Source organism: Mixophyes fleayi, chromosome 12, assembly GCF_038048845.1.
Source record: "Mixophyes fleayi isolate aMixFle1 chromosome 12, aMixFle1.hap1, whole genome shotgun sequence".
Lineage (NCBI taxonomy): Eukaryota > Metazoa > Chordata > Amphibia > Anura > Limnodynastidae > Mixophyes > Mixophyes fleayi.
Genome location: NC_134413.1, coordinates 44,219,762 through 44,363,940, shown reverse-complemented (window position 1 = coordinate 44,363,940; position 144,179 = coordinate 44,219,762). Strand labels below are relative to the sequence as shown.

The 144,179-nt window shown below is 42.3% G+C and overlaps 1 protein-coding gene and 1 long non-coding RNA gene across 7 annotated transcripts; both read left to right on the top strand.

Annotated features, from left to right (window-relative positions):
* Nucleotides 1-35,884: 35,884 nt before the first annotated feature.
* Nucleotides 35,885-131,784, top strand: BMF (Bcl2 modifying factor). Of its 6 annotated transcripts, none has more exons than XR_012680153.1 (5): nucleotides 35,885-36,120; nucleotides 72,532-72,830; nucleotides 87,500-87,654; nucleotides 122,213-122,543; nucleotides 128,528-131,784. XR_012680153.1 is itself a non-coding variant. In XM_075192110.1 (5 exons), exons 3-5 carry the CDS (start codon nucleotides 72,536-72,538, stop codon nucleotides 122,309-122,311), a joined length of 549 nt encoding a protein of 182 aa, XP_075048211.1. In that variant the 5' UTR covers nucleotides 36,034-36,120; nucleotides 53,341-53,411; nucleotide 72,535; the 3' UTR covers nucleotides 122,312-131,784. The 6 variants fall into 6 exon arrangements, 5 of the variants coding, with proteins under 5 accessions (XP_075048210.1, XP_075048209.1, XP_075048211.1 ...); XM_075192110.1 differs by adding an exon at nucleotides 53,341-53,411 and having other exon boundaries at nucleotides 36,034-36,120; nucleotides 72,535-72,830; nucleotides 122,213-131,784; XM_075192109.1 differs by having other exon boundaries at nucleotides 72,535-72,830; nucleotides 122,213-131,784.
* A 4,136-nt stretch (nucleotides 131,785-135,920) lies between these two features.
* LOC142108456 (uncharacterized) lies at nucleotides 135,921-142,053 on the top strand. The gene is made up of 2 exons (XR_012680152.1): nucleotides 135,921-136,095; nucleotides 140,454-142,053. It is a non-coding gene; the product is annotated as an uncharacterized LOC142108456 (long non-coding RNA).
* Nucleotides 142,054-144,179: the final 2,126 nt, after the last annotated feature.

Below are 144,179 nucleotides of genomic sequence, written 5' to 3'. Positions count from 1 at the left end.
AGCATACACATAGTCAGGGGAGAACACACGTAGTTTTCCTGTCCCTTAGGTCCCCGGGGTCACACTGGTACCCAGAGGGGGTGGCTGAGTGAGTTGGTGGCAGTGCAGCACACCTTGAGGCAGTTCCAGGGGCGGCCATGGTTCTGATCAAGGGTCCTCAAGGCCGGTTCCGTGCAGGTGGACCTGAGGTTCCGGACGTAGGGACACGTGTAAGATACCCGAGTACAGGCAGTCGGTCGGTTCAGTTCGATCGGCTGTTCCGTGCGGCAGTGGGCCCGCGGGTTAGTGTGCTGTTCTACTGAGCCTCAGCCGGGCTTAAAGAACATAGGGTTAGGGTCCGTGGGTGACCCCATAGCAAGAAGGCAGCTTCTTAGTACGACCTGGGTGAGGGGGTTAGGAACCGCCCTCCGGTTTAGTCCGTGAACACCGGCTGGTGTTCCCCGTAGTGTGTAAGTGAGCAGTTCCGTTAGTGCACCACACCTAGTTAGTCATAGTGGTTTGACTTAGTTGCGTTGCCGACCATTAGAACGTTGTTAGGGTCGGGTCGCTGTTGTAGTCAGTCCAGTTTTGTGGGTGCCATCTTAGTCTCACTGAGAGCGTAGAGGGAGGCTGTGTGTTCTTGTCATCCGCAGGAGTCGGGAAGGCGCAGAGGAACCGGATCGGAAGTGGGAGTGCCCCGGTGAGTATCACGCTCGATTCCCCCTTTCGGTTAGGCCCTCACCGGCAGGTGTGTGAGGTACTTGAGGCGGGATTAGTCCTCGGACTAGTCTTGGTCTTAAGTGCCTGTAGTCCCCCACGTCTTGGCAAGAACAAAGTGAGGAGGCGGCAAGTGAGCTTGGACTGACCGTGTCCTCGTTCTTTGCCGTAGTCTCGGACGGCCCTTACCTGGTAGGCACGGCCGTAATCTCTGTCTCTATCTTAGAGGGACATGATTGGAGGTGACTACGGCTGCGGATCTGCTGGGATTGGATCGCGGCTGGGAAATCGGAAGCGGACTGGAGGTGACCATCGTTTTCAAGGTAAGTTCTTTTGTGTTGCGTCTGTCCCTGTTTTCCCCGCAGGGGGCATTACACTAATAGGATGGTCCTAACTCTAAACAGTGAGAGTCCCTTTATATCCAGAAGTTCAGATGGAAAATGATAAATAACATGGTCAAATAGTTCTCTTTTTATACAGATTTACACACATACCCTGGTAGGAGGTAATCCAGTCTCCTGCCCCTTTAACCAATCCAGGCTGCTTCATGCAAGATGCACATAAATCAGCTTGGAAGGGTTTAACACCTTTTTACATTGCTGCTAGTGGCACCACTTTGTCTGAAGCTTTACATCAGATATTTACAATCCGGATGCGATATATCCTCCAAATTTGGAGTTGATGCGATTTTAAAATTCGCATCAATCTGTGATATTCTCAGTCACTTGCTGTTTGTATTATGCTGACAGGTTCTGAGATTCAGAATGAAAGCCACACAGGAAAGAAAGGCAGTGGTCCCCTGCTGTGTATACATTCTAAAGCGAGTGTTTGTTACTTCACATGTAAAAGGTCTAGTTATCCTTAATGAGGATTTCCTCCCCAATTTACACAATAGATTTCCTCAAACAAATGCCTATTGCATCAGAAATCAATACTTCAGAAATCAGTACATTTCTAATACACAGTATCAAAAATCAGTACATTTGCAATTATATAAATTGGAGCACTGCGCTAATAATTTAAATATAGTTATAAAATAAGTTATTTAGAAGTGACCCAGCCACAGGTCTAGTGTCTATTGTAATAAAAATAATTGCAAGAGCTTACTAATCGGCTTATCTCTTAGTGTCTAAACTTTCTACGTCAGTCCTGCTACTAAATGAACTTTGCCTCTTAACGGCTGTTATAATTTTGACATTTATGTATACTTACATAAAGGGCTTGTGTCTTTTGAAACTGGGGGCTTTTATTTTGACATAGAATAATGACTTTCAAATAAATTCCCAGAAATATAATAGCCTAGGAGTGAGTAAAAAGTACTGGATCTAGTGTACAAAAAAAACAAACCAGGAATGAGGGTTTAAAAACACCCCAGTGAAGGAGTCCATATCTAACATTTGGTCATAGGTATTATTGTCTGATTCTCTCAATACTTTAGAGGTCATGGCGAATTTAGGCATCAAATTATGCTGTACCATCTTTTCCTAAACAGTTTAGGAAAACAACTGCATCAATATTTTTGTTTAAATGGTCAGATAGAATTTATAGTAGGATAAGTGTCAAATCTATTTCCAAATGTTCTATACACAAACCTCCACCAAGTGTGGATAAAGGTATCTATCTCACAGTAACTAAAGCACAATGAGGTAACTGAAATGTAGATTAATTCAAAACATGAAGGAATTTGTACAATGGCACTCAGTATTCTGTTGGACAAGGCACGAACTAAAACATCAGAAAATATATGTATACAAATATGTATAAAAAATTCCTGATAAAACACATAAATCATATATAATGGAATAAATTCAAAATAATTCCATAAAGTCTTCAGAACAATCCCCTATCATATATTCTAGATGGGTATGTATCCTGTAATCCCCCTTTGTGATGTGCTTACATTACCAGGCAGACAAAATTCAACTTCAATACAGGATGTTTTTATTCTTTCTTCTCTTTTATATCCTCTGTCATGTGCAAGCTAATTTTTGAGGCATATAAATCTGCAAATATGTGTTTGTGAATTAATTCCTAGAAATAGTGTGACATGGTTCAGAGGAGCTGTTTACATCAATGTGTTTGTTTATATTAAACTACCCAGAAGGTGCTGGTAGATAAGAGCCTAGATCTATGGTAGCCCCTTGTATCATTTATGGCAGATCGCAAAGGTGAAAGCCTTTGAAAATATCTCTTTCAGCCTTTGAAAATATCTCTTTCAGGACAGTGAAATCTAACACCTCTGTGGCAAGCCTCAGACATGCCAACTGCAGAGACAGGGTTATACGTAAATGACAAATTCAAGCTGAATAGGGTCGCAGGAAAATATCATATCATTTTCTCCAATATCATACTTACCTGAGGCATGTGTGGTATGCAGATGAAGGGGAACTTATGACCTGTTGTGTGGAGGTAAAATCATGTTTGTACGCCATACTGGTGAAAAGTTAGGACAGGATAAATAAATCCTGACTAGAAAAGGTATTTGTCAACTGGAGTCATAAAACCCTAATTTTCATTCACAAAGGCCATTTAGTTTTGACATCACAGGAAAGGGGGCTGTGGGCCTTGCAGCTTGGTTTTAAAACTGCACTGTGACTCTAAAAAAATGTTCACTTTTGGGAGTCAATCTGATATTGAAGAGTGTCCCATTTTCCTGCTTCTCCCAGCACCAGAAACTTGATTATATGTGAGCTATCAATTCTGTGTTTTATCCTTTTTATTTTATAAGAAACAATTGCATTATATTTGTATGTCATTTTACTAACTGATGATGATGATGATCTTATGCATTGTGGATGTATTTTCCATATTAGATTACAATTAATAAGTTCAAGTCTTGTGTTCTTACGAATTCACGCGACAGTTTGGTCAAAATGCTACATCATTGAAAAGAGAAGAGCATTGTGGTTTACGTTAACTTTGCTTAAAGTGAATTGTGCTAGATTAGTTCTAAGGGAGAACTAAAAGCTTCCTAAATAAGAGTGTCAGCTCTTCATAAAAGACCTTGGTGGTGGCATAGTTGGTACGGCAAAGTTAGTGTGTGGCATAGATTGGGAAGAATTTAATAATTTTAGACAGACCAGGTGGTTGCTTTTGGATAACCGAGTGTTACACTCATGTCACACAGGCTCAGGTGAGTGTTGTTCGTGACATCATCATCATCATAATTTATTTATATAGCGCCAACATATTCCGTAGTGCTTTACAATACATCCTCTTTCTTCAGATTTTTCTCTTCTTAGCCGTGTTGAGAAATGTGATTCTACTGAGCTGACACCCTCTTGTTACCTGTCAGCTATTTTTTCCTTTTACAGGTTAAAGACAACTAGTTTGTAGAGGTTATTCATTATTAGCTTGTTGTTTGCAAGAAGCTGCGCTCACGGCCTTCAATATAGCAGACAGGAGATAAACCACTAATTCCCCCCTGGGAAAATTCCTGGGAGAATGTAGCAAGGTTTGTGTAAAGAATACATGGACAATGAGTAGTTAAGACAAAGATAAGACAGTTCGGGGCGTAGTTTGCTGAAGTGTGCGATTCTGTATTACCAGAGTGATGTAAGCATGGGAGTTTGTAAACAGAAAAGCAGAGAATATTTTGGACACTCAAAACTTGCAGTGTGTTCTAATTCTCTCCGGCTGATGAGCTCATAAAATGTTAAACTGACACTTACAAGGGAACTGACTGATTAGATCCAACACGCGTATAACAAATTTATGAAGTTCAATTTTTTTTGGATCCAGCTTTGCTTGGATAGTGGGTCCAGGGAAATGGCAATCAAGAGGCAGTTCAATATGTACCATGTAATAACCAACATATTTCGATCTAAATGTAGATCTTTTTCAAAGTTTGAGATGTGTCTATTATGGACTACTATTTATTGTGTAAATGTTCTAATCAAAGTTGTTCTTTCATTTCTCATAAATCAATAAAAATCATGAATATCCATTTAAGACACATAGATCTTTCTATAGAAATTCCATAATTAGCAAAATGAAAACAATCCTAGAATCTTACCTACATAAGGGTTATAGGCCGACCAACCGACGTCCCATGTAGTGAGCTAACAAAGAAAGACTCTGAGACAAGTATTTGGCAAAATTATTTTGGTCACAGCTTTATTAAACACTTCCAAGCTTGTATTTGGCAGACAAGCGGTGTGCAAGGCTAATAAAATTTACCACTTTTTCCAGTTCCATCTGGAAAAATAGGGTGTGTTCTGCCTACCCTGTAGGCATTCCAACAACGTCCTCCTTAAACCACCCCTCTTGGCATACATCACCCTCCAATTACTGAAACCAGGCACGCCACCCGTATTGTTCCACCTGTTGAAACTGGAACCAGGCGTGTGTTCACCCCTTCCCGGGGTGATACTGCCCGGCCCTGCTGGCTCCCCCCTTTCTATGCCTTGCTCGCCGCTTTCCCACCCTTCCAACTGACAAAGCAATTTGAGCAATAAATTATATTCACAAAGCATACAATGACAACAACATTACTTGTCAACCATTTACAAAAATTACACTTATAAAGTGCTTAATATATAATATTTATTTTATATTTTACCATTTTTTTTATTTGTTTCTTTTTAAAGAAATACCTGCATGTACTTTAGGGGATGGGTAGGTGGGATACTGAAAAACTATTTATAATAAATTTCCTTGCCCCCCTCCTTTAACTACCTTCACCTTGTCCTGCCTCCTGTCTCGCCGTCTCCTTTCCCTGAGTGTCTACCTGCACTGCTCCGGTTTAACAAAATAGAACAGACTTTGTTGTTTGCCCCCCTTTCTTCCTGCCACTTGCATCGGGCCGCCTAGTGACCATCCTCCCTTATCCCTCTTTGGCGCCATTGCTGCGCCTGCGATTCCTTAACTCCTTGAGTGGTTGTCAACTGTTTAAGCTAACTGTTACATTCCTTCAGTCATAACAAATTATGTCTTTAAACAATTTAATATACTCAGAAACCCATTCTAAATCACCACAAGGTCCTTATAACTTGTAATGAAAAATAGTTTGTTGTAAATCTCTATTACCAGAACCACTAGAAATTATAATTATCGAAAGTGGTAGAGACAACACAAATTCTTCTCTAAAAAATGAGAAATAGCCTTCATTTTCCTTTTACCTATTATAAAATAACTCTATTTACACTTCCCCCTCCTATATGTTCAAAAATATGTGCATCACGTCTTATTCCTAGATCGCGTAGCCATAGCAACCATTCTACCTACTATTCATATTTCTTTAGACTAAAACCAGGGGTCGCTAAACTATCTCATTCTCACTTGCTAAATAAACGGGAGGTCCACTAAATATTCCTATTAGTGAATATGTCCTGCATTACAATAACACCTGGAGTGACATGTTTCCATGGTAACCGTTATAGTCTTTTAAAATTGCCATATAATCTTTTTTTCTTATAGCAATAACCATAATGAGGATGTTACCAAGAGATCTTGGTAACAAATTTTCTCTCAGTCTAAGATATTTAGATACCATCAATTCTTCCGTGTATCACTCTTTTGATTATAATATTGACTGTCAAGATTATGGAGCTCATAACCAGTTGAATCCTCAAATGTTATTCCAAAAATATATATATATCATGATGTAATAATAAATAAATTACAAATCAACCTCATCTCTATATTATATTTCCTGAAGGTTTCCCATCCCCATGTTGACCAGACCAATTGCTGCTTAGCTTTACAAATTCAGACAAGGTTAAGTTTATTCAGGATAGTGTGGCTCACTGGGTGTAAGGGAGTTAATTTAATATATCAATCCAGAATTTTATATTAACCTTATATTCCTTTTTTGCCTCCAATAGACTGATATTTTTATTTTTATTTTATTTTTATTCAAAAATCAATTCAATCCTGTAAAAACCATTTGAATTCAAAATCGCTGTTAAGCCCTTATGGGATAAGAGTTGTCATATCAAAGATATATTTCATTTTCATTTTTGCTAAAATTACAGTATTGTCCCTTGTTCTCCAATTTTCTTTAACAAGTTTTACACCAGAAAAATAGGCCATACCTTCTATTGAACAATTGTGGCGTTCCTTAAAGTGTGCAGATACTGCATGATTGGGATAACCTCTTTTATATTAGGTTCATTCAACCGTATCTTTAAGATACGAGTGGTCTTACCCAGATATTGTTATTAGAGATGGGCGGGCTCGGTTCCCCGAGATCCGAACCCGCCCGAACTTCACCTATCCGAGTACGGAGCCGAGCAGGCTCGGTACTCTCCCGTCCATTCGGATTCGAAATCGAGGCAAAACGTCATTGTGACATCGTCGGATCTTAGAGCTCGGTACCTCCACAGCAATCCATCGCCATTTGACAGAGGGAGAGAGCAGGGTTAGGTCACAGGCTGTAGAAGAGCAGGGACAGAGCAATTATTGTATACCTTATTCTTTCAATTATTATTGAAATTCTGCTAGCAATTCTTCTAGCAATTGTAAGAGCAGGAAGAGAGGAGGATAGAGGAGGCATTTTTTTGAATATTTTGCACTGCAAGTGCTTTAGTGTGTCTCATATTCCCCAGTGTGAAAGAACAATTTTTCTGGCTGCAAAAAGTCATATCTAGCAGCACAATCTATTGAATATTTTGCACTACAAGTGCTTTGGGGTGTCCCATATTCCCCAGTGTGAAACAATAATTTTTCTGGCTGCAAAAAGTCATATCTAGCAGCACTATCTATTTAATATTTGACACTACAAGTGCTTTGGGGTGTCCCATATTCGCCAGTGTGAAACAATATTTTTTCTGGCTGCAAAAAGTCATATCTAGCAGCACTATCTATTGAATATTTTGCACTACAAGTGCTTTGGGCTCATTTAAATGGATTCAAAGCAGTCCACATATAAACAGGATCAGCAAGCAGGTGCTGGCACCAGTCCTGATGGTAGTGTTCCCAGTACATCATCTGGTAAAGCCTATGTAAAAGTACATAGTCTTTTTGAATCAGGCAAAAAAACACAGCAAACATTTTTTTTTTACTTTGTAACTGAGGAAAAGTTAACTGCCGATAAAAAAAAAATTGCCAACATGCCCTTCTACACACGCAATGGCAAAGAAGGAATGAGACCTTTGCCTTTCTCTATCAGTGCCAGATCAAAAAATGTTACTGAGCCTTCTTCTTGTACGGTCAACTCGTGACCAAGCAAGACCAAGTAATTTGCAGTCCAAAAGTGGTGCACAACTACTATTACGCGTGAAAGCCGAGCTGCAAGAAACTAGTAAGGCAGTAGAGCAAAATATATGCTCAGAATCAGAAATGACACCAGTCCCTGTGGAGAGTCCATCCAACAGTGGTATGTGTAATCGTGAGCATTCTGATAGTGTACCCATAAGAAAGGGCCCTTTCAGCAGTTCTGCTGATGTGGGCCTGAACAGCCTGAGTGTAGCCGGTGATACACCAATTGAAGATGCCACTTTGGAATTAGAAGAGGATGAGGGGAGATTTGTGTAGGCGACAAGGGCGCTAATGAGGATGTTGATGAGGATGATGCAGACAGTTACCAAACTGCCTTTGTCCATTTCTATTTCTATTCTACAGTCTTTAACGGCTGAATAGTTTTCTATTTTACTAGTAGTGGAGAGGGGGTCTGGTGCAGACATATACCAAACTGACTTTGTCCATTTCTATTTAACGTACAGTCAATGCAGGCTGATTTTTTTCTATTTAACTACAAGTGGAGGGTGTAATATACACCCAAAGATGATGGCTACATTGCCAATAGTCAAAGATGGAGGGGGAAGACAACCAGGTTTTTCTGTATAATTTGCAGGCAAGTGTTAGAATTAAGGATGGCCTACCAGGGATTAAACAGTTTTTTTTCATAATTTATTAGCTTTAGAATTACCTCACTTATCCAAGAAATTGGTGGAGCACTAAATTAGGTTATTTTAGACCAAAAAAATTGTATTTTTTTCAAAAATAGCGAAACCAAACCAAACAAAACCAAAACCAAAACACGCAAGGGCAGTTTTGCCAAAACCAAAACCAAAACCCCCAAAAAAACAAGGGGGTCAGTGACCATCTCTAATTGTTATCCACATTTACAACCTAAGACATATATTAAATTATTTGAGTTACATGTAATAAACTCTCTTATTTGAAATTTTTGTTAAGGTTACTCATACGATCTGCTCTGTCTGCAGTACATTACCTCCTCTTTGCATGCTGCCTTGACTGTTTCATATCCTGCCTGCAAGGGGTTAAGCTCTCATCATTTGATCTGGACCCTTATCAACTGTGTTTTACCTTTTAAAGACTGTGCCAGTTCAATTGTCTCTGCTGCTGATCTCTCAGATAAAATCCTATGATCTGGTCCTGATTCTTCTCCTCATATCTGACTCCTGTTTGTCTCATCATATTGCATCTTTTCCAGTGACCCTCACTTTGGCTTCGTTTGACTTCGCTCCTGTTTATCCCCTGTTACAGTTGTGGTCCTCCCAGCTTCTGACCCTGACTTGTCTGACTTTCCTCCAGTCTGATACTTCCCTTCATCATCGAGTGTCTCCTAGTACCACAGCTAAACCTGAACATCCTAGTATCCTATACCTGCAGCTATCGTGTTGTGCCTGCTCTCCAGTAACTTCGGCTTCTCAGCTAAATCTGGAGATTCCGGTATCCTGTACTTGCAGCTACCCTGTTGTGCTTATCATCCAGTGACTCCTGCTTCTCAGCTAAACCTGGTATTCCCGGTATCCTGTATCTGAATCAGAGCCGTAACGAGGGGTGTGCGGCCGGTGCGACCGCCCAGGGCGCAAAGCCAAGGGGGCGCCACGGCCACACTTACTGTGATGCTAGTTATGTCCCCTAGCAAAATCGCCCCCCCCTCTCCCCGTATCTCTATACATTTGGCCGCATGCTGCCTGTTCCAGTATAGAGGCAGCATGCGACCACTCTGATTATACAGGGGGCGTGGCCTCTTCATGTGCACACTGCACAGGCTCATCCACTGACCTCTCTGCTCCTGGTCACATGATACCAGCAACGATTCCCCTGCTGTCTGCTGTCGGTAAGCATCCACCCCTCCCCCCTCACTTCCCACAGTGTTTCTGTCTGCCTGTCTCTATCTTTCATCCCCTGTCTCTTCCTGCTATTTTGTATGTGTGGCTCTGCTTTCCCCCTTTCTGTGTCTGTGTATCTTTGTATCTGTCTCTTTCTTACCCCACTTCTGTGACTGTCTTTAACTTTGTTGAACTCTGTGTGTCCCCCAGCCCTGTCTCTTCTCCCCTGTTGTGTTTTCCTCTATCTGCTATTTTAGATGTGTTGCTCTGCTCCCCCTTGTATGTCTGTGCATCTCTGTCTTCTGTGACTGTCTTTCTCTTTCTTACCCCACTTTGTAACTGTCTTTAATTTTGTTGAACTCTGTGAACCCCCCCCCCTCGTCTCTTCTCCCCTCTTGTGTTTTCCTCTATGTATGTGTGGTTCTGCCCCCCCCTTTCTGTGTCTGTGCATCTCTGTGTCTGTCTCTTTCTTACCCCCACTTTGTGTCTGTCTTTAATTTTGTTGAACTCTGTGTCCCCTGTTGTGTTTTCCTCTCTGTCTGCAGTTTTGTATGTGTATCTGTGCATCTCTCTTATCTGTCTGTGCATCTCTTACCCCCACTTTTTGTCTGTGTTTAATTTTGTGCAACTCTGTCTCCCCTTGTGTTTCTTTGCCCACCCTTTGTTTTATCCATCTCCTCACCTTCTACCATTTGCCCCAACACCCACTTTTTCTCTGTGCCCCTCACAGCTACCCCTTCTTTTCCCCTCTTACCTTCTTCCTCCTCTTCTGCTGATGTTGATGGAGTCCTGGTGGCTGCCGATTGGAAGAGCTGCGGACAAACTTGAGTATGGCAGGTAGGCACAATCTTCTTATTATAATCATTTTTTTGTACATTATGTGGCAGATTCAATTACTTGCTATGTTCTGAGGAACTTCGCGGCTGTGCATTTTTACCGCTACTACGGTAATTTCTTAGCTGTCTTTTCCTTACACCTCAATGGGGGCGTGAGAAAAATCAGCAGATATTTCTTGTAAAAATTCTGCAGCCGCAATGTTCTGAACAACATGGTGGCTAAATGAATTTACATAGCATATTTACTTTGTATAGCGATAAAAGCTTCCCACATGAATGGACTACACTCCCCTGCACTTCTCCGGAGAAGCTACAGAGGAGAAGCAGACAGGACAGAATACCAGATTCAAGGTAAGTAGGCTTTCAGTCAATTACTTTTATCGGTGCCTCTGGCTCTTCAGTGTTGTGGAACTACAAAGCACAGCATGCCCTACCAGAGGGCAAGCTGGAATCTGTCGTTCGACAAAAGCTGGAGAACCATAGTTAACACTGTATCCAGCCAGCCACATAATACACTTGTGGAACTGTCATCACAGAGATGAGCCGCTGGTTGTGCAGGCTTGTTTTGTGATTGCTGACAATATTTGTTGTTAGAAAGTTGTTTGTGTTTTTCTTGTTTTGTTTTTATTTATTATAGAAATTGGGTTTGTAACTAGAGCACTGTGACCTCCCAGGGCGCAATGCCGAGCTTTCGTCACGGCTGGGAGAGACCACCTACAACTACCAAGGTAAGTGTGTGTGTGGGGGGGGGGGGGGGCGCCAGTGCTCTTCCTCGCCCAGGGCACTAAAATTCCTAGTTACGGCTCTGATCTGAATCTATCCATTTGTGCCTATTATCCAGGTCTACATTTTTTCCTGTTATTTCTAAGCTCTTTTGCTAGCTGTGTTTCTATTGACTGCATCTAGTTTATTCCTGTGTGACCTGTGTTCAAAATAAAGATACTGTTTCATTTATCCTATTCTCCGTGGTCTTTATACTAGGAACCCTAACAGTTACACTTTAAAATTATCATACAATGTAAGCATATTGGGGTGAAAATTACTTGGGAGAGTCCCAAATAATAAGAAATGTATGTGAAATGGAACAGTTCTGATACTAGACTCCTAAATGTTTCTTACAGCTGGGGAAAGAAAAGCTTATAGTCATTGGAATATAGATGGAACAGTCTAGTAATCTTATTAGTCTTCCACCAATAAAAGGAGAATCTAGTGTTTGTTGGATGAAAAGTTGGGATCTTAAACATGGGGTCAAGTGGAGAAATTTCACTAACTTAGCCACATGTTTATAATATTTACACCAAACTTCCAGGGAATGTTTTAACATCCAAATAAATAAAACCTTACCTTCCAAATTATGATTACATAGAGTAACCACATGTATACCAGGGAGGCCAGGAGTTTATCCGAGGAGTAACTCTTTAATGAACTTAGATACTGGATATTGAAATTTAGAGGAAGGTCAATATTAGAGATGGGCGGGCTCGGTTCCCTGAGATCCGAACCCACCCGAACTTCACCTATCCGAGTACCGAGCCGAGCAGGCTCGGTACTCTCGCGCCAATTCGGGTTCGAAATCGAGGCAAAACGTCATTGTGACATCGTCGGATCTCGGAGCTCGGTTCTCACGATATTTGAAATCCATAAATACCCGCCTCCACAGCAATCCATCGCCATTTGACAGAGGGAGAGAGCAGGGTTAGGTCGCAGGCAACATTAGAGCAATGAACATTAGAGCAGGGACAGAGCAATTATTCTTGCAATTCTTATTGCAATTCATCTAGCAATTCTTCTAGCAATTGTTATAGCAGTAAGAGAGGAGGATAGAGGCATTTTTGCAAACATTACCAACTGTTTGGGGTGTCATATTCCCTCCTACAGAAACTATTTTCCGGCTGCAGAAAGTGTTATTGTCACGGTTCAAATACAAGTGCAGCTCAGGAGCCAAGAACGAGGTGAAAACACACGAAGTTTATTGCTGGAATAAATACCGGGTAGATGGCTGATGTAGGTAAGTGGTAATATGGAGAAATGCAGGCAGCATGAAACCACAAGCACAGCAGAGGGATGGAACAACAGGATGGGACAACAATAACCAGCAATGACTGCTGGGAGAGACAGGTCTAAGAAGGGACACACCCAGGTGCAAGGAATAATTACAGGGCAGGTTAACCCCTGATACAACCAAGTAAAGCACAATATCAGCACCTCTGGTAAATAGAGGTACTGCTGCAACACATAAAAGAAATACAAATAATAAAGTCCAAAAGTCCAGGAGGCAGGTCATTACAGTTATCTAGCAGCACTATCTATTTAATATTTTGCACTACAAGTGCTTTGGGGTGTCCCATATTCCCCAGTGTGAAACCACAATTTTTCTGGTGTTGAAAGTCTTATCTAGCAGCACTATCTATTGAATATTTTGCACTACAAGTGCTTTGGGCTCCTTAAAATGAATTCAAATCAGTCCACATGTGAGCAGTATCAGCAAGCAGGTGCTGGCACCAGTCCTAATGGTAGTCTTCCCTATACGTCATCTGGTAAAGCCTATGTAAAAGTACATAGTCTTTTTAAATCAGGGAATAAAACACACTCCAAAAAAATAAGTATAATTATAAATATAAGTGTAGGGTGCAATCTACCCCCAAATAGGGAAGGGACTTGGTGCATTTCTATATCACGTACAGTCTTGAAAGGCTGCTGTTTTGTCAATTTCACCATAAGGGTAGGGTGTCATACACAGACTGACACCAAACTGCCTTTGTTCATTTCTATTTTATTGTTCAGTCTATGCAGGCTGCTTTTTTCTATTTAAGTACAAGTGTAGGGAGGCCTATAGAGATAGAAACCAAACTTCCTTTGTCCATTTCTATTTATATTGTACAGTCTATGCAGGCCAACTTTTATTTCTATTTAACTACAAGTGGAGGGGGGAGGGGGGGGGCTGATACAGACAGTCACCAAACTACCTTTGTGCATTTCTATTTTTATTGTACAGTCTATGTGTCATGGTCTCCGACGGTAGCAGGTCTTTACAATGTGAATCCTAGGGTTCGTACAGTTTGGCACTACTCCAGCAGGGCGCGGAGTCTAACGAACACACGGTGTTCACCAGGAACTGCCGCAAAGCAGTATGGTCTTAGCTGCGTCTGCTCGCAGGTCGCGGCCTCTGCTAGAGTGCTGAGCGAGACCCTTTGGCAACGCAGGAGACAAGGAACAGTTAAAAACAATGAAAGCAAATGAAATACCGGAGCAGCTGAAGGAACGTCAGCCCCGTAGACACGAGGATAGGTCTGCAGGAGTTTAGTGGGAGTGTAGGCTCAGTAGACAAGCAGGCAGGATAGCAAGTGCTTGGTTGGAGCGTAAGCTCTGAAGACCAGAAGAATAGTAGATACTTGGTTGGAGCGTCAGCTCACTAGATAAGAAGAATAGCAGGTTCTTGATTGGAGCGTGAGCTCACTAGACAAGGAGAATAGTAGGTTCTTGATTGGAGCATCAGCTCACTAGACCAATAGAATAGCAGTTCCTTGATTGAAGCGTCAGCTCACTAGACAAGATAATAGCAGGTTCTTGATTGGAGCATCAGCTCACCAGACAAGCAGAATAGCAGGTCCTCGATTGAAGCATCAGCTCACTACAGAAGATAATAGCAGGTTCTTGATTGGAGCGTCAGCTCACCAGACAAGCAGAATAGCAGGTCCTCGATTGAAGCGTCAGCTCACTAGACAAGATAATAGAGGGTTCTTGATTGGAGCGTCAGCTCACCAGACAAGCAGAATAGCAGGTCCTTGATTAAAGCATCAGCTCACTACACAAGAAAATAGCAGGTTCTTGATTGGAGCGTCAGCTCACCAGACAAGCAGATTAGCAGGTCCTCGATTGAAGCGTCAGCTCACTAGACAAGATAATAGCAGGTCCTTGATTGGAGCGTCAGCTCACCAGACAAGCAGAATAGCAGGTCCTCGATTGAAGCGTCATCTCGCTAGACAAGATAAATGTCACGGTTCTTACGAGAGCGAGCACGCCACTTCCGCCAGCATATCCGATGGCACGCCATATAGGCGGACGGCTACTCCTAGTCGCCCCTCCCAGTCGGCTAACGTTAAATTTTCACCGTCGAACTTGGGTACATGGGAAAGGGCTGCTCCTATCGCTACCACTCTGGATCGACCTACCGGCTCCATGTCGCGTGGGGCGTCCCCCGGAAGAACCGGTGGGCTCACCTCGGGCACCATGCCTGCGGGTGGGGGCCCCTCCTGTGCGATGTTGTCACCTGCGTTCTCCATAGCTACCTGTCGGGATCCTGCCGACTACGCCAAAATGTGAGGGCGACACTCCGGAGGAACACCTCGGAGAGTCCCCTTAAAGGAGAGGAAAGATTCTCACCTGATCCCGAGGACCGCTATGGACGGGGTCCGTCAGATGGTAGAGACTTCCAGGCCAGTCACGGTTCCCCTGTGGGCGAGAGGAACAGAGGCACGTATACAACGGGAGAAAGGAAGGGGCTGTCCGGAGTTCCGCCTAGGAGCAGAGGGTTACTCAGCTCCGCTTGGCGTCTCCCTGTTTTATTCTGGCCAAGCGACACGGGGCTACAAGAGCTCGGGGTAGAGAACATTCTCGCCGGAACTCCCTACTCACCACTGGGGAGGGCCACCCGAACGTAGGTACAAGACTCACTCTGCCGGCAGGGCGCAGTGGGGTATCACAGTCCCCACCCGGAACCGTCAGTACACTGCCGGAGCGTGGGCGGACTCTGTCCTACCCCCTGAGACACCGTCTTCCCTGGGACCGCCAGGCAACCTTGCCGGAATCCAGTTCAGACACCCCAATGGAACCGCGGACGACAGTGGCAAACCCTGGCGCTCACAGGGGCAGGGCTGCACTGCCCCAGTGGAACCGCGGTATGTCCCGAACGCCCCCGATGCTCAAAGGGGCTGTGTTACACTACTCCCAAGGCACCGAGGGAAACCCCGGCCTCCCTCAGTACGCGAAGGAGTCACACTGCCGCCCAAGGGCTCTGTCCCACCTTGAGTCTACACGGAGGGGAGGGGAAAGGGGGATAGACAGAACTTACCGGATAGGGAAACCCTACGCAGTCCGTCTCCCTGGGGTGGTACGTAGCTCGTTCGAATTGCCCCTTCCAGGCCCTACGCACGGCCGGCGAACGGGTCAAGCACCACCCAGTGGGTTCTCCCGACACACCACCTTCCGACCCCTATGGAGAGAACACAATACACCTCTACAAACCCCCGGGACTGTGCGCAGGACCCGGATCACAGTACACTACCAACTAGCACCAGTACACTACCAAATGCACGCACCGCACAATAGACAGAATACGAGGTACACCAAGTATGTATGTTCCTGCCCTGCTCTGCCGTCTACGGGGGATTACTGAGAGAGGGGTCTGCACCCGTTCCTAACTGGGTGCTAGCCCTACCGACTGACAAAGGGCCTAGTGCCCTGCGGGGGAAGGTAGCACCTACCTACTGAGGCCTAACACCGGGGACTACCTAAGGGCCTGGTGCCCTGAAGACTAACTAAGGGCCTTGCGCCCTGCAGACGAACCAGGGGCCTTGTGCCCTGAGGGTAGCGGAGAGTCTAGTACCCTGGGTGGGGGCCGCAACCTACCTAGCCGGGCCTACCTGAGGGCCTTGTGCCCTACTCACTAACTAGGGGCCTTGTGCCCTGGGTTACCTACTGTGCGCTACTTAACCGCAGCACAGGCCTAATGCCTGAAGGGAATAGGGCCTGGTGCCCATGTGAAGAGAGGCGGATAGAGCGCGGGCGTGGGCCCGGGAGAGGTGGTCCCCACTGGGGTCTAACCTGATCCAAGTCCCCCGCTTGTGACGTCCTCGTAGCTCTGCTTCGGTCCTCACAGCGACGGCCACTCACCGCTTTCTTCCTGCTCCACTGTGTCTTCACCAGACAGGTTAGCTCGTAGCCCTGACAAGGGCTCTCTGTCTGGGCTTACCTCAGCGATCACCGCTGCTGCAGGTCTTCTCACCTTGAGCTCCGCTGACCACTGCACAGGTGGGCGCTGCCGTGGGCGTCTTAAATAGACACCGGCGTGTTGCCCGCTGGTGACATCATTGCGGCCGAGAGCCGCGATTGGCTCGCAGCCGCACTGCTTGTCTGCCTAGCGGGGGATCATCGGGTGTTGCCGCTTCCACAGTTGCTAAAGGCAACATCTCCACTTTTTTAAACCCGCTGGAAACTCGCAGCTTGATACATTCACCCCATGGTGTTAGTATTACGGTACCAAATAATTGATTCAGTACCCCCATTGTAGAGAGATGGTAATAGAGATCTACACTGAATGGTTTAGAGAAGAAGGAATAAACATTGTAAATTTCAGGAATTTCTTTGAATTATTACTGTTACTTTTATATCATGTGTGATTTGAGATGGAATTTCTCAACTTAATAAAAACCAAAGTCAATATGAGGATATTTCAACTTCTATCATGTACATTTTTGTAAATTTTTATGACCTAGTCGTGTTATGGCAGTATAGTGACAAAATTACATTGTTTTAAGAAACATGCCTTTACCAACATTCAGTTAACAGGTCCAATTTACCAGTAAGCCTACAGTACGCTCTACCGTCCTAAGCAGAACAAATACAACTATAGAAAGCACTGTCCTTTTGTGACTTTGTCCGTAACCTCATAAAATACTTGTGTTCCAGCCAGCCACTCAATCCAACAAGATAAAAGTTTAATTTTGGGTTTCTGATTGGCAGTTAAGAAGAAGATTGTCAAGCAGAGAAACACTAACTATAAGCCTTGTCTGTGTTTTCTCTTGTACACAATTTCCATCTTTCTGGTCAGCAGTGGCTTGAGAGGAACAAAAGAACTCAAGAGGGATGAAAATTTAATGTCATGATAGAAAGCCCTGATGTAATGGATCATCAACGTAGACACTCAGCCATGACCAATTGGAAGAGTATACTTTTCTCATTTACACATTAGCTGAAAACTACAACAGTGCTAGATATACCAATGAGACACAGAATTTGTTGCATTCACTCTTGCTCAAACCTTAGAAATGATGATAAATGATTATTGATGCAAATCTGTCAATTAGGGGTTGGTGTTAAATATTATTATTATTATTATTATTATTATTATTATTATTATTATATAGTACTTTTTGATAATTCATCTAAAGGGTATACATTTGTGACAAACCATATTGCAGTGCAAATGAGATTTTTTTGCATGCATTCAAAATATAACCTGCTTTAGTATGTAGCACCGAAAAATACTTGACAGCTATATTTTTACATAGTGATTTAGAGTTGAGCTAGGATGTGCCACCCTCCTAATTGTAAATCTGCCCATATCTTTTAAATTACATGATTTTGTCAAGGTTCAGAATTGCACATTCTTGCTGGATTCACTCCTAAAGCTAAATCAGGTTCTATGACTTTAGGAAATAATAATAAAAAAAACAGTGTTCTCTGAACGACCCATCAGCAATATTTATAGTGGTAGTGATATGAGCCTGTAGCTTAGATTTAACTGCACAAACTGTAGACTAATTGCTTGACTGATCACCTTTCTGCAGGTTTACTAAAAGTAGAGATGAGCGCACTCGGATTTATGAAATCCGAGCCCACCCGAACGTTGCCGATCCGAGTCGGATCCGAGACAGATCCGGGTATTGGCGCCAAATTCAAATCTGAAACTGAGGCTCTGACTCATTATCCCGTTGTCGGATCTCGCGATACTCGGATCCTATAAATTCCCCGCTAGTCGCCGCCATCTTCACTCGGGCATTGATCAGGGTAGAGGGAGGGTGTGTTAGGTGGTCCTCTGTCCTGCTATATCTCGTGCTGTTCAGTTCAGTGCTGTGCTGTGCTGTGCTGTGCTCAGTCCAGTGGTGCTGTGTCCTGTGCTCTGTCCTTCTGAGGTCAGTGGTGCTGCTGGGTCCTGTGCTGTGTCCTGTTCAGTCCAGTGGTGCTGTGTCCTGTGCTCTGTGCTTCTAAGGGCATAGTTATTTCCCCAATATTCCCCTGTGTTTAAAAAAATAAAAAAAAGTTGTTTAAAAAAATACCAAAAACTAATTTAATTTTTTTTTAATTACCACAAAATTTGCACAACCAATCCTGCAGTATAAGCACATTGATACTGCAATATTACCAAGTTCACACATTCAGCAGTAAAAGTCCAGTGGTACTGCAATATTACAAAGTTCACACATTCTGCAGTATCAGTCCAGTGGTGCTGTGTCCTGTGCTCTGTCCTGCTGAGTTCCGTAGTGCTGCTGGGTCCTGTGGTGTGTCCTGTTCAGTCCAGTGGTGCTGTGTCCTGTGCTCTGTGCTTCTAAGGGCATAGTTATTTCCCCATTATTCCCAAGTTTTTAAAAAATAAAAAAAAAGTTATAAAAAATATTAAAATAATTTTTTTTTAAAAAAAAGTAATTATAACCAAATTTGCAAAACCAATCCAGCAGTATAAGTCCATTGGTACTGCAATATTACCAAGTTCACACATTCTGCAGTATCTTGTGCTACATATAATGGAGACCAAAAATTTGGAGGATAAAGTAGGGAAAGATCCAGACCCACTTCCTCCTAATGCTGAAGCTGCTGCCACTAGTCATGACATAGACGATGAAATGCCATCAACGTCGTCTTCCAAGCCCGATGCCCAATCTCCTAGTACAGGGCATGTAAAATCCAAAAAGCCCAAGTTCTCAAAAAAAAGCAAAAAGAGAAACTTAAAATCATCTGAGGAGAAACGTAAAGTTGGCAATATGCCATTTACGACATGTAGTGGCAAGGAACGGCTTAGGTCCTGGCCCGTGTTCATGACTAGTGGTCCATCTTCACCCAAGGATCTTAGCCCTCCTCCTCCTCCCCCCCCCCTACAAAAAATTGAAGAGAGTTATGCTGTCAGCAACAAAACAGCAAACAACTCTGCCTTCTAAAGCGAAATTATCACAAATCCCCAAGGCGAGTCCAAGGGTGTTGGTGGTTGTCAAGCCTGACCTTCCCATCACTGTACGGGAAGAGGTGGCGCGGGGAGGAGGTTGTTGATGATGTAGCTGGCGCTGTGGAGGAACTTGATGATGAGGATGGTGATGTGGTTATTGTAAATGAGGCACCAGGGGGGGAAACAGCTGATGTCCATGGGATGAAAAAGCCCATCGTCATGCCTGGTCAGAAGACCAAAAAATGCACCTCTTCGGTCTGGAGTTATTTTTATCCAAATCCGGACAACCAATGTATGGCCATATGTAGCTTATGTAAAGCTCAAATAAGCAGGGGTAAGGATCTTGCCCACCTAGGGACATCCTCCCTTATACGTCACCTGAATAACCTTCATAGTTCAGTGGTTAGTTCAGGAACTGGGATCCCGTGGTCCAGTTGGATACACACCAGCAACACCCTCCTCGTCAACTTCCTCCACGATCTCCATCAGATTGAGTCCTGCAGCCCAAGTCAGCAGCCAGACTGAGTCCTCTCCAATACGGGATTCATCCGAGAAATCCTGCAGCGGTACGCCTACTACTGCCACTGCTGCTGTTGCTGCTGTTAGTCGGTCATCTTCCCAGAGGGGAAGTCGTAAGACCGCTAAGTCTTTCACAAAACAATTGACCGTCCAACAGTCGTTTGCCATGACCACAAAATACGATAGTAGTCACCCTATTGCAAAGCGTATAACTGCGGCTGTAACTGCAATGTTGGTGTTAGACGTGCGCCCGGTGTCCGCCATCAGTGGAGTGGGATTTAGAGGGTTGATGGAGGTATTGTGTCCCCGGTACAGGTGATACCAAAAATGTACAGAGAAGTACAATCAAGTGTCCTCAGTGCTCTGAAAAATGCGGTTGTACCCACTGTCCACTTAACCACGGACATGTGGACAAGTGGTTCTGGGCAAACGAAGGACTATATGACTGTGACAGCCCACAGGGTAGATGCATCGCCTTCCGCAGCAACAGCAACAGCTGCATCAGTAGCAGCATCTACAAAATGGCTGCTCGTGCAAAGGCAGGCAACATTGTGTATTACAGGCTTTAATAAGAGGCACAACGCTGACAACATATTAGAGAAACTGAGGGAAATTATCTCCCAGTGGCTTACCCCACTTAGACTCTCATGGGGATTTGTGGTGTCAGACAATCCCTGTAACATTGTGCGGGCATTAAATATGGGCAATTTCCAGCACGTCCCATGTTTTGCACACACCATTAATTTGGTGGTGCAGCATTATCTCAAGAGTGACAGGGGTGTGCAGGAGATGCTTGCGGTGGCGCGCAAAATTGCTGGACACTTTCGGCATTCAGCCAGTGCCTACCGCAGACTAGAGGCACATCAAAAAAGCATGAACCTGCCCTGCCATCACCTCAAACAAGAGGTTGTGACGCGCTGGAACTCCACCCTCTATATGCTGCAGAGGATGGAGGAGCAGCAAAAGGCCATTCAGGCCTACACAGCCACCTACGACATAGGCAAAGGAGTGGGGATGCGCCTGAGTCAAGCGCAGTGGAGACTGATTTCCGTGTTGTGCAAGGGTTTCCAGCCGTTTGAACTCTCCACACGAGAAGTCAGTTCCGACACTGCCAGCTTGAGTCAGGTCATTCCCCTGATCAGGCTGTTGCAGAAGCAGCTGGAGAAAGTGAGGGAGGAGCTGGTAAAGCATTGCGATCCAACAAAGCATGTAGCTCTTGTGGATGAAGCCTTTCTTACGCTTTGCCAGGATCCGAAGGTGGTCACTCTTTTAAAGTCAGAGGAATACATTCTGGCCCCCGTGCTCGATCCTCGGTTTAAAGCGTATGTTGTGTCTCTGTTTCCGGCGGACACAAGTCTACAGCGGTGCAAAGACCTTCTGGTCAGGAGATTGTCCTCTGAAGAGGACCGTGACATGCCAACAGCTCCACCCTCATTTTCTTCCACATCTATGGCTGCGAGGAAAAAGCTCAGTTTTCCTAAAAGAGCCGCTGGCGGGGATGCTGATAACATCTGGTCCGGACTGAAGGACCTGCCAACCATTGCAGACATGTCTACTGTCGCTGCATTGGATGCTGTCACAATTGAAAAAATGGTAGAGGATTATTTTGCTGACACCATCCAAATAGACATGTCAGACAGTCCATATTGTTACTGGCAGGAAAAAAAGGCAGTTTGGAAGCCCCTGTACAAACTGGCTCTATTTTACCTGAGTTGTCCCCCCTCCAGTGTGTACTCGGAAAGAGTTTTTAGTGCAGCGGGGAACCTGGTCAGTGAGCGGCGAAGGAGGTTGCTTCCTCACAACGTTGAAAAAATGATGTTTATAAAAATGAATAATCAATTCCTCAATGAAGTACAGCACTGCCCTCCAGATAGTACAGAGGGACCTGTGGTTGTGGAGTCCAGCGGGGACGAATTGATAATGTGTGAGGAGGAGGAAGTACACACTGTAGGGGGAGAGGAATCAGAGGTTGAGGATGAGGACGACATCTTTCCTCAGTAGAGCCTGTTTAGTTTGTACAGGGAGAGATGAATTGTTATTTTGGTGTGGGGGCCCAAACAAACCAATCATTTCAGCCACAGTTGTTTGGTAGGCCCTGTCGCCGAAATGATTGGTTTGTTAAAGTGTGCATGTCCTATTTCAACAACATAAGGGTGGGTGGGAGGGTCCAAGGACAATTCCTTCTTGCAACTATTTTTTTGGCATTATGTGACCATTCAACAGTCGTTTGCCATGTTCAAAAAGTAAAAGAAAATGTCAACAAATTACAAAAATTTAATCAAAAGTTAAATGCCCTGTCATTATTTAAAACAAGAGGGTTTGACGTGCTAGAATTAGTGTAGTGTTAATATGTTATAAACACTACACTTGGAACTTGAAGGAGGTATTGTGGGCCAGGTATCAAATTTAGTACCGGGGCCACCCCACTACACAGTCCAGAATGTTTTTTGGAGAAATTCACACCCGTGGAGGTTTTTTTTATTAATTATATTGTGGTGACCACTCCTCTACGCAGTCCAGATACATTTATTGGTGCTAATTATACAAGTTCAGGGTTTTTAAATTATATTGTGGTGACCCACTCCTCTACGCAGTCCAGATACATTTATTGGTGCGAATGCGAATCATACAAGTTCAGGGTTTTTAAATTATATTGTGGTGACCCACTCCTCTACGCAGTCCAGGTACATTTTTTGGTGCGATTAGGACCAGTTGATGGTTTTCTTATTATATTGTGGTGACCCACTCCTCTACGCAGTCCAGATACATTTATTGGTGCGACTGCGAATCATACAAGTTCAGGGTTTTTAAATTATATTGTGGTGACCCACTCCTCTACGCAGTCCAGGTACATTTTTTGGTGCGATTAAGACCAGTTGATGGTTTTCTTATTATATTGTGGTGACCCACTCCTCTACGCAGTCCAGATACATTTATTGGTGCGAATCATACAAGTTCAGGGTTTTTAAATTATATTGTGGTGACCCACTCCTCTACGCAGTCCAGATACATTTATTGGTGCGAATGTGAATCATACAAGTTCAGGGTTTTTAAATTATATTGTGGTGACCCACTCCTCTACGCAGTCCAGGTACATTTTTTGCTGCGATTAAGACCAGTTGATGGTTTTCTTATTATATTGTGGTGACCCACTCCTCTACGCAGTCCAGGAACATTTTTTGATGCGATTAAGACCAGTTGATGGTTTTCTTATTTTATTGTGGTGACCCACTCCTCTACGCAGTCCAGATACATTTATTGGTGCGACTGCGAATCATACAAGTTCAGGGTTTTTAAATTATATTGTGGTGACCCACTCCTCTACGCAGTCCAGATACATTTTGTCACTCACCGGACTGTGAGTGCCATTTCCCGTGTACTCAGGAACCGTGGCCGTCCGCCATCCTGAGGGTCTGCGCATGTGCAGCCCTTTCAAACCTTCAGTACCTGTTGCTTTTAATTGATTGGATGATCAGGCAACCCTCCCTATTTAAACCACCTGTGATCATTACCTGGTTGCCTGATCTTGGAGTCTCATTCCCCATGAGCCTCTGAAGGTGTTCCTGTGTTCCTCGTGTATTCAGCTCCTGCTGATTCCTGTTACTGCTATTGTGGTTTCCAGACCACTTCAACTCTCCTGTGTTCATCGTGTCTGCACGCAGCTGATTCCTATCCGCTGCCTCCGTTACTTCTACAGAGTTCCTGCTCACTTCAACTCTCCTGTGTTCATCGTGCCTGCACTCAGCTGATTCCTATCCGCTGCCTCCGTTACTTCTACAGAGTTCCTGCTCACTTCAACTCTCCTGTGTTCATCGTGCCTGCACGCAGCTGATTCCTATCCACTGCCTCTATTACTGCTACAGAGTTCCTGATTGTCTCAACTCTCCTGGGTTTGATCGTGTCAGCTCTCCGCTGCCTCCACCTCTACTACTGGATACCAGACAGCCTCTACTCTCCCGTGTTCTTCATGTTTCCAGTTCCACTTACTACTGCTTCCTGAGTATTGCTTCGTGGATTCTGGATTACCTGCCGTGCGCTGCACCAACCTGATTACCGCTGCCACCCTCCAGTGGTCTCTCCTCCTGCCGGCCTTCAGCCGTTCAGGTATCCCTGCACGTCTCTCTGACAGCCTGCTCTCCTGAACCGCGGTATGCATACTTTCCATTGACTTTGCTTGTGTATTGCATATCCATCTGGACTGAGTTGTGTTCTCCTCCGGAGCCTCCTATCCACTGAAGCTATTGTTACTATTGACTTTGTTTCCTATTGCCCGGATAGTTATTGTGACTTTGTTTTCCTCTAGCAGTGCTTGTCAGTTATCGTTGTATTGTGGATATCATCGTGGGATCAAGTTCTGTGTGCCCTGTGTATACTCTGCTTTACATTCATCTCCTCGTGCCCCTCCTCACATATATATAGCAGTGGTACAACTTGCTAACGCAGACCACTGACTCCTGTTCCTGTGACACCACTTTCAAGTATCCTCTCACTTAAGCAGTGGTACAACTTGCTATACGCAGACCACTGACTTCCCCGTTACCTACCTTCACCTGGATTCCATTCCTTCACTATAGACAGCGGTACAACTTGCTATACGCAGACCGCTGACTCTCACTACCTCCTCGCTACTCCTGGACATTCCTCCTCACTATAGCAGTGGTACAACTTGCTATACGCAGACCACTGACTTTCCTCACGTTCCCTTGTCCATCTGGTTCCTCGTGTACATTCATCTACTCATTACCAGCTGCTGCTAGTCATAGACTTTCCTCGAGCATTCTCTCACCATCTGCTGTTTCTCCTGTTCCGTTGTCACCCTGCTACCAGAGAACCATAGCACCAACTCTATTTCTCTGGTGTCCATCATCTGGTGATATCCTGGGCAAAGACTCCTAGTGCCCGTGACACATTTATTGGTGCGAATCATACAAGTTCAGGGTTTTTAAATTATATTGTGGTGACCCACTCCTCTACGCAGTCCAGATACATTTATTGGTGCGAATGCAAATCATACAAGTTCAGGGTTTTTAAATTATATTGTGGTGACCCACTCCTCTACGCAGTCCAGGTACATTTTTTGGTGCGATTAAGACCAGTTGATGGTTTTCTTATTATATTGTGGTGACCCACTCCTTTACGCAGTCCAGATACATTTATTGGTGCGACTGCGAATCATGCAAGTTCAGGGTTTTTAAATTATATTGTGGTGACCCACTCCTCTACGCAGTCCAGGTACATTTTTTGGTGCGATTAAGACCAGTTGATGGTTTTCTTATTATATTGTGGTGACCCACTCCTCTACGCAGTCCAGGTACATTATTGGTGCGAATCATACAAGTTCAGGGTTTTTAATTTATATTGTGGTGACCCACTCCTCTACGCAGTCCAGGTACATTATTCGGTGCAATTCATACCAGTTGATGATTTTCTTATTATATATATTGTGGTGACCCACTCATCTACGCAGTCCAGGTACATTATTGGTGCGAATCATACAAGTTCAGGGTTTTTAATTTATATTGTGGTGACCCACTCCTCTACGAAGTCCAGGTACATTATTCAGTTCGATTCATACCAGTTGATGGTTTTCTTATTATATATATTGTGGTGACCTACTCCTCTACGCAGTCCAGGTACATTATTGGTGCGAATCATACAAGTTCAGGGTTTTTAATTTATATTGTGGTGACCCACTCCTCTACGCAGTCCAGGTACATTATTCGGTGCGATTCATACCAGTTGATGGTTTTCTTATTATATATATTGTGGTGACCCACTCCTCTACGCAGTCCAGGTACATTATTGGTGCGAATCATACAAGTTCAGGGTTTTTAATTTATATTGTGGTGACCCACTCCTCTACGCAGTCCAGGTACATTTTTTGGTGCGATTAAGACCAGTTGATGGTTTTCTTATTATATTGTGGGGACCACTCCACTACGCAGTCCAGAAAGATACCTCGTTGCAACGTTTTTGACTAATAACTATATTGTGAGGTGTTCAGAATACACGGTAAATTAGTGGAAATGCTTGTTATTGAATGTTATTGAGGTTAATAATAGCGTAGGAGTGAAAATAAGCCCAAAAACTTGACTTTTGAACTTTTTATGCTTTTTTCAAAAAAAATCCGAATCCAAAACCTTAAATCCGAACCAAAACCTTTCGGCAGGTGTTTTGCAAAACAAATCCGAACCCAAAACATCGCGGAAATCCGAATCCAAAACACGAGACACCAAAAGTCACCGGTGCACATCTCTAATATATATATATGTATACATATATATATATATATATATATATATATATATATATATATATATATATAATTATATATTTTGTAAATGTATATTTTGTAAAATTATAGCCGCGCCTCCACACATGCTAGTCACGCCCAATTAAGGTGGGGCGTGGAAACCCCCCTCCTCAAATCCTGCATTTGCCCCTGCAGGATGTAGTCACCTCTAGCTGTGCTGTTGTCGGCGTGAAGAGTTTTCCTTTATGGGCGGCTGTGTCTTGTGGTTTGTATTCTGCCGGACTCGCTGTATGTGTAGAGCCTCATACTTATCCACGTAGTGACAGAAGTATCGGATGCTCTCCTGAAGCGTTTTACCCCATATGTCAAGTCCATTAGCGCTCGGAAATACAATGAAATCCTGCTGTAGCCACGGCATATATTGCTAATCCAATTGCAATAACAAGCACAGATTTTTCCTGTGCGCTCACTGGCTAAATGAAAATAATGATTTTGTTGTGTGGTGTATCATATATAGGTATAGGTAACCTCTATCATAAATCAATGCTTATGGCTTAAATAATTGTTTATTTATCCCTAGATATAATAAACTAAAAGAGGTAAAAACAACAGAATAAAACAAGGATATATGTACAGGTGCTACCCTGGATAAGCCAAGGTGGAATAAAACACACACTAAAAAACAATAACAGTGGATAGGTTCCAAGAATAAAATTGCATATATCTGAGTATGCTGAAAAAGAGTCCAAAATCCACAATAATATATGTGGTGCAGCCGATTGTATGTAAGGTTAGTGTTCCAGCATAGTCTAAAATTCCAATAAGTAGGTGTTCAGATGTTGCATAGTGTGTTAATTCAACATAGGGTTGCCCAAGGTATAATCACAAATGTATGGTGTCTCATTTGGATCCTGGAGATGGACGTGAATGATCACGTCCTAATGATAGAGAGATGGCAATAACGGAGGGGGTACTGGAAATAATTTACCTAATAAGAGATGGTATTGGGATAATATGTAACCCACAATTAGTGGGACTAATACTTGCGATTGCGTGACTGTGAGTAATAGGGTCAGTCTCTCGTAGCGGTTCTGCTGATGGATTGCAGCGTGCAGAGTGATGTTCCAGATAATCCAGACAGCAGTGGATGATCAATTCCACTACTGCGAGGGTAAGTGAGCGGTCCACATGAAGCGTGCGACTCGCTTCCGGTCCTGACTTGCGCGTCTGAGGTCACTTCCGGTTGGTTGCTATTGGCCAATAGATGAAATGGGGGCAGAGTCCCAACGCGTTTCGTCTTAGAAGACTTTTTCAAGGGAGATAATTACGATGTTGGTGGGTGTTGATTTATAGAGCTCCCAGTTGTGTGTTGATCTCTGATTGGGTGATCGCGCTATTGGTTTATCTTTTAGTCCATGGTGTACCTTAATTCTCCAGATGTTCAAATACTCAAACTCCATAAATCCTGGGAACCATAGTGCAGAATGAAGCTATGATATAGATGTATCAAACCCAGGTTCATGTCACAACCTTCTGGTTACATGTGTGTAACATATATCTCGATGTGATTCTTATAATAATCCAATCACGTGTTACTGTGATTATATGTTTGTTTGCAAATAAATATAAGGTGCAAAATTAGGGGTTATTATATGCACATGTATGCACAATAGACAATATAATATAAATACATTTATCTTGATTACCACCTTAACATGTCTAAGCAATATTGTTTATAAGGATGTTGACAAAGGTGGTCTTGGTTTTATACACATATAAATTAATACGTATACTGGCCAGTTGATATACTGATTTGAATGCACAAGGATGTCTGCAACTAATTATGAATTTGTGTATATGGGAACAAGATGGTAATAATCATCTATTGCGATCCTTTCGTGCAACCACACCTAATGAGCAAAATGTTAGTGATGTATCCTCTTTCGATTGTATATATAATTCCACAAATGTTCAGTGTGTGGTGTTGTGATACCAGATTACACAGTTGTGATATTGGTCCCAGTATGCTTCTTTGCACAGCCGCCTGCCCATATACACCAGTATTGACACTATCCATCACCTGCTGCTTAACTGAAGCTGTTTCATTAACGAAGTATGCCACAGTGAAGCTGCTTCAGTCAGCAAAGCAGCCAGTGATGGTCGAAACGGAGCTTCTGCGCGTTTCGGCCATCATCGGCTGCTTTACTGAAGCAGCTTCCACCCAGGTTTCTGGAGAAAGATGAGTCTACAAAGGTAAGTAAGAGCAGCAAATTGAGGGGCACATATACTTGACATACTTTGTATTTGTGGGGGCAACTGTGGCATACTATATATTTCTGGGGTGCTATAGCCTGTACCTATGCTCTGATTATATCTTCCATGTTACCTCCAGGAGAAGGGCCGATATATTTCTGGGGGCAACTGTGGCATGCTATATATTTCTGGGGGCAACTGTGGCATACTTTGTATTTCTGGGGCAACTGTGGCATACTTTGTATTTCTGGGGCAACTGTGGCATACTATGTGTTTCTGGGGGCAACTGTGGCATATTATATATTTCTGGGGGCAACTGTGGCATACTTTGTATTTCTGGGGGCAACTGTGGCATACTATGTATTTCTGGGGGCAACTGTGGCATACTATATGTTTCTGGGGGCAACTGTGGCATGCTATATATTTCTGGGGTGCTATAGCCTGTACCTATGCTCTGATTATATCTTCCATGTTACCTCCAGGAGAAGGGCCGAATGTAGCCTTCTTAATCAACTGGCGAAGTCCAGGAATTTATGATAAACAGTCTTTCCCTAAATTTGGGTGCCTGACTATTTAGTTTCTCTCTCTATCTTGAGACTTTCATCATCATTTATTTATTTATATAGCACCGTCGCGACACTCGTTACCTTCTTCCGACGTCCCGGCCGTCGCCATGACGACCGGGGCGTCACTTCCGGATCCTGGCCGACCTTTGCCAAGGCAACGGTCGGAAGCTCTGTGCCCTGTGCTGCGTCCCGGCAATGGAGGAAGCCGGGCGCGCATGCGCAGAAGGTAAAATTTCCTGTGGCTTGATTTAACAAGCCTGTGGGCTGATTAATGCCTGATACATTAATCAGGCAGGGGGCTGTGTGTGATTCAGAGCTAGGCTCTGATTGGTGGCCACTAGTATTTAAGGCAGTGAGGTCTGCAGCCTCACTGCCGGTTATAGTTTCTGTTCCAGTCTGCTGACCTGCTCTGTGTCTTGTTCCTGTCTCTTGGAAATCTTATTGACTACCCGTGTATGACCCCTTACCTGGATTTGGACCCTGCCTGTGTTTCTCGTGACCTTGACCTCTGGCTTGTATACTGACCATCCTGTCTGCTCGTGACCCCTGACCCCGGCTTGCTTATCAGATCTGCTATCTGCTGCCGGCCCTTGACCTCTGCTTGGACTCCACTCCGCTTGCCTGGGTTCTCCCCAGCCGGTACACACTTCACGACCCTCTGTCAGTCTGCGGCCCAGTCTGTCCCCACCATCAGGGGCTCCAGTGAACACCTGATTGGCAGAGTAGATTCCGGGTTGTGTTGTGCCGGCTGGAGGGGTTCCTAACATTATAACCGGCCTAACGTTTCGGAGACGAAGTTGGTATGGAAGAAAGCAGAACCAAATCGTCTCCTCTTCAAGCCCTGGCGGGTCATATTGAGACTCTCTACCAGATGATCCGGGAACTGTCCCAGCGTTTGTCCTCCCCAGACGGGGTCCCCCGGACTACACTGCTCAGTTCTGGTTCAGTTGATGAACCCAAGTTAAATTTGCCGGACCGGTTCTCCGGAAATAGAGCCCTGTTCCGGAATTTTAAAGAAAGCTGCAAACTCTACTTTCGGCTGAAATCTCGGTCTTCTGGTTCAGAACAGCAGAGAGTGGGAATTGTCATCTCCCTCCTGCAGGGTGACCCCCAGTCCTGGGCCTTCACCCTACCACAGTCGAGCCCTATCATGCAATCGTTGGAAGCCTTCTTTAATGCACTAGGCCTCCTTTATGATGATCCAGATCGAGTTGCCTCTGCTGAGGCTCATCTACGGGTTTTAAAGCAAGCTCAACGTTCTGCAGAAGAATACTGCGCTGAATTCCGCAGATGGTCGCCTGACTGTGAGTGGAACGACCCAGCATTACGCAGTCAGTTTCGCCTAGGACTATCAGAGGAGGTTAAGGATTCACTTGTGCAGTATCCTTCCCCTGCCTCGTTGGAGAGCCTTATGCAACTTGCTATTAAAAGAGAAGGAGGCATCTTCTTGCTCATCTGCAATTGTTCCCGCTCTCACGGATGTTGAGAAGCCTATGCCCTCAGGGCCGCTTCACCTATCTCCTGACGAAAGAAACAAGAGACGATCACAAGGACTATGCCTTTATTGTGGGAAGAAAGGCCACTTCTCCTGCTCTTGCCCTTACAAACCTGAGAAAGGAGCATCTCTGGGAAAGATACACTTAGGCCTGCAAGTTGTTTCCCAAAAGAATGCTGTCCTGATTCCCGCACAAGTCCCTTTTGGTGCCAGTTCCGTGGCCTTATCGGCCTTCATTGATAGTGGAGTTGCAGGCAATTTCCTTGATATCGGGTTCGCCCGCACCGCTGGAATTCCGCCTGTAAGACTCAAATCCGCTATTACAGTCTGTGGCTTAGATGGGAATCCATTGCCTGGAGGTAAGGTTGAATGGGAGACTCCGCCTTTATACTTGAACATTGGAGCACTTCATTCGGAGTCTATAACGTTTCTCCTTATTGATTGCTCATCGGTTCCGTTGGTCCTGGGCCATCCCTGGCTTTCTCGTCACAACCCTGTTGTGGATTGGGAGAAAGGAGAAATCGTTCAGTGGAGCTCGTATTGTTCACAGTCTTGCTTGACCATGCCTCTGCGAATCATCCAGTCTATTCCGGAGCAACTTCCCTCACAATACCACGACTTCTGGGACGTGTTTTCCAAGAGAGCTGCGGATACTTTGCCACCTCACCGTGACTTCGACTGTGCCATCGAGCTCATACCTGGCTCCAAGTTACCCAAGGGACGCTTGTATTCTCTTTCGGGCCCCGAGACCAAGTCCATGCAGGATTATATTGAGGAGAATTTGGAGAAAGGCTTCATCAGGCCATCCAAATCTCCGGTAGGAGCTGGATGTTTTTTTGTGTCTAAAAAAGACGGAGGACTAAGACCCTGTATTGACTACAGAGGATTGAACCTCATCACAGTCAAAAACACCTACCCACTTCCTCTCATCTCCGTATTATTCGACCAATTAAGAGGTGCAACTGTTTTCACCAAAATCGATCTTCGAGGTGCATATAACCTCATCCGGATCAGAGAAGGAGATGAGTGGAAGACGGCATTCAATACACTTTCGGGCCACTATGAATATCTGGTCATGCCATTTGGTCTTAGTAACGCGCCTGCGGTGTTCCAAGATCTGATTAATGAGGTGCTACGGGAGTTCCTGGATCATTTCGTGGTCGTCTATTTGGACGACATCCTCATATACTCCAAATCCTTAACTGTACATCAGGGCCATGTCAGACAAGTTCTACAGAAATTGCGAGAACATCACCTCTACGCTAAAATAGAAAAATGTGAATTTGAGGTGCAGAAAGTATCCTTCTTAGGTTATGTAATCTCCTCTGAGGGATTCTCCATGGACCCAACCAAGGTCCAAGCTATCCTGGATTGGGTACAACCGAATAATCTCAAGGCGGTGCAGAGGTTCCTGGGCTTCGCCAATTACTATAGAAGATTCATTTGCGATTTTGCTGAGATTGTGGCTCCTATTGTCACCTTGACTCGCAAAGGAATGGATCCAACGAACTGGCCACCCCAGGCAATAACCGCGTTTGAGACTTTAAAGAAAGCGTTTGTATCAGCTCAGGTCCTTAGACATCCAGATTCTAAATTACCGTTTGTTCTTGAAGTTGATGCCTCCGACGTCGGTGCTGGTGCCATCTTGTCTCAAAAAGATTCCCATACTCACCGCCTACATCCGTGTGCCTACTTCTCCCGTCAGTTTTCCTCAGCAGAAGCCAACTATGATGTGGGTAACCGGGAGCTATTGGCAATCAAATGGACCTTTGAGGAGTGGCGACATTGGCTAGAAGGCGCTACACATCAGATCTCTGTTATAACTAATCACAAGAATCTACAATACATACAGTCGGCCAAACGCCTGAACCCCAGACAGGCTCGTTGGTCGCTGTTCTTCACCTGTTTTAACTTTGTGATCACCTACCGTCCAGGTTCTAAGATTGTCCGAGCAGATGCTTTGTCCAGAAGCTTCCTGGCACATCATGTTCCAGTTACTAGTCCTGAACCCATCATTCCCACTTTCATGATCCATGCTGGGTTAACCCAAGACCTGAGCTGCACCCTGCAAAGATTTCAAAGGTTAGCTCCTGATAACACTCCGGTAGGATGCTTATTCGTTCCTGTTCATTTAAGGAAGGCAGTCCTGGCTGAGGCACATGATAGTAAGACTGCTGGACATCCTGGAATACAGAAGACTTTGGAGATCCTCTCCCGTACTGTCTGGTGGCCATCATTGCCTGCTGATGTCAAGAGTTATGTCCTCTCTTGTGAGGGTTGTGCCAGGAGTAAGGTTCTCAGGAGTCGTCCTGTAGGTCAGTTGCTTCCATTGTCTATCCCTGCAAAACCTTGGACACACTTGTCTATGTACTTTATAGTTGACCTGCCCCTCTCTGCAGGTCACAACACCATCTGAGTGGTAGTTGACCGCTTCAGCAAGATGTCACATTTCATACCACTACCCAGGCTCCCTGGTGCTCGAGATCTGGCCATTCTGTTCATCCAGCTTCTGTTCATTCCGGCTTCATGGACTTCCTACTGACATCGTTTCCGACCGCGGTTCCCAATTCGTGGCACAATTCTGGAAATCTTTTTGTACAGTTCTTGGGATCGTCTGCTTACCACCCTCAGTCGAATGGGCAAACCGAAAGGGTTAACCAGTCCTTAGAACAGTTCCTACGATGTTACACCTCGGAATTTCATGATAACTGGTCTTCTCTGTTACCCTGGGCAGAATTTGCGTATAATAATTCATGTCACTCATCTACTAAAACCTCTCCATTTTACGGCAATTTTGGTTTTCACCCCAGATCTAATTCCTTATACTCTCTCAAGTCCGCTGGTATTCCGGAAATTCGTTCCACGGCCAGGGATCTCAAGGTTATCTGGAAAAAAGTACAGTCATCATTGAGACAAGCCTCATTTTTTGCAAAAAAAAATTCGGACCGCCACCGTACCACCTGCTCCCTCAAAGTGGGCCAGAAAGTGTGGCTGTCTACACGCAATATCAGGCTCAGACAGCCTTGCAAAAAACTAGGGCCTAAATTCATCGGTCCTTTCCTCATTATCAAGAAGATTAATGCTGTAGCATTCAGATTGAAAATCCCTGGTTCCTTGAGGATCCCCTACACCTTCCATTTTTCTCTGCTTAAACCTGTGTTATACCCGAATCAGTTCCAGTCTTCGAATTTTTCTGTACGGAACACGAACAAATACATCATTCATAAGATCCTCGATTCTAAGAGAGTGCAGGGGTAGGTGCACTTTCTAGTTCAATGGAGGAATCGTGGGTTGGAAGAGCGGTCGTGGATTCCACAAAGACGGCTTCATGCTGCTAAACATTTAAAGGAATTTTTCAAAAAATTCCCTAAGAAACCTGGGTGTCGGGGTTCTTTGACCCCTCCTCAAGGGGGGGTACTGTTAGACATTCGCGGCGGCCGCGGGCACCGCCGCGACACTCGTTACCTTCTTCCGTCCCGTCCCCATGACGACCGGGGCGTCACTTCCGGATCCTGGCCAACCGTTGCCAAGGCAACGGTCGGAAGCTCTGTGTCCTGTGCTGCGTCCCGGCAACGGAGGAAGCCGGGCGCGCATGCGCAGAAGGTAAAATTTCCTGTGGCTTGATTTAACAAGCCTGTGGGCTGATTAATGCCTGATACATTAATCAGGCAGGGGGCTGTGTGTGATTCAGAGCTAGGCTCTGATTGGTGGCCACTAGTATTTAAGGCAGTGAGGTCTGCAGCCTCCCTGCCGGTTATAGTTTCTGTTCCAGTCTGCTGACCTGCTCTGTGTCTTGTTCCTGTCTCTTGGAAATCCTATTGACTACCTGTGTATGACTCCTTGCCTGGATTTGGACCCTGCCTGTGTTTCTCGTGACCTTGATCTCTGGCTTGTATACCGACCATCCTGTCTGCTCGTGACCCCTGACCCCGGCTTGTTTATCGGATCTGCTATCTGCTGCCGGCCCTTGACCTCTGCTCGGACTCCACTCCGCTTGCCTGGGTTCTCCCCAGCCGGTACACACTTCACGACCCTCTGTCAGTCTGCGGCCCAGTCTGTCCCCACCATCAGGGGCTCCAGTGAACACCTGATTGGCAGAGTAGATTCCGGGTTGTGTTGTGCCGGCTGGAGGGGTTCCTAACACCTACTAGTATGTTTTTGAAGTGGGGGAGGAAACTGGAGCACCCGGAGGAAACCCACGCGAACACAGGGAGAACATACAAACTCCACACAGATAAGGCCATGGTTGGGAATCGAACTCATGACCCCAGTGCTGTGAGGCAGAAGTGCTTGCCACTAGGCCACACACAGACTAGAGCAGTGGATCCCAAACTTTTTTAGTTCAAGGCACCCTTAGGGTCTCCATAATTTTTTCAAGGCAGCCCTAAGCCAAAATAATTACAAAGTTGTCCCCCACCTTACTTATCACTGGCCCTAGCCAAGGCACCCCTGTGAGATCACAGAGGCACCCCAGGGAGCCTAGGAGACAGTTTGGGAACCACTGGACTAGGGTCAATTTGATAACAGCCAATTAACCTACCAGTATAAAAACCAAACTTGCCTATTCTCCCGGAATTCCCGGGAGGCTCCCGAATTTTGGGGAGCCTTCATGGACTCCCGGAAGAGTAGGCAAACCTCCCGGATTTGCCGAAATTCACTGCATTGAGTGGTGGGGGTGGGGCTTAATCACATCATTAAGCCCCGCCCTGCTATTCAATGCCATGAATTTTGGCAATTTATAGTGGGGGCGGGGCTATGGTTACGCATGACTTCTCCCCTGGGATCTCCCCACTGAGGAGTTTTGAAAGTTGGCATGTATGATATAAACTGCACAGTACAATTTAACCTGTGTATAATAAATGCAATACTCATTAAGTAGTTTATTTTTTAATATCTGGGCTTTTTAAGTTGATATTTATGAAGAAGATACACAAAATGACAGACGTGCATATGATGGTGAGTGGAAGACAGTTCACACAGGGAAAAGTGAAGGCCTGACTATGGAGAGTTGTGATGGGACATGCAGTGATATATTATGGCAAGCAGTACAAACATCAGCAGTATATAAAAAAAAACATGGCCAACAAATCCAAATATTGAATGCCTTAAACATAAGGCATCAAAGAATGTTTAACAGTTATGGGGTGTTTGGGAGACATATTTAATAAGCAATGTATCAGCATATAACTGCAGACAATACAGACTGAGGAGGCAGTGGGTAGGACATATATATAGATGGGAGGCAATGACTGTAAACTACGTTGTTATTGGATAAGGCATTTCACATACACAATGTACAGGACACGATGAGTGGAGGGAAGGTAGTGAGTATCCAGGACACAGTGGGGGAGATCTGTTGATGTGAAACAGTGACTACTCCTCCTGTCAATAACAGCCGGTCCCTCCCCAGCAGCAGACAGTACTTTCCTCACCACTTACATGCAGTTCAATGAACGCAAATCACAGCTACCGGGAGGAGCTCTGTAATACTGCAGGTGAGGGGCTACCCAGCACACTGACTGCCTCGACTCTCTCTCAAAAGTGAGTAACCAGTACAACCTTCTGATTTACACCTGTATAGAGATTGGAGGGTACATTTTGTATTAAAAAAAAAAGGTTTTAAGGAATGCAATCTCCCGGCACGGATGTCAGTTGAAGTATGTGTTGCACTTATTGCATGTAAGCAAAGAGTCGTCTACATCTACAAAACAGACATCTTAAGTATTGTGATCAACAGATCATAGAACAATGACGAGTATGACACACAGGCTCAGGGTAGAATGTTATTGCCCTGTTAAACACTACTTTTGCAGAAGGCATAATATTGTCATAAGCAACGGTTTACAAGCACAGTTTGAGGAAAGAAGTTTATTATCCATCTCATTGATAGGTAACAAATATCGATCATAATAAATCACTATAACCCACAGCCTCCTCTTTTTACCTGCTGTGATTTATACTCTCTTGGAAGAATAGCTGCAACTTCTCTGCAACTCTTACTCAGATCATTGTTTATGGATAATTGCTCATGTACTGACGCTGAATGGTTTGCTAGATAATGGTAACTGCTGGTAGCTGTGTGTATTTTAACAAGTGACTTTGAATAACTATGTATCGGAATGATTTTACACGTTCACCTGGTACAGAAAGGGTATATTATCCCTATCATGATACTTAATTAATGCCAGCAGGGAGTGACCCACTGCCCAGGTTGAGTCAGGATAAACAGGCTACAGATGTCAGGCTTTAAGTAGCTGTATCGGCACAAGACCAGCCAGCTGTTAACAGCACATCTGTTTTAGAGCTCATACATGATGTATACATACTCTAAATGCAGGCGGTGCAGGATGCTACTGGAATTATGTGACCTGAATGTCTCTGGGGAGCCTGGAATCCAGGGGTGATAACATACGGTAGATCTTTATCTGGACAAAGAACAACCTATACACTTGTGACTTATGTATCCAGAGCGTTATTAGTATTATTTTGCCTTATTGATAGAGCGGCACCAAATTCTACAGCGCTTTAGAACACATGTTTAAAGGGACTGTCAATTCTAAACTTAATGACAAGGATGTGTGTGTGTGTGTTCGCGCGTGTGTGTGTAATTTTAAATATAAATGTACTTTGAAGTATTTCACATGATACATTTTTTTGTTTACATTTACTGTTTTCATATAATGCACCTTCTCTTTAAGAAAAGTGGGTAGTTCTTTCTGCATGTGTTGCTATTGCTGTTCACAAATAGCTTTAGATAATGACAATGTTATAGCGAGCTCAGGGAGGACAGAAAGAAACCTCCCGTGGAGCAGAAGGTCTATAACTGTTTCTTCCAACCTGAAAACATTTTATAATACTTTTTATCAACCTGACTAAATTACGCCAATTATTTTTTTTTCTGGGTTATTGTTTAACTGTCATTAGTGCAAATAAAAACCTTAAATGATATTTAAAGTGTATCAGCTGGACATTGAGGAGATGTCCGGTGGCAGCTTGTGGCTGGGTCAATCTGTCCCCTTGGACCTCCGCGGGCAACTTCAGTTAGGAATCTTCGCTCAATCCGAAGTAAAATAAGCAGAGTTTCCTGGACCAAACTGCGGTATTTCCGCACAGGAACAACTCAGCTAATTGATTCTACCCCTTATGTAAAACACCTTATAGATGAAACATGATAGACCCTCTCTACTGCAATGCTCCACTGTCCCAAACGTCTCCCAAATCCTATCTGTATAAAAGTAGGAAACCTCCCCCCCTCCGCGGATCGGTCGGGCAAAATGCATGTTTTGAAACATGCCAAATATTTTTTCTCTTACAGCACCGCCGCGACGCTTCTGTCACAGCGCCGCGGCTGCTGTATAACTCCTGTTCGGCGAGCAGGAGCTGCTGCGCATGCGCGAGCGCAGCAACTCCTCTCGTGAATACCCGCCATTACTGGCTGGCTTCCCTGGGGCACGGTAGGGCTATTTCTAGTGTCACTGCTAATATTAAATAATAAAAGAGCTGCAGATACTGGCCACAATGAATCTGTTTTTTTATTAATGGACCAAAGACTCCATTTCTGGGGAGCCTGCAGGGTATGCAGAGGTGTGTTATTGTATATAAATATTGTATTATAGGATTAAAAAAGTAGAGGATTCCTCTACTTTTTTAATCCTATAATACAATATTTATATATAATCACACAGCTCTGCATACCCTGCATGCTCCCCAGAAATGGAGTCTTTGGTCCATTAATAAAGAAAACTATATCAGATTGATTGTGGCCAGTATCTGATTCCACCCTGTAACCCAATAACAAATCTATCTATCTATCTATCTATCTATCTATCTATCTATCTATCTATCTATCTATCTATATATATATATATATATTAGTCCAAACTTGTGTCATGTTATAAATGTTTTTTATTTGGGTTTTTTGTTTGTTTTTTTTCATGTACATTAGCAATGTTCGTTTTAATGTGTGTTATCAATGCTATTTTGATGTGCGGTATCAGTGTTAGTTTTAATGTGGAGTATCGTTGCTAGTTTTAATGTGTGTTATCAATGCTATTTTGATGTGCGGTATCATTGCTAGTTTTAATGTGTGTTATCAATGCTATTTTGATGTGCGGTATCAGTGTTAGTTTTAATGTTGAGTATCATTGCTAATTTTAATGTGGAGTGTAAATACTCATTTTACAGATAGGTTTAGATTGTTTTAATGTACAGTATTTTAGTGTGTGGTAGCAACGATTTTTCATTTCATGTAAAATGCTAATATAATATATAATACTTGTTATTTACAGTAAAAAAGTTTATGTTGACATTTTATTGTGGCGCTTTATTTTTTAAGTTGTAATTTTGCTTTGTCCAGAATTCAACTATTTGGAAACCCCCCCCTTAAAAATCATGCGTTTGCCCCTGGATTGCATAATATTTTATATCTTTTGGATATCTGTATAAATTAACTGGAATTTCGCCAACACAATGATTTCAGCTGTAATGGTATGCTTAATAATATGTGCTAATTCTGAAAAACACTTCAATTTAATTTAGGCCTCATACATACTGCCATCAAATTAGTGTGATGTACTGATATTTCTAATGCATAAAAACAAGAATGAAAATGTAAACCATTGCTTCCAATGACCCCATGCCAACAGTGCATGTCAAAAGCGTTGAGGTTTCACTGGCTTTTCTATGCCAGTGGATATAAGGTTGAAAAAAAGCCTACAACATATTGTAAGTGGAGAAATACTGAACTAAAAATGCTTTTGCTTCTTGCCTTAAATTGTTGCCAATAATGCACTTGGTGTGTATAACTGCCTCAAGGATGGGCCATTTGTGGTTGAAAAGTATACAGCCAGCCAGAGTAGTTAGTTTATTTCAGCTGTTTTTGTTAAGTGATCAGCTGCTCACACAAGCGTGTACTCTGTTCTCAGTTTTCAAACATGACTCAGCGCCTACCCACTACCGCTAGCTCACATTTTAACTCATTCAGTACCCTCTTGCAGTAAATCTACGCCTACTTTTACAACATTGTTTTGTCTTCCAGAGGACATTGTAGTCAGAGCTTAGTTGGGGAAGTGAATAATCAAGAATAGTTTAGGCAACAAATGTTAGCAGTGCGCTACTAAACAAAGAGGAGTAGCTGACGAATTAGGTGAATTAAAAACTAAGTCACAAAGATTTATGGAGACAATAGTAATAATTTCACAGGCAGACACAGTAAACACAGCAAATGTGTTGGCACCTTCCAACACGTACACTCATTACACAATAATCTTTACAGATTGTTTCTACTTATTTTCCTGTTGCAGTTGGGTTCCATTAATTGAAAGATATTTAAAAACATATATAACATCAATTAATATCAATAAAAACAATGATAATTTAAATAGAAGGAAGAGAGCAGAACACTGTGTAGTAATAGGGAATATTGAGATATATTTATAATTCTGGTGTTTAATAATTTGCTTGAATTTAAGTGTTTTGTTGTGCTTATTTATAAAGTAGCTGTTCATTTGTATTATTTTGGAATCTATGGCCTGATACAATTGTGAATTATTTTGAGCATTTAATGCATGCTCTTAAAACCTATTAAACTCGTTTTTTGCACTGGTAGTCAAAAATTATGTATGTAAATGGACCTGTACATATACACTTTCTTAAGCAAGCAGTCTTTTTGGCAATTGTTAGTTTTCTGTGTGTGTATGCAAAAATATCTGTTTAGTAGACAACAATGTGAAAACTGTTTTATTGCTAACTCTTGTTGAGAAATGAGGTGTGATGGAGCCATCGTTCGCGCCTAATAATTATCACCTGTGGGAAGTTAACATTAGGAGCTCATTAATACTCTATAAAATGTTTCCCAGAACATTCTTTGTATTTTCTTCCACACAGAGCTTGCTACTGAGTTTGAATTAACCACTTGTGGGATGCGTTCTATATTGAAAAGCCAGAGCATTGGCTGCTTAACTCTGCACTGCCGTTTTAAAATGATAGGCGGAAAATAGTGCTCCCTTAGGAGCAAGGGCACTGCAATCCCTGGCTCTTAATGGCAGCCATGCCATCCAGATAATGTGCCAGGACCAGTTTAACGCTGTCCCTGGCACCCTGATTGCAGCACATAGCATTCATATTGAACATTATGTGCGTCTGGACAAGAAATTATATAGCATCATTGCAGTAACATCACAAGGACTACCCCAGCAACAGTCAGTTCCAGGGCAATGCAGAATAGATCTGTGCAAGGCCTCTGCTGCCTGCTATCTTTATTGGATTTATGTGAAGTGGATGTAATAGAAGCTGCTCTATTATTCTTATTATTCTTATTATTATTATTTACTCTGCTGTCAAAAATATAGCTTTTACTTACAGTTCTATCATTCCTTAATTTCATTTTTAAACTAAGTTATGAAAGTGTGAAAGTTCTAACAAGCTTAGATGTGTTTTATTTTCCTTAATTATTCCCATTTTTTCCTATATAACTGACTAGAAACTCTTTATTCCAGTATGATACCAAAAGGAAGCCCCATATCGCTCAAGCAAAAAGTAGACCCTGCTGGAGAAAATTTTCACTGGCTTTCTCCAGCAGCCTATTTAACAAGGACAAGTACCACTGTGTAACGAACTTACCTTCCATGTTCCCACGCTGGCTTCTCTGTGCCGCTCGCGGCACTTCCGGATAGCAGGGCTTGGATCGCGCTGATTGGACACTCACCTGTCACTCGTTTCAGCGTTGGTCTTGCAGTGTTTGAAATTGCTCTCCGATGCGATCACATGATCAGGTCTCTAGGGAGGGAGTTTCAAACCTCCTCCTATTTAAACCTGCACCGACACTTGCCTGGTATCAGTGCAACTAGCTTGCTGTGCCTCGGACTCCCTGTTGTTACCTTAACCTTGGATCTCCCTGTGTACCAGTATCGCCTGTCTGACCAAGTCTGTGGAACATCCTAGTGTACTTCATTGCCTGAACCGTGTACCAGTACCACCTGTCTGACCAAGTCTGTGGAACATCCTAGTGTACTTCATTGCCTGAACCGTGTACCTGTACCACCTGTCTGACCAAGTCTGTGGAACATTCTAGTGTACTTCATTGCCTGAACTGTGTACCTGTACCACCTGTCTGACCAAGTCTATGGAACCTCCAAGTATCCTTCTCTGCCTGATATCCGTGTACCAGTTCCCGGGTTGTCTGATTACTCCCTGCCTGATATCCGTGTACCAGTTCCTGGCGTGTCTGACTACTCTCTGCCCAATACCCGTGTACCAGTTTCCGGGTTCTCCAACTCACCTCTTCTGCTTCACTTCGGTTCAGCTGTCCTTCTGCGGACTTCTTTATACATTCTATCCAAAAGCAGGTTCCTCGGTTCTCTCAAGACCTCCCCCTGTGACTCGGACCTGGTTTTACATCCTGAGGCAATCCTGAGGGCCGCGACCTGCGGGTTTCCGGCAGCTAAGCCTATCCTGCCTTGCGGCGGTTCTTGGTGAACACCGGGGAATCCGTTAGACTCTGCGCCTCTGGTCTTCCAGCGCTAATCAGGATTGATTCAGGTACCCTGAGTTGTAACACACTGCTGTCCTCTTTTCACTTTATAGTAGAGGGTCCTAACAGCTGTGTCATTCTGCTGGCATGTGTAGGCTGGTTCCCCTGCGATTGTGTGGAGCTTGAGAAATAAAGGCTGCAGAAGGGCTTCCCATGTACCTGCCAAGTGAGTTAAGCCCATTGTTCAATCTGGATCAGTGGAGTTCTGTGCTCAGCTGCTCCAGTATGACCAGGTCATTAGGAGGGCATTCTGACAGGATCCGTGACAGAAGGGCAGAAAGATGTTCATATCTGTGAAATATATCCAAGGATTCAAATATTACTGAGCTATATCTACTTCCTCTCTTCAGCCAGAAACACCAGCTAAGAAAACTGTTCTCCAAATACTTGAAAACAGAGATATGAATCTACGGTTGTTTCAGGCACTGTCCCCACTATTCCTCCACGAAGCGGGGACGGACGCCTGACGGATCCGGCCAGGGGCCTCCTGTTTCTAGGCAACAGGCACGCAGCGTCTCCGCGCTGCCGGGCGCATACTCCTCTGTTCTGGCGGTCAGTGTGTCTGACTGCCCCTGCTCTCCTCCAATCCCCCAGCAGCAGCCTCTATATAAGACCTGCTCTGGCACCATTAGGGTGCCAGAGTATCAGGTCATCTGTTCTCCAGCTATTTGTATTCCTGCTCCTGTATTTGGTTCTGACCCGACTTCCCTTCTGGATTGCGTTCTGTTCCTGTTGTGACCTCGGCTAGCTTGGCTATCCTTCTGGATTCCGCTTCTTGTCCTCCCGATTTGACCCTGGCCTGTCTGACTTCTCTGTAGATCACCCTTGGTACTGCCTGTCTCCGTTTGACTTCTGATTCGGATCGTTCTGACCAATCTCTAGCGCTACATTGGTAACTGTCCTGGAGGACCACGACCTGCGTACCATGTGCAGCGAAGCCCAAACCTCCTTGCGGGGGTCCCTGGTGAACACCAGGGGTAGGTTAGACTCCGCACCTCTTGGTTCAGTGGCGCTAATACCGGTTAGTGGTTTCCCTACTTCGAGTCCTCGCTCCCCGAAGCCTGACAAGTTGCTAAGCAACATATTGCTTCATCTCTTCTCTTACGCATGTGTTAACTGGCAAAACCGGGTCACTAATGCACATATGCATCCAGGACTGACTAGCAAACCGGTGACCAGGCAACAAACTATCACTCAGCTACTCCTGCAATATTTTCTTCATAAATTGCAGTGCTAACTGGTTTTCTATAGCTACAAAAAGCATCTATAGAAATTATTATTGTTAGCGCCAAATGTTGTTAAAAAGGGGCCAATTCATTCTTATGCCTTACCAGCCAACTGTTCCAATTACAGCGAGACACTCACAATTTCCGGTTAGAGTGAGCAGAGGTTTGCCAAAGTGGACAGTTTGGGGTAGATCAGTGGCAGGGGCCCTTTTTTTGTCCTAATTTATCATTTGTAAATGTTGGGAGGTATGTTATGCTGTGTGTTTAAAGGGACTATTCCAGTGGTTCCCAAACTTTCTCAGCTCTAGGCACCCTTAGGGTCACCATAATTTTCCAAGGCACCCCTAAGCAAAAATAATTACCTTGTAGTCCCGTTTTTTAAGTAGTTGGGTCAAAATGACGTAAGATGTATTTAGACCCCTTCACCATCACATTGTGCCCCTTTATCATATCACTCTGTATCCCCTTCGCCATCTCACACCCTGTGTCCCCCTCTTCGCCATCTCACACCCTGTGTCCCCCTCGCCATCTCACACCCTGTGTCCCCCTCTTCGCCATCTCACACCCTGTGTTCCCCTCTTTGCCATCTCACACCCTGTGTTCCCCTCTTTGCCATCTCACACCCTGTGTTCCCCTCTTTGCCATCTCACACCCTGTGTCCCCCTCTTTGCCATCTCACACCCTGTGTCCCCCTCTTTGCCATCTCACACCCTGTGTCCCCCTCTTTGCCATCTCACACCCTGTGTCCCCCTCTTTGCCATCTCACACCCTGTGTCCCCCTCTTTGCCATCTCACACCCTGTGTCCCCCTCTTTGCCATCTCACACCCTGTGTCCCCCTCTTTGCCATCTCACACCCTGTGTCCCCCTCTTTGCCATCTCACACCCTGTGTCCCCCTCTTTGCCATCTCACACCCTGTGTCCCCCTCTTTGCCATCTCACACCCTGTGTCCCCCTCTTTGCCATCTCACACCCTGTGTCCCCCTCTTTGCCATCTCACACCCTGTGTCCCCCTCTTTGCCATCTCACACCCTGTGTCCCCCTCTTTGCCATCTCACACCCTGTGTCCCCCTCTTTGCCATCTCACACTCTGTCCCCCTCCTTTAGTCTCTCTCTGTCCCCCTCCTTCACTGTCTCTCTGTGCCCCCTTCAGCCTGTCGCTCTGTGCCCCCTTCAGCCTGTCGCTCTGTGCCCCCTTCAGCCTGTCGCTCTGTGCCCCCTTCAGCCTGTCGCTCTGTGCCCCCTTCAGCCTGTCGCTCTGTGCCCCCTTCAGCCTGTCGCTCTGTGCCCCTTCAGCCTGTCGCTCTGTGCCCCCTTCAGCCTGTCGCTCTGTGCCCCCTTCAGCCTGTCGCTCTGTGCCCCCTTCAGCCTGTCGCTCTGTGCCCCCTTCAGCCTGTCGCTCTGTGCCCCCTTCAGCCTGTCGCTCTGTGCCCCCTTCAGCCTGTCGCTCTGTGCCCCCTTCAGCCTGTCGCTCTGTGCCCCCTTCAGCCTGTCGCTCTGTGCCCCCTTCAGCCTGTCGCTCTGTGCCCCCTTCAGCCTGTCGCTCTGTGCCCCCTTCAGCCTGTCGCTCTGTGCCCCCTTCAGCCTGTCGCTCTGTGCCCCCTTCAGCCTGTCGCTCTGTGCCCCCTTCAGCCTGTCGCTCTGTGCCCCCTTCAGCCTGTCGCTCTGTGCCCCCTTCAGCCTGTCGCTCTGTGCCCCCTTCAGCCTGTCGCTCTGTGCCCCCTTCAGCCTGTCGCTCTGTGCCCCCTTCAGCCTGTCGCTCTGTGCCCCCTTCAGCCTGTCGCTCTGTGCCCCCTTCAGCCTGTCGCTCTGTGCCCCCTTCAGCCTGTCGCTCTGTGCCCCCTTCAGCCTGTCGCTCTGTGCCCCCTTCAGCCTGTCGCTCTGTGCCCCCTTCAGCCTGTCGCTCTGTGCCCCCTTCAGCCTGTCGCTCTGTGCCCCCTTCAGCCTGTCGCTCTGTGCCCCCTTCAGCCTGTCGCTCTGTGCCCCCTTCAGCCTGTCGCTCTGTGCCCCCTTCAGCCTGTCGCTCTGTGCCCCCTTCAGCCTGTCGCTCTGTGCCCCCTTCAGCCTGTCGCTCTGTGCCCCCCTTCAGCCTGTCGCTCTGTGTCCCCCTTCAGTGTCGCTCTGTGTCCCCCTTCAGTGTCGCTCTGTGTCCCCCTTCAGTGTCTCTCTGTGTCCCCCTTCAGTGTCTCTCTCTCTGTCCCGCTTCAGTGTCTCTCTCTCTGTCCCGCTTCAGTGTCTCTCTCTCTGTCCCGCTTCAGTGTCTCTCTCTCTGTCCCGCTTCAGTGTCCCTCTCTCTGTCCCGCTTCAGTGTCCCTCTCTCTGTCCCGCTTCAGTGTCCCTCTCTCTGTCCCGCTTCAGTGTCCCTCTCTCTGTCCCGCTTCAGTGTCTCTCTGTGCCCCCCCCCTTCAGTGTCTCTCTGTGCCCCCCCCCCTTCAGTGTCTCTCTGTGCCCCCCCCCCCCCTTCAGTGTCTCTCTGTGCCCCCCCCCCCCCCCTTCAGTGTCTCTCAGTGCCCCCCTTCACTTCCTTTACTTACCTTCTTCCCTGACGTCTTCTCTGCTGCTGATCCTCTCTGAGGCTGCCGGACATGATGACGTCACGCCCGGCAGTCAGTGAGGAGGAGGATCCGGCGCTGGATGAGGGGTAAGTTGTTTTTTTTTTTTTTTTGGGTTCTTTTCCCGTTTTTTTTCTAGGGCGATCGCGGCACCCCTGTGACAGCGCCACGGCTCCCTTGGGAACCGCCGGACTATTCTATATTTTTTATTTGCATTTTCTTTTTTTTTCTTTTTTTTTAAAGTAGTTTTTATTAGGGTTTTTTCAAAACAAAACAATGAAATTAAAACATACCAAGAAAATGTATAAACATACAGTATACATATGAAATTCCAAAATGTTTACACACAATAGTAAGAAAGACATGGCTAAATTAACTAGAATCTGCTATGTTATTCAGAAAAAAGAAAAATGTTGTTTGTTTTTAATTTTCAGAGGAAGGGGGGAGACGAACAATGGGGAAGGAAAGGTTTTAGGGATGGGGAGGGAAACAGGAGAATATTCTACTCATTGTTTTATGCATCAGATTATAGGGAAGAGGAGCCTTAACCCATATGGTTATTTGGAGATCAAATTAATTTAGGGTGTTGCTAAAACTTATAAGCGTAGTGATCCTTCTTAAACCTGATGGGGGAACGTATGAAAACAACAGATACTTGTCAAAAGGTTGTCAAGGGAGGCTCAGCATCATAGTAATTCGTCCAGGAAGACCATGGGCTAGATTTACTAAGCTGCGGGTTTGAAAAAGTGGGGATGTTGCCTATAGCAACCAATCAGATTCTAGCTTTCATTTATTTAGTGCTTTCTACAAAATGAAAGCTAGAATCTGATTGGTTGCTATAGGCAACATCCCCATTTTTTTCAAACCCGCAGCTTAGTAAATCTAGCCCCATGTGTTTTTGAAGTTCACTGGTTTGTCTTTAAGAAGAGCTGTGATGCTTTCCATCCTATAGATTGACCAAACTTTATTGATAGTGGCTGAGAGCGAGGGGGGAGAGGTGTTTTTACATAGAGCGGCAATTAAACATTTAGAGGCATTTAATATGTGATTGATAAGTTTTTGCGTGGAGCGACTAATGTCTGGGAGCCATCTAGGGAGAAGTGAGTATAGGGGGGACTCGAGCATTTCAACCTGAGTAATATCCTTGATGAGATTATGAATTTGTTGCCAATAAGGTTGTAATTTAGGGCAACACCACCAAACGTGCAACAGGGAACCCCGCAGACCGCACCCTCTCCAACATCTGTCGCTAGTGGTCGGAAAGATAGAGTGGAGACGAGAGGGGACCAAATACCATCTGTAGAAAATTTGACAAGAGTTTTCCTTTATCCGAACTGATATAGATGACTTAGCTATATTAGTTCTCACCTTTGACCATTCTTTAGGAGTCAGGGTCTCCCCGGTGTCCCTCTCCCAGGCAAGCTCATGAGTTATTTGCATTTTCTATGGTAAGTATTAAGGGATGTACGTATAAAAGAATTTTTTTATATATATATATATATATATATACATATATATATATATATATATTTTGTGGCAAGAGCCCGCTACTGCAGAAGCACACGCGATCAACTTCTTCCTTTTTGGGTAGCTTTATTGTCAGGATGATAAATGTTTTGACACCGTATACTTTCACAGCAATTATGGAGACCCTAAACGCTTGCTATACATAGACCAGCTCTCTCTCTCAAGACCAGCCAGCTACCCCAGCGTTGGTCTCACTGAACAAATAGCACAATCAAGCTTTTATACATGTTGCTCCTCCCCCAGCCTTAGCTTGATGGGCAGGTGACGCACCCACCTTCTCTTTAAAAGAAAACACCCATCACTGGCTCTGTTTGCACAAACAGACACACCCTGTCTGTTTGCTGAGAGGAAATCATGTAAGTTAACAAACTTTAAACTACACATACGTTTTTATCTGGTTTAATCTCAACCTAGGTGCATAACTGTGCCAATGTTTTATTCTGTTTGTAGACTTTCTCTGCCTCTTGTCAGAAAAATGCCTCCCTTTGTCACACATCCCTCCCCCTAGCGTCTCCAAGTAGGGGGGCGTGGACTTCGCGAGGAGCGCATATTTTCGTGACAATGCATATGCATTCTTGTGCAGATTCCCAGGTCTATGTTCTACTGAGAACTTAAAAGGTTGCAGTGCCAAGAACCAGCGGGTTACCTTGGCATTTATCTCCCGATTGTTCTGCATCCATCTCAATGGTGCATGGTCTGTTATTAAGGTGAACTCTCTGCCTAGGAGATAATAGCGCAGAGCTTCTGTAGCCCATTTTATGGCGAGACATTCTTTCTCCACAGTGGCATATTTTTGTTCCCTTGGAAGCAACTTCCGACTTAGGTACAGGACAGGGTTTTCTACTCCATTCTTCTCCTGTGACAAGACTGCACCTAAGCCAACACCAGAAGCATCAGTTTGGAGGAAGAACCTCCGGGTAAAATCTGGTGCTTGTAGAACTGGAGAGGAACAAAGAGCTAACCGAAGATCAGACCAGGCGGTTTCTGCAGAGTCAGACCAGGTTAATCTATCTGGACAACTTTTTTTTAACATGTCCGTAACTGGAGCAGCTCTAGTGGCGAAGTGGCTTACAAACCGCCTGTAGTAACCTACTAAGCCTAAAAAGGTTCTTAACTGTGACTTTTTTTCTGGTCTTGCCCAATTTTTGACTGCCTCCACTTTGTCTAGCTGGGGTTTTACATGCCCTCGACCAACAATGTACACCAGATATTTGGCTTCTCTCATGGCTATGGCACATTTCTCTGGGTTAGCTGTTAATCCTGCTGACCTTAATGAAGCTAAGACCGCCTCAACTTTGGCTAAATGTGATCCCCAGTCTGGGGTATACATCACTATATCGTCCAGGTAAGCAGCTGCATAAGCTGTGTGAGGTCGTAGCAATTTATTCATGGCCCTTTGGAAGGTGGCAGGTGCCCCATGCAACCCAAAGGGTAGGACTTTATATTGATAGAGACCATCAGGGGTGGAAAATGCAGTCTTTGGCTTGGCCGTGGAAGTCAGGGGAACTTGGCAATAACCCTTTGTTAGATCAAGGGTTGTCAAATAATTGCTACCAGAAAGATTTTACACTAGTTCATCCACACATGGCATCGGATAGGCATCAAACTGCGACATACTGTTTAGGCGCCTAAAGTCATTGCAGAACCTAATTGTCCCATTGGGTTTCGGGATAAGCACAATGGGACTATTCCATTCACTAGTGGACTCTTCAATCACATCTAACTGGAGCATCTTCTCGACCTCCTTCCTCACGTCCACCCGTCTGGCTTCTGGAATACGATACGGCTTCTGCTTTACAATGACTCCTGGCGCAGTGACAATGTCGTGTTCGATTAAGGTAGTGCGCCCAGGAACGGAAGAGAAGACATCCCTGTTCCGACGAACCATTTCTTCAGTCTGTTGTCTCTGCTGAATGGACAAAGCTGGCTCTATGGGCACTTCAGACTTTTCAATGGCAGTACTCACTACCTGAGGAGAGGTTTCCTCATCATGCCAAGGTTTAAGGAGGTTAACATGATATATTTGCTCCTCCCTTCTCCTACCTAACTGGCGGACTCTGTAATTGACAGGACCGACAGCCTCTAGAACTTCATATGGACCCTGCCAATGGGCAAAAAGTTTGCTTTCCTGGGTGGGAACCAGGACTAGGACCTTGTCCCCAGGCTTGAAAGATCGAACAACAGCACTTTTATCATAACTTTTTCTCTGTCGTTCCTGAGCCTCTTTTACATGTTGCTGCACAATGGGCCCTATCTTTCCTAGCCTTAGGACACAAATTGGACCAGATTTGGCTCCCTGGGACCTTGATGCTCCCACCCTTCTTTTAACATATCCAAGATACCCCTGGGCTGTCTCCCAAAGAATAGCTCAAAGGGACTAAACCCTGTTGAAGCTTGAGGTACCTCACGGATGGCAAACATCAAATAGGGAATAAGAGTGTCCCAATCTTTTTTTTCTTGAGCCACTGCTTTCCTGAGCATGTGCTTTAATGTGCGGTTAAAGCGTTCCACCATCTGTTTGTGGATGGTATACAGAGGTGTGAAGCGCCGTAACCCCTAGCAACTGGCACATGTCCTTTATCAGTTTAGACATGAAAGGAGTACCCTGATCTGTGAGAATTTCTTTGGGTATTCCTAATCGTGTAAACATCAATACAAATTCCTTAGCTATGGTGCTGGACCTTATGTTTCGTAGGGGAATTGCCTCTGGATACCTGGTTGCATAGTCAAGCACCACTAGTGTATATTGGTGCCGACTTGCGGATTTTTCCAGTGGCCCCACAAGGTCCATAGCTATCCGTTCAAAGGGAACTTGTACTATTGGTATTGGAATGAGAGGTGCCCTGTACATGGGTTTGGGACAGGTTCTCTGACAAATGGGACAGGACCGGCAATACTTTTTCACTGCCATGTGTACACCGGGCCAGTAAAACCTAAGCAGAACTCGTTCCCGTGTTTTATCCTCCCCTAGGTGTCCCCCACAGACATGTGTGTGTGCTGCTTTTAACACTAGGGGTACATGGACCTGAGGAACCATTAATTGTTCTACTTTTTCCCCCTGTACATTATCAACTCTATACAGGAAATTATGTTTAACAATAAAATATGGTATACCTTCTGCAGGCTGGGCGGCTTTCGCTACCCCATTTACCCCAGTCACACTTTTAAAGGCATGTTCCAAAGTGGCATCATTAAGTTGATCTCGAGCAAAGTCCCGCAGAGGAAATAAAATTGGTATTGCGGACCAGTCCGTATCCTCACTGACAGGCGAGGTGGGCTCATCTGCGACATCACCGACCAATGCTAGTTTGGACTGTCCATGTTTCCCCGCAGGTGGATGCTTTTGTGGAACTCCTGCTGTGACTCCCAGGATGGCATTCCGGTTTGGCGGTTCCCAAAGATCGATGTCCAGATGTTGCGGATTCTTAGGCGGTTCCTTTAAGACCGTGATTCCGACCGTTGCATCAGTTGCCGGCATGTCCGGCCGGATCCGCTCACCGAGGACATCATTAAACAGTGGGAAGTCTCGCCCCAAAATGAGTGGATATGGGAGTTTAGGTGCTATGGCAGCTACCACCATAACAGTTTTGTCTATGAGTGTGACTGGTAGTATTGTTCTTTTATACTCCTCTGTCATGCCATGTACGCAAAGAACCTTCACCTTGGGCAACCGAGAAGTTATGGTTTCGGGTAAGGCAGAGCTGGAAACCAATGAGACTTCACTCCCCGAGTCAACCAAGGCCAGAACATGGTTTTGGTTGATTAACACAGTCACCCGGAACAAACAAGGACTTCCTGATGTGGGACTCATGGTAAAACAGCTTGGAAATGCAGGCCCAATATGTGCCACGGAACAGTCCATGGGTTCCTGTAGTTTAGGACACTCTGCCTTAAAGTGGCCTGGCTCACCACATTCAAAACACTTCAGATTAGACAGCTTTGCACCTGGCCCTCTGTCCGTAGCAGTTTTGCCATTGGGCCTTGTGGCAAGGATTTTCAAACCTGGCTTTTGGCGTGGCAGCGGGTTTGGCACAAATGCAGGTTCTTTAGTCATTTGCTGTAGCGCACAAAACCTTTCTACCACGGTGGCAAGCTCTTCATAAGTTTGTGGGTCTGATTGCAGCACCCACCTTTGCAAATCGAGGTTCAGCCCCCCTATACAGTGATCTATTGCCAGAACTTCAATAATCCGAGAAGGCGAATTCTCCTCAGGCTGCAGCCATTTTTTTAAAATTTTAGAAAGCTCAGCCACTTGCGCTCTGACCGTTTTTTCTTTATCATAGCGCCATTGGTGATAGCGCTGGGCTCGGCCTGGCCCGGAAACTCCAATGCGAGCCAATATCTCAGACTTTAGGCACAAATAATCTTTTGTTTCAAAGGGAAGGGACAACTAGTGTTCTCTTTTTAATTGAGCAGGAAGTGAAGTGCAGAACAGGCCCAGCAGTGGGGTAGAGGCGGCCCTAGAAAACATTAGGAGTACCTTTAAAAGTATGTCATAAGGTCCCCAAACTTCTACTTATGGCCCACAACAAGTGTCAAGGAATACCTATGATTTCATTAGGGGAAGGGCAGTCCAGAACAGTATGAAAGTATGAGATAACAGACAACTCTCTGAGTCTGCTCATAACCTGCATCAGGACTGGATTAAGATCCCATGGGGCACAAGACAACATACTGGTTTGTGTCCCCTTCCCACCTTTATTTGTTAACAACAAAAACAAAAAAATAACATAAAAATGGGTAAGGTAATTTGCTCAGCACGGTGGCTTAGTGGTTAGCACTTCTGCCTCACTGCACTGGGGCCATGAGTTCAATTTCTGACCATGGCCTTATCTGTGTGGAGTTTATATGTTCTCCCTCTGTTTGTGTGGGTTTCCTCCAGGTGCTCAGGTTTCCTCCCACACTCCAAAAACATACCAGTAGGTTAATTGGCTGCTATCAAATTGAAATTAGTCAATGTGTGTATGTTAGGGAATTTAGACTGTAAGCTCCAATGGGGCAGAGACTGATCATCATCATCATCATCATCATCATCATCATCATCATCATCATTTATTTATATAGTGCCACTAATTCCGCAGCACCATGGGGCAGGGACTGATTTGAATGAGTTCTCTGTATAGCACTGCGGATTTAGTGGTGCTATATAAATGATGATGATGATGATGATGATGGGCCCTACATGAGAGTCTGAGCTGCATGATGGATGTTCTGGCTATGACCTGCATAGAGGGATAACATAAAACTGTGTATAGCATACACATTCCCCGATGCGAAGCACAACTAAGCAAATATTTTTTTTTTTAATTACAGCTCCCTTTAAAGTTATTTTCTGAATATTTTCTGTCGTGCATACAGGTATAAGGTCATTTACTTGTTAAAACCTATTCTGACTAATCCCATTATAAATGTACATTTTGGTCAAGTGATAGAAAAATGATTTAGTACTTTGTCTCTCAAAGTCAGTAACACCACTTTGAATTAACCAGGATGTGTGCTCAGGGCAAAGCTTTTATTGGTATGTAAAGGGATAGTGTTAGAGGCAGCTGCCATATTGTTTGTGTATGTATAATAATGTTAGAATAAAGTGTGGTTTACATACAATTACACAGTGCCACTCAGTGGCCAAATAAGTTTGGGAAACTGGAATCATTTGACTTAATCATCATATACTACAAATCCAAAAATCTATTTCATCAGCAAGAAAACCCATTAACATTTAAGATTAGGTTCTAGACCAAAAATAATTTCTAAAGAAATGTTGAATATGTTTACAGCTTTTGCTCCAATGCCAGGATTGTAACATTATGTTTCAAATATTTTTGCATATTTTTAAAACACCAGAGCACACTGCCAGACTTTTGCTATGTTGCTCTAGAGAGGCCGTGAGGGCTCTTATGATGTAGTTTCCTGTTGTGCTTTTCTCAGATCTTTAATTACTTTGATGCCTGAGGCTCAGTGCAGACCTGTCAGTCAAGTTGTCTTGGAGAGCTGATAAGGTAATGTTAATAACCACATGCTATAAAGTAATAATTCCTTTTGTTGGAGATGTCACTTACATTAACATGTCTTGTGCTGACATTAACTTTTTATTGTGCAACATTTTTATAAAATAATAAAGTGGGGTATGTATATATGTATGTACATATAGGCCGATATGTAGGAAAATAAAAAATATTTGTATTATGAGCATCTTCAGTGGGTATGTCATGTTGGGTAGGTGTAGTGTCCTATGTCTGTATAAATGTACATTATTATGTTCAGGGGAAATAGCATATAGGTTTGAGCATAATGTCTTTATATCAGAGCTGACCAAATCTCAGCTACCAGGTCACCATGGCTTAGACCAGTGTTGGCTAACCTGTGACACTCCAGCTGTTGCGAAACTACAAGTCCCAGCATACCCTTCCAGCAATAAGCTGCTAAATATATTGGCAAAGCATGCTGGGACTTGTAGTTTCACAACACCTGGAGTGTCACAGGTTAGCCAACACTGGCTTAGACGAACAAAGCAATTCCCCTTTCTGCCCTGGAATTCGTTGTGTATGACAATTCACTGTCCAGTGCTTTTCCCAAGGAACATTACAGCTGTTTACCAATGACTACAGCTCCCAGGAGACATTCTAAAACTTTGTTCTGTTACTATACACAGAGTCCTGTTTCAGTATAGCTTGGCTCTGGCCACAGTAATGTTATACAACTGGGGACCTGTTGTAATGGTCCCTATAAGATGCTCAGCAGAGGGGTAGGAGTCGATACACTGCTTGAAGTCACCGCTAATTAAACTTGGTGGGGCATGCACTAGTAAATGGTGATTGAGCCACAGGCTAGCAATATTTATGATGAGGACCCAGGCAGGACAGGCAAACCTAGGAACCAATGGTTAGGGGCGCCAAAACCACTGAATGAGTGATATAATGTCACTCATCCAGTAACTTTAATATTTCTATGGCGCTCCCACACAGAGCGCAGGCCGCTGATATGAAGGAGATTCGGCCAGCGGCTTCTTACACGTGAAGCTGCTGGCTGCTGCCCCTCCATGTCAGTGATACTCTGGGAGTGTGCTGCTTAGCTATGATGTCACAGCCAAGTGTCACACTCCCAGTCTGAGGACCCGAGGATGACGGTCCCGTCTGCCCAGTTAATAAGCAGTATGGGTGAGAGGAATTCTTCCTGGTCTGGAGGGAAAGGCATCGCTTCTGAGCGTGTGTGTGGGGGGGAGGGGGGGGCTGGGGGTGGCGCCTATGGCACTGCCAGGGTTTCCAGGCTGATATTTGGTGTGATGGAGGTTCAGACTGGCATTATTTATCATGAGGGCCCAGGCTTTTAAATGGTGTGATGGAGGGATCAGGAGGGTAATATGCGTGTGATGGAGTGATCAGGACGGTAGTGTGCGTGTGATGGAGGGATCAGGAGGGTAGTGTGCGTGTGATGGAGGGATCAGGACGGTAGTATGCGTGTGATGGAGGGATCAGGACGATAGTGTGCGTGTGATGGAGGGATCAGGACGGTAGTATGCGTGTGATGGAGGGATCAGGACGGTAGTATGCGTGTGATGGAGGGATCAGGACGGTAGTGTGCGTGTGATGGAGGGATCAGGACGGTAGTGTGCGTGTGATGGAGGGATCAGGACGGTAGTGTGCGTGTGATGGAGGGATCAGGACGGTAGTGTGCGTGTGATGGAGGGATCATGACGGTAGTGTGCGTGTGATGGAGGGATCATGACGGTAGTGTGCATGTGATGGAGGGATCAGGACAGTAGTGTGCGTGTGATGGAGGGATCAGGACGGTAGTATGCGTGTGATGGAGGGATCAGGACGGTAGTGTGCGTGTGATGAAGGGATCAGGATGGTAGTATGCGTGTTATGGAGGGATCAGGACGGTAGTATGCGTGTGATGGAGGGATCAGGACGGTAGTGTAACGCTCCGGTCCCGCAAATAGTACCTGTCTCGTTACCTGCATTCCATTTATCTGGAAACTGCCATGTCCCACCATCAGACACTCTTCAGTTCATTCATTCAGTTATATTCAGATCTGTGCAGGTGCAAGCCTATTGCACTTCAGGACCTCCTCCCTCTTTTTCATTGGCTAAGCACTTCTGGAGCACTATTTAAACCTCCTGGATTCACCTGTCTGATGCCTGTTCTTCAAGCTCACTTCCTGCAGACTGTGGTTTGGTTCCTGTTCTCTTTGTGGTTTGCCTGTGTTCCAGTCTGCTCTCGGTTCGTGGCCTGGGTTAAACCATCGCTGCTCCAGTACCTCTCTTGCCATCTCCAGTGTACTTTATCTTGACAGCTCCAGTTCTCTCATCACTACCATTCAGAGCCGCTATTACATCTGTGACTCATCAGCTGTTACTATGAGCTACCTCCACCACTCCAGTCAGCCTTCAGCCTCTGGCCGTGTTGAACTATCGCTGCTCCAGTACTTCCATTACCATCTCCAGAGTACTTCATAGTGACAGCCTCTGTTCTCTCACTGCTGCCTCCCAGAGCCGCTACTACGTTGGTGACTCATCAGCTGTTGTCCTGAGTTACCTCTGCTTTCTCAGTGTGTTCACCTTATGCTTAGTGTTGAACTACTGCTGTTCCAGTACCTCTACTATTTACTCCTGAGTACACCATTGTGACAGGTCCTGTTCTCTCATTGTTACTCTGCAGAGCACCTATTCTCTTAGTGACTCATTGGCTGCTGACCATCAGCATATATTATTGTTGTTCCTGTATCTATACCACTTACCTGTGGGTCCCATCGTTTCTACCCGCTTCACTTGGCTCCTCCACCTCGTTCTGCTGTTCGCTCACTCACGGGACCATGACCTGCAGGTTTGGTGCAGCTAAGACCATACCTCCTTGTGGGGGTTCCTGGTGAAAACCACCTGCCTGTTAGATTCTGCACCCATGGGTGGGCCTAGCCATGTTCAGCAGAGCCTAGGAATCAATTTCCAGTAAGCCAACCGTGACAGGGTAGTATGCGTGTGCTGGAGGGATCAGGACGGTAGTATGCGTGTGATGGAGGGATCAGGACGGTAATGTGCGTGTGATGGAGGGATCAGGGCGGTAGTAAGTGTGTGATGGAGGGGCCAGGACGGTAGTATGCGTGTGATGGAGGGGCCAGGACGGTAGTATGCGCGTGATGGAGGGGCCAGGACGGTAGTATGCGCGTGATGGAGGGATCTGGATGGTAGTATGCGTGTGATGGAGGGATCAGGACGGTAGTATGTGTGTGATAGAGGGATCAGGACGGTAACGTGCACGTGATGGAGGGATCAGGACGGTAAAGTGCTCGTGATGGAGGGATCAGGACGGTAACGTGCGCGTGATGGAGGGATCAGGACGGTAAAGTGCGCGTGATGGAGGGATCAGGACGGTAACGTGCACGTGATGGAGGGATCAGGACGGTAACGTGCGCGTGATGGAGGAATCAGGACGGTAACGTGCGCGTGATGGAGGGATCAGGACGGTAACGTGCGCGTGATGGAGGGATCAGGACGGTAACGTGCGCGTGATGGAGGGATCAGGACGGTAACGTGCGCGTGATGGAGGGATCAGGACGGTAGTGTGCGTGTGATGGAGGGATCAGGACGGTAACGTGCGCGTGATGGAGGGATCAGGGCGGTAACGTGCGCGTGATGGAGGGATCAGGACGGTAACGTGCGCGTGATGGAGGGATCAGGACGGTAACGTGCGCGTGATGGAGGGATCAGGACGGTAGTGTGCGCGTGATGGAGGGATCAGGACGGTAACGTGCGCGTGATGGAGGGATCAGGACGGTAGTGTGCGTGTGATGGAGGGATCAGGGCGGTAGTGTGCGTGTGCTGGAGGGATCAGGACGGTAATATGTGCATTATAAAGTGCAGTAACGTGGTAATATGAGCCAGAGGTCTTGTTATGCCTGCATACAATGTAATACATTTGTATGATGGTATAAAAATGTGATGGTTGCATTTAAAAGGATTTTAAATCTTCAGATGAATTTTAATTTATTTTGTGTTTGCACATGCCTTCTTACAGCTTTGATTAATGACACTGCTTTATCTCATTGGCTTCCTTCAATATTCTCAGCCACATCCAGTGAATATGAAAATGAACAACCTTGTCAGATTATATAAATACATGATTGAAGGGCACCGAAGATGGCCAGAGAGATAAAGTGATACATTTAGTAAAAGTTGCAGTATGGCATGATTATCTCATGAAATTTAAGTTAAAGCAGATGGTGGAAAACCCCTTTTACATTGTAGCTTGGAATGAATGTAGGAGCAGAGCATTCTCACTTGACACTGCTCTTTAGTAGTGCTTGGCTACTGAAACAAAAGAAGAAACAGGTTGTATCATTATCATCACCATTTATTTATATAGCGTCACTGATTCCGCAGAGCTGTACAGAGAACTCGCTCACATCCGTCCCTGCCCCATTGGAGCTTACAGTCTAAATTCTCTAACATCTACACACACAGACAGAGAGAGAGAGACCAGGGTCAATTTTGAAAGCAGCCAATAAACCTACCAGTATGTTTTTGGAGTGTGGGAGGAAACTGGAGGAAACCCACACAAACATGGGGAGAACATACAAACTCCACACAGATAAGGCCATGGTCGGGAATTTAACTCATGACACCAGCGCTGTGAGACAGAAGTGCTAACCACTTAGCCACTGTGCTGCCCCAACATTACATAGGTTTTTCTGACTAGCATGGTACTGCAGTAAAATGTTGTTGTTTTTTTGCTACACAATCTGTATGTACAAATTGTCCCTGGGGTGTCCAGTATCTACTTACAACACCAAAGAGAATTGTTTTGCACTTGATTACCTATTTTAGTTCATACTTGCAAACTTTCCAGGAATGTCCGGGAGACTCCCGCATTCCGCGGGAGTCTCCCGGACTCCCGGGAGAGTGTGGCAATCTCCCTGATCTGCCCACTTCCTAGTGAAGTGGGCAGAATTCGGTTCAAACGCTGCGATTCACCCGGAATCGCGGCGTTTGGCCAAAATGACGCGATTTATCGGACCCCGCCCCTGCACGCCCACCTCCCCCCCGGCAGCTCCTGGAAGCCCATTTGAAAATATTGGCAAGTATGTTTTAGTTTTGTATGAACTTTGTTTCTTTATAGAGATGCATTTGACACAAGTCTTCTTGCATCAATGTAATCAAACCTAATAAGCATTTTTACACTGTACATTTGTACACTGGGACTGCCGCAATACCTATTCTGTGAGCTCGATCCTGATATGGTTTTAAGTTGGTCAGTTGGGAGGTATGAATGTCTGTTGTTTTTAAGATGAAGCAAAATAATATTTGTCTTGTTTTATTTACTGCATGCAGTTCTTTTCTTCCTGTATACCAGCGGTTCTTAAACAATACTGGTGAACTAAACCAAGGGAAAACATGCCATTTTGGGTGAGCCCCCATGATCCTTGCAGACATGCACCTCCTGCAGTGCATAGGTCACTGACACCTATAATTGCACAAATCATCATCATCAACATTTATTTATATAGTGCCAGCAAATTCCGTAGCGCTTTACAATTGGGAACAAACATTAATAAGACAATACTGGGTAATACATACAGAGAGGTAAGAGCCCTGCTCGCAAGCTTACAATCTATAGGACAAATGCACCCATTTGTTACGAGAGATTACCTGAACTTATAGGATAATATGGTGGCATCTATAAAAAATGTAGCATCTTCTGAGCTTGGCAGATAATTAGGCTGCCACAGTGAAAAAAGATATTTCAATTATTTAAGTGAGATTGAAAGCTCAGAGAAGATACATTTTCTGCGGCATTTGGGAAAGTGCATTTATAGGCACATTTTGACCAGTGCTGAAAAAAGCTTTTAATTGCACAAAAGTAAAAGAAGCTATAAAGATAGTTCTGGTTTCCCCACACTTTCATGATTAAAATTTCTTACATAAATCAAGCAGTATTTAATCAGAAATTGGTAGAATGGACTTCTGAAGTTTTTGCTGCTTCCACCGTGTGCATCTCCGGACAGACCAAGAACACAAATGTGGGTGCGTATTGATTTTCCGGCGGCAGTTTCCAAAAGCGGAATGTGGGCATGCACTTATGAATGCTCTAGCACCCGTATGTTTTGCATTTAAATAGATGACAATGATGGTTATCTTAATAACTTCAATTGTGCACTACCAATGAATAATCTGATTGGTTATTTGATAAACTAATAAAGTGACTATTATTTTTTATATTTAACAATAGATTTCTTAATTTGTAAACAGCAGTAAAGTACAATAATTAAAAGTACATTATTACAATCTGAACCAGTGGTCAAAGTGAAAATTGTAAATGAATGGAATTTGATAGTTTTACAATGAAGGCAGTAGGAGAAGTAGCGATATGGCATACCACTGTATACACCCCCACTGCCAGTGATCTGAACCATAGTCCATGAAGCGGATTCACAGGATGAGACCAACCATTCTTTTGTCTGGTCTTCTTTTCATGCCTTACACAAATTATAATTCTGCATATAGTATGGTGACATATTTAATGCTAATAAATACTTGCACTAGACATAAATATATACATCCCAACTATACTGATATGAAACTCGGGACAAGCTGAGATACTCTCATTCACTTCATCCACCTATGGGACACTCATGTCTAGCGAGTCCAGAGATTGCCATAAATCTTAACTGTCAACAGGTATGTGAATGGTATGGAACACAGGCCTATTGTAATATTCGACTGGATAAAATCTTGATATATAGTTGTTGTTTTTTTACAACTGCGGACACAGTTTTAGTAAGGTGCAAAAATAATCCAACTTCCAGAAAGCACATCACCAAAGCAGAATAGTTATTGTGAAGCAGATTACAGGCCAGACAACATACAGAAGTTCACTTCCTCTATTATTGCTGATGTAAATATACAGGGCCAGTCATGTGAGGAGACGGCACCACTGAGAATGTTTCACTCAGGTCTGCAGCAAGATATGTTTTACAGTCACAGTACATTGTAATCTTGCTTGGATATGTAGGTATGTATAGTTATACAATTCATATAACATGTATAATGATTTGTAAGAGACTGGCTACAAAATATATTTTACTGTGAAAAGCAATAAAGATAAAAATATGCAAGGGCAGCTATAGATCTTTCAGTTTCTTTGTATAACTGGAACTACTTCCCCCTGGCCTTTTACGGGTCGGGTGTATAGAGAAAAGAGACCATTACTAAGTTACATTTCAGTGACATAAGAGTTCTTTCACAATATTAACTTTATTATACTGTACAGAATTGCTAACACAATAATATAGTTTCCTTTGGAACAAATGTATTGTAAGTTTAAAAAATATAGTGTTTCTTTACACTCTCATTGTACAGAGAGCTTAGGAGCCCTTCACTGTAAATACTACAGGAGGTATTTACATGGTAATAGAAGTCTTTGGTTCATATCTTGCACTGATGACCACTATTAAAAGTATAACAATTCTGCCTGTATAGTTCTGGCTATGTGCTGTCAAGTGGTCCAGTTTGTATAGGTGTTTATGGGGAATTAATGAAAGATTTACATGTTTACACAAACTTCTCTAGAGTCATGGTTAAATTCTTTACTCTCTTGATCTGTGGGAACAATTTGTTTTAAATGAACTATGAACACGTTATTTAAAGTTGCACTCCTAGTTATCCATTGGAGTTATTATTGTTAAGCCATTGTAAGATAGCCATGGAGATGGGTGTGAGCAGGAGGAGCAGGTTGGTGGAAAGAGATTGGTTAGAATTGGGGAAGGATGGCGGAGAGGAAAAGAACGGAAGTGGATGGGTTAGCGGAGAGGGAGAAGTAGGGATTGGGGGCAAGTTGTAGGAAAGTTCGGGATCAGAGGTAGGTTGGACGAGAAGAGAGGTTGGATTTGGGGGTAGGTTGGAGGAGGGAGAGAGTTCAGGATTGGATACAGGTTGGCGGAGGGGGATAGGGGGCAGGTAGAGGGATTGGTAAGGAACAGGGCAATGTGGCCGATAATGGGTTAGAAGGTGGCAGAACTTACTTGCCTGAGGACTTGTTGAATGAAATCTGTCTAGTGTGCTCTAATTTAAGGCTATACGAAGCTGTGATTTCAGGCAAATTGGTTGATATAACCTGGGGTATCGCAGTGGATGTGACCCACTTACAGTATTCAGTAAATCGGACAAAGTGTATGATGAGCATAACAATTACAGAAGGAGATGTTATTGTGAGAAAGATGTAGGATAGCAGAGAAAGCCAGATACCAAGGGTTCTTGATAGCAATTTTCTCCGTAATGTGGCCATTGCATAATTTATGAAGGGTTCAATGCAGGAGAAATAATAGATTTCTCCTGCCATAACCCAGTAAGTATTATGTAATTCTTACTGCAGACCCCAATATGGGGTCTGTGAAGTTCTTCGATTCATTAAGTTTGAAAAGATTTGCATTTTTGCAGCAAAGTAACGCCATCATCATTTTCAGTGGGATCAAGCTGAAGCCTCTCTGGCTTTACTGGATCTCTCACCCGTGGAAGTGTATGTGTGCATGCATAGCACATCCTCCATTCACTGGCAATGCTGGAGCAAGGGGAAGACTCTGGCATTGTAAATTGCAGTGGTGTTTGAGTATGCTGCAGCGATGCATAATGATTGCCATCATATGACTTTAATAAATAGACCCCCAAGTACGGTGTTACAGATCAGCAGGTCAAAGGTGTTCAGAAAAAAGTCACAAACTAGCAGGTGAGTAGTCGGAGACAGATGGAAACAGATAGCGAACCATTGACATAATACACTGAGAGACAGATGGGAGCAAGGCAAGATAAAGAAAGCAAAGCAGCTGGGATAAATATATACATTTATATAAGGGACAGGAGATATATTGACATAGTAGAATGCTCCCAAGGTTGTGGTAAATATTTACTATTATTCAGCGCCAGCATTTTATGTAGTACTGTACAATTTTGAATGGGTACACAGATATTGCATTATAAATCAAACTGGTGATGATGGGGACTGCTCAGGGGAGTTTGCAATCTAAAGGGAAAAATGAGACACAAAGTGTGGTCTGAGAGGAGGCAATTATGTTGAAACTGGCAAGTAGAAAGCATAAAAGAGAATAGTGAACTAAAAGACAGGTCACTCCTCTGTAAAAGTCAGGTTTCAGCGACTGCTTAAAGGTTTGAAAGCTACCTCACATAAGCATACTTCCCAACTTTTGAGAATGAAGATTTTGGACAGGGTGCACACCATGAAGGGACGTCACATCCCTCGGTACATGCCCAGGGCTTCACGAAACGCTGGGTATCCCCCTTCTCCTCCCCTAAAAACACTCATTCCATGAAGTGCGGAACTGCCGCTGTTACGTGTGGCATTGAAGGGGACAAAAGTTCTTTTATCCCAAACGGTAGAACAGTCCCCTCAACTTGGAACAGTCCAAAAGCAAACAGTTGGAAGGTATGAATAAGTATGATATTGGCTTTACACACTAATATAGTTGTCAACTGTACCTAATTTCCAGGGACAATCAGTTTTTGAAAATTGGTTCATGAAAATTTTTGTCCCTATTTTTCGAAACTGATCACCCATCAAACATAAGTTCTCTTATTCTGCATATGCGTCATATCTCCTATTTGTTTGATTTTGCAAGCTAATATTTATTAAAGAAGAGCATTTAGAATGCAGAAATATTAGATAAAATGATGTTCAGTGAAAACAAAAATTGGCCATTAGTAGTACTGGGTATAATGTAGGTGCTAATAGGTCGATCTACACGTATATAGTTTTATTAATAATATATGAGGGGAGGTGCACCCACACACGTTATAACATTCAGAAGAGGCAAAGTATGAGGAAAGAAGAATTGTGTTTCCAGGGCACTCTTTTTTTTTTTATTACATTATAAGCCAATATAAAAAATATATCCTTTATTGGTATGCTTTAAAGACAGTTATAGTGAAATATTAAAAAGGGAATGATAATAGCATGTTGAACAATACTGTTAAGAAGGTAGAAATACTACCCTGCTGTCTCGCTGTCCTAGTGATATTAATTATAATAATCCGCTAATTCATCACATTTTTAATAATTGAGATATTAGACCATTGTTTGAAATTTGTTAGATTAGTATCCAGATAGTTATGGTGTTAGATGGATAAAGGTATCCCAAATTATTGATCCCAGTTCAGTACATTAATGTGGCAGAAGTTAGTTCAATCAGTTAGATTAAGATAAATATCTAACTATAACAGCATTCCAGGGATGTTTATAATTCTGACCCTCTGAGCTACAAAGATATATATGCCAGCCTATATGATATTGCAATGATACTGATAGCCCAAATATTATTGCACCTGTGGTGTGATTACCCACACTAGGTCACAGGATAAAGTATCCACACTGACAGTTATTTATTTCCAGTCTATATTCAAAATTTGAATAAATATAATGCACTACACTGCTACATTGTGAAAAAGAACTGTATGAAAGTCCCATTTGATCCCTTATGACACCATTTAACTAGTGTGGCAAGAGCCCGCTACTGCAGAAGCACACGCGAACAACAACTTCCTTTTTATGGTGCTTTATTGTCAGGATGGTAAATGTTTGACACCGTATACTTGTACAGCAATCATGGAGACCCTAAACACTAGCTATACATAGTCCAGCTCTCTCTCAGGACCAGCCAGCTCACCCAGCATTGGTCTCCCTGAACAAATGAAACAAACAAGCTTTTATACATGATGCTCCTCCCCCAGCCTTGGCTTGATGGACATGTGACACACCCACCTTCTCTTTAAAAGAAAACACCCATCACTGCCTCTGTTTGCACAACCAGACACGCCCTGTCTGTTTGCTGAGAGGAAGGATTTCAGATCATGTAAGTTTAACCAAATTGAAACTTGCTTTTCATACATAAGTCTTCACTCTAGGTGCATTACTGCATAAATGTTTTACTCTACTTCCCTGATTTCTCTGTATATTGCCAGCTAAATGCCTCCTTTTGTTACATATCCCTCCCCCTAGCGTCTCCAAGTAGGGGGACGCCGACTTCGCGAGGAGCGCATATTTTTGTGACAATGCATCTGCATTCTTGTGCAGAATCCCAGGTCTATGTTCTACTGAGAACTTGAAAGGTTGTAGTGCCAAGAACCAGCGGGTTACCTTGGCATTTACCTCCCGGTTGCTCTGCATCCATTTTAATGGTGCATGGTCTGTTATTAAGGTGAACTCTCTGCCTAGGAGATAATAGCGCAGAGCTTCTGTAGCCCATTTTATGGCGAGACATTCTTTCTCCACAGTGGCATATTTTTGTTCCCTTGGAAGCAACTTCCGACTTAGGTACAGGACAGGATTTTCTACTCCATTCTTCTCCTGTGACAAGACTGCACCTAAACCAACACCAGAAGCATCAGTTTGGAGGAAGAACCTCCGGGTAAAATCCGGTGCTTGTAGAACTGGGGAGGAACAAAAAGCTAACCGAAGATCAGACCAGGCGGTTTCTGCAGAATCAGACCAGGTTAATCTATCTGGACAATTTTTTTTTAACATGTCCGTAAGTGGAGCAGCTCTAGTAGCGAAGTGGCTTACAAACCGTCTGTAGTAACCTACTAAGCCTAAAAAGGTTCTTAACTGCGACTTTTTTTCTGGTCTTGCCCAATTTTTGACTGCCTCCACTTTGTCTAGCTGGGGTTTTACATGCCCTTGACCAACAATGTACCCCAGATATTTGGCTTCTCTCATGGCTATGGCACATTTCTCTGGGTTAGCTGTTAACCCTGAGGACCGTAATGAAGCTAAGACCGCCTCAACTTTGGCTAAATGTGATCCCCAGTCTGGGGTATAAATCACTATATCGTCCAAGTAAGCGGCTGCATAAGCTGTGTGAGGTCGTAGCAATTTATTCATGGCCCTTTGGAAGGTGGTAGGTGCCCCACGCAACCCAAAGGGTAGGACTTTATATTGATAGAGACCATCAGGGGTGGAAAATGCAGTCTTTGGCTTGGCCGTGGAAGTCAGGGGAACTTGCCAATAACCCTTTGTTAGATCAAGGGTTGTTAAATAATTGCTACCAGCAAGATTTTCCACTAGTTCATCCACACGTGGCATCGGATAGGCATCAAACTGCAACATACTGTTTAGGCGCCTAAAGTCATTGCAGAACCTAATTGTCCCATTGGGTTTCGGGACAAGCACAATGGGACTATTACATTCACTAGTGGACTCTTCAATCACATCTAACTGGAGCATCTTCTCGACCTCCTTTCTCACGTCCACCCGTCTGGCTTCTGGAATACGATACGGCTTCTGCTTTACAATGACTTCTGGCGCAGTGACAATGTCGTGTTCGATTAAGGTAGTGCACCCAGGAATGGAAGAGAAGACATCCCTGTTCCGACGAACCATTTCTTCAGTCTGTTGTCTCTGCTGAATGGACAAAGCTGGCTCTATGGACACTTCAGACTTTTCAATGGCAGTACTCACTACCTGAGGAGAGGTTTCCTCATCATGCCAAGGTTTAAGGAGGTTGACATGATATATTTGCTCCTCCCTTCTCCTACCTAATTGGCGGACTCTGTAATTGACAGGACCGACAGCCTCTAGAACTTCATATGGACCCTGCCAATGGGCAAAAAGTTTGCTTTCCTGGGTGGGAACTAGGACTAGGACCTTGTCCCCAGGCTTGAAAGATCGAACAACAGCACTTTTATCATAACTTTTTCGCTGTCGTTCCTGAGCCTCTTTTACATGTTGCTGCACAATGGGCCCTATCTTTCCTAGCCTCTCATACATTTGTGACACAAATTGTACCAGATTTGGCTCCCTGGGACCTTGCCGCTCCCACCCTTCTTTTAACATATCCAAGATACCCCTGGGCTGTCTCCCAAACAATAACTCAAAGGGACTAAACCCTGTTGAATCGTGAGGTACCTCACGGATGGCAAACATCAAATAGGGAATAAGAGTGTCCCAATCTTTTTTTTCTTGAGCCACTGCTTTCCTGAGCATGTGCTTTAATGTGCGGTTAAAGCGTTCCAACAAGCCATCGGTTTGTGGATGGTATACAGAGGTGTGAAGCGCCGTAACCCCTAGCAACTGGCACATGTCCTTCATCAGTTTAGACATGAATGGAGTACCCTGATCTGTGAGAATTTCTTTGGATATTCCTAATCGTGTAAACATCAATACAAGTTCCTTAGCTATGGTGCTGGACTTTATGTTTCGTAGGGGAATTGCCTCTGGATATCTGGTTGCATAGTCAAGCACCACTAGTATATATTGGTGCCCACGTGTGGATTTTTCCAGTGGCCCCACAAGGTCCATAGCTATCCGTTCAAAGGGAACTTGTACTATTGGTATCGCAATGAGAGGTGCCCTGTACATGGGTTTGGGACAGGTTCTCTGACAAATGGGACAGGACCGGCAATACTTTTTCACTGCCATGTGTACACCGGGTCAGTAAAACCTAAGCAGAACTCGTTCCCGTGTTTTATCCTCCCCTAGGTGTCCCCCACAGACATGTGTGTGCGCTGCTTTTAACACTAGGGGTACATGGACCTGAGGAACCAGTAATTGTTCTGCTTCATCCCCCTGTACAGTAGCAACTCTATACAGGAAATTATTTTTAACAATAAAATATGGTATACCTTCTGCAGGCTGGGCGGCTTTCGCTGCCCCATTTACCTCAGTCACACTTTTAAAGGCATGTACCAAAGTGGCATCATTAAGTTGGTCTCAAATAAAGTCCTGCAAAGGAAATAAAATTGGTATTGCGGACCAGTCTGTATCCTCACTGACAGACGGGGGGGTGGGCTCATCTGCGACATCACCGACCAATGCTAGTTTGGACTGTCCATGTTTCCACGCAGGTGGATGATTTTGTGGAACTCCTGCTATGACTCCCAGGATGGCATTCCGATTTGGCGGTTCCCAAAGACCGATGTCCAAATGCTGTGGATTCTTAGGCGGTTCCTTTAAGACCGGGCTTCTGACCGTTGCATCAGTTGCCGGCATGTCCGGCCGGATCCGCTCACCGAGGACATCATTAAACAGTGGGAAGTCTCGCCGCCCCAAAATGAGTGGATATGGGAGTTTAGGGGCTATGGCAGCTACCACCATAACAGTTTTATCTTTGAGTGTGACTGGTAGTATTGTTCTTTCATACTCCTCTGTCGTGCCATGTACGCAAAGAACCTTCACCTTGGGCAACCGAGAAGTTATGGTTTCGGGTAAGGCTGGAAACCAATGAGAGTCAACCAAGGCCAGAACAAGGTTTTGGTTGATTAGCACAGTCACCCGGGACAAACAATGACTTCCTGATGTGGGACTCATGGTAAAACAGCTTGAAAACGCAGGCCCAATATGTGCCACGGAACAGTCCATGGGTTCCTGTAGTTTAGGACACTCTGCCTTAAAGTGGCCTGGCTCACCACATTCAAAACACTTCAGATTAGACAGCTTTGCACCTGGCCCTCTGTCCGTAGCAGTTTTGCCATTGGGCCCTGTGGCAAGGATTGTCAAACCTGGCTTTTGGCGTGGCAGCGTGTTTGGCACAAATGCAGGTTCTTTAGTCATTTGCTGTAGCGCACAAAACCTTTCTACCACGGTGGCAAGCTCTTCATAAGTTTGTGGGTCTGATTGCAGCACCCACCTTTGCAAATCGCGGTTCAGCCCTCGGATGCAGTGATCTATCGCCAGAGCTTCAATAATCCGAGAAGGCAAATTATCCTCAGGCTGCAGCCATTTCTTTAAAATTTTAGAAAGCTCAGCCACTTGCGCTCTGACCGGTTTTTCTTTATTATAGTGCCATTGGTGATAGCGCTGGGCTCGGCCTGGCCCGGAAACTCCAACGCGAGCCAATATCTCAGACTTTAGGCACAAATAATCAGAGGCCCGTTCCTCATCTAGATCCATATAAGCTCTTTGAGCTTCGCCAGTCAGATATGGCGCCAGTCTCTCAGACCAATCTTTAGGAGGCCATTTTGCCCTTTTTGCAAGTCTCTCAAAAGACACCAGATATGCTTATATGTCATATATTGATGGAAGTAAAGGAGAGATTATACGATGGAGCCCCGTTCTGTTCCTCCTCTTGTCTGGCCCTACATCTCCGGTTCTTTCAAGCCTGCCCAGAGTTGCTACCTCTTCCCTACAGAGACTTCCAGGATGTCTTTTCCAAAAAAGCGGTGGACGTCCTTCCTCCTTATTTGGAATATGATTGCACTATAGATCTTATTCCTGGGTCTAAGTTACTCAAGGTTAAGTTGTATGCCCTCTCCATTCCAGGAAACCAAAGTCATGGAAGCATATGTGAAGGGAATTTACTCAAAGGCTTTATTAGGCCTTCCAAGTCACCAGCTGGAGCTGGTTTCTTTTTTGTAGCCAAGAAAGATGGCAGCTTAAGACCATGTATCGATTATCGGGGGTTAAACAATGTCACAGTAAAAAATACTTATCCCCTTCCGCTCATATCTGTTCTCTTTGACCAATTAAAGAAGGCCAGGATTTTCACCAAGATTGACCTTTGCGGAGCCTACAACCTAATCTGCATCTGAGAAGACGATTAGTTGAATACATCCTTCAATACCCACACTGGTCATTATGAGTACCTAGGGATGCCATTTGGCCTCTGCAATGCACCAGCGGTATTCCAGGACCTGATCAACGATGTCCTCCGCAAATTCCTAGGATCTTTTGTTGTCGTTTATCTTGATGACATCTTGATTTATTTTCAGTCTCTGGCTCAGCACCGTTAGCATGTCAGGAAGTTTTTATTAACCTCCGTCAGCAACATCTATATGCTAAACTTAAGAAATGTGATTTCGAGATAAGCCAGGTGTCCTTCCTTGGGTATATCATCTCCCCTAGTGGATTTTCCATGGATCCTGGTAAGGTCAAATCAAATTATTACAGAAGATTCATCCGCTCTTTCTCTGTCATTATAGCACCAATCACCGCACTCACCTGCAAAGGAGCAGGTCCTGCCAGTTAGCCTCCTGCAGCAGTAGCATCCTTTGAAGCCTTGAAATGTGCCTTTGCTTCAGCTCCAGTTCTCAGGCCTCCTAACCCTAGGTTGATGCTTCTGATGTGGGCGCGGGTGTGCTGTTATCCCAAAGAGGTTTCCATGACCATCGTTTCCACCCATGTGCTTACTTGCCCCATAAGTTCACTTCTGCAGAAAGTAATTATGACGTGGGCAATTGGGAACTGTTGGTCATTAAATGGCCCTTCAAGGAATGGCGTCACTGGCTGGAAGGTGCTACTCATGTTATTTCGGTTTTAACCGATCGTAAGAACCTCGACTATATTTTGTCCCAGATAATCTGAGGAAGACAGTGTGTTCAGAGTCTCGCGGCAATAAGCCTTTTTCTGGTCATCCTGACATTTCTGAAACCATTAAAAACGTGTCCATCCTTATCTGCTGACGTCAGGGAATATGTCCTCTCTTGTGAAGTCTGCTCCAAGAATAAGTCTACTCGAAGATGTACTTCCGTTCTATTGATGCCTCTACTAATTCCTGTTAGACCTTGAACCCATCTATCAATGGATTTTATTGTCGATTTGCCACAGTCTTCTGGGTATAATACCATCTTGGTAACAGTAGACCGGTTCAGCAAGATGGCACACTTTGTCTCATTGTCTCAGGCTTCCATGTGCCCGCTCACTAGCTTTGTTATTTGTTCAAAACATCTTTCACCTGCATGGCCTTCCTGATGATGTAATGTCCGATCGAGGCTCCCAGTTTGTATCAGCTTTATGGAGGTCTTTCTGTATGTTACTTGGGATCAGTCTCAGTTTTTCATCTGCTTACCACCTACACTCTAACGGGCAGACAGAAAGAGTAAATCAATCCCTTGAGCATTTCCTGCATTTATATATCTCTAAGAGTCATGATGATTGGGCCACTCTCCTTCCCTGGGCTGAATTTGCATACAATAATGCCTGTCACTCATCAACTCAAGTCTCTGTTTTTCTGTAATTTCAGGTACCATTCCAGGGTTAATTCCCTTTCCTCCATGTCAACGACAGGTCTACCAGAGATCCGCTCTATGGCTGGCTATCTTAAAGCATACCTCCTTTAAGTCTAAGTTTTTCGCTGATCTACGTCGCAGCCCCTGCTCTTTTAAGGTTGGTGACAAGGTTTGGCTTTCTACACGAAACATTGGACTTCGGCAGGCTTGCAGAAACATCAGACCCAAGTTATCGGATCATTTGTAGTCTCTAAGCAAATCAATCCTGTGGCCTTCAGATTGAAGATTCCAAAGTCCTTAAGGATACCTAATATCTTCCACTGCTCTCTTTTAAAACCTGTCATCATTTCTAGTCAATTCAAACCGCGACGATCACACAGACCTCGGCCCGTCAAGCTTGATGGATAACAAGAGTTTGTGGTGGACAAGATTTTGGATTCTCAAAGAGTCCAAGGGCAGGTCCCATTTCCTGGTACATTGGAAGGGCTATGGCCCGGAGGAACATTCCTGGATTCCACGGAAGAATATACATGCAGACAAATTCATTGAAGATTTCTTCAAACAGTTCCCTAGGATACTGGGATGTAGGGGGTCCTTCAACCCTCCTCAAGGGGAGGATACTGTCATGAGTAGCCGCTGCCGTGGCCCATCTGTTCCCTCTGTTGTGCGTCCCAACTGTCGCTATGATAGCCGGGACCTCACTTCCGTCTCCTTGTCACAGCTGTCACCAGGACCACAGACGGGACGCTCTTCTCCTTACCGCCGCGTCCCAACACAGTTGTAAGTTGGGCGTAGTCGCAACAGGTCCCCCTAAGGATAATTAGCGTCCTGTGTTCTACTAGTAAGGCTGCTGCAGGGGCATAGCTGATTGGCTATTGGCATTATTTAAGGCAGGGAGGGCTTAGCCTCCCTACCGGTTATAGCTTCAGAACCACTGTTTTGGTGACCTGCTTGTGTTTGTTCCTGAGACTCTCAGTTCCTATCTGATTACCTTCTGTTGTGACCCTTGCCTGTTTACCGGATTCTGCTATTGCGCTTGTGACCCTGTCTGCTGCCAGATTACTGGATTCTGCTTGAACGCCTGATTACCGGATTTTGCTTGAACGCCTGTTGCCGTGACCTCTGCCTGACTACTGGATTGTACCTCCTACCACCCGCACTGCGCTCGCCAAATATAAGCTCCTTCCACTTAGAGTGTAATACCGGAAGGCATCTGAGTACCTGTGAGCAATACTCGCTCTATGGGAAAGGCGGCTGCTCTAGGCGAAGACCTCTTCTACCTGTTATATGAGTTTATGTTTCTGCCACCGGCCTAACAATATCACTTAAAGGTTCACTCCTTTTATTCATTACGAATAAAATACTGCCCATTCTAACCCTTACTTCACTACTCTTTTGAAATTTCGGGGAGGTTCCCAAATTTTGGGGAGTCATACTGAAGCTCTTGAAAAGTAGGCATCCTCCCGGTTCATTGTGGGGGTGTGTCTTAATTAAGTGAACAAGTGATTGCGTCACCATGCCCCCTTCATCACTTGTCACATGGCCTCCTCTCTGGGATCTCCCAGAGGGGAGCTTTTCAAGGTGAGCAAGTATGTTCTGACCTCATTTATTTACTAAATTGATCATGAGACTGCATGGACACCAGGACATCATTTGAATTTCTGTCCTCAAAACAAAATATTGTTTTTGTGTGGTAGCACTATACTAAATGCACAAATGTGTTCCTTCCCAGCATTCAGCAAGCTCACCTTGTTCCTCTCCTAAGAAGTAAGCAATGTTTTGCAGACTGCCGTCTATTAGTTCCACATTTTACAGCTTTGTAAAAGAGACTCAATGACTTCCTGAGTATAATCAGGACACATGTTGACCACATTTACTTTTTTCATTAGCTCTGCACACTATAGTAATCCACCTGATTGTAATATACTGCATGACTAGCAATCTATATAATGTGAATACAGCCCAGATGTGTTTCAAGGACAGTTTTTGAGGTGGCCCATCTTTGAATTGTCCGTTTCATGTTTCAGCGATGTTAATTCACTTGCTCTCAGACTGTTCACACTTTATGCATTTTTAGGACATGCAGTGAAAATGTTTGACCTTATATTACTCTTATGCATATAATCATTGGTGATGTAAATGACCTGTGGTATTGTAATATGTTTCCTTTCCCCAGTAGGATGGAGCGGGAGATTTTTCTGGGCTCAGAAGAATTGGACGATGATGTGTTTTATCCAAATGACTTTGGTTTACCTGGTCAGCCGTTGACTCCATTAACCATGTATACTCACAGTCCATCTTACAATTGTCTCCTTGGTCGGTTCCAGCTGTTCCCTCTCTCTCATTGTTGTGGCCCAGGGTGCAGGACCACAGACTGCAAGGACAAGTCCACTCAGACTTTAGAACCATCATCTGTTAATCGTGATGTCATGCTACCATGTGGGGTTTCAGAATCCCCTCAGAGACTTTTCTATGGTAAGGGGCCACACACCTTTAAAGCTGCATTGTTCTTTTTTAATTTTACTTGATTTGGAAACATTTCAGTTTTTTTGCTCAACATAGTGTGTCCCCCTCCATGCTAAATCTAAAGTATAAAGTAATCCACTATGTAACTATATCATCTTCTATACATAGACAGTGTGTCCCTCTCCATGCTAAATCTAAAATATACAGTAATCCACTGTGTAACTATATCATCTATACCTTGTATCATCGTCTATACATAATCACAAGACCTCATTTTAAATACTTGAAATTATACGTAATCTTGTTAGATAGTGGAAGGCAGGCAATCAAACATCTCTATTTCTACTAGTATCTGATTTGTCACTTAATAGGTGTTTGCTATTTTTTTTATTTATCCCTACAAACATTTTGGGTGAACCTTTCACTTCCATTATTCCTTAACCTTTCTTAGCACTCACATATATTTTTTACCATATTCTAAGTTTAGCCGAAGATGGTTTATAAAAATAAAAGCAATTTGCTTTGCTCTAAGTACAATCATTTACAGATTCTTCAGTTAAATCATTATGAGCATGGCTGCTATTTTATTAGCTATTGGGCTCAAATTTCCTAAGGGAGCTGAGGGTGATACTGTATTCTGGAACGTGACACATTGTTAATTATCTGTGGATCCAGCCATTCTGGGATCTGGGGCTAGCCAATCACAAATGATGTATGTATTCTACCAGCTTAATGACCTGGCTCAAAATAGTAATTGATCAGATCACTGTTTAGTCAGTATGTGGCCCAGAAGTTGATTGACAGCATGCCAGGGTGAATTGCAGAGGTGTTCAAAATGAAGGGTTAACACTGCAAATATTGACTCTTTGCATAAACTTAATATAATTGTCAATAAAGCCTTTGACACTTATGAAATGCTTGTAATTTAACTTTAGTATACCATAGCAACATCTGACAAAAAGTTCTAAAAACACTGAAGCAGCAAACTTTGTGAAAACCAATACTTGTGTCATTCTCAAAACATTTGGCCACAACCAATGTGCCGTTTTTAGTCCACAAGGTAACTCTTTGCAGCCCGCAGGAATCAGGACAGATACAGGGGGAAATTATGACAAGGATAGTAGAGTAAGTCCAGGGTCCTCCTGCATCTGACCTGTCCTGCATTGCACTGAATCTGTAGGGGCAGGGTCTTTCCAACTCCCCACTGTTGCAGTTTGACCCAACCGTTCTTCAGTGTGGTCAAACAGTCTGATGGCGGATTGGAATGTATCAGGTGCACTCTGATTCCCTTCCAAACTGTTAGTGTACTTTGTGCGGGAGTGAGAGAAATGTGTTAGATGTAAGGAGGGGCAAACATGCTACAGGCTGTGTTTGAAGTGGACTGGTATGTGCCAGTACAATATACCTGTCCTTATCCCCCCTACTTCTTCTGAAGCTGATCACATGCTCTCTGCTTTGCATGCAGAGCAAGTGACCATAAGATTAACCATACTCTCCAACTTTTTTAAGTTTGGGAATCGGGTCAATGTGTGCTATTAAAGTAATTTTATCGTTTTAAAATAAGCATTGCCCAATCAATTGTATGTGTGTCCAAAGCACATGGTGGTTTATTTTAGCAGATGTAAATAGTCAACAATTCAATACATTATTATATCATGATAAAGTACAGTACAGCACAGCCAATACCAAAAGATAAGTACATACCAAATGCAATCGCTTGCGCACGCTGCGCAATCACCGGACCCGATGGACAATATTCTGTATAGAATATTGTGTCAGAGTTGACTGAGGCCCCGGTGAGATGCAACTAATATATATACAGTCAGTGTTACATTGTGAACAATAGAGATGACGTAGATTGTTTCTATAGGTCCAGACGTTGGGTGGGTCCAGGCCAGACAGGTAATAGGTTGATTCAATCTAAGGAATCCAAAGGTGGGGGTCTTCTCTCCAGGGGGTCTGCTCCTTTTCATAGCCAGTATCATACAAAGGTTTCACTCTCTAATATCAATAACTAAAGTATGCAATGTGCGATCTCTTCGCCAACTGCACCGGACAGCTGCTGATGATTAGGGCTTCAATATGATATCAGGCATGACACCTTTCCTATTACCTAAACCTTTAATAACACTACAATGTACATATAATCAACATATACGTATATATATATATATATATATATATATATATATATATATAGACTAATAATAAACCGAATACTATCTGCTCCTGAATTACAGTGTAACAGAACCAATATGAAATTATATAAATAACTAACTGTTGTAATGCGAGTGTGTGCGTGCGTATTTTACCATGCGAACGCACCACGTCACGTAACACGTGGCATACGCTTCGCAATACGCACGGCAAACCAATACTAAACCAATATACTTTCGTTCATCCAATTATACGACTTCAACAGTCCACCCTTTGATAGTACAATAAACTATCACCTTAAAGATGTTATAAGCAGGATCTCAGTACCACGTTTCATTGTTATGTAATACAAATCCCCCTTGGTGTATGTCCACGCTGTTCGTAGATCTAAACAAATTATCATGAGAGAGTCTTAATCCTCTGAACGACTTCTTCTTTTACTATAAACCGTACACTTCTGGAGCTTGGAGATAACCTTTTGTATGCCCTTCAAGGGTGCAATAAAACACTTAATACATTATTTGGAAAGGTACAAGGTACAGTAGAACGTGTATCAGCTATACAGAATTCTCTACTACAGTTCTTCAAGTTTAACAGGTTCTTCTGTCCAACGCATGTCTTTAAGCTCAGAATACATTTAAACACTTCATGTTCATCAATAGCATCATCCTATGTCTATCAATAATGTCATATGCAATCTCCTTCAGCTTACGTTAATATACACACATCTAATAATGTCACCAGTTCTTTTCATCAACACTTGTGGGCGGGCTATTGTCTGCTCGTTCTTCCCAGTCTCTCAATACTCAGATTTAACAGTGATCGGCTTGTAAAGCATTGGGAGACTTCAGACTAAGGGACCTAGGTGTCCTACTTTTTCCCCTAGTGACCTCCCACCCCTAGTTCGGGTACCTCAAGAATATTTAGTGGAAAGAGAACTAATCCTACTTGATATAATCACTGAGGCACGCGTGAGCACGCCCAGCACTTTGTTTGGTCTAAAACCTTACCCTCCCAAGAATGATAATCATTCTCAAGGATGCCTGCTCGAGTCCGGATATTACTGGACTGGCATTGCTGGGTGTGTCTCTTTTTTTTTTTAACTATGGGGTCGCCGTACTTACGGACGTAATGCTACTCAGACAATAGCCCCTCGCACTTTCTCCAAGCTCCAAGGTTTCCAAATTTTCCTTTACCCCTGAATTGAATAGAGTAATTGGCCGGACTGATTATGCTACTAACTTCTTCCTCCCCAATACCTCCTCATCATTACCCGAACCAGTCTCTGTCACCTGCTAATAATCAAAAGAATTAACCGTCCTGAGAAGAGAGTGAAATGAGAGAACACAAAACAGGAAAAACTACAACTTCATGCTGGACAACAGTCTTAGCCTTTGGCTCAGGTGCTACTAACTGCATTCGAGGCCTTCCAGTACAGACTCATGAGTGCCCTTGGACCCTTCTCTGAGTGTTGGCCCCTCTGCAGTGGGTGGTATGGGCACCAGTGTGTCTCTGCTACCCTTGAAGCCGTGAGGCTGGTAGCCTACACCTGGTACCTGTCTGGCAAATAACCTAAGCTTAAGAAATTACCGCTCCACAACTTACTCTCCTGATCCAACATCCTGACAGTTAGTGTGACCTTTCAGGAAACAGTGTTTTGGACGTTCTCGGTTGCTGTCTCACTATTTACCTTCTCTCAAGGTCTAACCTAGCCTCCCAGTTACAATCTCATCTCACGAGGGGTCAAGAACATTTCAAAAACTGACTGGTTAGGAGTCTGCCCAGGGGTGATCTTTTGGTAGCGGGAAAGGACTAGTGGCACTTCAATCAAGTTCCAACTCTTATTCTATTCAATTCATTCTACCGAGTACCACTACTTTATGTTCACACTGGTTTATGGCTAATTGAAAGTATGTGATTTGTTACCACTACTCATACATTATACATCTATTATCAATAACATGAATATCCCTATCATCTATTATAACTCTAGGACTATCACATTGAATAACAAAAGCTTTGAGTATGAAACAGTAATACATTAGACACATTTCAATACGCCTCTACCCAGACATATTTCATTGGTACACCTGTGTATACTTGAGGATCCTGCATGGTGGTAATTGGATGACGTGTATTTGTTTTACCTGGAGGAAAACCCATCAGCAGGAGGGATATGGGATGGCTCTATTGGTGTACCTTGTCCATCTCTCCAGAGTCCACCAGACTCCTCACCACATCGCTTCACCTTCCAGACAGTTTATCCCTCAGGCAAACACAAATCTTCCTATATTAACCAATATGTGTATGCGTGCCTGTGTGTGTGTTCACCTTTTTAAAACTAAAACAATACAATGAAAAACAAAACAAAACATAGATTTGTTAGCTGTCACATAAAACCCTGCTGTCTATTTGACAGCTATGTTCTCCCTGGTGTGACAGCCATGTATGGTTGTGCGTGTAAGTGTGGGCCTTACTAGCAGCTACTTCAGTTGGTAACTGTGTCACTGTATAAAGTCCTCTATGTAGTGTCCTAATCATGTGCTGGTATTGCTATAAAACGATTTCTCAGTCACCTCAACATCGCCCTCTAGACTAGAAAAATGCTAAAGACCAATGTATATCAATCGATTTTCCCTCTGCCAACTCACATGTCATTCTCAGTACCTCATATTCAGCTACTTGACTAAGTGGGAAAGGCAAAGAGCTCTCTTTCTATAACACTTTCTTCAAATATAACAGTATCCAGTACATGCCTGTCTAACAGTGAAAATTATAAAACATGAAAATTCTACATTTTCTAGGGTTTCACATTATGTCGTATCTTGTGGTAAAAATCCTACTCCAATGTTCTACACAGAGATGCATATCTGTATGCCTATCCTCTAGCAATCTCCTGTCTCCACCCTTTGTGCATCCATAAAAAGGCACATTTTTGTACAGGAGGCACGAACCAAAACAACAAAAAAACAAAAAACAAAACAGATATGCAATCTATAAAACATGAATCATATTTCCACAACAGAACCTTTCTGCTTAAAAATCAGCAGTTTCTATACACATGAAAACAAAACCCCTGACTGTTTCTGTAACTCATATCAATCTAGTGTGTGTATCTCTGAAACATAAAAATATGTTTTAGCCCCATTGTTGAGACTGTGTCTGATTTTATCTCTACCAGAGCAGAGAGAGAGAGAGAGAGGGAAAGAGAGAGAGAGAGAGGTAGAGAGAGAGAGAGAGAGAGGGGGCGGGAGAGAGAGAGAGAGAGAGGTGGAGGGAGAGAGAGAGAGAGAGAGAGAGAGAGAGAGGGAGTGGGAGAGAGAGAGGTAGAGAGAGAGAGGTAGAGAGAGAGAGAGAGAGAGGGAGAGAGAGAGAGAGAGAGAGAGAGACTAGCGTTTGTGTAAAGAATGAGAAATAGGAAAGCAATGAATGATGGGAATACAAAGGTTTGAATACAAACATACATGTAGAAAGGGAGATTTTTTTACAACAAAATGACAGCTGGATTGGACTCTGACTCTATGGGGAAATGGCTGTATTCATTCCACTGTTCCCCTTAGCTATTTGCTAACTATGACCCCTCCCCATACTTGACTAGGTGTTCTTAACAGTGCAATCCAGTGTCGTCCGTCATTTGTTCGTTAAGAACTCGGTATCTCATTGACTACATACCTTTTCAACGGACTTTTCTAACTTATAATAGAGAAATGTAAAAATGTACTCTTAGTGACTCATATTTTCTCTGAAATACATAAAACGATATTTTGGAGCAAAGTATATACATACTTCATTGTTGGATAATGATTCTCAGCCAAACAAATTATCATGAGTCACTGCAGCCTAAAACAAAAGAGTGTTCCAATTGTCTATTGTTAATTAGTCTTTCAAGAGTAATTCTTCTATTTCTCTATCTCACCCTTTTTAAACACTTGTCTATACTTCTTTTGTGTCCCTTTTATCTGTGAAAAGAAAAACAAGATAGTTATCTTAAAACAGCATACAAAACAAACATTTCTATTCTTTGCCGTCGGCTAGCATTTTAGGACAACAAACATTTCACAACATAAATGAACAAACAAAATCAACCAAGGTTACCTTTTAGAAATCAGTTTCTTGTACACTACTACTTACCACAGTTTAAACCCCACCTGTTTGTAGGACTACAGGTCTGACCTAACCTCCAGGGTTGACTATGGTTCTCCCCCAAGGCATTGGCTGCTATGAGGTGCACAGGAAACTGTTGAGAAGTCTCCGAGACTTGTGTGCGCCGTCTCTGTGGGTGTCTATGTGATTCCCCCTTAGGTGGGCTAAGTCTCTTTTCTTCGTGTCCCATTTTCTTAGCCTTGGCTCTAATATTTTCTTTGCAATCTTTCCTCAAATGTCCCTTTTTAAGACAGTTAAAACACTTCAAAGATTTCTGTTTCTTTCGTCCCTTATAGTGGTTTTTATAATTCTGAGGTTGTGGATGTAGTTTTTCTAATGCCTGGATACTCAACATCATTAACCTATCACTCTGTGCTTTTTCCTTTTTACATATATTTTTGTCATGTTCTATAGCATGCTCTCTAATATCAGTTACCGTGAGACCTCTCCAATTAGGAAAAGAGGTTTGTATCCAAGTCCTTAGATCCTCCCGGAGGCCGTCCATTAGTACTGCAACAGTTACCTCCCTGTAATGTGGATTTACCATTATATCCCATATTCCTGTGTACTTAATAATGCCCGCTAGCGCCCTTGAAAAATAATCAGTTGTATTCTCATTACCTTTTTGTTTGATGTTGCATATTTTGCCCCATTCCACAGTCACTGGAAAATATACGGCCAACTCTTTGATTATACATCTAATATTATGCTGATTGTTATCCTCAGTTAAGGGTTTATCCTTCTCCAAATTACAACCCTCAATGAACTTCTGTATATCAGTATCGAGAGGAAGACAAGCTCTAAACAGCACTCGCCAATCTTTATTAGTAGGTTCATGTGCATTACCTAAATGTCTAATAAATTTCTGACACTTGGCCAAATCTTTTCTAGGATCAGGGAAATCAGACATAATTGTAAATAGTTCCGTCTTAGTCCATGGAGAATACACTGCTACTTGTTTCATGGGAACTACACCATCTCTGTCCGCTTTCCCATTGGGAACTGCTGTTCTGCGGATGGGATATAAGCCTACCAAATCACTCTGTTCTGACCTAGTTGTTGGAATTGCTGTTGCAGTACAATGAATGTCTCCCCCTGTGTTAACCTTTTCATTATTCTCACCACTTTCAGCAACTGCCCCTGCTGGTGGGACCGTTCCTCTTCTTTGTCCTGAAACATTACTTTTAACATTACTTAAAACACCATACAAGTTACTAGTTACCATTTTTACATTTTTGGTATTGGCTGTACTTCCCGCCCCGACCAAATTTATCGGGGGCGTGTTTGCGCTCAGTTCGCCACGCTTTGCAACGCCCACTTCCGGAATGCTTGTTTCCGGTACGCTTACTTCCGCTGAACACGTGTTTTTCCTTACACTCACTTCCGCTGTGCGTTCGCTGCTCTGCCACGTGTTACCTTCCATTTGCCACAATTTTAAACAGCCATCATGTTTAATTCTCGTTTTTGTTGATTTAATCAACCGCACTTTATCTCTAACATTATTTAACACCTCTGAGTCAAGAGTACCTATGTTTGGGAAAGGTTTCACACACTCCCGGGTCATCTTGACCCATTTGTCGCAGTATGCCGTAGCATACGCACCGTATTTATTATACATAACATATTTTGCCGAACCAACCGGCCATTCATTAGGCAGCACAACATGAACTATCTCTAGCGTTTGCTTCATATCCATTGTGAAAACAACCTATTTCTCAACGCTACACAAAAAGACTTTTACCTGTTCTCTTTTGAAACAGAACTTACTAGAGATTTTTTTTTATTCATGGACGTTTTCAACAGGCACGTCCCCTTAAGATATCAATGCCCTTCCTAGTTTGAGTACTTTACCACTGTCAGCACCAGATATCAATCAAGAATATCAGTGGTTGCAGCGTATTTCCTCCCACATCTCCCAAGTCCCAATCACGGCTGCACTAAAGCAACCATGCGGTTCGATCGCACCGCCTACGGATACTAACTATCGGTAAGCTTTGCGATTAATATTTGGGAATGCCGCGAAAACCTGTTATTTTCGCTTTGAGTATACCTGCCAAGTATACTCTGTGGTGTCTCTTTATCACCTGCTCTTTGTTAGAACAGAACACCACTCACACAAAGGTTTCTTTATATCCTGCTCAGCCCTAGAACAGAACCTTTGTTGTCAGGTTTTTTTAACATGCCCCGTCAGACACACCTGAACTAAAGCGCTATCAATTTTCAAATAGTACCACACTGCCCTCCCAATACTCAATCACGGCCTTGCCATGCGGTCGATTTGCACCGCTCAATGATTCATTATGCGGACCACAGATAACACCGCAATGCTCTGTCCCTTCCAGCAAACAATACCCTTTATCAGTGAATGTCGTGATTAGTATTGGGTGCACGTGCGAAAACCTATAGTTGCCTATAATTTCCAGTATACTTTTTCCTTTATGTATTTATTCACATACACACACATAACCTTTGTTTTCTGTACAGAAAATAACTTTCCCAAACAATGGCACTATCTTTTCAGAGACTTTACCAAGTGCTTACCGTATGCATATAACAACTATCAAAACTATTGTTCAACCACGTGGCAAATCTACCGGAAGTTCGCGTACGCACAGCAGGAACTACACATACGCACAGCAATGCAATACACTTTTAAAACATAAAACGACAATAAAAAGAAACATTTTTCTTTCTTGTCCCTAGATTCTAATTAGCGTTCCTTCAGTCTATGCAACAACGGACATTCGGTTTCGCAACACACAGTGAACCACAGGTATTAGACGCATTGCGTTCTTTCCTGCTTTATGCGACGCGTCCGTCAATCCACCCTTTGTTGAGGAACCGAATATCGTAAGCGTTGCATACCTGCCGGTAACGTAACTCCTAACTCACGAGCCCCCAAATTATTAAAGTAATTTTATCGTTTTAAAATAAGCATTGCCCAATCAATTGTATGTGTGTCCAAAGCACATGGTGGTTTATTTTAGCAGATGTAAATAGTCAACAATTCAATACATTATTATATCATGATAAAGTACAGTACAGCACAGCCAATACCAAAAGATAAGTACATACCAAATGCAATCGCTTGCGCACGCTGCGCAATCACCGGACCCGATGGACAATATTCTGTATAGAATATTGTGTCAGAGTTGACTGAGGCCCCGGTGAGATGCAACTAATATATATACAGTCAGTGTTACATTGTGAACAATAGAGATGACGTAGATTGTTTCTATAGGTCCAGACGTTGGGTGGGTCCAGGCCAGACAGGTAATAGGTTGATTCAATCTAAGGAATCCAAAGGTGGGGGTCTTCTCTCCAGGGGGTCTGCTCCTTTTCATAGCCAGTATCATACAAAGGTTTCACTCTCTAATATCAATAACTAAAGTATGCAATGTGCGATCTCTTCGCCGACTGCACCGGACAGCTGCTGATGATTAGGGCTTCAATATGATATCAGGCATGACACCTTTCCTATTACCTAAACCTTTAATAACACTACAATGTACATATAATCAACATATACGTATATATATATATATATATATATATATATATATATATATATATATATATAGACTAATAATAAACCGAATACTATCTGCTCCTGAATTACAGTGTAACAGAACCAATATGAAATTATATAAATAACTAACTGTTGTAATGCGAGTGTGTGCGTGCGTATTTTACCATGCGAACGCACCACGTCACGTAACACGTGGCGTACGCTTCGCAATACGCACGGCAAACCAATATTAAACCAATATACTTTCGTTCATCCAATTATACGACTTCAACAGTGCACACGAGAAGGGGGTGTAGACACACATCATAGAGGTATGACTATGTCCCACCGGAGGGGCGTTCAGTGCTTCCAAGTGCTGGCCTGCCCCCAGTAACCTTCAAAACACCCTTTTAATGCCCAGTGGCACCTGGTTACTGCTGAACTGCATTACATTATAGTGTAGAGTACTAAAAAGCATCCAAAATTAATTTTACACAATAAAAATATCTCAAGCATTTGGGTGCCTCACTTCAAAATTTCATACTGACACTTCTAAATTCCCACTTCCACCAAGGGGTTCAGGAGAGTGACCACACAGTCTATTTGGCATGACCATGCTTCCTCTGCCAAGACAAACAATTCTATTCCTGTGTAGACTTTTGCTAGGTATAGCGTAATTGGCAGCAAAATAATGCTCGGCATGGCAACATATCATAAATTAAATTCGAGATTGTGGAGACATCTTGACTGTCTTTATTACATGCGCCACTTTTCAGCCAAAAAGTAACTAGAATACGCAAGATGGTTCTCATTAAAAGGTCGAGACTCGATATACTCCTGCACAGAGATGGTGCAAAAATCGGGTTCTATTTTGCAGAGTGGTAATGGCTATTCACCCCTCTCCTAACATAAATGCACCTGTCTTTTTACTCTGCCACGCTAAACTAGACACATTGGTGTGCCTACTCTGTATTTTGCAAAAAATTACATCACACTGTGCCCAGCCCTACAATTGTCCAGGGTTTTTTTTTCTCTCCTGGAAATATCCCTATTTTCAAATAGTGACTCAATGGGGCATATTCAGTTGTTGGCGTTACTTGGAAAAGTAACACATCGTGCGCATTATTACCATCATTACGGTAATAGTGTGCATAATTACGGTTATTACGGTACCTTTAACGCTGGATTTCAGCTCACAGCTCAGGGAGCTGTGAGCTGAAATCCAGCTTAGAATTACCGTAATAACGGTAATATTTTTAATGCCGCGGGAAACGCCAACAATTGAATATGCCTCAATGTGTAGCACCAATTCTTTTAGCAGCAAAGTGTTTCTGGAAAATCTATTGAAACGTTGGCAACTATGCCAGCTCTATTATTCTTGTGCAGAAATGTATACTCCAAACATACTAATTGAAATCTTCCATCAGTGACACTAGCTGCGAAGTAGTTATTCTGCTGGTCTTAACAGGAACAAGATCAGGGGGTATATTTACTAAACTGCGGGTTTGTAAAAGCAGAGATGTTGCCTATAGCAACCAATCAGATTCTAGCTTTCATTTATTTAGTCCATTCTACAAAATGACAGCTAGAATCTGAATGGTTGCTATAGGCAACATCTTCACTTTTTCAAAACCGCAGTTTAGTAAATATACCCCCAGATCTTCATTGTGAATTGTCCAATTTAAGGTCTAAGTGGTTTTGGGGTTTACTTTTATTTTACAAAGAGGTTTTGTTTCTCTGGCTATTAGTCGATAAAAAGCAATGTATCCAACAGGAGTATTTTTTTAACTCTGACATTTAATGTTGATGTTTTCCAAGGTAAACCTAGCGGTATAAAAGGTATATCTCTTCCTCTGTCATTAAATGCCCTGCTTCCATTTTAAAGCTTTACTACATCTGGTGTAGATTTGTATTATTTTTTATTTCCAGTGTGAATATCAAATCATACATGTTATTGGCAACAGTTTTTGTTTGCTCTATGTAATACACCACATAATAGCACATGTCTTTGATAGCTATGTATTTGTTCTTTGATAAGAAGATAATATCTAACTCTGCCGTTACAGATTGGCTGCCATATGGCTGTCCAAAAAAAAAGGGCCTACTGGCGATGGTAAGAGTTCCATTGACACCCAAAGTAATATGTAGACCTGATATTTGTAACCCAGTATAATTCAATTTTTGTTACAATGTTTCACACAGCTTTTTAGTGCAAATATGAATATCAGTTTTCACAGACAAGTCTTTAGAATTATCATTGGCACAAGGATGCTGATACAACCTGGAAATGGAAAATAATGTGGTTCTAATTAGGGACACTGGCTACATGCCAGGATCAGCACACTAGCTATGTGTCTTCCAGAATGCAGGGGATTTTGCTGCCAAAATATGCACAAATAGTGTTGTGTCTATTAGAACAGATGGTTGTCATGTACTGATGCATTAGCTGGTTTTCTGATGTGTGGGGAACAGATAGAAGCCCCCTCATAGAATCATGTTGCTCACATTATTTTAGTACATAGGTTTTGACCGCTGAGCTTGAGGGATTTAGTGTGATTTAGCGAGACAAATTGATGGTAGAAACCAGGGCAGTGTTTAGAGTAGGTACTACCCTAGTGCCCCTGTATTTGATACCCACCCCACCCCTCCATTATTATTTTCACTGCGAAAAACTGATTTGTGAGAAAGAGCAATTTAGAAAAATATTAAAAAGGAAAATAGTAAATAATATTAGTAAAATTCTTTATACAATGTCCTGTGAACAGTGTTGGCACAGGCAAGTACCTAGTTTGCCTATACTGTGTATGCAGCCCAGGCTAAAACAATGTCTTGCACATGCTTAATCTGTCATAAAGAAGGTTTCTGCTTAACATTTTAGACTCTTTAGTTCTTCACATTCTTTTTTTGCAAGTAAATGTTAACAGTAAAAGAAGGATTATCCCCTTAACCATGGAAAGGCCATGAGTTACATCATAGTTGCTGAGGGCCTTGGTAACTAAACAATCTGCCCCCCCCCAGCACCACACAGCATACCAAGATTTTGGCATACGTTTGCTTCACATTTCTGCTAATAAGTTCATCATGCCCTCTGTTATGTCATGTCAGTAGCATTGTACCTTACAACACTCACATAGTAGATGCCAAAAAGACCCCACGCCTCTCTACATTTGGGACAAATTGGGGCATTGCCCCTTCCAAATTTATGTAAATGTATTTTAAAGAGTGTTAGGTCCACTCTGTGTAAGATGAATTACTGGAATCTAACACAAGTGGTGGCAACACGGGCACATCTCAATATATAATCGCAGTCTTCAACTGATAAGTGATCCGGATCTCCCACCCACTTCGGCCTAAGAAGATCAAGGACACCAAGGGCTAGATTTACTAAGCTGCGGGTTTGAAAAAGTGGGGATGTTGCCTATAGCAACCAATCAGATTCTAGCTTTCATTTTGTAGAAAGTACTGAATAAATGAAAGCTAGAATCTGATTGGTTGCTATAGGCAACATCCCCACTTTTTCAAACCCGCAGCTTAGTAAATCTAGCCCCAAGTGATATTTGATGTAGTATATGTGCAAATGAAATTGAGATTAATTTTTGTTGCCCCTTTGTTTGAAATATCTACTGAATGTTTTACTCTGACACTTCTTCCCTGCTGCCCTACAGCAGTGTTTCAAAAAGGAAGCTGACTTCACTATCTGGTGGAAGTGCCACAATACATGTAGATGTGCCATCTCTATGTATAAAATACCATAAAAATACGGGCTGACAAGCCTGTCAATCTTATAAATGCATCCCAAAATTATTTTTAAATTTAACATAAAAAATAAAACCCTGCAAAGCTTCTTGGCCTAATAGCAGCGTCATTTGGATAAAGCAGTAACTGCATGCCAAAAGTTGCTAGACCCTGTCCTCCAGATTGACCTCTTTGGAGAAAAGATTATTGGATCAACAAGCATGCAATTTTCCTTTATATATGACTATTATGCATAAAGTATGCATTTAGGGCCTGATTCATTAAGACATGCGAAACGAACATATTGTGTGTTTTTAAAAAAAAAACGCACATAAATCTGGCATATACACATCCATATTTTACAAGTAGCATATGCAATGATACGTCTGTTGATTAATAAGGGTCCAGGTCTGCTCTGCTCTAACAGACAATACACTGCAGAATATAAAGTCACAAAAGAACACATACAAAAAAACTATTCAGTTAATGTCACCTGTTAATAAACATTAATAAAAAGTATTTTCTTTCCACCCCCCCTTCCATAAAATAAATTTATTACGATGTTATGAATGTCTACTGTGCTTTAAAATGCATTTTTACAGTTGCTCCTGATTGCAAACACTTGTTCTATCTTGCATATGCAACCGTTTTCACTATCACTCGGCACTTACACCAGCTGGTCCAAGTGATACGACAGAAAAACATGTACCTGTGAGAGGTCCAAAGCTTGAATCGGACGCTGCTGCGTGCACTCGACCTTGGTGCGCCCTTACTGTACATTGACTAAGTACATGCGCCAGTTCCTTCCCTGTACCCGCCATGAAATCGTAGGCTGTAGTAATGGTCCTTCGAGCTTGAAGATGAATTGGACATTGCTGTGTTTCCCAAGCGTATGGTCCAGGGCGATTTTTATGCAAAATACTGCAAGTATGGTTTGGTTCTGTCTATAAACGGTGCCACAATTGTATGCAAAGTACAGTCCGGTTCTGCAACTTTAAGCAAAATATGGCACATATCAGCATTTACGTTCCTTAATGAATCAGGCCCTTTTAAAACCTAGTTAAAAATACCAGATGTTTTATCTAACAGAGGTAAGCTTTAAATAGTGGTGTCTTTTTCTTTCTGTATACTGTAGGGAATGCTGGGTACCTCTTACACCAACCTGCAGAGGCAGCTGTACGATTTGGAGAGGAGACAGAATATCAGAGGCAGGAGCAGAGTGCTGAGGGGCGGATTGCTCGGAAATTACAGTTCATCGGGGATCAGTTTCAAAGACTTCACTTACAGAGGGTAATCTACGATCTTTATATACTATAAATGTAAAGGAAAATTATCAGATGGCACTAAGGAATGAAGAAGACTGAGAGAATTTTTCCTGTACAGCAGCAACATTTTGAGCCCTCGTTTCACATTATGCTTGGTCTCCAAACGTTGCTGCTGTATGAGAATAAATTCCTTCATTTTCTTTCATTCCTGAGTGACGCCTGAATGTTGCTACTTTAATAATTCACCTGTACATCTACTTGTTAATGCAAATTTATGATCAGCTAATCAATCATGTGACAGCAACTCAATGCATAAAGGTATGCAGACATTATCAAGAGGTTCACTTGTTGTTCAGACCAAACACCAGCAGGGTGAAGAAATGTATTCTAAGTGACTTTGACCGTGGAATAGTTATTGGTGTAGCATGAGGTGGTTTAAGTATCTCAGGAAGCTTGTGGCGATTGTGTAATGGTGTGGGGAATGTTTTTTTTGGCACACATTAGGCTTCTTAATACCAATTGAGCATCCTGTAAATGACATAGCTTCCCTGACTCTTGTTGCTGACCATGTCCATCCCTTTGTGGCCCATGGCTTCCACTGTCACCAAACCTCAATCCAATAGATCACCTTTGAATGTGGTGGAACGGGAGATTTGCAGCATTAATGTTTAGCCGACAAATCTGCATCAACTGTGTGATGCTCTCATGTCATCATGGACCAGAATCTCTAAGGAATGTTTCCAGCACCTTGTTGAAACTATGCCACACATTTTTATGGGGGGATAGGGGAGTTCTACCCAGCACTAGAAAGAAGTACCAAATCCAGCTAAAATGTGCTCCTGGATATACCATATTGCCATGCAAGGGGTGTAAGAGCAATTTTCTAGATTGCAGGGAAAATAAAGCCAGATTTTGCATGTAGTACACACATAGGGCCTGAGTCATTAAGGAGAGCAAAGCATAAAAAAGGAGTAACTTTGTACCTGGGCAAAACCATGTTGCATTGGAGGGGGAGGTAAATTTAAAATGTTTAGATTTATAGTTGGGATAGGGCATGTCCTAGATCAACTTTAAATTTCAGTGTATAAATAAAGCTATCAAGTATTTGTGTGCTAGATGAAAAAACAACCAGTTTTTAACTTATGTACAAAATAATAAACTAATTTGCACCCCTTGCATTGTAACGTGGTTTGTCCAAGAGAACATTTACCCCTTTTTTGCCTTACCTCCTTAATGACTCAGGCTCATACTGTTCATTTTTTAACTGTGATTTAGAGCTGAGCTAGGACGTGCAATCCACTTAAACCTATATCTGGCCACACATTTTAAATTTGCCTCTCTACACCACAAAATGTTTGTACCAAAGTGTAAAAATGCACTTTCTCTCTGGGTTTGCCCCTACTCTATATGAAGTCCATAGTCTTGTTAATTGTGTTAATTTTTGAACAGGCTGTGAAGTAACCTGGCAGTAAATTACATTCAATGACTTCCTCGAGCTCAAAACTAATTGTTTTAAAACAAACAATTCCTGCACATCTGCATTGTCACCAGTAATCCCTTAATTGAAATATTTCCCAGTGCACTAATAAGCGTTTTCAACAATTTTACTTTAAAGTAAAAATATTTATCCAACTTTCTGGCCTTTAGATGAATTAAAGATATCCAGTCAGACTTTTAATATTTTCCCTTCACCTTTCCAAAACATCCAATGTGTAAATGATAATGTTACAGAACTCCCAACAAAACATCTAAAAACTTTGCTGCAGTCTATAGAGAGTTAGTTAGTCCAAAGTCTCTTCCATAAAACAAAATGATTAAAATTTTGAGTGGAATACAAAATAGTCAGTATGGCATCAGGCAAAACACAATCTATAATAATCTAATCATCTACAATATAGTGAGGGTCTAGCTGTTTCAGAGATATTGCATTCTGGGAATGGAAGATGCTACGTGCGTTATAAAAGATCCACATTACATTGCATAATTTCAATCCATGGTGTAATATATTCTCTATATTATGTGGATTTTTTTATTGTATGCTCTTTGATTCCAGAATGCAGCTTGCAAGAAATAACAGTTGGGACATTTTGAAAAAGGTGTTGCATATGAGCAGTGTAAGTTGCTTATGAGCAGTGTAAGAGTAAATGCCCATTGTGCCTGCTGCTGAAAATTATGATGGGCCTATCATCTACATGAACAATGTCAAAATATTCCTGTGGGTTTACACAGCCAATTAAACATAGGACAAAATGCAATTTTAATGAACTATAATCAAATAACATACACACCCAGCTGACCAGTATACAAAGCAGAGCTTCAGTCTATTGACAAGTACACTTGGCAGCTGACCAGTATACAAAGCAGAGCTTCAGTCTATTGACGAGTACACTTGGCAGAACACCATTCTGGCGACCAGCATACAATACAGAATTAGAGGAGCTACTTACTCAGGTTTGGTGGGTAACAGAGTGCCTTGTAGAGAGTAGTGAGCTAAAATCAGATACACATGTGATATCAGTATTTAAAAGCTTGTTACTACTTAGTTAGCAACCAGTCAGAAGCAGTATTTCTCATTGGCTGCTGAATAATTATTGATGGATGAAGTTGATGGACATCTAAATTGATTTTGAGATCTCTCCCAGCAGTTCCCACATCTTTAACAGGACCAAACAAATATCTTATCACTGTTTGAGCCTATTTTGTGTGAGGGGTGCTGAAGCTTGTTAAACCAGTCCTGCATGTGAGCTTATAGACCTCTACCACTTCCATGCATTGTGATGAAGCCAACATACTGTATAACAATGAGTCAAAACTAGTCAAATTGTTGTTAGATTGGAACTGACGCATGAATGTTATCAAGATACTTGTTTATTGACATGATGGGAGTTGCTTTAAAGGAAAATAATCTCCAAAAACGATTTTCCTTACATTTTTGTTCCACATAAATGTCTGAACAGTGGGACACCTATTCTGGAATGTGTTACCTTCCCTTGGTGCATTTAGATTTATCCAAGCCTCAGTGCTTGCAGAAGTATTAAACATGTGAAAGTTCAAGTAGTTAGACAGCTTCAACCAATTGGATGCGGTGGCAGTTTATAAAGAGGTTGGTTGGGGCTGCAAGCTGTTGTGTGGCCAGAGTTACTCACCCAAATCCAATGGTACAAGTATGCCATGGATAAGAGGTACAGGGAACCTGTGATTTTTATGCTATGTATGCTACTGAACATAAGGCAGTAAATTGGGATTTCTACATGCCCTCCAGTAGCTTTCTTTCTGTCTGCGTTTGGCAATTTTCCACCATATTCTTATATCGCTGTTAAGAGCAATATGGTATGTGACAACTAGAATCACTTTGCAAGTTGTGCACCTTTAGCAGTCCCCTTTCCAAGGAACTATATATGTTTCACAGTACTCAGTTGCCCCCAGGGCTTAAGCTCGAGTAGTAGTAGTTGATATGTGCAAACTAGATGGTAGCAGCAGCATAAGCTGAGAATCAGACTGGCAAGGGTTAATGCAGAAGTAATGGACAAGCCAAGGTCAGGAGCAGGAAAAGACAGCAGTTCCTTTAAACAAGCCAGTGGTCAGGGAAGGTAGATATATATCTATGCAGATCTGTTTAACAAGCCAAAGTCATGAACAGAAGAAAACAGAGTATCTTTTAAACAATGGCTCAAACACACAGAACAGACAAGTATACAAGGCACACTAGGGGGTAAATGTATCAATATGCGGGTTCTTCAACACCCGCGTGTTCAGCCTCTTCCGCGATTAAATTTTAAGCGGCGCTGCATTGTAAAGGGAAGTTAACCCTTTACAATGCAGCGCCGCTTGAAATTTAATCGCAGAAGAGGCTGAACACGCGGGTGTTGAAGAACCCGCATATTGATACATTTACCCCTAGGTCATGCAGGAACTATCGCCAGCATTGGTATGGTAACAGGAAGGGGTTTATAAAGCCAGCAGAACCAATGAAATATTGTAGGATGATTAGCTGCAAGAGTTTAGCAAGTGATTGCACAGCTGACGCTTCCAGACTGAGAGCTGAAAAGACGCTGGTTGCAATCAGGCACCAGCTGCATGGACAAAGGGAACGCTACTTTTGTTATCAGGAAACTAGTACAGAGCGTAGCGATGGACATCCTGCAGATACATGAGACTTTGTACAATAAAATAAAGGAGAAATGCTGGTAACAGATAAGACCACTGCATAACTAAACACATCGGGGCACAATCTACAGCTGGCTGACAGGGAAAAGATGCCAGTTATAGATCTGACATGTAACGGTGATCATCAAATTCCTAAACACACGAGAGCTGAAAGGACACTGGTAACAGATATGATGTGGGGGGGTGGTACCCATACACTTTGTACATCAGGGTGCAATCCACTGTCACCTAACAGAGAAAGGACACCGCTACTGGTGCTTGGCAACTGGTCCAGTGTGCTGCAGTGATCACCATGTTTCTTAACATTACCCCCCTTTGAGGAGAGGTTGAAAGGGCTCCAATACCAAGGGTTTTTCCTATGGAAGTCTTCTACCAACTTCTTAGCATGAAGGTCCCTGGCTGGAACCCAGGATCTTTCTTCTTGGCCATAACTTTCCGATGGATCAGATAATAGACTTGTTTCTGGACCTTCTTTACATCCAGGATTTCCTCTACTTCAAACTCCATCTACTAATCCTGAGGGTCGCTGAACTTTGGCCCACTGAATTTGGGTGCAAATTTATAAGAAGGCTGCTTCAGCTGAATATTATTTATTGAGAGACTCACTATATCTCCCACTTTGAAATTACATTTTTCACAATGTTTATTGAAAAATAGTTTTGACTGAGGTGCCGCTCGAGAAAGAGAAATTTGAACTTTCTTCCAGATATTCTTGAGTCTTTTCATGGTTATCTTGGGATCCCATTTATCAGTATCATCATCAGCTATTCATATAGCGCCACTAATTCCGCAGCGCTGTACAGAGAACTCACTCACATCAGTCCTTGCCCCATTGGAGCTTACAGTCTAAATTCCCTAACATACACACACAGACAGAGAGAGAGACTAGGGTCAATTTGATAGCAGCCAATTAACCTACGAGTATGTTTTTGGAGTCAGTAAACATGGGATCAGAGAAGGAGCATGCTTTGGGGTGATGACCATAGATAAAAAAAAAACGGAGATGTGCCAGATGATGAGTATTATTATATGCAAATTCTGCCCATGGTAATGCCTCGGCACAGTTGTTGTGGAGGTGGGAAACGTAACATCTAAGATATTGTATAATGACTTGATTGACCATCTCGGTTTACCCATTAGTCTAAGGTTGATAAGCAGATGAAAAACTAAATTCCACACCTAAGGTTGAGCAAAATGATCTCCAAAACTTTGCTATAAACTGTGAACCCCTGTCAGAGATGATGTTAGCTGGAATTCCATGTAGCTTAAATATATTTTGGATAAATAAAGAAGCCAACTCTCTGGCTGAGTGTAGACCAAACTGAGGCACAAAATGGGCCATTTTGCTGAAGCGGGCAACTACCACCCATATGGTGGTGAACCCATTAGAGGAAATTAACTCACCAAAAAAATCCAGTGAAATGGATGACCATGGTTTATTGGGAACAGAAACTGGTATGAGGGGGCATGCTTGGGAGCAATCAAGAAATTGGACGGAGTTTCAGATGGAACCTGACCTTGAGATGCTTTTAATTGCATGAACAAATCCTGAGTTAAAACAGTTCCAATCTTTGTGGATGGAATGATTAAAGCGGGAGGAATGATTTCAGGGTGTCGCTGAAGAAAACATCTAGAGAGAGCATCTGCTTTTAAGTTTTTAAACCCAGGTCTGAATGTAATGGTGAAGTTGAACCTTGAAAAAAACAAAGCCCACCAGATTTGCCTTGGGTTCAGTCCTTTTGCGGATTCTATGTACTGCAGATTCTTATGATCAGTATACATTGCAATGGTGTACCTTGCCCCTTCTAGTCAATGCCTCCATTCTTCAAAAGCCCACTTGACGACCAACAGCTCTCTGTTGCCTACTTCATATTTCATCTCAGTGGTGGAAATTTTCTGAAAGAAAAAGGCACATGGATGTAGTTTGTCGTCAAAAGGGTTGACTTGAGAAAGAATGGCCTACCTCCCAGATCAGAGGCATCCACCGCTATAATGAAAGTTTGCTCCAGTTTGAGGTGCTTAAGCACAGGTGCTTTACAAAGTGCCTCTTTTAGAGTATGAAAGGCTCCTGAAGCTTCTTCCGACCAAACAGAAGGGTCTGCTCCGTTACAGGTCATGTCAGTGAGAGGAGGTACAATAGTGGAGAAAGACTATATAAATCTCAGGTAATAATTTGCAAAACCTAAAAACCTCTGTAAGGCACTCAGGTTTGTGGGTTCTGTACTTTACCTGTGTCCGTGGGAAATTATATAACCAAGGAAAGGTACTTGAGACACCTTAAATTCACTTCCTTGATGTGCTCATGATGCTGCGACAAAGAATGGGAATATATTAGGATGTCGTCCAGATAGACCACAACATACCTCTTAGCCTGAAGGGCATAACCAGGTATTCATAATGCCCTGTATGAGTACTGAATGCTGTCTTCCACTCAACCCCCTGACAAATTCGTATGAGTTGTTTACTCCTCTGAGTTCTATCATGGTGAAGATTAATGTTCCCTTTAATTGATTCAATAAGTCAGGAATGAGTGGCAGAGGATATCTGTTTTTAATGGTTACCTGATTCAGTCCCCTGTAATCAACACTAGGGGCCTGATTCATTAAGGAAAGTAAGGCAAAAAAATGAGTACGTTTTCTACTGGACAAAATCATATTACAATGCAAGGGGTGCAAATTAGTTTATTGTTTTGCACATAAGCTATATACTGTCTGCTTTTTTTCATGTACCACACAAATACTTGATAGCTTATTTGTACACTGAAAGTTAAAGCTAATCTAGGACATGCTATACCACAACTATAAATCTGTCCCCACATTTTAAATATACCTCCCCCCCCCATAACAACATGGTTTTGCCAAGGTTCAAAGTTACTCAATTTTTTTTCTTTACTTTCCTTAATGAATCAGGCCCAAGGTCTCAAACCCCCATCTTTCTTGGCCAGGAAGAAAAAGCCAGCACCAAAACGAGACTTGGAAGGTCTAATAAAGCCTTTGGCTAAGTTTTCAGAAACATAATCTTCCACAGCTTTGAGTCCTAATGAAGCCAGGTTGAACAGTCAGACTTTAGGCAGTTTAGCCCCTGGCATGAGGTCGGTGGCGCAGTCATATGTCCTATGGGGTGGAAGTGAGTCTGCTGCTTCCTTACAGAAGACATCTGCAAATTCCAGATATGCAGCTAATAATCGTGAGACTGAATTGTTTAAATTTGTTGAAGTAGGATACAACACAAGTAGGTCTCTGGACACAGTTGTGTTCAATGCTGTGAGCACTGTAAAGCTGTGGGCAATGAAAATAAACAGCTATGCTTGATAATAAATACATGACTAGAAAACACACAAAGCAAATAAGATAAAATCATGTTTTTAGTAGAAGTTTGAGGGGGGCATGTACAAGACAATGCATGAAAGTCACTTCTTGAATAAAGTACTTGGGGTATGGGCATGCTTTAAATTATATTACAATGTTTTAATCCACCACTTATGGATAGGTGCTGTCATTATGGCAGATGTCTAGGGCGCCAGGGAGTTGGGGCGCCTAAATTACTGAATGAGTGACATACTGTCAGTGATTCAGTGTCTTGATTGTCACTGGTCCCCCCACACACTGAGTGTCAGCCACTGACATAGAGGGGTAGCAGCTGGTTGCTTCTTACCTGTGAAGCTGCCTGCTGCGGCTCCACCATGTTTGTAATAAGCTGGGGGTGCCACACTCAGAAGAATTGAATATGATACTGTTGTGTGTGAAGGGGGGTGCCACACTCAGAAGAATAGAATATGCCGCTGTGTAGGAGGGTGTGCCTATGCCTAGGGTGCCCACATTCCACCGACTGTTCTTGGACAGGTGATTATAACTCTGATTGCCTATTGGATTAATGCAGCACCTATCCTATCAGGGCAAACCAAATAACAATACATTTATTTTAGAAAATTCTGCTAAAAGTAGTGGCGGGGCAGAAATAGTTAAAATGCTGATAAATCCACTTTAAAGAAATGTTCTTATATTTACATTGTATCTATGATGTTATTTTATTTTATTGAACTTACAATTAAGTTATAAATAATGAAACCACACTTACAGCATTAATCTGTCACGCGTTGAGCACACTCTTGTTTTTTCTTTTACAAAAAAAATACATCAGCAGTTGTAGAACAGGTTTTTCAGAAATCTGATTCTTTTCTGTCATTACACAATATTTTAGCCCTGTCACTTTTTGTTAGGATAGAAAAGGTTGCTGGAGTTGAAAGGAGGGGGCTAGGGGCAAATGATGGAACATGTCCAAAATGTAAGTTAAAAAAAAAATGCAAATGTAGAAATGGTGAGAGCAGTGCACCCCTCCCCTTTTCTGATTTTTCTGGTTGTGTTTTAACATTGCTATCTCTAAACTGGTGTAAGAGGAGGGGAAGAGATACAGGGTGCTATTTAACTATAATAACAACTGACATGGAAAGTTATGACCGATACCTTTCTTTACACAATGAGCCCCTATTTGTTAACGTTAGTGTAGTCAGCATTAACCTGTGGCTTGCTGGAAGTTCTGTAACCAGAGCTTAATGAGTAGACGTTCCCCTAACTCTTTTTGTATTTTCACAACAATTAGGATATGTACAGATATGGTATGCTGTTCCGAAGCTCTGTTCAACACATGGTGAATGAACCATAAACCGGGAATGTAATAGGCATACATACATACATACATACATACATACATACATACATACACATAAACAGTGTAGGGAAAACTTAACATCCAACACAGTGAGTTTGAAAAAGTGGTTATGGGTTAAAATTTTACACTTTTCTCCTTATATGCTCCTGCATGCTGCTCAATTGTTGATACATGGCACAGAGTTAGTGTCCCGTATGCATGTAGATAGTCAACCTATTCACATGCTGGATGGATCTGCTCATAGGTTTGGACTGTGAAATGTGGACTTGTGCATTACCACTGTGAATTCGATGAACAAATATGCTAAATTATGCACAATATCTGCGAAACAAGGAATTTCTTTGCAGTGCAAAAAAATTAAGTGATTAGGAAGTGATATTAACCGCACATATGATGGCGTTTATGGATTTTGTGGGACACTGCAGGGCCTGTTAGCCATGCACAATTATTTGTGACTTGCACCACATCAGAAGTGGAGGGAATCAATACATTTCATGAAGTTCTGACAAGCAATAATTAAGGCACTACTCCCGTAAAACAATGCGTATTAAAAAATAAAAAAAGTAAAATAAAATAATTGTCACCTGAAATTAACATTGATCCCTCACTGTCAGGGATTGTATGAAGCATGAATCAAGGGTTCAAGCAAGCTGCTTTTGGGAGAAAAATGGAAAAAGCATAATGAGAAAGGCAACCAAATGTGATCATTGACTATGCTTAAGGGTGGTGATTTCAGTTGTGCAACACGTGAGCTTTAGAGTTCACCTTCAAAACCACAAAGATGCATTGGATGCTCATGTGAGTGAGCACTTAAGTTTGTGGAGACCCATAAAGGTAGGAACATTTGTGCATATGTAGGTGCACTGTACAAATCTTGCTGTTCATAGTATACTGTGTTTGAAACACAATAATATAATGCATAGATACAAAAGTGATAGCTAGAACAACTAAATGTTTTTAAATGATTTTAGTGTTACCCAGGGCTTAAATACTCTGCGCACTGTCGCAAAATTAGATAGCCAAGCACAGCTTGTAAATGCTATTCGTATTATCCATAGGGAGTACATTGAGCCTTTTCTCCCAAAAAAAACATCTGGTATATTTACTAAACGGCAGGTTTGAAAGAGTGGAGATGTTGCCTGTAGCAACCAATCAGGTTCTAGTTGTCATATTGTAGAATGTACTAAATAAATGATAGCTAGAATCTGATTGGTTGCTATAGACAACATCTCCACTTTTTCAAACCCACAGTTTAGTAATTATGCCACTAGACTTGGGGATATATACAAGAAATGGATTGCTTGACCCAGATTAATGCTTCATAAAGTTCTTGAATTAACAACCCATTAATGCAGACTCAGGCTATTAAGAGTTTGCGGGTTTACACATGGCATACTACATGCAATATTTTATTACAATACACAGTAACTCATGCCACATTCAGTTGAACTGTTGTATTAAATTTGTATATTTTGACAACTGGAGATAGACCTTCTACAGCTTCGAATCCTGGGCAGAGTCTCATGGCCCAGTGGAGGATTACTTTGGTCCCAAATCAGTACTTAAGACCAAGAGCCCTTTCAACCTACTTTTTACCATAGATTTGCCAGCTCCCACAATCCAACCATATACCACACAATTAGAGATTGTATAACATGGTCATGCAGTGACCAGAGCTCATTTTGTGTAAAGCTCCCTCACCAGGAAAAAATGCTGCTGTGGACATAAAAACTAACAGTGAGCAACCTATGTTGACAATACTTACAGCTACAGAGCTGCTTATCTTCTATATAATTTTAAATGACTGTAGTTAAGGAAAAGCAACAACATTGCTATAAACTATGAAGGGGGAAATGTATTACCTTTAATGTTTGTATGTAAAGTCCAGGCATACAACCTGATGACTGAGAGACAAGAAGGCATGGTGCAAAACTATATATATTGGGAAGTGTATGCCTAAAATAAAGCTGTATATGATGGACATAGGACTGTATACTCTAGTCATAGTGATGTGTACAATATGCTGAATAAGGGACAATGGAATATGAGGGGGACTGTGTCAGTTGTACTCAGTCTGCTCAACTCCTACCCTCTGCCTCGGTACATGGCTGCTCCTCCGCAAGTACAGTCATCTTGATTCATAAACATACGGCTGAAATTTTGAAGTAATTGCGCAATTCTTAGCATTCAGTGGGTCTAAAGCTACTTTTGTGCTTTGTAAATGGCCTCTATAGTATTTACTTTTTGTTGACACCATGTGCCCTGCTGAGCACAGGTATGATGAGCCTGAGTCCTGTTCAGACGTATGTCCATTTGCCTATTGTATGTTGCATGAATTAGCTCTGCACATGCTCAAAAACCGACCGTACGCCTATTAACGCAATTGTATGTCTGAACGCAAATGACATGACTGCCTATGACTTGAGAAGGGGAGGGAAGGGGCGGACTAACCTAAGCTATGTTCAGTAAGGGCGTTCCGAGGGTGTGCAGATGCGGTCGATTCAAGTCTTCGGATTCTCGCAAGTGCGCTTGTTTTCAGCCGTATTATTTGTACCCAATACAAGACTGGTGTAATTGCCGACTGATAATAAATACTGTCGCGTCATTGACTTTTGTTTAAAAAGTACATGTATGCTTGCCACTAGCTAGCACAGAACTTCTGTATGCATTTAAGATAGACTGTAAAACTGAATTATATGTACAGTATGCATTGAAAGCATCTCTATTTAATTAATGTAAAAACGGATTATATTTGAAATGTAATATTTATTTCATGATCAAAATATGTTTGTATGTGTTCTGATGTGACCTCTATTGTACATACATGTGTGTGCATACTGCAGTCTGTTCTGTGTGTCTACATACGGCAAGAACTGTGTTGCAAAACATACTTGCACCCAGATTGACATGGAAACGTATCTTGAGATATGCTTGGCTATGAATACGTTCGGAACTACACACAAGTGGTCCTTTTTAAAATACAACTTACAGGCAGGTTGCGTTCGGACTTGAGTCAGGCCCAAAGTGTTTAACATTTTTTTTCTTGTTGAATGGTGTCTTTTATATTTCCTTTGGGTTACAGGGTGGAAAAAATAATTGTCAGATTGGCCGCTGTGTTGCCATGTCTTGATCACCCACTCCCACACTCATGATGTCCATGTGAGACATGGTAGAGGTTAAATACACTGAGTTATGCAGCATGGCTTGGGGGAGGCAGACAGAAAGGGGTTTATCAAGAAAAAAAGATTTAAATCTGGGCCTGATGTTGATCACTGGGTTAGTACATGTAACCATACAGTCATGAATTACCCTACTAAATGTTCTAAACTGCTAGTGTACTTTTATACTTTTATATTATAATTGTTTAGGATAGTACAAAATGAGCACACGGGCTATAAGTGAGCCTTTTAAAAACTTTTTATGGATGTAGGTCACCTGGGCTTAACATTTTTTACAAGCTACAGAAGTTTATAATTGTTTCACATTTAATATTATGTGGTGAAAACTAAACTGTTCTGAGCAGATTGCCTGGACAGAGTGTTTATCTGTCTAAAAGATTAGCAGCTTTGCTTTTTTCCAGGGCTGTCTAGAAAAGGGTTGAACAGGGTGAGAGACACGAGTAGAGGTGGGGGAGGAGGAGGGATCGCGTGAGTGAAACAAGGGACAGCATGGCCGTGTGTGTTTTGTGGCTGCACTCTCCTCTGTGTTTATATCGCTTTCTATATTTAGCTTCTGAGTCATGAGATCTTTCACTACCCACAAGGCACTTCTAGCACCTGACTATTGCCTTTTTATGCACAATATAAAGATTGCCCTAAGGACACTGAATTGGTTTCAAGGACTCTTTTTCATTTTTTATTTTTATTTTTATTTTGTTGGATTTTTTTTTGTGCTTAATCTTTTTATTGCTGCAAGAAGTAAACACTTGCAGCATCTCTGGACAAACTTAGGTCTTAAAAAAAAAAACCACACAATCAGAAAACAGCTGGGCCCTGTGCTACATAGGGGTGAACTTAGATTTCTGTTTTGACTCTTTTACTGCTATTGGGTTATTTCAATTAGCGTGGTGTAAAAGCATATCTCTACAGTGCTTCTTTTGAGAATTTTACTGTGTGACAGAATGTGGGTTAATATAAGAGTTAATAAAATCAGATTAACTTTAGGGAGAAATATCCCGAAAGGAAGTCTGTTAAAATGTTTAAAGACATTACAAAGGTATGCTTATGATATAGATCAGAGACACCACTGTTGTTGTGTACTGATATAAAATAGAAGGTGTGAACTAAACCTCACCCAATCACAATCAGTATAAGGAACTGTACCTTGTTGCCACCCCTTAACTATCTGTTTACTAATTGTTCAGAAGAATCATATTGCATATTTCTGTCAAGTCATTAGGGGTCATATAAATGCAAAACCACTGCACAAATCCTCTTTTGTGATGTCACCAATTATAAAATTACAACTTTAAGTTATAAAGTTATTTTGCATGCTTACCTCATATATAGAATAGTTTGGCTTCACAGAGAGTTGTACATTTTATTGAGCTGTACTTACTCAGAGGCAGGGAGTATGGAAGACTTGACAGCCATTTTCTTAACAGAAACCATATGCTTCCATCACGTGTTTTTTCTCCTCATAAAGTGCCCCCTTGATGATTGCACCCACTGTGTGGGTGCAATCATAGAGGAAAGTAAGACTTTCCTCTAGTCTTCAAACCTTCAAGCGTTCTCTGAAACCCACCTCTTCAGACAAGCTTATAATATTCCTTAACCACCCTCTTAATCTCCCTATGATACCCTATTACCACCCTCTACACAGCTAACACAAGGCAACAGCCCTCTGACCAACATTGCTGTGTGACTGAACATACAGCCCACCAAATTCTTTTTAACTTTTGCATTCTAGCTGGACAAATATGCAATATGATGTAGCAGTTACCCTTGTGTATCAAACCATTGTCCCATAGATTGTAAGCTTGCGAGCAGGGCCCTCTAACCTCTCTGTCTGTATGTATTACCCAGTATTGTTTCATTACTATTTGTTCCCAACTGCAAAGTGCTACAGTATCTGCTGGCGCTATATAAATGAATTGTGATGATTGTTCAGGGGACTCATAGTTGGTGGAAGACCGTGTCCCAGGGATGTGAGATGAGGGTTGGAGATCTGACAATGGTAAATAAATAAAGGGTGTTTGAATTTTAACATACATTCCAAATCATAAAGACTTCTGGAGAAAATTTGCTTGGACAAGAAAAATGTATTTGAAGCAAAGACAGTCCTAGAAGACATGGATTTAGACGTTTTGGAATACCATATAAGAAGATCAGTTACTTATGCAGAATCCCTATTTGTAAGTTAAGGGGATCAGTCTTAATGTGATAAGACCCAGCAGGAATCTCACTTCCATCAATAGCTGTGCCAGAGTATAAGGCCCTAAACCTTTACTCCAGTGTTTCAGTAGGCTAATCCCTCTGAATTCTGACCCGGACTGTTCTGACCTCTCTTCTGCCTGTTTTGGTACTGTTTATGCTTCTGTTGCTTACTCTGCTTGTTCTGACACTCCTTCCTTTTGCTGATTTGGCACCCTGGAGTCCTTTTGTGTGCAGTCTCAGTTACATTGACCAGTCTCTTATTATAGTTTGTTACCAGCTTGAGGCAGCGCAGAGGGCTGTAATCTATGAACCTATGTGCAGCGAAGCCCAAACCCCCTTGTGGGGGGTCCTGGCGTAAACTGGGAGTTTGTGAGATTCCAGGCCTCTGTTACTGCCAACACTAATTCAGGTTGGCGAAAGAGAATCCACGTTGTCCGCTAGATCTGTGACAACTATGCAGGCATCAGCATGACAGGTACAGAGTTACCACTCAAAATTGTATAACATCTCCATTCATTCTGACAAGTCCTAAGTAGACAGGGGAATGTGAGTTGGATTCATCGTCTGAGCAAACTGCCATTGACACAATTAGTGGACCCACATTGCTGCTTGAAGTCAGCTCTGGTTGGATCCAAAATAGGCAGGGGAACATCAGTTGGATCCAAGAGTGTCTGTTCTTCATCAGGGTACCCCACACAAAGTTAACCCCACTAGACATTACATGGTCCACTAGAGAAGTCACAAACGAAGTCAGCGGCAGGCCAAGGGTCAGGAATTAGACAGCACAGGTTCAGGGATGAAATGCAGGTGAAAGATCATGGTATTGAGCAGACTGGGTGGTTCGAAACAGGCCAGGTCATAACGATCAGATGGCAGTCACATAGAAGTTCAGACAGGTGAGTAATAAGAAGTCATATGAGCTTCAATAAAGTAGAAATGGCAACAATACCTGTTACTCAGGCAAAGTAATGCTTACTGAGTGCCCTTTAAATTCAGAGCTTTCTGATGTCAGCAGATGCAAACCTGATGTTGTGACTAGTATATATAAGCAGACATCCTTTTTTTCATATAATAGCATAATACACATCATTGATGTAGTCATTAAATCCAAAGCCATGGTCATATCCTTTTTATACATAATCTATGAATTACAAAATATATGAGCATATAGTGCATTTCATTTTCCGCATATGTGCCTGTTTGTGTGCTTTGTGCATACCAAGATGCAGGTCCATGTGCTGGGTGGGTAGAATAACTAAGTCACTTGAAAGCCCTGTTTTTTTTTTGTTTTTGTTTTTTTTTTTAATTCTTTTTTTATTGAAAAAATTAAACAGCTTTTACAAACATATCTGTTTTGCTTTGAACGATGCATTAAAGACAGTTATAAATATTGCATATAAAGATACAATTTCACGAATAAGAAGTGTCAGTGCACCAGTATAAAAAACAAAGTACCATTTAGTATACCATAATACATCATGTAAGGATAGGGGAAAGACCAAGAGGGATATAGACAGGGAAGGAGGGATAGATCAGAGGGGAAAAAGAGAAAGAGGGGAGCGGGGGGAGGAGGGGGTTCACTTATTCCACTGAGAATATAGTGGTGAATCCTTAAATTCGAGCCATTTGAACCATATATAGTAATACTCCCTATATTTGTCCCTTGATGAATAGAGTATGTCATCCATCATTCTATAGGATTCTAAACGGGCAAACCACTCTTTGATGGTAGGAATATTTTGTGATCTCCAATGCACCGGGATCACGGCCTTTGCCGCGTTGCTAACGTTTTTAATTGTTGATTTTTTATATTTAGAGATGGTCAATTTATTAAGATTCAATAACCAGTATTTGGGGCAATTAGGTGGTTCAACGCCCATTATTTCTTTAGAAATTGAGAGAACTGCATCCCAAAAAGTTCTAAGAGCTATGCACTCCCACCATATATGCAACGGAGTACCTGGCGCCGACATACATCGCCAACACATGTTTGACACCCCAGGAACCATCTTAGCCAGCAGATTGGGGCATCTATACCACCTGGTCAAAATCTTATATTGTGTCTCCACCACCCGTACACTAACCGAGCTTGACTGGGTGCGTAAGAGGATATATTTTCAATCTTGCTCAGGTATCGTGCAAGCCAGCTCCCTCTCCCATTCTCGAATGAAGGTGGGTTGTTTATTATAAGCATGTTCAATGAGAATACTGTAAATGAGAGACAATGTATGGCTAGGATATAATGCAGTCGTGCATAAAGATTCAAACTGGGTAAGCGACCGCCCCACCCACTCCCGAACCTCCGAAAATCCCAGAAAGTGGCGGAGCTATATATATCGCCAAATCTCCGCATTTGGTAGTTCCCATTTAGCTTGGAGAATGGTGAAGGGTAAGACCCCAGACGTGTCCACCAGCTGCTTAGCCCTGCGGAGTCCTGCCCCAATCCAACATCTGAACGTCTGTCTAGTAAGTCCTGGGGGAAACTCTGGATTGTCAAATATCGGGGTCAAAGGCGAGTGTCGTGAGAAAAAGTGGGGGGCCGCGCGTAATTTGGCCCATCTAGCCAGGGTTGGTGAAACGGTCGGGTGAATGATTTTAGGGAGTGAGTGTAGCCATGATGAGAACTTAAGAGCCTTGCCTGCAACGTAACTCTCCATCCAGACCCACTGCTTGTCCAGTCTCTGCCTTGTCCAGTCCACCACTCTATTTAGTATGACCGCATTGTAATATAATGCAAAGTTGGAGAGTTGTAGTCCCCCAGCGTGTTTCCGCATATATAAAATGTCATGTTTAAAACGGGGGCGCCTCCCATTCCATACAAAATCCCTAACTGCTTTATGTAGCGTCTTGAACCAGGAAGTGGGAAGGTGTATGGGGAGTGTTTGGAGCAAGTAGAGGATCCGTGGTAATGCATTCATCTTGACCACATTGACTCTGCCCGTCAGGGAAAAGCCCTTTGGGCACCAGTTTCTCAGGTCCCTACAAATTGTATTGGTGATGGGAATAAAATTGTCTTCAAAAATCTTTTTGTTGATAAACACCCCCAGATATTTAAGTCGTGAGGGATGCCACGTGAATGAGAATGCTGGCTTCAGGCCTTCACCCACTGCCTCAGGCGCAGAGATGTTGAGTGCTACCGATTGTGAGTAGTTAATTTTAAAGCCAGACAGCTCGCCAAATTGCTGAAATTCTGACACTAAATTGGGAATTGAAACCACAGGGTTAGTGAGGATTGCCAGGAGGTCATCCGCGAAAAGTGCCAATTTAAAGCTTTTGTCTTCCAACCGTAGATCAGTGATATCAGAGTTTGCCCGGATAGATCGAGCCAATGCTTCCATGCACAAGATAAAGATCAACGGAGACGGGGCATCCCTGTCTGGTGCCGTTGGATATTACAATGGGTTCTGATAGTTCTCCGTTAACCCTGACTCTTGCTGTTGGCTTTGTATACAAAGCATCAATTCGGGCCATACTCAAAGGGCCTAAACCCAGATGACTGAGGACCCCCCTCATAAATTCCCAATCCACTCTGTCAAACGCCTTTTCGGCATCTGTGGATAGTAAATCCGTAGGGATATTGGCAGTGTGTGCATATTGTACCAAATTGATTATCTTAGTGGTATTGTCCCTCGCTTCCCTCCCTGGAACAAACCCCACCTGATCGGTGTGAATGATTTGGGTCAAATATGGTTTTAATCTATTTGCAATCAGTTTAGCGTAAAGCTTAATGTCCCCATTAAGTAGAGAGATGGGCCTATAACTAGCACATGAGGCTGGATCCTTCCCTTCTTTTGGCAATACAGTAATCTGGGCAGCTAGTGTTTGAGGGGAAAAGTGTTTCTGGGCAGAAACAGAGTTAAAGGCCTGTAGCAAGAGAGGGGCTAACTGTGTTTTGAAAGTTTTGTAGTAAAGAGTGCTAAAACCATCCGGCCCCAGGCTTTTCCTTGATGGCGTCGTCTTGATCGCCTCCTCCAGTTCCTCAATCGTAAAGGGTTCTTCTAACAGTTGTACAGAATCCTCATCTAGTGTGGGAAAATCTATGCGCTCAAGGTATTCTGCTATGCGGGCCTGTTTGGTCGGGTGGCTAGCTGTGTTAGGTGTGTCAAACAGATTGTAGAGCTTGGTGTAATAGTCTCGGAACGCCCCAGCGATATCAGAAGTATGAACTAGTGTGGACCCTGCGTCTGTCTTAATCTGAGGAACATATAGTTGAGCTCTCTGTTTGCGCAGAGCCCGGGCCAGGAGCTTCCCTGGCTTGTCTCCCCACTGATAGAACTGGGTCTGACATCCTACGGAGGGAGGTCATATTTAATTTTATCTGACATTAGTTGATTCAAGGCCTTCCTAGTTTCTGTCAATTCTGTCATAACAGAGGGATCCAGGGCTGATTTGTGTCGCGTTTCAAGTGTCTTTATTTTTTCTAGGAGCGAGTCTCTATGGGCTATTTTTTCTCGCTTTCTAACCGCACCCATTTGAATAAGCTTACCCCGTATAACGCATTTATGAGCTTCCCATAGAGAAATCTTCGAAATGTCGGGGGTGTCGTTGGTCTGGACATAGTCCGAGATGGCCTCTTCTATCACTGTCTTGTTATGCGCTTCTTGAATTAGAAGCTCGTTTAGCCTCCAGGTGAAAGGTCTATTAACTGTCTTAGAAATAGAGAGTGTCAGGTACACCGGCGCGTGATCTGACCATGTGATCTGGCCTATAGCTAGCTCTGAAATCAGGGGCAAATGGTTATGAGTAAAAAAGGAATAGTCCAGTCTTGACTATGTATTATGTGGGTGCAAGAAGAAAGTGTAGTCACGGTCTGTGGGATGTTTGAGACGCCACGCGTCAACCAGCTGGTGTTCGTGCATAGTACGTCTCACCCTTCGATACAGCTTACCGGCCAGTCTAGCGGATCCTGAAGATGAGTCCGTCGGAGGATGCAGAACCCAGTTGAAATCTCCACCCATTACGGTGATGCCCTTCTTTATCGATTCCACTTTGTCCAGAAGTTTTTCTAGAAATACAGGTTGATTAGAGTTCGGCCATAAATATTGACAAAGGTATAAATTTGGGTGGATATCATACATGTCACTGCCAAACCTCTGCCTTCCTGTAATGTATGTGTGTCTATATCCTGAACAGGCAAACGACTGGACATAAGAATTGCCACTCCCAGGGACTTATTTTCCGCATTATTACTCGTAAAGACATGCGGGAATTGGCGGCTGTTCAACCTAGGAGCAAAACCTTGTTTGACGTAGCCTTCCTACAGGAAACTCATTTCAATTTTCTTGGCCATGAGGTCGCGCAATAAACGGGACCGCTTTTCCGGGACATTTAGACCCTTAACATTAAGGGTAACGCATTTAAGTCTACCCACCATTACCAAGCAGTTCTAAGTATTTACATGTGTACCACCACAGGAGGAAAGGGTGTATGCACCCATAAGTGGATTGTAGTGGGGGGGAATTGAAGAAAGTAGGGATAAGGAGGAAGGGAAGAGGGTCAGGGAGCCATAAATGCTTAAACCGAAGTATCAGTATCAACAAAGAGCTACGAATCATTGGCAATTTTATAAGACCGTTCCGGCAAACCATATAGGACCGTGGTCCAAACATGGTCCGGAATATAGCACTAGGTCTTGGAGCCCTGAGGAGGGCAATAAACAGCGACAATCAAACAAACATAGGTAGATGATCCGCACCTCACCTCCAGCAGAGTCCCGGGTGATCTCAGCCCAGGCCCCTATCCTCCAGCGAGGCGCAGGACCTCTGTTACATATATGTACTAACATATTCAATTTTGTAAAATGAACAACAAACAACTATGCATGAACACACAGCTAATCGAAAATACTTGAACATTATAATATTAGAAAACATAACACTATAATCTTAGGAATCTATAGAAAAACTTTAGAAAAATAGTGATGGGCTAAACAGATCCATAATGGACACTAGCAGTTGTAGATAGCATATCAGAGATGAAGGAGATAAAGTAAGCAAAGGTAGGATAAGAATATTCTCGCCCAAGGGAAGCTATTCACGGTAGCAGGTCCCTGATTGGGTCTTATGAGAGGTTCTCATCCAAAGAGTGGATGCTCGCACCCAGTTGTGCGTATTCAAGTGTTCCCTTGTGCCTGCTGATTCAGACGCTTTTGGGGTGACCGTTTGGATCTACTTGGAAATTGGAACCTATCATCGTGTTGAGCCTCCATTACCGGATACAAACGTTGATGGGACTCCTGCCATTCAGCTAGAGTAATTAAAGGAATGTTCAAAGTGGTACAGAAGTCTGGCAAGTCTGGCAGAATCCTGAGAACCGCCGATTTCCCCTCATGTGTAACTTGCAGTTGGAGCGGGAAGCCCCATCTGTATTTAATCGATTTTTTTCCGGAGTTCCTCCGTAAGGGGTTTAAGCAACCTCCGAAATTGTAGGTTTTGACAGGATAGGTCTTGGAATATGTGGATTTCCTGACCTTTGAATTCCAATCCTTGGAGACCCCTTAGCTTGCGGACGATTTAATCCTTCTGCGTGTAATAGTGGAGACGGCATATAACATCTCTAGGCCTTTCCGTTGGGGCCCTTCTTGGGCATAATGCTCTATGCGCCCTGTCAAATACGATTATATTGTCTGAAGGTAATTCTAGGACCTCATTAAACACCTTTGTCAAAGCGTCAATCAGGCCCTGTGGGGGGACATCTTCCGGCAAACCCTGTATCCGCAGATTGTTACAGCGACCTCGATTATCTAAATCATCCATCTTTTGCTGGAATCCCTGCAAGGCCTTCGCCTGTTCCGCCACCGTCTTTTCTAGGGCTGTAACACGTTCATCACCTTTCTCTTTGTGTTCCTCAAGGGCTACCAATCGATGTCCAAGGTGGGCGATATCTGCTTGCAGTGTGGCCACTTCTTGGTGTACGATCTCTTGTAATTTTGCTTCTAGCGCTTCTAAATCTTTTTTGGAGGGTAGCTCTTGCTTAGTTGGGAGAGACTTAAGCATTCGTAGGACTTGTGACAAATCGGGTTGCTCTGTTATCCCAGTCCCCTTCTGGTGACGTGTTTCATCTTGGCGTGTGTCAGGCGATATTGATCCAGAAGCAACGGAGGGAGATGCCATTTCTGGTTCTTCCGTGGCCACAGGGGTTTTTAAGTATGAGCGAAGATCAGAACGTTGAGGGATCTCTTGGGGTTTTCTTTGATTTTTCTTAGCTGAGCTTTTACGGTCTTTGCCCATCAAGACGATCCTAAGTGTGTTCAGCAACTTGTTCAAGGTATAATAATCATTGCAGGTAGTACATAATGTTGAGGTGAGACTGCCACTATTTACCCCTCCTCATGATTGGTCTAGGCAGCCATCCCGCAAAAAGTGGCCCGTGGTCTTATTTGATATCTCACGGCGTCAGCGAGGCCGAAGTGACAGCAACCGTGGGGTCTGTTTTGTGCTGCAACAGCAGGTGATTCAAAAAGCAGCTTAGATGTTTTGTGATGTGGTTCTGTCCGAATGTGGCTGATGAACGCACCCCAGCGTAAGATATCGGGGGGTAAATTATAGAGCAGGAGCTCACTTCTATCACGTCCAGCTTGAATGGCCGCCAAGCCACGCCCCCGAGTGGTGTGTTTTTATGGGGACACAGCTAAGCTTAAGGGGAGTGTGACATACACTCACCGCAGACTGTTTGCGGAGCTGCGCCGACCATGAGAGCCCTCTTGTTGATGGCAGGTCTAATGTGGGGAGATCCGTCCTGAGCCGGCCGACCGGAAGTGCAGAAAGCCCTGTTTTTTAACACTTTAGGACCACACCCTTCATTCATTTTAACTTTTTCTTTCTTCTTCTAAAATAATGTTTGGATGATCTTAATTTATGTCTTAAATAAATCATGAGAGTGAGGAGACATCTGGTGGTAAATGTATCAAGTTACGAGTTTCTGGCGGACATGAAAAGTGGAGATTTTGCCTATAGGAACCAATCAGATTCTAGTTCTCATTTATTTACTACATGCTACAAAATGATAGCTAGAATCTGATTGGTTGCTATAGGCAATATCTCCACTTTTCAAACCCGCCAGAAACTCGCAGCTTGATACATTTAGCCCCTGGACTGTATTTATTATATGTATCCAGTGGACCGAAATACGGTGGTATGCCATACTACCACTTCTACTACTGTATTCATTGTAAAATTATCAAATTCCATTTACTTATATTTTCCATACCGCAACTTCTAAATTCCTGCTAGTGTTTGCATTTCTAATGTTATCTGGGGAAATAATTACTTTTGACTGGATATCTCTTTTAAGTTTGTGTTTAAATTAGTGTTGGCTTCAGGGCTTCTTTTCAGCTAATTTTTCAAGTGGTTACCACATAACCCTGTCATATAAACATTAAAAAATGTTTGGTAACTCCTTGATTTGTCATTCCACTTTGCCTCTGACCCATTTTTATTACTGTTCTCAACAGTGTAAACAATAATTATCTCTGTAGATCTTGTGACTAAGTTTTATAAATGACTCTTGAAATCAATCCAATCTTAAGCTTTTAACCCATAAAAAATAGAAATATTTGCTTACTATTCTTCTACCGTTTGTATCTCCAAGTTTTACAGGAAAAATACAAAATATCTTGTACGAGACAGGTATTGCATTGCAATAAGTCTGGAAATGTGTGTCTGATCCTAAGTATTGCTTAATGCTGTATCTGGTTGCTTGGTAACTTTATGGACTCCATGTCTGTGATGAGCATGATGCATCATGTTTATGTTTTGGACGTTGGTATTTCCTAATATCTAAACCATTGATCTTTTGCATGAACAAAATGTTTTATTCACTTTTAAATATATGCAAATTTTCTGTAGTCAATATTAGGAAAAATGTGATAGTAAAATATAATGCTATCCTCTTTGTCTTACTGATTTGGAATATTTGTATGTAGTAGTACAGTATGTCTCTTCAGGAGTCTTCCACAGCAAACAGTCTCACCTGGTTATCTCTCTTGCTTGGGGCGTCTGGCGCTGGCTCTCAGAACTAGAGATAATTCTAACAGCTAATTGCAGGGTTTTTTTCCAATGCAGACTTTGTGTATATATATATATATATATATATATATATATATATATATATATATATATATATATATATATATATTTATATATTTATATATATATATTTATATATTTATATATATATATATATATATATATATATAAAAAAATATATATCTAATATATAAATGCTTAGTGGCGTCTGTGTGTGTGTGTGGAAAAAAACAAACCAAGTTGCAGCGCCACCTGCTGGGCAGAGTTATACACTGACCTACTAAATTCTTAGTGTGTATGGGGAAAAAAATTCAAAAAGGGCTGAAATTTGGTAGGGCTCAAACTCATTTTCGTGAGGTAATTTTACCTCATGAACACACATGTGTAGAGGCGTGCGTTAGTGTGTGTGTGTGTGTGTGTGTGTGTGTGTGTGTGTGTGTGTGTGTGTGTGGAAAATAACTATTTTCTCAGAAAGGGCTCATCCAATTGACCTGAAATTTGGTATACTGACATAATTTGACAAAAAAATTAGAATAGTCAAGTCAGTTACTTCCATCATCCCCCCTTCCCCCCGTGGGAGGGGTAGTAAAGGCTAAATTTACGAGTTGAGGGGTTAAACTCATTTTCGTGAGGTAATTTAACCTCACGAACACACATTAAAAAGGGCGCTTGCGTCGGGAAGTAACGATCTTCCCCTGAGGAGGCCTGGGCTAGGCCCAAATGCATGACAAGAACCTTTTTAAGACCTTAAGTATCTTGATTTGACTAGAATGCATGAGTATCATGCACGGGTTAACTTGTGTGTGTGTGTGTGTGTGTATATATATATATATATATATATATATATATATATATATATATATATATATATATATATATATATATATATATTACACAGGTGAGAGAAAAAGGTATTGCTCCATAGTGCAGTTAAAAATCTCCATTAAAAAAACACCATACAGATAGAATTATTCATACCAGATCAATAAGAGCGTGTAGAAAATGCTGGAATACTACTAGACCATGCACTGCAGTACGGTGGAACACTAGAGGTAAAATGTATCCAGCTGGGATTTGCCTTTTTCAGCGATTTTCTCGGCGAGTATGAACTAACCGATGTATGAAAGTGTGCGTTGATATTAAATCGCCAGTAAAGTAATGTAACCAAAATCAACACACTACAAATTGCCATCCCTACTTTTGGCCATTCTAAGAATACAAGTGAGTATGTAACTGTCCTTATTAGGATACTTGAGTTAATAAAACATCACTGCTTCAAGAACCTGCTTTAATGTCTACTTACCTGCTGTAATTCCTGTGACCTACAGATTAGACCAAATCTAATCTGTTATCTGGCTGTTCTGTGGTTGGGACCTAACACTCTGCCTGCTACCCTGCAGCTCTGGCCATTGTGATGGGCCAGGGGGGATCCATCCACAGCAACCCTGATCTGAAGGCAAGAGATCAGGGGTACCTGCCCAGGTGTACCACCAAGGGGGGACACTAGCAGCAAGAATTTCCCAGAAGGACGCAGTAAAGTTGCCGCTAAGGAGCCTCGTGATGGCAGCAGCAAAAGCCCCTCCTACTGCGGTTAGAGGGCACATTTGGGATAAAGAAAAGAGGACGGCGGCAAGGCAAGCCCAGCCGGTCCCCAGCAACATAACAGACAGGGTAGCATAGGCGGTCCATCCTGTCACAGATTTCTTACGGGGACCAAATTATTTTAAATTATTAATAAAATTTGGCCCCCCATAAGATAATTAATACAAATTTTTACCCCTCTAAACAAGAAATCATGATTACCCTCATAATTAAAACTTGCATTGTGCCTCCTGTTATGTTAAGAATGGGCAGATACCCTAACAACATGCTCTTTTTTTCTGTTGAAGCTCAGATGAGTTTCTGTTTCTCTTGAATCTCCGGCGAGTTTGACTAAACCGTCAGCCGGATAGATGTTTTAAAATCTACACAAATCGCCGGAGATTAGATTTTGGAATCTCAAAATCGCAGGTTAATACATATGGCGGCTTTACACATAAAATCACTGGCGATCTTGAGCGATTTGAGATCCATAAAAAATGGCACTTTGATACATTTACCTCTAGGAGTGTGATTCAAAGGCCAAGCCATGTCCCTATGTGTTTTGCCACACTGGACTTCATCAATGGGATGTCTTGGCATCAGGCATTCAGTGTTTATATAGTACCAAGTTTAAAAAATAACCAGTCACAGTGTGTGGGGCATAGCCAATGAGTGTACATTGTCCAAATAAGAGAACATCCACACAAGAAGAATAGAGGTTACATGGTTTTAATCTGGTCAATCAGTGTATAAATAACATCAGTTTAAATTAGCCATAACAGAGGATACATTATACATTTTTAATAAACAGTTTATTTAACCAACCAAGGCGTTTCAAAGCCATAAATCCCACCCTTCTCACTCTGATCAAGACAGTCGCTAATCAGAGGTGTAGATGATTACATTAATCATATTGCTTAAAAAACGGTCCTTACAAACACTAAACTAAATCAGCCACTTAAAAATCACAAGTGACAGTAAATGAATAGCCCTTTTTGCTGCAACGTAACCAGTGCTTATAATCGGCTTCCTAAATCAAGGATGTGGATATGGAATACATCTTTGCCAAGGTATAGCAGGTCTGTACTGCACAAGCCGGAGACCAGCACCTTTCATTTAACTGACTTAGCGATCCATTACCAATCAAAGTGTGACCTTTTATTCTGAAAAGGAGTCAAAAACCACCTTTATACTTATTGCATTATACATTTGCGGAGACTCCTTTGGTGTTCTGGTCTGATGACTGCAGTTCTTCACCCCGACTAGCTGATGGGTCTAGGCAAGTACAGAACAAAGCACTCCCCCCCCGAATACTGGGGCATTTAACACAAATTGCAAGGGGTGCACACTACTCTAGCATATCATGCAGAGCCAAAAATAAGGTTTGGCACCAGGCCAGTTAAAATAAAATAAAACTTTATTTCTACTCCTTTACTTCCTCGAGCACATACAGCGTAAATCGTTGCTTTAATATATGGACATCAGGGCCATCTTAACAACATTATGGGCCCCCGGGCAAAGCAGTGCACCGGGGCCCCTATATATATATATAATATATATATGTATAGAGATGCAGATAGATAGAGATAGAGATAGATAGATGTACTTGCTCAGTGACCCTTGAAGGATTTTTTTGCAGGTTTTTTCTTTTGCAGAATTACTTATTCTAATTAAGAGCCCTGCCTATGGGGCCACCTTGCCCGTGGGGCCCCCGGGCACCTGCCCATCGTGCCTAATGGAAAAGATGGCCCTGATGGACATCAACATGTCCTGCAGCTCAGTTTTAATTGTGGTTATTATCAGTAATGTCATAGTTGCATACCCGGTGTTGCTTGGTCCAGTAGTTACACACACTCTTACAAAATCTTTTTACTCACTATCATGTATCTGCAAACAATGGATACATTGCAGAGGTTCTTGCACTCACCCCCATAACCAGGGTTACACTTACTTCTCCTCTTACTCAGCCTGCACTATCCAGGGATTCTCCCTGTCTCGGTGCACATCATCCCATTACACAGGGACTCTCCTAATCACAGTCCCACTGCTCCTGGGACAGGTTGTTCTCCTTAAAAACCACATACTACATCCCAATACCCTGGGACCCTTGCCTCCCTCGGGACCACACTGCTGTGCATTTAAATATATGACAATCAACTTCCTCGGGCTGATCTTTCACAATGTCCCAATAACCAGGGAATCTTCTTCTGCAAATAGCATTGTCCTTTAACCACAGGGATCTTTCTCCTATCCATCACAGGGACTCTTTCCGTTAGTCATGCTGCCTCTGCAACGACCCCCCCCCCCCCCCCATCACAATAGAGGGCACTTTCCAAGAGGGTTCTATGTTACACTCTGTGGCTTCCATTCACCCCTCCTGTGGACTCTTTGTCAGGTCAATCCATGCCTCTATCAAGGAAGCTAAAAACAAAGGCTCTCCTCTCTTTGGGCCTTTGCTTGTTAACGACTCACCGCATTCTGCATTCATAGCAGTTCCTGCTACTTCTCACTTGGACCCATGAAGGTGGGGATGCTCCTGTGTGTATGCCCCCCCCTGCTGAAAATTATAATTGTGCACACATACCCCCATGCCGTCCTAGTACGGGAACCCTAAATCTGTTATGGATTCAGGCTCCCACATCATTGGAACTGTAACTGTCCTTGCCACTGTTGTCTATGCCCCCACCAATAATGCGTCATTGCATGGGGATCCCTCTCCAGTGACATTATAGACTGTGTCACCGGTGCCCCCTAGTCCATTGAGACCAGGGGCGGGCTGGGCATGGGGGCATCAGCCCCCCGGGCCGCTCAGTCCAACCGCTGTTAGGGCCGCCCCCCCCCCTCTCCAATGCAATATTTCTTATTTATTTTCTTTGGCCGCATCAGAGCACAGGCGGCCGCCTCACATGACACGCGATGCGGCCGCGTCATCAATTACGCGGCCGCATCGCGTGTTACGTGATGCGGCCCGCGCCTGATTGAGGCCCGTGCTTCTCTCTCTAAATAGCCCTACTGGTGACCTCATCTGCCGTCACTAGTGGGGTAGGGCTACCTGGCAATGCTGGCAGGCGTTACACATTTGCTAACCTTTTAAAAAAGTATATAAAATATAATATCTTTAAGGTAAAGGACTACAGCAATGCATGGAGTGTAGGCTATTTTCATGACTATTTACTGGTAAACCTAATTTACTGGCTAGGGTTAGTGTCATACAGTGGGGATTCTGCTCTGCACATAGAAGCATCGCTTAATCGTCTCTACACTGATACATGCTAATTTATGGAGTATCAAAAATAGGGCTATTAGCGCTATTTCTTAAGCTCCGTGTTTGAATTGCCTACATCTGACACTAGCCATAAGTTGATTTGGGTTATTTTCTTCAGTTTTTTTAATATAAGTTGATTAATTCAGCACAGGTTACAGATATTGAAAGATGTGAGTATAAAAACAAAAGGCAGCTATTGTGTACGATGAGCAATAGAACCAGAATCTTAACTATAGCTCTAGTAGTCTGTGATTTCAACAAATTTTAGCAAAATTAGGAGTCCTAGATATATATAAACATACGTGCCAAATTTTGTAGACCTACCTTCCGGGAGATACAGAGGGCAGGTCTACAAAATGAGGATAGGTTTGTGGTGACGCGACTCACCCTACACACCGATGCGTAACGATGTGAATTTCATCATCGCACAATGATTAGTGGGGTGTATTGACATGAAATGCATGATCACAGACCTCCATCTCTGCGCATTGACGCATTTTGCATCATCATACACCATTGGGTGGGCCGTGATGACACAAATCGTGTCCCCTCTCTCTTGGTCCTACTGTCTGGAAGAATTGTAGACTTTCTCTAGAGTAGCTGGAGTACAGAAATATGTATGTAGTTCAACCATTTGTGTCCGCTTGTGTCAGAATGGTAAAAATGTAATGAGTACAATCTAATGTTGAGTGTTGTCGTGGAATGTCACAGTATTCAGTGTATGTGATAGACGCCCCACAACAATCCGGTAAGCTAAAATATAATAATACTTGTCCACAGAGCTGTGTTCTTTTCCGATTTTCAGCACTGCTCTGTGCTACTCCTACTTACTTGTTTCAATACCTCTTTTGTTGTGAACTTTCACCCCTGCCCATTGAAACAAGCCATACTTTAGCAGCATAGAGGACAACAGCACTGGCCTGTTAAAGCATTTGGGCATCCCCTGTAAGGGTAGAATACCACATCGCTGGAAAGGAATATTTTATATATTAGCTAAACATATTAAACTCTATCCAAAACTAATTTTAAGTTTTAGGTGATGTTCTCCTTTAAAAAAGAGTTGTAGAAAAGTAGCCAAAATTTCCTGAGAAACAGAAAAGAGCCATCTCTGATGTGGGAGAGCCATTGGATTACTCATAAAAATATCATTAAATATAAATATTTTTTTCAGTAACATCATTTTATGTATGTAGGAAAATCTATCATGGATCATAATGTATGGTCCTTTGCCAGAAACAAACTGTATAAAGGGGTTGTATTAATAGGGGGATTTCTGTGGAGGACGGTTATGTTTTCATACTGTATAAAACCCCAGTTTTGCTGCCTCAGCAGTGTGGTTTGAATTGAAGATTAACCCTGTGACCTACACAGTGTCAAATCACTTGCAGATGGATCACTGCTCACTTCCCAAGCCCTTCACGCACAGGATTGTTAGGAAGGTTTGGCCATGAAAACCTAAGTACAATGTGGGATAAAGGTTTGTGATAAAACATTGTTTTGTTTTGTTGCACGTGGAGCTGCAGTTTTGGCAAATTCAATGATTTATTCAATAAAAACGTGTTTGAGTTTAGTTTAGTGAGATTGGTTGTTTTCCCTTTATTTGTGTATATTTATATATTTATACTTAATAGAAATCTTTTAGCATTTTTATAGTGAAGGAGGGGAGAAGAATGGGCACAGTGATTATAACAGTCTGGTGTGGGTGCCAGCTAGCCATAGATTGTAAGTGCATTCCAAGTTCTACTGCAAACTTGCCAACTCTCCCGGATTGTCCGGGAAACTCCCAAATTCCAGGCAGGTCTCCTGGACTCCTGGGAGAGCTGGCAATGCTCCCGCATCTGCGTCCATGATGCAATTCTCCGGCAAACGCATCATTTTGGTCTGTCCCCATGGTAAAATTACGCGTTTGCATCATTATATCACGGGGCGGGGCCAAAATGACACAATACTCCAAGCCCAGCCCCATCATGCCCACTTTTCCCCCGAGACTCCCGGAGGCCAAGCTGGAAAGGCTGGCAACTATGTTCTACTGTTGCTATATAGGAAAGGAATGGGGTTAGAAATCTCATATTAGGGTCTTTAAAACTCAATACCATACTTGCCTACTCTCCCGGAATTTCCGGGAGGCTCTGAATTTCGGAGAGCCCACATGGGATCCCAGAAGAGTAGGCATCCACCCGGAAGTGTTGTGGGCGGAGCTTAATAATGCAATTTTGCATTATTAAGGCCGCCCCCTGTTATGAAATGCCGTGAAATTCTAGCAGGGGGTGGGGTTACAGTGACGCAATAGCGTCACTACTTCCCCACCTATCTCCTGTCACATGACCTCTCCTCTGGGATCTCCCGGAGGAGAGATTTGAAAAGTCGGCAAGTATGCTTAATACAGGTTGGAAATTTCCCGCACATGCATAGATATGTAAACAAAATTTGTTCTGTTGCCTTCTGCTGGAAGAATATAAGAATAATATACAAATATTGTATTCAGTGCTGTTCCCTTGAATGAAGTGCAAACCTTGTATCAGGTTCAGGCCGCTCCATCGTAGGAGCGGCAAAAACATTTCTCGGTTCTTGGCCCCCCTCATGCTGCTCCCCACCTCCCCCAGCACTCAGGTCACTGACCACTCTGCAGTACTATATTGTAGATGGAGTGTAGAGTGAGATATTTTTTTCTGGGCTCCTTTGTGTCGTTACTGGAAAGGAAGTGGAAGTATTCTTCCTCACCATGTCAGGCACTGCACTCACTCTCTCCCGGATTGAGCAGCTAGAAACAGAAGTGACCACTGGTGAGGGGTGTACAAGTAACAAAACACCCCCCTATTTTATTTAAAAAAAAAACACCCAAATGTGAATTTCCCTTTATATAATTAAGTTTGCTAGTCACTCCATTCTCTCTATGTGAAAGACATAGTGGAGATACAAAGACTGTTCATATTAATTAATAGGCTTACATATTTTTATGTCATCAGTAAATGAGAACACTTTACTTTCTAGGCCATTTGTAAGGTTAGTAGTAACGATACTGAAAAGTAGACTTAACTCTGTGGTACATTAACATTAGCCCAATCATCATATCATACTTGCCAACTTGGGCAAGCTGGCATCCGGGAGATTGGGGGAAAGGTTGGTGCGTGGGACCGGGACTACAGGAATTGCACCATTGGCCCCACCCCTAAATTACATCACACAGTTTTAGCCAATTATAGCGGGGCGGATAAAACGATGAATCGCGTCATAAGCCCCACCACTAAACTAATGGTCGGACAGGATTCGGGACGTTTGCCTGCTGTCCTGGGAGTTCAGGGGGACTCACAGAAATTCGGGAGTCTCCCAGGAACATTCCGAGAGAGTAGCCAACTATACATATTTCATATAGAACAATCTTCTGCTTCTATTTCCTCAGACAGGTGTCTACTCATCATCTTCGTTTATTTGTAAGACGCCACAAAACTCCGTCTTGTCTGCCACTCTGACTCTGTTTAAAACACAAACAGAGCAGCTGGCCAGGATTCTCTGTCTGCCTGTCTGTACTGACAGCAACACTGACCTGCACATAGTGTGCAGTTGCAGGAAGCATGCCCCGATCGACCACCCCCTGGATCCGCCAACTGGTGATACAAATCAGACAATATACAATCGCACATAAAAAGAAAACAAGTACAGACGCAGATGACGAAGGAGGTGCAGACGTGAGATAAAAGGTATAGTAGGCCCCGCTCATGTGTACTTACATTCTAGAGATGTATTGTACCGTAAAATTGCCATGTACAACAGCATCAAGTGCTTACTAGAAATCCAAATATACCACATCAACTGTATTTCCAAGATCCACTTTATAACTTACCTCATTGTAGCCAATCAGATCAGTTCAACAGTACCAGTCCTTTAAAAAGCCACAAGTTTGTATTTCTGAACAGCACATCCTAATATTCCAATATTTAACCAGAAATGATGTCAAGCTTGCTGAACTTCAGTTTCCTAGCTGTGATTTTATACCTTTTTTTACTTGTTGGTGCCAGGTAATAAATCTATGGGGTCTATCTATGTCTAAAGTTGGCTACATTAGCACATATTGGTGGGTGCCATCAGGACCCGGGACTTTATGTATCTTTGTTTAAGTTTCAAATGTCAAAGAAAGGCATTAGTCTGCTGGGACAGGTAAACCCACTTTGTCTTTAGATATGGTTTTTCTTATAACAGGCTGTGATTGGACACAAAACAGGTAGGCGTGCTTCCTTTAGTTAATAAATCATGCACTTGTGTGTAGTGATTTCTCGTCTTCATAGCATTATACATTTTGAATTGCTAATAAGTACAAGAAGAAAGTTGCTGTCTCACATCATAAAGAATTGTACCAGGACAATATGCACACTATTTAAAAGTAATTAAGCAAAACTTGAGATAGCTTCAGTTCTTATTAGCTTACCAGACACATTTTCTTTAACAAAAATAAAATATATTTATTATTATGTGTGTTGAGTGCCCCAGCAACCAAATATTTGTAGCCATAAAGTTGCATAAAATTTTAATATTATTTAAGTTTACCTTGTGTACTTTTATGTTATGTCATTTATTTTATATATAACTTTACTGTAGGAAGAGTGATAACATGCCAGAAAGGGCCACTTAACAAGAATGAATAGAAATTGCTACAGCCAATTTAATTTATCAATTAATACATACAGGCATGTTTCTGTAGTGTCTCCATCAGTATCACTCAGTTCTATGTTGTACCTCACTGAATGAAAGTATACACCGTTCTTAGCCAGTATCTTGTTTCCTGGTAATGTGAAGTAATTAACTTTGTCGAATTTCAATTTATCAAAAATTCTAATACCTTCATAACAACCAATCAAATTCTAGCTATAATTTTCCACTACATTCTAGAAAATGATAGCTAGAATCTGATTGGTTGCTATGGGCAATGTCATCAACCTTTTAGAAGGATTGATAATTCTAATGCTTAGATTATCAGGGAGAAACTGCCAGCAAAGTGCATAATAAGGACTATAACTAAAAATAAAGTATTTGTGGCACATCTATCCAGCATATGGATTGTGCATGATGGGACACTAAATTAGAAAATGTTAATTATTGATGACAGTTCCACATTAACCTGAAATCTGCAGTCATACTATATAAGTTTCCAATGTTGACAATGAAATTTGTCTGCCTGTAAGAGTTCAATTTCTACAATTCTGTACGTTTCATTTTAAGGTATATATAATACATTTGTTGTGATATGTTGTAGTACAATGTAAATTCCAAATTCTTTAAGAGCCTTATTTTGCCTTTGAGGACAGTTCTATTATTATAGTTTCATTATAAATTGGCAAAATATTACACAATTCTGTACATGATGTCCTTAGCATACACAAGATAGTGACTACACTTCTGAAAAGACTGACACCATTTAAGGATTTATAATAAATCCAAAAGGGTTTCTCTCACTGCTCAAACACTTTTTAGTTTGTGGGGTTTGTTAGCATTACACAGCTGTGATAAATCCAGTAGTATCATCATCTATTTATTTATATAGCACCACTAATTCCGCAGCGCTGGACAGATAACTCACTCACATCAGTCCCTGTCCTATTGGAGCTTACAATCTAAAGCCCCTAACATACACACACACAGATCAAGAGAGACTAAGGGCAATTTAATAGCTAATTAACCTACCAGTATGTTTTTGGAGTGTGGGAGGAAACCGGAGCACCCGGTGGAAACCCAAGCAAACACGGGGAGAACATACAAACTCCACACAGATAAGGCCATGGTTGAGAATCCAACTCATGACCCCAGTGCTGTGAGGCAGAAGTGCTAACCACTAAGACACCGTGCTGCCCATTATTGTTGTTGTTGTTGTTGTTGTTGAATTATAAAGCACGAGAATGTTACACAGTGCTAGACTATGGGGAAAATAAAGCATACATAAATCAAGGGCATACAAGGTATACAAAATAAGTGCAGATGTGAAATCAAATGGTAAGGGGAAATTTTGGCCCCGCCCCTTGATGAAATTGACAATTTTTTGCGGGGGCGTGGCAAAAATGAATCGATTCGTGGTGAATCACATCATTGAGGCTCGGCGGGGGCAGGATGCAGGAGAGTTGCCTGCTCTTCCGGGAGTCCGGGAGACCTACCCGGAATTCGGGAGTCTCCGGGACATTCCAGGAGAGTAGACAAGTATGAATATTGGTAATCTCTAGTGCTAATTAAATTGTGAAATCACAACCGAATAAAACAACTAGCAGTGAAACTAAAAGCGCTTCTCATGCAGTACATTTTCACTTTCACCCTGTGGAAGAAACAACAACCAGCAGAGTTAAACAATGTAATGAAAAGTTGCAATGTCGCATTTCAGTCCCTAAAAATGTTTTGAATGTAATTTTTTTCTATCTTCTGATATAAATTGGTACTTAATATTAATCACTTTTATGCAGATAGAAGGTTCTTGTGTAGGGTTGTAGTAGATTTATTTATTTATTTTCCTTTTCTGTGCAGGTTCAGCAGAACCAAAATCAAGTGTGGTTCCAGATTCTGATCTTCTTTCGCAACTTGGCGATACATCATGACAGGGATAGGGGCGATGTCCAGAGGTGAAAATCATCCACGAGTGAAGATCAGTTCTACTATTGAATCACTGGATGAATCACTACTATTAAATCACTGGATGATCCTGCATCTGTTTCAGAGGAGGATTCATGGACAGTCTCATGCACAACTTTCCGTAAGCGGATGTTCTGGCATCATCAGGGATTTCTGGTCAAACACTGTTGAGGAAGCCACTTGTCTTTATGCCTGCAGACATAACCAGTATAATGAAGCATTATGGGTAAATGAACAAAACGGACACATTTAATGTTTCTGTAAGACTGTATTGTGGGCTTTATATAACCAAAACAAAAATCTGTTTGAGGAGATTTCCATTTCTGCAACTGGTACAGGTCAGAAGGACAGAAAAGGGTTCAAATATCAATACACAATAACGATCATTTGGGAAATAGTTGCATTGCTTTGACCATGTAAAATGTGTGAGCATGGCAGAAAAATGTAAATTATAGAGCACTTATCGGATATGTGCCTATTTCATATGAAAATGCATGATGTAGAAGTCTACATATGTGTGTATAAATATATACACAGTTCTATAATATTTTCATATACAGAAATCCTTTCTAGTTTAGTAGAAGGGGTAGCAGTTTTGGATACTAAAGTTTTCATGAGGTTGTTCTATATTTTCTTTAGTACTGAGAAATATAAGCATATGTCATAGAATGTTCCATGAATGAAATAAGTACTCCCATTGTCAAGAGAGCTCCATTCAAAACCTTTTTGGTTCATAATCTGTAATAACCAAAAAAGGCCAACAGTATCCAGTTTTCAATAAGCAATGAAAAATAGCACCATAATAAGTGCAGACTGTGTAAAATGCTGTAATTTGAGTTTTAACAAAGTATCTCCCATTGTTAAGATACATGTGATTTATAGATAGAGATTATAGTATACATTTAACATAAAAGGCAACACAGCGTATTACAATTTTTTAAATGAACACATAGTTCAACCATTTATGGTGTACCATGTGATTTTACTCTATACTGTTTATGTTGTAATTGGAGAGGGGGATATGACATAGTTTGGACACTAGCTTTACTATGTATGTATATATCACCATCTATTAGATAATATTTATAGCATTTTGCCACCTGTTGCTTGTAATCAATGATAGAACTGCTCCATCATTTTAACCACTTCTCAGAGATTTACAGCACAGGTAAATTCAGGTGATCTGTACATAGTGAACTAATATTGAGAAAGGGTTTATCAAAGTTCACATAAGTGTAATGCATTTGGTTGTGTTTACACATTAGTGCTCTCACTGAGTAGCAGGTATAGCAAACCACGGTGCTACAAGAGCTGTGAACTAATATACCATATTCCTAATGTAAAATGTTTAAAGGTTGTCCAAGGCAAGCTATTAGTTCTACATATTCCAATATGTGTTACACAGGATTCCTGGCTCTTCATCTAGGTCTTCACTTTTCCTAATATCATTAAAAACAATTCAGTCTTTCAGTTTTACTGGTATAACTTAAATCCAAGGAATCAACCTTATGTTTTATATTGGACACAATGAAAACATCAAGCAGAAAAGGGTGAACGGTGGTATTCATTTGTAATATAAAAATACTCGGCTCTTGTACAATGTGTAGCCTATGTAGAATGAAAATGTCACAGGTTGTGTTTCAATCTGGTCACACCTGTTTGATAGTTTTCAACCTAATTCTCAGCATGTGTAAACCCCAAACTACTACCATTGGTCTGCATGATAAAATTATGATTTTGCATGTTGGCTGAAAAACCTGGGTGTCTGAGGGTGTATCTCATTGGCCAACCAGAATGCATGGGAAGTTCTATAGTTAATATGCTTGAGGTTGGCATGCATTTTTACTTGTGTTTTTACACCCATCTGTCAATCCAACTCAAATGTCATGGCAAAACAGATCAACTTCTGACCTGAACCTCATTTCTGGTAACCACCTTTCACTCCCACCTACAAGACCTCCTGTGGCGCTACTCACTAATGGAATTTCCTACCACACTTGGTCAGACTTTCCCACAGCCTTCAAATCTTTAAATATTCCACTGAAAACACATCTCTTTATTAATGATTGCTCTACTTCCACCTGTACTACCCACAAAATGCACCCTTACAACTGTCCCAATCTCCACTCTGAGCCACACTCGCTCCTCTTGTTCCAGCTGTACCCTCTTCCACTTAGAATGTAACCCTTAGTTTTCATGTCTGCATTTATTTTGTCTAACTTGTATGTCCCTGTTTTCTCCACTGTCCAGTGCTGTGGAGCACTGTGATGTCTTACAAATCAACCACAATATTATTGAAAACATTTGACATAAAACACAATGACACTTAATATGCCAGTGGAAAATACAGTGACTACTGTTAAATGCTAATCAACAGTTTCAATCAGGATTGTTTTTTTCTGTGACTAGTTAAATCCTGGATAGTTAAATCCTGAATATCAGAAATCAATTTTAGATCTGCAGGTATAATTGGAATTTGGACAGTGTCTAACATGTACATGTTAAACATATTGTAAAAAAAATAATAACCTATAAATGACAATGGTGTAGAACCAACCCCTATTGCAGGGTTTCCCAAGCCCAGTACTCAGGGCTCCCCAACAGTGCAGGTTTTCCATATCTCCTTGCTGGAGCACAGGTGTATTCATTACTGACTGATACATTGTAACAGATCCACAGGTGGTGTTAATTATGTCACATGTGATCCAGAAAACCTGCACTGTTAGGGAGCCCAGTTTTAAGTTAGGCCAAGTCAACCATAATTTGCCTTTAGGTACAATGCTACCTCCATAGTTACCTATAATATATGAGCATTGTAATACACTCAATTTTTAAGCTTTCTGTTCCCATGTGACTGGGTGTTTCCTAATATCAGATTCATTCTGAAACTAGATTAATACAGTTAGTGTGGAGGAGAATCCTACAACTGTTATGCTGTACTGTGTTGCATTTGTTACCCATAAGAAAGTAAACAATGGTGATTACAGATGGAGATATCTTCATGTCACAGAAAACAGACAACCCGGATTCCAAAAATGCTGATAAGTGTTCCCACAACTGGAACTGTGCACCTGACTTATCTCTGAGGCAGTTGTATCTCTGTAAATACACATAAATAAACTATGTGATAAAAGTTTAGGCAGCTTAGTGAGCCTGTGACAGTTGTGGATAGCTGAATATGTAAATGTGAATGGGCATCTATAATTTATAGGTAGTGATGACTACATAAGCATTGGTCATGTATAAGTGTATTATGTTTTAGTAGACTTGTATGATTAAAGATGGGTGAATGCCATCCTTGGTATCGCTAGCAATTAAGGCCACTAAAGGACATAGCATATTGTGGGCCACATACCAAACTTTTGTAGAAGTTAACAATAATTTTAGGTAGGGACACCCCCTCACTTACCATAAAGAGCCACTGTCCACCTCTTCTTCTTTTGCTATGTGCAGCTCAGCACTTCACTTGCTGCTTAAAGGGGAAGGGAACACAAGAGTCCCTTCCCCTCTGAGCAGAATTTAATTTTGAACAGTTGAATTCTGGCTACCGTGCAACCTGGGGCTTCCTGATGGGCCCACGTCAGCCAAACAGGCAGCTTTACCGCTGCGAACCTTGTAGATATGCCCTTGAAGAAGATGCTCCTGTGGACCCCAGACCTAAGTTAGTCCATAAAGTCTACTTTATAACAACGATATTTAAACATTGTTCAAATAATGTTATTGTCCTCTGATATTACAAAGTAATTAACCAAATAAATCTGTATAGTATAGTATTATGTATTTATACCATAAAATATTTTTGCTGCGTACAATATATTCTCTTCAACTCAACAATGGGCCCTGGCAAATTGATATATTGGTGGGCCCTGCATAGCACAGTCTGACACTGGTAAATGGGTTGTGTTACTTTCGAGTGCTAAGATCAGGGCAAGCATGGGGTTTTGCACAGGGATTGTGCTCTTGGTTTTTACCAAAATATTCATATTTTTTTTGTACATCATTCTATACAAAGAGAAGCCAATGCAAGCATACCTCCCAACTTTAAGATTACCCTAATTGGGACAGTGTGTGTGTGCACACACAAAGCGGCCATGACACGGCACGTAGGGTCTGTGCCATGTTCTCGGCGGAATGCTTCAACACCCAAGCCCCCTTCCTCTCCATTAAAAACACCCTTTCAACACGGAATCCACCTGCCATGTAATGCGTAACATTGAAGTGGCACCCTTCAGCAGGGCACACCTCCCGACTGTCCTGTGATTGGGACAAAATTCCTGATCCTCAAACCAGGACTGTCTAGCCTAAATAGGGACAAGTACTTGTGTAGTGTCTGTTTTATTGCTACTACTGGACTTATAATCCCCTCTGTAAATGCTTATGGACTTGTATTAGAGAGAATAGCTGAGAAGGTATTCATCAGTAGATGTGCCCACGTGGAAGAGTATTGTTAAGCATAACTGAGTAGGTTTTTGTAAAATCAGATATGGAACACTGCGTCGCCAGTCCCCATAGCTGGGGGAGTACCCTGTGATCCCGGGCAATTCTCTTAAGTTTTGGAAAGAATTATCCTTTAATCTATAAATAAGGAGCTTGGAGGCTGAAAATCTAAAGAGATACATTATTCAAAACAGAAAGAAATGTTTGCTGCTTTGTTTTCAGACTTGTAGCTTTTTGTTTTAATGTTGCTTTTCAGTTCCATTTGTAACTAAGGCCCAACAGTATCTTGGAGATAAAACATGTTTTATTACATTTGTGAATGTCTTACTTCGATGAAGACATATTTTGTACATATGTGTTATTTTAAATACAAAATGTACAATAATAGTTTCTAATAACTATTTTTCTCTAAAAGCCAGAAGGTAAGAACAGAAGGTATTCCTGTGCCCCTGCAATAAAATATAAAGCCCCACAAAACAAACAAAATATATAATTAATGTTTTTTGGAAGTTTGGGTGAAGATGTGCAAATTACTTCTTATATATCTCTTTTGGCCATTAATAGATCTAGAATCACTGTTCAATTGCACAGTTACTGCTATATATGTTCAGCTATGTATCAAACTTTGCATATAGCTGTTGAGATCCTATTAGATCTCATCAATGCAAGATATGGAACAGTGGCTAATATAGTAAAAAACTTGCATTAAAACCATTAATGGATAATACTTAAGTTATTTGAACAAAGAATATTGTTTTATTTTGCTACTGTAGCATAAGAAATTCCTTTTGCAGGAATTTTAGTGTAAAACTATATAACATCAAACAAATATGAAATAGCTCCATTACTTTGGAAATACATCCAATGTTCGTATTCCACATGGTTTATTCTGTCATATCCCATGAGCTATCGCACCTGAAAATACACAACCTTTGTTATTGATTCCTGCAGTTGTTTAATGCTAAGCCACTATACATGTCTATGTTTTTGTGTTACTGTTAGGTTGTGCAGAAATACTGTAGGGATTTTCTGTAGATATTTTCTTTTCTGTAGATTAATTTTTACACTGTCAGATCATAAGTTTGGCACAGAGCATGGCATCTTGTCTTATAGCACTTTTAGACTCCAAATTCTTCTATCCCCTTTTACTTTCAAATAAATCCTCTTTTTTTAGCATGATATACAAGTCCTTCTTAATTAATTTTTAACAGAGCCCCAATTATCTCCCACACAATTTGAATACAATAAAAACATGAAGAAAGTTAATTTCTTGCCACTGATCACACACAACGGGGCAGACCTAGATTGTCACTGAAGTCTCAATCTGAACGAGTCCCGTCTCGGCCGGCAAACACGGAAGAAACGCAGTTTACAATCACCAACTAGTTTCGATCCTATTCATTGGATCTTTTTCAAGGTAATGGTAGGTAGGTAGGTGAAAAAGATCCAATGAATAGGATCGAAACTAGTCGGTGATTGTAAACTGCGTTTCTTCCGTGTTTGCCGGCCGAGACGGGACTCGTTCAGATCGAGACTTCAGTGACTGCTCAGCCTGCAAGCTTGCTGTCCTGTAAACTTTGCAGCTGATATCCGGACTTTACTGATATCTTGTTAACCACTATCGTTGTACGATTTACCCGCTGGGAATGGCTCACATGTGATATGCTGATCACTATCTACTCCGCGGTAGGAACATCTATGTTTTTACTCAATAAATGTTTTTAGCTACTACCTAAGAGATATATCTCTCTGTTTCTTATATTTATCGGGAAGTTCTGAAGAATAAGGGAGAAGCGGAGGTTAAAGCTTACTTTGAAGTGCCAATTTTAAAGAATCTATGGTGTAAGTAGATTGAATTGTGGGGGATCCCACACTATATATCTACCATTTACCTGGAATATATTTGCCACATATGATGAAATACATAGTCACAACCATCCGGATTGGAGACTAAAAATTCCCTATATACTGTTAATACTTAGGAGCATACATTGTTGTACTATACAGTATTACACTATTATAATTTTGTCTTTACATGGTTGGATTGTCATCAGAAAATTTCTATGATCGTTTGAAAGAAATTGAAAATCATATCATCAACCGATATAAGTATTTTTTTCTGTTTATTATACTTAAGATTTACTTTATTAGTTGTGTTTGGGAAATCACAGCGCAGAAAAGTGATTTACTAATTTTTCACTACATTTTACTCAAGTGTTACTTTTAAATCAATTAAATAATAGACCCATGGTTTCCTTGCATGCTACCCACTTCCAGAAGTCAAGCTGCAAAGTAATTAAGGATGTTGCAAGACTGCAGCAAATGTCAGCTGAACGAGTTTCATATACTGACCTGTTTGATTTTCTTATGTAAATAAGATTGAGTTTGATCTTAGAATCCTAATTTGTGGATCTCCCACACAAAATACCCCTTATTCCCAACACTCTGAAAACTACAATTCATAAACACCATTGTAATCACTATTTTGCTTCTGAAATATTGGCCTTCAACCAAAGCCAAGCATGATCCATTGTGGTTTTGTATTTTTTATAGGCGGGTCAAAGGCATTTTTCTCTGAATCAAAATGGGGCTTTTAGTTTTTACTTTGTATGTATATTTTTATTATTGTGAATAAATTTTAAATATGTATTTTTAGTCACATTTAGGACTTGGTTCTTTAATTTATATGCAGTGAAACTGTCTGAAATAATGAAAATAAGCTTTTAATGATAATTTGTAACCCCACAACCATTTTTTATATTGGTTGGAGTTAAGTAATAAGAATTTAAGAACTTAAAACCTTTCTGTGCTTTGTTAATTATTTTGTTGTATTTCATGGCACATATACCAGGAAAAGGTCCCGTTTTGAAAAATTTTTCCAGTCTCACTACTTATTTACTGAGTAAATACAATGTATTACTGTTTCTCAACCGGAGATGATCATATGCTAAGTTTATAACAACTAACATTATCCCTCAAAACCTGAAAATGAAGGATAAAAATTCAGCTGGCACCTATACACAATGGAGGCAGCCATTTTACGGACTGATCCAATATTCATGGGATGGCAGTCTATCAATTCATTAGGAGCCAGTGACCTCACCAAAGCACTTCATGACCAAATATTCATGAGAAACTGCTTCCTAGTGAATTGGTAGGCTATATTCTTGTGAATATTGGGATCAGCCCATAAAATGGCTTCTGTGGGTGACAGGTGCAGTTACATCTTCAGTATAGGAATTGTGGGTAGAGCCATGTTGCATAAGAAAGTATGATACCTGTTTTATGTTAATTACTAGTTGTATGTGTTTGCGGCAAGGACATAGGGGCGGAAACAACTTTTTCCACATGGTTCAGGCATTTTTCAGTGAAATAGTAATTTTAGAGTAGCCTAACACAGCAAATATTGGAGATATCTCTTGCGTTAGGCAAAGTACTGCACAATCCAGCAATCCCCATAATACTCAATGGGGACTGCGGTGTGGGAAATTTGATCAAGCTCTGAAAAGCTTAGCTTTCCTGAGCTTGACCCCAATGGCTATCGCCATTTGAAGATAGTGTTAGCTGTTCAATCCTATGGGGAGATCTTCGGATCTTTTTCTGGCAGAGTTACTGCTCTCCCCTTCGCTGTTTAACGCAAATGTGCATGTGCGACCCTAGGTTGTGCATGGCCAGTAAAGACACAGAGTGTTCATTAGAACACAGGGATAGCCTCCTGTCTGATGCACTCTACTGACATGACTTGTAGAGTAAATTGCCCCGAAAAGTCATCCGCCATCATTGCGATGACAGATGATACAAAATGGGGCAAAAATCAAAACAAATCTTAAATAGGCCCCTTAGTCACACATGCACTTCTGTTGATAAAATACCTGTGAATCAATCTTCTATCATCTACATTTTCCCAGTTGCTTTCATGTATATTATCACTATTGGTTCAGCAGTTTCTGTCTGTGATTTCTGTGTAATTATACTGAGGTGAAGTTAAAATTTCGCCATGTTTCCTGAATTTGTCAGAGAATTGTTTTATGTGTAAATAATCCTATAATGACTCCACAGTTTTAACTTTCTCTTGTGATCTGTTCTATGATTCCGAGTTCTTTCACACTTTCACTTACAAACAAGTGTTTACTTTTGTGCTTTTTTTGTTATCATTTTAGGCTTGTGAAAGAAAATATGCAGCTTACACCATAGATGCAGCATTTATGATGCAGGCTGAAGCAATTGCCATTGTGCCAGGCAAGTGTAGGTTGGCACAGGTTTCATTGTAACACATTTGTTTAATCTGTTCTGTGCTCTTCATCCATGTCAATGGGCTTGTGGGGACTGTTACCCTTATAGATTCACTCCTGTACATAAATCCCAATATAAACATAATTCTGATAACTGCTACCCCTTGTTGAAGCCTCTGGCATGTTGAAATTGTATATATTGTGAAAGACTAGAAGCAGCCAGGTTTTAATAGGGTTGCATTATTCTAAAACTAACAAGACTGTTATGTGCGTAAAACGGGTTGTGCTCTGAATTGTTAATGAGCACCTGAGGTATTCTGAGTCACAATCTCTAAGGTAACACTAGAGATTGTGTTAAGCCTTTGCTCATTGTCGTGCCTTAGCTTAATAAGCCTGTTAGTGCTTATATTTTCTTGAGAGATAATACTTGCAATTGGATAGTCCTGAAAAGCACATGTTTTACTTCTACCATGAGAAGAGACCCAGTGATAATGTAGCAATGCATTAACCACTTCACCCCTGGATATGATTTCCATAGAATGATATAATGGATCTTGAGTGAAGTAATGCGCATCGAATGATCCTTGTTTATAATAGTTTGTGGCATCAGTGCTCTATTGCTCCAGACCTAGCACGGGGTGAATTGGTTAGTCATGTGTGATCTCAGGACTTCCATTGCTTGTGTATATTTTTCCTTTGTATAATGTGACTGTATATTATGTTTCATTCACACTGTCCTATTTTTGATATTTGTTTCTGGTACATTTTTTAATAAAAAAAAAATATGTATATATAAGACTTTAAATTGTCATTATTGTCCCAATGTTTTAAATTGTGAGTTTAAGTCCATAAAAAGATAATGATAACTCTGCTTTTTTCCTTAAGAAGCAAAGGGCAGCTGTGTCAGACAATATTATGTAGTGTTCAGGTGAGTATGGCATCTACCTGTGCCTTCTTATCTACAATAACAAAAACTGTGAAGCACCAGAAAACAAAGATCCTAACCTAAGACAGGTACAGGATTTATGTAGTATAGCGAGGGTATACAGATTTCACCAAATTTAAACATTCTGAGGCATACATATTACACTGTCCATTTGTTTGCAGGCACATGTGAATGCTAAATGTGCATTCTTTTTGAATGCCACAGTGATCAATGTTGTACAAACTTATCCTACTTATACCCTATTCATACTGCACCAAAAAGCCGGGTTTTTGCCGGTTCAAGCCCAGACGACCAGGATCGAGGTGCAGTATGAATGGTCCCAGATCCAATTCCCGGGTCATCAGACCCCGGGAATTATACCCGGGTCTTTTGGTGGGGTAATTCCCGGGTCTGCCCCGGGAAGCCTGCACTATGAATGGTGCGACCCGGGTCTCACCAGACACAATGTTAAAGTTCAAAACAAAAACAAACAAAAAAAATCACAAGAGGAGCCAATCAGAGCTCCTCTTGTGATGTTGCCATGGAGACTCCGGGCAGACCCGTGTTCAGTATGAACGCGGTCTACCCGGGATTTTGAATCCGGGGGCGCCTCTGTCCCCTGGCAATATCCCGGGTTCATATACCCTGGATATTGCCTGGGCGGTAGTATGAAAGCGGTATAATTGTAGAAGATACAAATATTTTGGGTAGTTACTATATATCACCCATGTGTGCTATACTACAGACTATCATGTAACTGGACTGTACTGATATCTGCTCCTTTTACCATTGTACAGAGAAAACTCTTCCCCCCCCATAAGAAATTGTGGCATAGTTTAAACAAGGTGCTAGAAATATTCCTTAGAGATTACTGGTTATCACAGTTCTCCCAACATTTAGAGTCCCAAAAGCAGGACAAAATAAGCCACACCCCGTTTAGCCCATTCTCTGCCCACAAATGAGCAATGCCACCCACTTTCCTGTTAAGCCCCGCCACTTTCATGACACGCGAATCGGAATGTCCCTCCAAAATCGGGACCATTGAGAGGTATGTTATAATGGTGCACTCATATAATTAATTCTCTAACCTGTAGAGCTGGATTACACATCTCCCCCTGCGCCCCTCACTTCACCAGTTTGCAAGAAGAAATGTAAAAAATTTAGTCACACTGTGCACTATTTCTATATTTATTGTCCACAGATCTATCCACGATTCCTCCCCCCTGTGTTCTACCCCTGATCCTCCTGGCTGTTCACTACCTTCTATTGTGCCCATGCAGTAGTCTCCTTCTTTCCCTGCCAGTCATTGCCTCCTCCCTAGCGCGAATAGCCGGGATCAGTCCCAGACTAACGATCAGGACAGGATCTTACCTGTGCACGTCCGACCTGGGTAGATACAATTCGGGTACACAGCAATCCCTCTTCTCTGTAATAGCCGAACACCCCAATCTCAGCCAGCAAGCGCCTGATTACTGCAAGCGCCAGGTTATGCGAGCAGTCCTGTTAGAGTGGAAATGTATGATTATTGATTTAATATCTATCATGTGCTAAGCTTTAGATGCTAATATGTTATGCTATGACTTTAAGAGAAATTAAGCAGATATTATTTTCAGTTTAAAAAGACAAATTATTCAAGGTTGGCCACGCAGCGCCATGTTTCCATCAACGAAAACATTCCAAGAACATGTAGTAAAGTTCTTGATAAGATAAAACCCAAGGACTCAAAGATGGGGGCAGCACAAGGATATTGGCAAAAAGCCTGGAAAGAGATAACACACAAAGAAGAAAGAGTTGTTTGATCTTTGATGTAAAACTGAAATATATATATTGTTAATTGATTTTCTCTCATTATTTTACTGTCTTATAATTGGTTGTTCAGAATCTATACCCCTAGACTTACATGTATAAAAATAAGCGCTGAAGTGGTCTCAAATTGGAACAGAATAAAGCTGCTCAGCATTATATCATACAGGTGTTGAGTATTTTCTGTTCACCAGTCGACTGAAAACAAAGAAAGATCTGACTGACATTGAAGGTGCTTGATAGAAGTATCGGTGAACCCCGATACCCCAACATTTCTGGGGGCTAGGTCCGGGATGCTCCAATATCTCCACACCTGACGCCAAACTCCACTGATGTCCAGAGAACTGCTGAACTAAATCCGGTGAGTAAGAAAAGTGTAGATTTCTACCTTCTTACTCAGTTCAGTATTTCTTTGTATGTCTAAGGAAAGTCAGTTGAGGTGATTAGAGGGTATTCTATGAACCCAATGTACAGTCAGAGGAAAGGATAATGAAATGATAAATGTATGGATACTGTAGATTATGATGGATGTAGACAATTTGAGTTAGAAGATAATAAGAGAGGTGTATGTAAGAATTGTACCTGCTGCATTGTTCTGAGAAAATATTCAGGTTGCAAGGGACCTAGACTAGAGTGTGTTACAACTACAAATGCATATTACGGTTTTGTAAGTAATGAAAAAGAACTATATTTTACGTTAGGGTGCATTTAAATGAAGAAATACTACATATTGGCCACAAAATCATATGTTACCAGATTATAAACCTATATGTCCATACACTGACTTGAGGGGAAGAATCGGATCATCCATAAATGCCAGCCTTTTAATCTACAGCCAATAAACCTTACATCTGGTGTTCCTATGGCAGACTAGGAGGTAAAGGATTAAAGATACTTATAGTCTGTACAAAGGGGAAAATTGTATTACCTTATTCCACTTATAAGACATTGTATCCCAGATACTGACAGTACTGTGACCAGTAACCCAGTAAATGGGGGCACAGAACAGTAAGATGCCTACTATAGGCAAGCCTATGGATATAATGAAAAAGAGAGAAGGTAGTAAAGCTCTTAAAAGAATTCATAAAGTACTCAAGAGAGCAGGATTTCCCCCAGAAGGGACATTAGACTTAGAGAAATGGTATGGGTTTTATTTGAATAATAAAGAATGGATAAAAAGGCTTGGCTATGAAGATCAGGTCAATGTGTGGATATGCTAAATGTATGTTTGATCCTGCGCAGCTGAATGAGTGAGATGTGCCCCTCCCTTATTCTGTGTAAAAGATTTCAGTGTGTTGAGATAAGAAGCACTCTGTTTTTTGTTATCTGACAATGTATGTAATGCTGATAAAATATGTCCTGAGTGATAATGACATGTTGAGGCTAACTTGTATTTAGTCTAATGCTGGGACTTGTAGTTCCACAGCAGTAGGCTGGAAGGTATCAGCCAATTTTTCTTTCTCTGTATGTGAGTTTTGTCTCCGTCTTACTTCGTGTGAGGGAGATCTGTGTTTGTCTGTCTTGTCTGTTTTTTTTTTGTTTTGTTTTTTTTACAAGAGACATGTTTCAAGGTTAAAGAAGTTGTACATTTTTGTAAATAATATAATGCCTGCCTGCTTAATTCTAAGCTTTTAAAGAGATGCATAACAAGTGTTGAAATGTTTTGGTCCGTCATTACACGATTCAGTGGACGGACAAGTTGGCTGGGGTCCAACAAGCCGTTTCTGTATTTGAACAAAATAATTTTGTTTCTGAAATTTGAGAAAAATAGCTTTCTCTTTAATGAAGTTGAGAATTGTGGGAGTGAGCTTTACATGCAGATATATATTACAAGCTGTTTTTATCTGTGTGAAAATGGCGCTGATGAATGTTCTCAGAAATCAGGAGGGTTTGTTATGCCCATAAAGAAATGTTACGAGATAAAATGTCGTCTGTGAGCGAGAATTGTGAATATATATTTGTACTTTAAACATGGAAATCACAGAATCTGGAAATATGTGTGAATATTTGGTTTAAAAGAGATGATGAGAAAGAAGTGGCTTTGAACACTCGCCCAGGTCTCGTCACTTTGACATTCCCTGTTTGTGAGATTAGGGACTGCCCCTTTGAGGAAATCAGTTTTTCATTGCATGGAACGCATAGCGTCACAGTTAAGCTACAAAGAGAAACTTTTAAACAAGTGTCGTATTAGCAGCTGTACAATGTGAATTAATAACAGTTACTGTAATTCCTAGTGAATAAATGTTAATCTCTATGCAAAAGTTTTTTCTTCACAGAAGCTCTCCAGCTACAAAGCACCCTTTCAATCCAGATTGCATTGATCCAACTTGCAATGAATAGAAGTTGCAATATGTTTTGGTCAACAGCCACAACAAACATAAGTATAAACTAATTAAGGATTTATAGAACGTAGACTCTGCTGAGTAATGATTATCTTGTTTTGGAAAGAGATATTAGAGTTTATGTGCTATTCGCATAGCAAATGCATGAACCAGATGGTTTTTCTGTATGTGCAGAAAGCAAAAGGTTTTTATTTTTATCCTCATAACAATTTTGAGTCAATCAGTGTTGTAAACGCATTCACTGCCCTTATTTACTGTGCTATAATAGTAATATACTGCAAGTCCTTCTTTGTATCGTGGGTATGGTAATGCATTGATGGGAATTCAATATTTGTACGGAAATGAAAAAGATTTAAGACTTTATGAGCTATTATCTGTGTTTTTGCATTAGCATTTCTAGGTGATAGTAAGACATTTACACTCTCCACTGAGCAAAACCAAATGTTTAACCAGTTTTAAGCTAAAGCAACTTCAGCACCAGCACTGGCTTTGCCAGATTGTGACAGCGCTACTCAAGCACACGAAGTTGAAGGTTTTACTCGAGATAAGGCGCCAACATCGCAGACTGTTTAAGACCATATTCCTTAATGACCTTTCTGAAACATATCATCAACAATTGTTCCTTATAAGACCAGAAGCAGCAACAATGGAAATGCAATCCATGCTCCAAGTCCTAGAAGGTATAGAAGACCGGGAAAAGGAGAAGCAGAGGAAAGTCAAAGACAAGTCCCAAACCGTTCATGTGGTCCAAGAAAATCAAGACTGGAAGGTTCGTACAGACACAAGAGGTGCACCTGAGCAATAAGTAAAGGAAAAAGGAAATATGACTCTGGCAGAAATGAAAAAACAAGGAGTTTGTTTCTTTTGCAAACAAAGAGGCCACATGAAAAGAGATTGCATTAAGCATAAGAAATGGCTGGAAAAAAGAAATCAACAAGCTACAGACCAACAACTGGCATAGGAAATTGGCACTCCAACGTACCTCCGGCTCACATATAACCAAACTCTGAAAGATGACTTAACTAAAGGCCTAGTGAATGTCATATTACCTAAAGGTCAAGAACGTGAGTGTCTAATTGATACTGGAGCAAGCCACACTGTATTAAGAAAACAGGAGGTACCTCAACAACTATTAACAGAAATTGATTTACCTGCTACAGGCCTAGCAGGAAAAGAAGTAAAACTAACAGAAAGTAAACCAGTTACACTTTTAGTAGGTGAAGAGACAATTGAAGTACCAATACAATTTCTCACTTCCTCATCTTGTCCCTATAATCTATTGGGAGCAGATGTACTTTCAAAGATACAAGCCAGTATCAAATACACCCCAACTGGAGTAAAACTCACAAGTCAACTCCCATCTCCAGTCCAAGAAGAGCTTACAGCAGCAATCTACATGCTAGACCAGATGAGCACATGTCACAAGGATAAGACTGTTAATCTACCAGATTGGCTGAACATAGTACCAGACAAGTTATGGTCCAAAGGAAAACACGATGTGGGCACACTTAAAGTAAGTCCTGTAAAACTGACACTAAAGCCAGGAACACATCCTGTCTCAATTAAACAGTACCCACTTGCTGCAGCTCAAACCAAAGCGATCTCAGAACAAATACAAGAATATCTACAAATAGGGGTGTTAAGAAAATGTCGCTCTCCTTATTCTACACCCCTATTCCCAGTAAAGAAACAAGATGTTGGACAAGGGGGTGCAATACTGGATGGTTTATGACCTAAGGAGGTCAACAAAAGACTTCTGATCAACACTCCCATTGTACCCAACCCCCACACTTTGCTTAATCAGATACCGCCAAATGCAAAATGGTTTTCAGTAATTGACTTGGCAAATGCTTTCTTCTCAGTCCCAATCACAGAAGATAGTCAACTCCTTCTAGCCTTCACCCATGATGGAAACCAATATTGTTGGACAAGACTCTCTCAAGGAGGAGCCACAAGCCTATCAGAATTTTCAGAAGCAATGGCACTAATTCTCCAAGGATGGAGGCCTATCAATCCAACTACTCAACTCATTCAATATGTAGATGATCTCATGGTGGCTGCGAAAGCTGAAGAAGAATGCAAAGCAGAAACACTGTCATTACTTTGTTTTCTGGCCGAACAAGACTGCAGAGTATCACCAAGCAAGTTGCAACTAGTACAGGAAAAAGTAATATTCTTAGGACATTGTATCTCTGCAAGAACCAGACATCTTACAACTGAAAGAGTTAAAGTTATACGAGACATGAAGACACCAAAAACAGTCAAAGAAATCAGAGCCTTTTTGGGACTCCTCGGATATTGCAGAGAGTGGATTCCTTCAGCTTCAATTCTTATGCAACCACTGTATGAATGCTTGAGGAGTCAAAACAGGGAACAGAACCACTCAATATAACTGAAATAGAGAATGCAGTGCAAGCCCTGAAACATGCTATCTCTACTGCACCAGCACTTGGACTACCAGACTATCTGAAGCCTTTCACATTGTTCTGCCATGAGCAGTCAGGACATGCTCTAGGAGTCCTCACACAGAAACATGGAACGAAGCAAAGGCCACTGGCCTATTATTCTGCACAACTCGATCCAGTTATAAGAGGTTCTCCATTATGTATACAAGCAGTAGCAGCAGCAATACTGAAAGAAAAGATAGCAGATATGGTATTGGACCATGCACTTATTATTCAAGTTCCACATGCAGTCACAGAAATTCTTAATCAAGCAAAAACAAAACATTTGTCTGCAGCTAGACTAACTAAATATGAGGTAGCCTTGCTCAGCGCCTCACATGTAACAATTACCAGATGCACAATCCTCAATCCAGCAACCCTGCTCCCCATTGATGATTCAGAAGAGGGGAGTAAGGGGAGTCGCAAAGAAGATGAATCATCAGACAGGGGATATGAGGACCTGAGTGAAGCGTCTGAAGAAGAAACTGAAGAAATACACACACAAAAATTTTCACATGATTGTTTGGAACTTATGAAATTAGAAACTTGAGCTTTGCATAATGTTACTGACACACCACTTTCAGATGCAACCCTAACTCTTTATGTAGATGGATCTAGATACTATGTGGATGGAGTTCCATATACAGGTTATGCCATCACAACTGAGGAAGAGGTGCTTGACTCAGGAACACTGTCTAATGGAGCATCAGCACAAGAAGCAGAATTGATAGCTCTAACTAAAGCTTGTGTATATGCAGAAGGACAAAAAGCCAATGTATATACAGATTCACGTTATGCCTGGGGAGTGGCGCATGACTTCGGTCCCATTTGGAAAAGCAGAGATTTCCAAGGATCAAATGGAAAACCCATCAAACATGCAAACTTGATTAATGAACTGTTTAGAGCATTGAAACTCCCTAAACAAGTGGGAATTATAAAGGTTCAAGCTCACACTAGAGAACAAACTCCAGAAGCAAAAGGAAATAACTTTGCAGATCAGGCAGCAAAAAAGGCAGCCCTCCAACCAAAGAATACTACATTTCTTGTAGACTCAACAGAAGGTGACACAGACAAATTTCAATTTCCAGACCTACAAAGCCTTAAAGACTTTCAGAAACAAGCAACAAAGGAAGAAAAGAATAAGTGGGAAAAAGAAGGTGCACAGCTTGATGAGCAAGGAATATGGTCAAAAGAAAATAAATGGTGCCTACCAAGAGCCTTATACCCAGTAATGACTCAGATTGCACATGGACTAGTACATCATTCCAAAGAGGCAATGACTAATAGGGTATGGAAAAATTGGATTGCCCCTGGATTTAACTGTGCGGACACAAACTATGTGGCAGCTTGCTGGATATGTGGAATACACAATCCAGGGCAAAGAGTAAAGACCCCAAAGGCTTTCTATCGCTTTCAGAGACTTCAGATTGACTATATACAACTTCCTAAATGTGGTACCTACGAGTATGTGTTAGAAGGAAAAGCTACTGCTAAAAATACAGCAAAGAAATTAATCTCAGAAGTCATCTATAGATATGGCATACCTGAAGGTATTGAATCAGATAGAGGTACAACCTTTACAGAAGAGATAATGAAGCATGTAATGAAGAACTTGGGAGTATCACAAGCTTTTCACACTCCTTATAGGCCACCAGCAGGTGGGAGGGTAGAAAGGCTTAATGGTGACATTAAATTGAAACTACAGAAAATGATGCAAGAAACCAAAAAGACTTGGTTAGAATATTTACCAATAGTTCTGTTTAACATTAGAACTACACTTATGAAGAGACACAGGTTTAGCACCAAATGAGATATTGTTTGGCACAGCACACAGAACAGGCTGTTATTTTCCATAGCAACTACAGCATGTACGTGGTGATTTGTTGAATTATGTTGCTTTATTACAGAAACAACTAACTGAAATACATGGTCAAATGTTCTCCTCCATTCCAGACCCTAATTTTGATACAGGTACCCATAAACTGCTATCTGGGGACTGGGTGGTCATAAGAAAGCACATCAGGAGACGTCTTGAACCCAGATATAAGGGTCCTTATCAAGTCCTGTTGATGACTCCCATGGCAGTGAAAGTACAGGAAAAAGACACCTGGATTCACGCATCACACTGCAAAGTCTTCAAATCAGGGGAGTCTTGTTCTGATAAATAGAAATAACTGTCTTATGGTATTGATATGTCTTACCAGAACATTTGTGCCTGAAGTAGGGGTCAAGGCCTCCCTAACCCAGTATGAAACAGACAGATAAGTGACAAATTGCCTATGTCACTGTGAGAAACAGAAGGGGAAGGAGTGCTCAACAATTTGCACTCATAGGAGAATAAACTTTGAAAATGCCTTTGTGAATACATAACCTCGTTGGCAAAGTTGTCAGCAATAATTCATTTTGAATATTGGGAATATTGCCATTAGTAGCAAAGGGTTTGGCAATCCAGCTCATTGTATATGTGGTAGAGAAAATTGTTATATGGCTGATTAAGAAATTACTGACACTTGATTGTTGTTCCTGCAGGAAAAATAATGAGCTTCCAGAACCAGAAATGATCACAGAAATTTCTACAAGTTTAATGTCTGAGACAAACAGTGAACATTATGAACAATGGTCAGCAATCAAACCAAAAACCTGCACAGTCTGCAACAAGAGATTGACAGTGACCATCGAGAAACCAGAATGAAAATTGATGTCCTATTCATTAGTGGGACATATTTGTTCATGAATCTTATTCCATATAGAAAACAATGAATATCTTGATTCATCCATTGATACTAATTCTTCTTGTACTAACTATAATGATTATATGGAACTGCTACTTAAAATGTAATACAAGAAAGCTTTTGAATAGATATCAGCAAAGTATTCCCCTCTATGCACCGAGATAAAACATTAAGTAGGGAAAGAAAAGTTATGGTGATAAAGTACCAGAGATATGTGCTTAATGAATTCTTGTTCTAATCATATGGGGTCCTTATGATACCATATGTTTAAATGTAGGTACTAACTGTCTTCTGCTGAGTATCGCCATGACTGATAGGTAGAGGTTAATAGTTGATATTTAATCAAAGAGGGGAATGTTAGAGTGGAAATGTATGATTATTGATTTAATATCTATCATGTGCTAAGCTTTAGATGCTAATATGTTATGCTATGACTTTAAGAGAAATTAAGCAGATATTATTTTCAGTTTAAAAAGACAAATTATTCAAGGTTGGCCACGCAGCGCCATGTTTCCATCAACGAAAACATTCCAAGAACATGTAGTAAAGTTCTTGATAAGATAAAACCCAAGGACTCAAAGATGGGGGCAGCACAAGGATATTGGCAAAAAGCCTGGAAAGAGATAACACACAAAGAAGAAAGAGTTGTTTGATCTTTGATGTAAAACTGAAATATATATATTGTTAATTGATTTTCTCTCATTATTTTACTGTCTTATAATTGGTTGTTCAGAATCTATACCCCTAGACTTACATGTATAAAAATAAGCGCTGAAGTGGTCTCAAATTGGAACAGAATAAAGCTGCTCAGCATTATATCATACAGGTGTTGAGTATTTTCTGTTCACCAGTCGACTGAAAACAAAGAAAGATCTGACTGACATTGAAGGTGCTTGATAGAAGTATCGGTGAACCCCGATACCCCAACAGTCCCGACTGGTGCTCCCAATCTGCACTTTCCTGAAGTTCTTTTGTTAGCCCGCCTCTAATTGCCCGCCCCTGTCCCCCTGTTGGCTATTGTACTTTCACTACTGATTGGTTCTAATCTTGACAATCCAGTTTATAGTACGATCAGGGCCGGTGCTAGGTTTCTAGGCATCCTAGGCAAAGCTTCAGCGTACCACCCCCCCCCCCCCCCCCCTACCCCAATACTCTCGACCCAAATTCATAAACTCATCAAGAAGAGACCTGAAAGCTTCAAATTTAATAAAGGTATTTTTGTAGTGTGAACCTATTGGGAGTGTAGCATCCTTTTTATATCACTTCTACATTTCTGAGTAAATTGAGTATAAGTGGACATGAGTATATTATATGAGTATAGGTTTTGGTTTATAGCTCTTTATTTAAGACTAAAGTTAGCATCTCACCCAAAAATTCTAAATTAATGTATACTGCCTGTCAGGCTGTCACAAAGCTGGTGTCTCAACTGCTGCTGTTCAAGGGCTACATTACATAGGCACCATCAGGGCTGACTTAAGTCTTTAGGGAGCCCAGAGCATACTCATCAGACAGGTGGGGGGTTCCTATTGTCTAGTAAGAGTTGCAACATTCAAAACGGGGGGGACACGTGGGCAGGGGGACACGGGCACAAATGGGCAGGTGGACACAGGCACACATGGGCAGAATGGAACAAGCACACTTTGGCGGGGAGGGGGCAGGCACACATGGGCAGGCACACATGAGCAGGAGCAGACATGGGCAGGAGGAGACAGGCACACATGGACAGGGAGGGACAGGCACACTTGGGTAGAGGGGGGACAGGCACACATAGATAGAGGGGGGGCAGGCTACTGTGGGTGTCATGGTGTTGCCATTCTGCATACAAATCTCCTAACCTTACATGCCAAGGATCTCCATTGTCGTAGTCCAAGGGGCTGAACAGAGCTGCTATTTTTTCACAGCAATTCTGAGCAGTGCTGCTACCACAGCAGCTCCCCTGCCAAACTTTCAACTCTCTGGGCTGCATTCAGGCTGCAGCTGAATGTACAGAGGAAGGAGGTTCATGGGGTGCACTTCCTGCACAGTCAATCATGCTTCTGCTGGAGTCTGTTTCTGCTGCTACCTCCGACAGATCAATGGGCGATGCAGCTGCAGCGGAACCCCTGCAGCCACTGACACCTGGAGCACCTGCATATCACCCTGGCCACGAGTAGCCTGTGAGTAGCTATCCAAGGGTGAGTGAGGCCCTGGACACCATTGCTTTTTCAGGACCTCCTCCGTGGGCGGAGAATAACTGTGTAGGAGTGAAAGGGAGGGCGCCTTACTCCGCAGCTGTGCAATAAGTCACTGAATGTCTCAATTGCTGATCCATGTCAATTCATAAGATGCGCTGCGGCTAACGGCAAATAGGTCATCTTAATCATGTACGCGGCTGACGCTAACATTAAGGGACATTGTTAACTATTATATCTGGCTTGAGTGACGCCCCCCAGAGCACGGCGTCCTAGGCAGCTGCCTAAGGTTGACTAATGGAAGCACCGGCCCTGAGTACGATAACAATCAATTACATTGATTTATTGATCTCCTAACTGATGCTTCTGATACTTCCAACCCACTGCTGCATTGACTGTAAAATAATTGAAGCTCCATGAAATGTAGAATTCAAAACTACAATTATAAAAGTGCAGTATGCTATACCAATAGTGCAACTAACAGATACTTTGCTGTCCATAGCACTCACAGATAAAAAAAACAAACTAAAAAACCCCCTCTCCTCACTTATCGGACAAACTGTAAGTTCACTGAAATCAGGACTGTCCCGCTGGAATCAGGACAGTTGGGAGGTTTGGTTCTAGCCTGCACACTATATTACCCATACAAAGTATACTGTTGTGTTTTCATTCTACTGGAAAGATAAAGTCACGTGAAATGAGAATTCTTGATAAGCAATAAGACTTTGAAATGGAAATGGCCAGTATGTTATTTTGTATTACAGTGATAAAATGGT

Excerpts from the sequence above, each read along its gene's own strand:
- BMF (XM_075192108.1), top strand. The coding sequence starts at position 36,029 with ATGAACGCAAATCACAGCTACCGGGAGGAGCTCTGTAATACTGCAGGT. Across the intron at positions 72,831-87,499 it reads CCCTCAGAGACTTTTCTATG|GGAATGCTGGGTACCTCTTA; the intron begins GTAAGGGGCCAC and ends TGTATACTGTAG. Across the intron at positions 87,655-122,212 it reads AAAGACTTCACTTACAGAGG|GTTCAGCAGAACCAAAATCA; the intron begins GTAATCTACGAT and ends TTTTCTGTGCAG.